This window comes from Rhinopithecus roxellana, chromosome 18 (genome assembly GCF_007565055.1).
Source record: "Rhinopithecus roxellana isolate Shanxi Qingling chromosome 18, ASM756505v1, whole genome shotgun sequence".
Taxonomy (NCBI): Eukaryota; Metazoa; Chordata; class Mammalia; order Primates; family Cercopithecidae; genus Rhinopithecus; species Rhinopithecus roxellana.
Genome location: NC_044566.1, coordinates 15,631,266 through 15,775,444, shown reverse-complemented (window position 1 = coordinate 15,775,444; position 144,179 = coordinate 15,631,266).

Sequence of the window (144,179 nt, the reverse complement as noted above, 5' to 3'; positions counted from 1 at the left end):
CTGAGATGGAAGAGTATGTTGAAACCTAATGCGAGGAGGCTAATCATAGTAAAACAACAAAAGAGCTGACAGACAAAATAGCCAGTATAGAAAAACAATGTAACCCATCTGATAGAGCTGAAAAGCCCACTACGAGAATTTTATAATGCCATCACAAGTATTCACAGCAGAATAAGCCAAGCTGAGGAAAGAATCTCAGAGCCAGAAGACTGGCTCACTGAAATAAGATAGGCAGACAAGAATAGAGATCAAAGAATGAAAAGGAATGAACAAACCCTCTGAGAAATACAGAATTATATTAAGAGAAGAAATTTAGACTCATTGGTGTCCCTGAAAAAGACAGGGAGAGTGCATGCAACTTGGAAAACATATTTCGGGATATCATTCATGAGAGCTTCCCCAATCTAACTAAAGAGGCCAACATTAAAATTCAGTAAATACCAAAAACCCCACAAAGATACTTCACAAGATGATAATTGCCAAGACACATCCTCATCAGATTCTCCAAGGTTGAAATGAAAGAAAAAAGGTGCTAAAAGCAGCTCAAGAAAAAAGTCAGGTCGCCTACAAAGAGAAGCCCATCAGACTAAGAGTGAACCTCTCAGCAAAAACTCTACAAGCCAACAGAAACTGGGGGCCTATATTTAGCATTCTTAAAGAAAAGAAACTCCAACCCAGAATTTTATAATCAGCAAACTACACTTCGTAAGCAAAGGAGAAATAAGATCCTTTCCAGAGAAGCAATAGCTAAGGGAATTCTTTACCACCAGACATGTCTTACAAGAGCTCCTGAAAGAAGCACTAAATATAGAAAGGAAAGACTTTTACCAGCCACACAAAAACTCACTTAAGTACACAGACCAGCGACACTATAAAACAACCACACAAACAAGTCTGCATAATAACCATCTAACATCATAACAAGATTAAATGCATGCATATCCATATGAACCTTTAATGTAAATGGCCTAAATGTCCCTGTTAAAAGACATAGAGTGGAAAACAGCATAAAGAACCAGGGACCATTCGTATGTTGTCTTCTAGAGACTCAGAGACTCATCTCTCATGAAATAACAACAATAGGCTCAAAATAAAAGAAGAAAAAAGTTACCAGGCAAATAGAAAACAGAAAAAAGGCAAGAGTTGCAATCCAAATTTTAGACAAAACAGACCTTAAACCAACAAAGATTTTTTAAAAAAGCAAAGAAGGACACCACATAATGATAAAGGATTCAATTCAAGAACAACATCAAAATATCCTAAATATATATCCACCCAACAAAGAAGCACCTACATTCATAAAGCAAGTTCTTACACACCTTTAAAGACACTCAGACTCCCACGGAACAATAGTGGGAGACTTCAAAACCCCATGGACAGTATTAAATCATCAAGGCAGAAAATGGACAAAGCATTCAGGAACTAAACTGACTATTGGACCAAATGGACCTGAAGTCCTGTCTTTGTTGGTTTGAAGTCTGTTTTTTTATTCTTTGTTGGTTTAAAGCCTATTTTGTCTAAAATTTGGATTGCAACCCTTCCTGTTTTCTGTTTTCTATGTTCTTGGTAGATTTGTCTTCATTCCTTTATTCTGAGTCTATAATTCTTATTGCATGTGAGATGAGTCTCTTAAAAAAAGTGTATTAGTCTGTTCTCTTGCTGCTAATACAGACCTGACTGAGACTGTGTAATTCATAAAGGAAAGAGGCTTAATTGACTCACAGTTCTGCAGGACTGGGGAGGCTTCAGGAAACTTACAATCATGGCAGAAGGGGAAGCAAACACATCCTTCTTAACATGAAGGCAGCAGAGAAAAGTGCAGAACAAACTGGGGAAAAGCCCATTATAAAACCATAAGATCTCATGAGACTCATTTACTATCATGAAAACAGGATGGGGGAAACTGTCCGCATGATTCAATTATCTCCACCTGGTTCCTCCCACAACACATGGGGATTATGGAAACTATGATTCAAGATGAAATTTGGGTGGGAACACAGCCAAACCCTATCAGACAACATGCCAATGAATTTGCTTGCCACTCTATGTCTTCTAATTGGGACATTTAGGGCATTGCTAAAGAACTCATCACCCAAAAATAACAGAATATTTTTCTTATTGCCAAATGGCACATACTCTAGAATTGATCACGTAATCAAACACAAAACACTCCTCAGAAAAGGCAAAATAACGAAAATAATAAGAACCACTCTCTTGGACCACGTTGCAATCAAATTAGAAATCAAGACTAAAAGTTCACTCAAAATTATACAATTACATGATGTCACTCTCTTCTAGTTCCTTTCTTACTTTTTTGGCTACTGTGGGGATAGTAAAAAACAAACTGTTCTTTTGCTATTTCCTGAAAAATCAGTGTTTACCATAAGTAGCCCTACTGTTGATCCCATATCCAAAATATCTCTCATATGTTTTTCTTTCCTTCAAATGAATTGTTTTCTACTACTATAAGACACATCCAATACTCATAACATCATGCATGATTATATTCATTTATTTTTCATATCCATTTCCCACAATAACATAAACATTGTTTTTTACAACAACTAAATTATATTGTATATTTATAGGTAAAACAATGACAGCTGTGCTCAAAAAAATATAACCTGGAATCGTTCTTTATTGTCTGGCTCTGAGAAATATTTTCTAGTACCATTTTCAGAAGTTTTTCCCTGGAAAATGTCGTTCCAGCTATGCAAAAATGGCTTGCAATTATGAAAATGTGATATGCTCTAGCACATGTGACTTGTAACATATGCTGTTCTTTTCCTGTACTGCCCTTCTTCTGCTCCACCAATCAGGTTAATTTCTATTCTTTCTTCAGTGGTCAGCTCAAAAATGACTTTTCCCAGTAAACCTAATTCTAAAATAGTGTTAAGTCCTTCTTCACAGTTCTATAGAGTTTGATATCTACTTGCATTATATCAATTAGTCATACCAAATTGTAGTTTTCTAGCAATTTTCACAATATTAATAAAAGCGATTATGTGAGTGCTTTCCATGCAAACATGTATTTTTCTTAGTAACCCTGTGAGATGGGATATGTTGACATTTTTGTATTATAAATGAGCAAACTGAGGCTCAAAAATGGTTAAGCAACTCGCACAAAGTTTCATGTCTACTGAGTGACAAAGGCAGGACATTGTATTATGAATTTTATTCCATTTTCATATTCCTCTGTAAAAACCTCAACCACCAACATATTGAATTACTTATAGCAGGGAGCTAATGTGTGTTTACCAAATGTTGAATGAGATAGGAGAAATATAGTAATAGACATGGGAACGTGCAAATAATCCAGTTAAGTACTTATTGGAGTTGCTGTATCATGTCTGCTTAATTACTGTTCACATGAGAGGCATCAACATTTAAAGGTTAACAGCTCATGTGCAAACTCACATATGGCAAATTCTCCATTCTTTTTTCTTTTTTCTCTCAGGTGGGAATGAATTTAGTTGACAGCCAGTTACTTAATTTACATGTGTAGCAGAAATGCTAAGGAAGAATTGAGCAGAAATGTAGAGAGGATCAATGAAATCATAAAATAACATTCCTTTCTTTCTATCCTGAAAGTCTCTAATGATTCCTCTGAACTCTCCAATGGCATTATTTTCTAATCCTGGAACCCTTTATCATTTTAATGCTTTGGGAAGACACATTAAGTACATAATTATAAATCACAGTGAGAAGGGTAGAGCAAGAACACTTTATAGGCTCACTGGTCCCAGTGTCATTTTTTAATGAGAAGATGCGTCTGTGTGTTTAAATAATAAGAGAAAGAAGATTCTGAAGGAAACATGAGCAACTTTCATTTCAGTTGTTATTTTACATCAAAAATTATATGCATTATCTAAAAATATTTAAATTGATAAATTTAAATTTTAAGAAATTAAAACTTTATATTAGCAGTTTATAATTCTTTTACATGCAAAGTTATTTTCCTTCAAAGTCCTCATCAAGCTTGTCTTACATATACTATGTTCATTGATGACTTTACTCATTTTCTCCATTTGCTGAAAATTTTATTTTCTTACCATATCATACCCTACTTTTCCAGCGTTTCATGAAATAATAGTCTTAACTGAGTTCATTTGAATTTTTCTAAGGATTACAAATCTTTTCTACATTATATAACACTTCATTCCTTATATTTACCTTGTTTTGTAAATTGTTTACTCAACAAGGGTAAACTATTTTACCCTTAATAGGCCTTCACTGTGCAACTATTACAAACCAAGCAGTATGTTGGCATCAAAATATAAGGTGGTGAAAAAGACAAAACTGGGTGGTGGAGCTAAGGAATGTGGGAAACAGTGAGCTGGAAAGCTGTTCAGAATCATAGACTGGGCTCTAATCAAGAAACTTTACCAAACACCCATGAATCATCCCTTTGCAATTTCTACCCAGTAGGATCAGGATACTAAGGAAGAGTAACTGCTATGTGCCTTTCTAAATGGGATAATTAAATGTGATTATATTATCCCCATTCTACTACTTTTATGCTAAATGTATGGATTCAGAAATCACAGAAGGAGGTGAGAAGTAGATAATTTGACAATGTCATATATAGATCTCTGAGTTTAATGGAATCCTATTGTGGTCTAATGTGGGGACCATAAAAAAAAATCCTCAACTTGGACCTGATGTCGTAAGTGAATGGGGCAATGCATTGTCTACCTAGAAAAATAATGAATATATTTTTTGTGCTTACGTTAAAAAAAAAAAAAAGAAATACTTTGAACATGAGGATGGATTCTGTCAGATTCTGTTGATATTGTCAAAAGATTTGCTTTTCCTCTGTACCAGATATATCCTTGTGGAAGAATTATAATTTCTGTTGGATTCGGATTGGTCATATGAATTTCTTTTTTGAATGAAAGGTGGGTTTGTAGTGCGTGTGTCACTTTTGAGCAAGAGCTGAAGAGTCTTCATGAGAGCCTGCTTTCTCTATTTTCCCATGTGTCATGAGTCTTGGTAATCAGAGACAAAGGCTGCTATTTAGCTGGTGTACTATAATAAAAAAGACTTGAAACAAAGCAAAAGTTGACAAGCAATAAACATTAAAATGTGTAAGAAATAAACCTTGGTTCTTGCAAGCTAATAATATTTTGCAGTTTTTTTCTGTAAGTTAACCTAGTCTAAGCTGATAATGAAATCAAAACAAAATGCACATTGTATATACCATCATGAAACTTTAAACGAGGAAAGATTTTTAAAAATATATTTTTAATTTTTGTGGGTATTCAGTAGTTGTATATATTTATAAGGTACATGAGATATTTTGATACAGTTATACCATACATAATAATCACATTAGATTATAATTATCAGAGCCACTAAAGAATCAGCTTGAAGAACTGATAGGTGAAAACATGGAAGTCTGAAGAGATAATCAAGAAAAAAGGAAACACATCCATCCTCCCAAGAAGAATCTTGGGAGCTATAGAGGGGTTAAATACATACAAGCCCCCTTAATCCTAGGGGCTTAATTCCTAATCCTGAGGGCTTCTCTGTATTTAACACCTTAAATTGCTTGGGGGCCAAGTGTTGTCATTTGGGATGCTTTACTACTAGGACTGATATTAGAGTTGGCAATGGTAGTGTGAATAATTAATTATGATGAGGTAGAAATTGTAATCAATTTTAAAAATATGGAAAATTGGGTAACATTTGAGGATGAGGAAGTGGGATTACTTGGTGAGGATTCTATAGGTGTGGCCACATAATATAGCTATGAGAGTTTGGTGGTGGTTGCTGATTAATCTTTTGTTAGTATTTTTATTGCAATAGAGATTACCCAGAGAAGTAGGGTTAAATGATTAAGAATAAGGTTAGGAGAGATGGAATAAGGAAAGAGAAAAAGTGGAGCACAATTAGACCTTTCTGGGCAGATACAGTGGTTGAGACTACGATCTGAAATTGGGCAGTGTTTTTGGTATTGTATTTTCTATTCAGATTAGATTTAGTGGAAGGGAGGCTATATTTTGGCTTGCAATGAAGTTTGAATATGGTGTTGCACGGTGCATTGTGGTTGAGTAAAATCCTAATAAGTTGGAAAATTTAAGTATTTGTGATGGGTATTAAAGTTTGAGGTTATTAGTGATAAGGTTGAGTTATAGTGCTAGTGAGAAGCCTAGAATAGTCATGCCCAGAACTGTGAACTTTGTATGGAGAGGCATAATTATTTAGGGAATTGATATTGGGGAGATACTGTTGGAGATTAAAATCTGGCAAAAATGCTACCAATTGTTCAATGTTTAATTGAATTAATTAGGAGGGGATTATTTTTGTTGATAACAACTAAAGTTGTGAAGCGAAGTTGTCCTAGCAGTGCGAAGAAGATAATTCGAGTACTGTAGACAGCTGTTAGGGAGATGGCAATGAGTGTGATTGAGGCGGGCGGATCACAAGATCAGGAGATCGAGACCATCCTGGCTAACACAGTGAAACCCCGTCACTACTAAAAAATACAAAAAACTAGCCGGGCGAGGTGGCGGGCGCCTGTAGTCCCAGCTACTCGGGAGGCTGAGGCAGGAGAATGGCGTGAACCCAGGAGGCGGAGCTTGCAGTGAGCTGAGATCTGGCCAGTGCACTCCAGCTTGGGTGACAGAGTGAGACTCCGTCTCAAAAAAAAAAAAAAAAAAAAAAAAAAAAAGAGGGCTCAGGCATTGGTATATGACGTATTTGTGGCTTCAATAATAAGGTCTTTGGAGTAGAAGCCTTTCAGGAAAGGTATACCCTTGAGTGAGAGGCTGCCAATAATATGTGAGGAAAAGGTAAAGGGCAGGGCATTAAATAGCCTACCTATGTTTTGAATATCTTGCTCATGGTTGAGGTCATGAATAATAGACCTGGAGCATATAAATAACATAGCTTTGAAAAAGGCATGTGTACAAATATGAAGAAATGCTAGGTAAGGTTGATTAATGCCAGTTGTAACTATTATGAGTCCTAGTTGACTCGAGGTGAAAAATGCCATTTTAAGTGCCATTTTGTGTTAGAGCACAGATTGCTGTAAATAGTGTAGTAATAGCTCCTAAGCATAACGTGAGCATTTGAATAGGTATGTTATTCTCTGTTAGCGAATAACATTGGATCCGTGGGAAAATGCCTGCTACAACTATTGTGCTAGAGTGGAGTAGGGCTGAGATGGGTTTTGGGCCTTCTATAGCTGACAGGAGTTGGGGTGGAGAGCAAATTGAGCTGATCTGCTAACTGCTGCTACTAGAAAACCAATTAGTGGGAGAGTACTGGGGCTAGGTTTGAGGGTAAATATTTGCTGAAATTATCATATATTGGACAAGAGAAATCGTGCTATTGCTAGGATAAAGCCGGTGTCTCTGATGCAATCATGTCAGAGTGCTTGAAGGGTTTCTGTGTTGGTGTCTGTCCTGCCATACCATCAGCCAATTAGCAGGAAGGATCTAATACCTGTTAGGTTTTGACAGGAAGGTAAAGGTTAAAGAAAGACAGAAAGAGAGTAGGCAGCTCTACAGCAACACAGGTTTATTGCCAGCACTACCTGCGGAGGTGGGGGACCAGCTTAATGCCAGAGCCCACTGCTGCTTACAGGCTGGGGCAATTTATAGGTGCAAGGTTGATGCTCTTTGCGGTATGTCTTGCTGTCTGGGAGGATGTTCATAAGGATGTTCCTTCAGTTGTACCTTTGTCTGGCAGGGTATGATAAGGATGTTCCTGTGCCTTGTGGTCAAGTGGTTAGGCAAGATGGTTCTCATGGCCCGAACCCCCATGGAATGTTTCACTCTGATCAGGGTCTGCAAAGTGGTGCTTACAAAATGGTGCAGTTTAACAATACCTACTAACAATACCTACCCCTTTCCATTTGATAAAGAGTTGGAATAGGTTGTTGGCAGTGACTAGAATTAGTATAGTAATGAGAAAAATGAATAGATACTGAAGAGTTGATTTATGTTGGGACTGAGTATATATATATATAATATTGAGAATGCTATAATATATCATGTGACAAATAGTGCTATTGGAATGAATATTGTAGAGAAGTAATCTAGTTTAAAGCTGAGTGAAAGCTTTAGGGTTTGGACCGTCATTCAATGTCATTTTGACACAATAGTTTCTTGGCCTGCATAGATAAATCTGGTGGTGAGGATGAGGCCTATAATAAAGGTACATGCAATGGATGATTTTACATCATTGGGGTACAAACTGTCTTTATAAATGCTAATTGAGGTAATAATAATTGGAAAAGTTAGTAGGACTAGTGAGTCAGCATAAAGAAAGAAAATGTGTTTATTACTTTTATTTGGAGTTGCACAAATGTTTTGGGTTCCTAAGACCAACAGCTAAGTCTTATCCTCTAAAAATTAAGAAAGTCTTATTGTTAAATACGGAGGCATGAATTAGCAATCCTTGCATACTTTATTGGTAGGTAAGAAGTTATAGACTTCTATTATTAGATCCATAATCGAATGTTTTAATTAAACTACAGTTACATTATGTAAACCCCAAAATTACCCCAACACTACAGCTACATTATATAAGCCCCAAAATTATAGCTTGGGGTTTAGTAATAACAGGAGAAGGGTTAGAAAATGTTTACATATTAGGGTATTTTCTCATGTGAAGGATGATTTAATATTATAAGTGTGATATGTGAATACTCTTCATTGTGTAATAATTAATATATACAGAGAATAAAGGGCTGTAATAGATTACATTCTACAAACATAATGGTAAGATTAGATCAAGAGAATGAGGCTATGGTTATGAAAATTTCTCCTACTAGATTAATGTTGGGGGTAGGGCAAAGTGAGTGAAGTTGGAAGTTGTTGAGGTTTGAGGTTGGGAGAGGTTGGGGTGTCATAATGTGGTTGTTATCATCATGTGACAGGAGAAGCATTTGAAGGCCCTGGGCTAGCAGTATGGTTTGGCTATGGACTCATTCATAGTTTGAGTTTGCAACGCTGAATAATATGGATGAGGTGAGTCAATGGCAGTTATTATGGTCATTACTCCTAGAAAACTTCAAGAGGTTTGGATGAGGATGGCTAAGATGACAAGTGCTACGAGGCTTTCAGAGGAGTAGGCAATGAGTGACTTTAGTTTGGTGCAGGCAGATGAAGCTTGTTATAATTATTTCTCATACAGATAGTATGAAGAAGGGGTATAATATAAATTCTATTAGGAGTTTAAGGATTTAGTTGACTTGCATTATTCAATAGCCACCTCATTTTAGGAGTACTGCTGGGAGGACTATTGACCCAGCAACGGGGGCCTGATCTTGGGCTTTTGGCAGGCACAGGTGGAGTCTACAGAAGGGGTATTTTTACTATAAATGCTGTGATGTATCATAGTCATAAAAGACTATTGGACTAGGAAGTTGTTATTTCTTGAGTACTATATGATGTAATTAGTATATTTAGGGAGTCTAGGGCATTTGGAGTATAAATGAGTATTATGAGTAAGGGTAGAGATCCAAACAGCACATAGCAAAAAAAGTATAGTCCTGTGTTAAGACATTTTTGTTTGATTGCCTCAGCAGGTAATGATAACTACGGTGGGGACTAGTGTGGCTTCAAAGAGGATATAACATAAGATAATTTTGTGGCAGTAAATGCTATAATTTAAAATATTTGTAGGGAAATTAGTATTGAGATGTAAAGTTTTTTTTTTTTTTTTTTTTTTTTTTTTTAATGGGAGTGACTCTTTGGAGAGGAATATTGGCTCACTATGATTATGAGAAGCAATAGTCAGGCTGTTAAGGTTAGAAGGGGTGGTGATAATGAGTTGAAAAATAGGTTAGTGAAAAGTTAGATGTATCATCATTAAATTGTTTAAAGAAGCTACCAAGCTATCTTAAGGGCATCTATGTATTTAACACCTGTGTAGCTTCTCAGCCAAGCACTTAAAGTCATTCAAGGCCATTGGTCAACAGGGCCAGCAGTTGGGAAGACAAATTGGATGCAAAAGAGATAGTAGCTGGGACTCTTGTCTATGTCTGCCACCATACGTGAACATTATGGCTTTTAGAGAATAATGGCTACAGCTTCACTTTTATCCTCCAAATCTCATACAAGATCCTTTTTAGAATATTTCTAATTTGGAATCCCAGAGGGATAGAGGGTCTGGGAAATCCAGTTTCCATCTTAACCAAGTAGATATTAACACAGTCCAAGAAACAGCATGCATTCAGCTTAAAAAAACAGTTTAGGCTGCCCTGAAAATCATTTTATAATACCACTTAAATATAAACACTTTCCAACTTACTCTTCCTTAACTTGCTGAGAAGAACAACGGCATAACACAATAATTATGCCAACAAGATTCTATTTCTCTCAAGGCTCTTCATCTAATAGAGTTATATTATATTACTATAGAGTAACTTGTATTTCCATAATTAAATCAAATAAGTTAATGTTTATAATTCAGGTTTCCAAAGCAGAAATGTAAATATAACACTCATGCTTAGTATCCTCGGAATATAACTTTTAACTATGAGGTTTTTTGTGACGATAAAATTAGCAAACATTGTTTGCCATCAGAAATTGTATTTTTTTCACTTAAGTATGAAATATTTAGTATGGAAATTTGCTCATTTAATCTGTATCTTAGCTCTTCATCCTAGTATAGGTTCTCATCAGGGGCTATTTTGCCTTACTCTTTCATATGGCTGCATTAAAAAATCATAATAAAATTGCCCCGGACAGAGCAGAATCAAACCCAAGGCAAAGTTTGATTTTGTTCCACAGTGGTTTCACTTAAAATTCATGACCACAGACTTCACAGAAACTTGATATTGCTTAGAAATCTAACATGTCCCCCCGTGTTATCGCTTTTCACTCTTGAGACTAATTTACACTTTTAACCTTTTTTCTTAATATTTAACTCCTGTACGTCTTCTTTTTCAGCCACGGGTCTCATGTCAAGATTGTTTGAGAGAATAAAAGTATTCAAGGAGGAACTCAAATTCTTAACCCCAAATCTCGAAGCCATCCTGTGCCTGAACTATGATCTGTCTTTTCTCCTGCTAAATGGAAGAATTATCCTGTTTCCCCTTGAAGTTCAAATATTACTTGCCCTCTAGACCCCAAAATTCTATTAACTGCCTGTTTTATATTTATTTATCTACTTCTTAAAATTTAACAAGAACTTAATGGAACAGATGACTCCTCTACCTCAGTTCATTATTCTGTCAATGCTCCTTGTTCTAAAATTAGCGCCACTCTCTTATCAGCCATTTGAGCCAAAAACTCAGTAGTCATGCTTAAATTCTCCCTGTGTTCATCCAGCCCACCAGCAAATTCCAGCTACAGCTCCAAAATACATCTCAAGTCCACTATTTTTTTCATGCCAATTGCTGTTACTCTAACCATGCCCCAATCATCTCTTACCTCAGATTTTGCAATAATCCATTTGCTTCATTTCACTTTGCGTGGCTCAAATCCTGCTAATTTGCTTGCTCAGTCACTAGAGCTATGGGAACATAAAGAGTTTTCAAAGATGCTCTCTTAAGAACCATGACTTGTGGTGTGGAATGATGTAACAGTGTTTTTAAGGTGCATCACCTCAGGGTCCCGTCAAACCCTTTTGGTAATAGTACCCCCAAAAACCTTCTTTTTGTTAGTCTATTTGTGTTACTACAAAGAAATACCTGAGACTGAGTAATTTATAAAGCAAAAAGAGGTTTAATTTGCTTATGATTTTGCAGGGTGTACAAGAAGCATGGTACTGGCATCTGCTTCTGGTGAAGCCTAAGGAAGCTTACGATCATGGCAGAAGGTGAAGGGGAGCAGGCACATCACCTGATCAGAGTGGGAGCAAGAGGACACAGGGGAGGTTTCACACACTTTTAAACAACCAGATCTCCAGAGAACTCACTCACTCCGGCGAGGACGGCACTAAGCCAATTGTGAGGGATCTGCCTTAAGACATAAACATCTCCCACTGGGCCCCACCTCCAACATGGGGGATTACATTTCATCATGAGATTTCAAGGGGACAAATATCCAAACTATATCACTCTTACTTTTTGATGTCTTCATAACCAGTGTTGCCTACAAAATCTGTGATAAAATGTAGCTGCAAACTTAATGGGACACATTCAAGCATCTACTCTTTTAAACAGTCATGTGGAAAAGGAAGTCATAAGCTTACTATGCCATCATCTTAGACTGAGAGAAAACTCACTCAAGAACACTCTCACCAAACTCTGTAGTGATTACAGCAGAAGAGTAGGTTTTGTACTTGAATAAATATACATCTAGTGAATGTTATATCACTCACATGTCTTATAAGCACTGCCCGTAAGTGTGAGTGTTTCCCTATGAGAATCTTCCATGTGATACAGTAGAAGAAATCATATTTATCTCCTTTCACTACTTCTCTTAGAATATTTAAGTATTTTGTTCTGGCATCATTCCATATGACTGCTGGTCATTAGCAGTTTTGTGAACTAAAATGTGTTGATTTGAAATTATAAATCCTATTTCTATGCATTAGTTTCAATATGGGAAGAACTGAAGTCCTTCTAAACATTCTGTTACATGTTCCACTTACCAATGTTCTGATTGTATGCTGCTGTTGTTAAACATTGAAAGTGCCATAAAAGGAGGAACTATACCTGTGGTGCTTAGTATTGTATCTGTCATTTATTAAATCAGCAGCAAATACATTTTCTAAATCGGTAATTGTTAAATGGATGAAAGAATAAATGGGTGATGAATGAATTACACAACATATTATACTAGTAAAATTTGAGTTAGTGAATGGCTGAACTCCTCCTGTCTATTGGATTGCCAATTCTTCCTTCTAGAAATGTAACTATTGTAACGTGGAGATACTGATGTCTGCACTACACATCTAGCAGGCAGTAAAAGGAAGGTATGGTTTGAATTACAGACTTGGAAATTATAAGCATATGAAATAAATTTGAACCTGTTACATATCCAGGGAGAGAATGGAAAATAATGACTTGCCTCAAATAGAAATCTGGGTATTATGCTGGCAGCAATTAATATTTATTGAGCAATTACCTTATGGCATGCATTGTGCCAACTGATTTTCATGAATGACCTAATTTATTCTCAGTTTTACAGGTGAAAAACTAAAGATTAAAGAGCTTAAATTTCACCTCCAAAGTGGTTATTTCTAACCGTAGAAGGCAAGATATAGAACACAGGGAGCTGCTATTTATAAGTACTCTACTGTCTTATTCAAAAAGAATTGCGCCATGAAGAATAAGAGTCCAAAAAATAGGAGAAAATTAGTATAATTTTGTATGTTATTTGCATTACGCCATTCTCGCATTGCTCTAAAGAAATACCTGAGACTGGGTACTTAAAGAAAAGAGGTTTAATTGGCTGACGATTCTGCAGACTTTACAGAAAGCAGTGTGCTGGCATCTGCTTGACTTCTAGGTAGGCCTCAGGAAGCTTACAATCATGGTGGATGAAGAAGGGGGAACAGGCCCATCACACGGCAAAAGGAAGAGCAAGTGAAAGAGTATGGGGAGTAGGAGATGCCACATACTTTTAAGTGACCAGATCTCACCAGAACTCACTATTACGAAGACAGTTACCAAGCCATGAGAGATCCACCCCTGTGATCAAAACACCTCCCACCAGGCCCCACCTCCAGCATTGGAAAGTACAATACAATATGAAATTGTATTGGAAAGCGACAAATATTCAAACTATATCTGTGTTCAAGGCGTTGTCTCTTTCCACATTTAGGAAATTATTTTCAATTACTTTGTCAGGTTTCTTTTTCCTCTTCAATTGAAAGGTGGCTTTGAAAATTATTCAGTGACTTTGGTCCTGTTGTGTTTATTTATTTTTGCCAGGTCTTATCACTTATCGGAGTTTAGGCTTAGCTCCATAACTTCGTGAGAGTTGTTAGCTATTTATATGCACAGATTTATGACTTCTGATTAATAACTGACTTCTAAGTAATCCCTCAAATAAAAACCTCAGAGCTAGCAATTTTGAAAATTATTAAGCAGACTTACTAATCTTCCAAAGTACAACTATAGGATCCCTCAAGAGGGCATTCTAGAAAATGCCCTCTTCATACCACGTACTTGACCACAGCTGTTTCTTATATTGCTAATGGAGCAAAATCTACACCCTCTTATCAGTTCACAGAATTGGGCAAGTTGTGCCAATCAGTCTTTCCCTAGAAATGTTAGAAAACAGAACTAGAGAATAAGACCTGTACTTCTAATGGTAGTTGAAATTCTAACATTTAAAAATAAGAGTCCATCAACATACAGGTCCAGCCAGGTGAAACACAAAGGAAAAGGCCAATTTTTGAAAAGATAATACACTTGATTAGCATTCTTACAAAGATAAACAGAGACCAGAGGGAGCAAGAGACCTGTTGACATAAGAATCCCTAATTCCAACTGGCTGTTGAGACCTAGTAGGATTTCTTTTTGTTGTTGTTGTTGTTGTTGTTGTTGTTGTTGTTGTTGTTGTTGAGACGGAGTCTCGCTCTGTTGCCCAGGCTGGAGTGCAGTGGCCGGATCTCAGCTCACTGCAAGCTCCGCCTCCCGGGTTTACGCCATTCTCCTGCCTCAGCCTCCCGAGTAGCTGGGACTACAGGCGCCCGCCACCTCGCCCGGCTAGTTTTTTTTTTGTTTTGTTTTTAGTAGAGACGGGGTTTCACCGTGTTAGCCGGGATGGTCTCGATCTCCTGACCTCGTGATCCACCCGTCTCGGCCTCCCAAAGTGCTGGGATTACAGGCTTGAGCCACCGCGCCCGGCCGAGACCTAGTAGGATTTCTATTGTTGAGTTCTGTGAGATGTTCCAGTACATTACAACAAATTCCTATTTAAACCTCGGCTAGCCCAGCTTACTTTCTGTTACTTATATTCAGAAGAGTGCTAACTATTACATGTTCCTTAGATAATCCCTGGGTTGCATTTCTAGAATCAGACTCTGCAGTTTGTTTGGTTACTGGACACAATTTCAACCTAATGACAGGATAAATATGTTTTCTTTCTTTGCTTGCTCTATGTTTTAGTCAAAAAATTATTTTTTTTATACTGGCATCTATTGCACTATCCATCACAGCCTGCTGTATTGTAGCCACTTATGCGTGTTTATCTCCTGCAACACTCTTTACCCCTTTCCTGGAGGTCAAGACAATATTTTATGCATCATTCTATCAGTGCTATTACCTAGAGTAGTTCTTGGCATACGGATGGGGCAAAATAAAATATATAGTAAATTATGTTGTATGATTTGGATATTTCACTTAAATTATAAATACATTAAAGGGTGAAAGTGTTGGTATTACTTCATTTAATCCAATAAAATGTGTAATGTGTTCAATGAACAGCATAATATTAGTTCCCAGAAAATGACCTAATTTATCCTGATCAGGTCATTACTAAATAGTTTAAGAAGCTGTGTATTAATGTAACTGCAATTTATGATTTTATAAATAAATTTGAGTGTGTCTTTAACTACAGGCTACATTCCAAGTATTATTGTAAGAAGTGATTCATGCATGTCGTGCTTTGCAGTAACTTTCTTCAATTATTAAATGACTTTGTTTTACAGTTTATCATGTGATCAGGCAGTTCATAAACTTCTCAGTAACAGGAAAATTACTATATATTAATTCAAAATATGTTTACAGTGTATGAATCATTAAAATGCATTTTAAACTATGTTTCACCAATTTGGAGCAGTAATTGAGTTGTATTCATCTGACAGAGTATTATGGGTTTTGTTTTGTTTTGTTTTTCTTCAGTTTGTCAGTCCTTGGATTATAAGTGTTAGCACAGTTTTGACAGCAAGATATTTCATCAGAATAAGGGAAATACTTGACAGAATCTAAGATACTTAATAATTTTAACCAAGGAAGAACTGAGGAGTCTGCATTAAGATGGACATGGATTTACCAAAAATCAGCAAAACAATTAAAAGAGAAAAAAGTCAAGTAAAAAGTAAAAAAGAATTACATTTGTGTTAAGGTCACCAAAAAGTAATTCTAATACTTCACCAACAAGTGAGTAAATAGTTTACAAATACAAGAAAAAAATAGAGAAAAAGACAAGACAGATGATCAAAACACAGGGAAATGATCAGATATCAGGTTTTTTCATTAACATAGTAGATAATTAATTTATTTTTTCTCATTTGCTCTCCAAATCTCACCTAAGAGAGAGCCAAAAGAGCAAACATAAATGAAATAATATAACACAAAACAAAAAATATGGAGTATATCCGTTATAAAAAGAAGAACATGAGAAAGGAGTAATAAACATATAGGATATTTTAGTACCTTATAAAGATGAAAACCTGTGGGTAACATATATTTGTCTGTTGTACCAATTACCTTGATGACCTTCCATAGTCTACTCTATTGACAGGAAAAAACCCACAAGAATAACACTATCATATCAAACTCAATTCAGTGGGACAAAAGGCTGATCTTTTTACTTTGTCAGTTAGCTATGCTGCTGAGCTGTCTCTTTGCTCCTGTCCCCTTTCCTTCCCTTTATAGCATTTCCACATCAACAAACTTAAGAAGGGGGACCAGACGATACTCCATTAAAAAAAATGTTTGTTCAAGAACACACTCTTAAATAAAGAGAAAATCACCAGTTCATACTTTTAAAATGAGAAATTGAATTATGATTATTTGTCTAAATTTTGGCCAGTCATCTTACTTTGTTCTCTAATAACTTGTTTAACAGGTTACTTTTTACTTGTATATTTTGATATTAATTGCTGAGCCATTGACATCTGTCTTTTTCCTTGTTTCTCAAACTGTTATTTGAAACTCTATATATCATCGCAAAATCCACTCTGTCATCAGCTTAATATTGCCCTCATGTAAAAGAGAGAGAGAGAGAAAACAGAAATATGTCTCTATTGTTTAAGTGTGGTGTCATTTGAAGGATTCTAGCACAATAGGTTAGAGCTGACATTGGATATGGCAATTCGAAATACTTAAGAATTGCACAATTGCAAAAATATGGAACCAGCCCAAATGCCCATCAATCAACGAGTGGATAAAGAAATTGTGGTAGATATATAAGATGGAATAGTACTCAGACATAAAAAGAAATTAATTAATGGCATCCACAGCAACCTGGATGGGATTGAAGACTATTATTCTAAGTGAAGTAACTCAGCAATGGAAAACCTAACATCCTATGTTCTCTTTAATACATGGGAGTTAAGCTATAGGGTGCAAAGTCATAAAAATGATACAATGGACTTTGGGGACTCTGAGAGAAAGGGTGGAAAGGGGTTGAGGAATAAAAGACTACAAAATAGATTCAGTGTATACTGCTCAGCTGATGGGTGCACCAAAATCTCACAAATCACCACTAAAGAATTTACTCGTATAGCCAAATACCACCTGTTCCCCAAAAACCTATGGAAACTAAAAAAAAATTAACCAAAATAGATAAGCATTGTCAGAATACTACTTCATGCAATTTATGGCTCTTTAATTGTTAACAGAGATAGATACTTTACCTAAGTCAGAAATTTTTCTCATTACTGTAAACAACAAGAATAGCAGTAATAATTTCTGGAAAGCAAAATGGGATGTGCTGAACAGTAAGATTTTACATTTCATATTATGTTCATCAGACCAATTTGATTTGTGTCATATGCATGTAGGACAGTCACACGTACTGAGATTCTTTTCTTTTCTTTTTTTTTTCTTCGAGATGGAGTTTCGCTCTTGTTCAGGCTGGAGTGCAGTGGTGTGATCTCGGCTCACTGCAACCTCCGCCTCCCAGGTTCAAGTGATTCTCCTGCCTCGGTCTCCCAAGTAGCTGGAAGTACAGGCACTCACCACCAAGCCCAGCTAATTTTTGTATTTTTAGTAGAGAAGGGGTTTCGCCATGTTGACCAGACTTGTCTCAAACTCCTGACCTCAGGTGATCCACCCATCTCGGCCTCCCAAAGTGCTGGGATTACAGGCATGAGCCACCATGCCTGGCCTCAGATTTTGTTTTTAAAGAAAGAATCATTAGCTAGACATTAATAGCATCAGCAGGCTGACAAGGCATATAACTGAGGCGAAAAAAGTCTGGAGAAAAGTAAAGACAAAATATCAGAACAAATGAAATTCTAGGACTCAGAAGGACAATACTAGTAGATACAATTTTCCTTTAGAAATTTCAGAGACTTTAACCTCATCGTTATTGAGATAGAAGCAGTACAAGAATGGGTGACTAAGTGTTCAGTGGAAGCAAAATCTGAAGGACTAGTTTTATGGGTCAAAAAGAAGTAAAAATTTCTGGCAGGTAGATATAACATTCACATTATATTTTATGCTTTTACAAAAACTGTAAGAATTTTTTTCAGTCTCATATGCTGTATATTTATATCTGAAATCAGAAAAAGATGTTGTTAAAATTGGGCCTCCACCGCTTATTGTCCGAGTGAAAGTTGAAATTGTTTTTGCTTAGTGTTAGTTTTAGCATTGGATAAATGAGAGTAAGGAGAGCATCTAGTTTACAGTAGGAAAATTAAATAATATGTTTTATGTTTATCACAAAGAGTCCAGAAAAAAACTTATTCTAAAGAGAGAAATAGAAATTAACTTTAATATCACCTTGATCAGAGATATTGCAGTGTAAAATACAGTATGTAGAAAAATATTAAACTCTTGGTAAAACATTTTATGATATAAATTCCAATACATCTTTACTATCCTCTATAATGTATTAATTTAGAAAAATGCCGGAGAAGCAGTGAACTAATGCATTCTTCATTAGGCAATTTCACATACACCAGCTGATTTGCAGCACACCAAAAATGTGCTATTTTTGTAATAAGGAAAATGAAATCAGAGCAGTATTATCCTACAGTTAATAATTACAGAGTCATGAACTGAAGCCAATTTTAGTTTTAATCCTAAACTCAAAATTCCATAATACCTGTTATAACAGCTGTAATACCATGCTGTCTGTCAACAGGGAATAGCAAATGGGAAAAGAAAAGTAACTTCCTTGATCCTCATGTTCATACTTAGCTATAAATCCACCTCTACATCAAGTTTCCTCAATTTTATAGGAAATGACCTCCACATTAACGGAACACATATTTTGATACCCTCTTTGAGGGTTCTTTGAGATTTGTTCTTTGAGATCTCAAAGCTGGTCTCTTTTGTGTGCCTTACTGATTATCAGTAACAGGGTAACCTATTCCCTCTGGTGCACATCAACAATGAATATAAACGTGATGATAATATTGCTACAAGTAGCGGCAAGAACACATTACACACCCGTCTCTGGTAATGCATATACACACATAGAGTTTCTCAGATGAATGTTTCTGTGATATATTTGGAAACACATTTAAATATATGAAAAAGCTATCCCAATGTGAAGTAAGAAGGAGTTAACCATGAAAGTATGAAGTTGTATGAATAGGAATTGTTTGAAAAGACAGATATCTGTTGTAGCGAAAAGATGCGGAGTTTCAATGCCACAGGAATTATTTTCTTTACATTAAAAAACAAGACATCATGTTTGATGGTAATTAAGACCAATTTAATAAAATAATAATAGCATTGCTTTATTTCAAGTATCTCACCAAATTATTTCATAAACTTTGCCCCCTCTTAGAATCTCATAGACATACAGTAACATTTCAAATTTTAAACTATACTTATTTATTCTTCAGTGATTGAATGATAGGTATTTTTGACAAACAAGAATGATTTCAGATCAAGTTTTGAACATTATTTATTTTTCATCATCTAAATACATGGGTATTTTATAGTTTTTAGTAAAATATAATAACTCTTTTAATTATGACTTTATTTCTGAAAAATATGTATTTAAAAACAATAACTATGATCTAAAACGATTTTGCTAGAATGCCACCAAAGGAATTTAGACAATATACAAGCATAATGCAATTTACAACATTTTAACATGATTTTACACTACGTAAATTTTTAGTGATGGGGCCAAAGTACTATGTGTAGCTGTGTTAAAAGCTACTTAGTTTTCAAAAACATTATAGGGCCAGTTTTCAAGGGGAATGCTGCCAGATCTTGCCAGTTCAGTATAGTGTTGGCTGCAGGTTTGTCATAGATGACTCTTATTATTTTGAGGTATATTCCTTCAATACCTAGTTTATTAAAAGTTTTTAACATGAACTGGTGTGGAATTTTATTGAAAGCCTTTTCTGCATCTGTCGAGATGATTATGTGGTTTTTGTTCTTAGTTTTGTTTATGTAATGAATCACATTTATTGATTTGCATATGTTGAACTAACCTTGCATCCTGAGAATAAACCCTGCTTGATCATTAGTGGATTCACTTTTTCATGATTTGCTAGATTCTCTTTGCAAGTATTAATATTCTGTTGAGAATTTTTACATCAATGTTCATCAAGAAGATTGGCTTGAAGTTTTCTTTTTTTAGTTGTGTCTCTGCCAGGTTTTGGTAACAGGATAAAGCTGGCCTCATAGAGTGAGCTGGGGAGGACTCCCTCCTTCTCAATGTTTTGGAATAGTTTCTGTTGGAATGGCACTAGCTCTTCTTATCCTGTGTTCCCCCCTGCCCCCCACCATTGGTAGGCTATTTATTACTGATTCAGTTTTGAAGCTCAGTATTTGTCTGTTCAGCGAATTAATTTCTTGGGAGGGTGTATGTCTCCAGAAATTTGTTGATCTTTTCTAGGTTTCTAGTTTGTGTTCATAGGAGTTTTTGATGGTTATTTTTATTTATTTGGGGCCAATAATAACATTCCCTTAATCATTTCTAATTACGTTGATAAGCTTCTTTAAAAGTGGCATAAGACAAGGATACCCTCTCTCATGACTCCTCCTATTAAACGTAGTATTGAAAATCCTAGCCAGAGCAATCAAACAAGATAGATAAATAAAGAGCATCACATAGGAAGAGAGGAAGTCACACTCTCTCTGTTTGCAGATGACATGATTCTATGTCTAGAAAACCCATGGTCCCATCCCAACAGCTCCTTAAGCTGATAAACAACTTCAGCAAAGTTTCAAGATACAAAATCGATGAAAAACAATTATGAGCATTTTTATACACCAACAGCAGCCAAGCCAGGATCCAAATTGGAAAGGCAATCCTAGTCACAATAGCCACAAAAAGGATGAAATACCTAGGAATATAGCTAACCAGGGAAGTGAAAGCTGTCTGCAAGGAAGACTACAAAACACTGATTATAAAAAAATCAGAAAAGACACAAACAAATGGAAAAACATCCCATGTTCATGAATAGTAAAGAAGAATCAATATTATTAAAACGGCCATGCTACCCAAAGCAATTTACAGATTTAATGCTATTCCTATCACACCACCAATGACATTCCTCATAGAACTAGAAAAAGCTGTCTTAAAATTCATATGAAATGAAAAAGTGCCCAAATAGCCAAAGCAATCCTAAGCAAAACAAACAAATCTGGAGGCATCACATAACATGACTTCAAACTATACTACAGATCTACAATAACCAAAACAACATGGTACTGGTAAAAACAGGCACATAGACCAACAGAACAGAATAAAGAACCCAGAAATAAGACCACACACTTATGATCATCTGAGCTTCAACAAAGCTAGAAAAACAAGCAATGAAGAAAGGACCCCTTATTCAGTGAATGGTGCTGGGACATCTGGCTACCCACATGCAGAAGACTGAAGCTGGAATTTTTCCTTAGACCATATACAAAAATAAACTCAAGATAGATAAAAACCTTAAACATAAAATCCAAAAGTATAAAATCCCTGGAAGACAACCTAAGCAATACCATTCTGGACATAGGAATGGGAGATTTCATAACAAATACACCAAAAGCAATTGGGACAAAAGCAAAAATGGACAATTTGGATCTAAGTAAACTTAAGTGATTTTGTACAGCAAAAGAAACTATCAACAGAATAAGCAGACAACCTACAGAATGGGAGAAAATTTTTGCAAACTATGCATCTGACAAAGGTCTAATATCCAGCATCTATTAAGAACTTAAAGAACTTTATAAGAAAAAAGCAACTGCATTAAAAAGTGGGCAAAGGATAAGAACACTTTCCAAAGGAAAACATACATGCAACCAACAAACATATTGAAAAAGCTCAATATTACTGATCCTCAGAGAAATGCAAATTGGCCGGGCATGGTGGCTCATGCCTATAATCCCAGCACTTTGGGAGGCCAAGGCAGGTGGATCATGAGGTCAGGAGTTCAAGATCAACCTGACCAACATGGTGAAACCCCATCTCTACTAAAAATACAAAAATGGGCAGGTAGTGGTGGTTTGCACCTGTAATCACAGAAGTTTTGGACCCTTGGCTAAAAGGATTATTTGTCATTCAGAAACACTTGGCAGCCAGGCACAATGGCTCATACATGTAATACCTGCAGTTTGGGAGGCCGAGGCGGGTGGATCACCTGAGGTCAGGAGCTTGAGACCAGCCTGGCCAACATGATGAAACCCCATCTCTACTAAAAATACAAAAAACAAACAAACAAACAAACAAAAAAGGCTGGGTGTGGGGGTGTGCGCCTGTAATCCCAGTTACTCAAGAGGCTGAGGAAGGAGAATCACTTGAATCCCGGAGCCAGAGGTTGCAGTGAGCCAAGATCATGCCACTGCACTCCAGCCTGGCTGATAGAGCGAACCCTGTCTCAACAAAAGAAATGCAAATCAAAACCACAAAGATATACATTTCATAGAGTCAGAATAGCTATTATTAAAAAGTGAAAAAGTAACAGATGATGGTGATGTTGCAGAGAAAAGGGAACAGTTACATGCTGTTGGTGAGAGTGTAAATTAGTTCAACCATTGTGAAAAGCAGTACAGTGATTCCTGAAAGAGCTGAGAGTGGAAATATCATTTGAACCAGCATTCCCATTACTAGTTATGTACCCAAATAAATATTTGTCCTGAATGTATGCATGCATATGTTCATTGCAGTACTATTCACAATAGCAAAGACATGGAATCAACCTAAATGCCCACTGATGACAGATTGGATAAAGAAAATGTGGTATATATACACCACGAAATACTATGCAGCCATAAAAACAAACAAGATCATGTCTTTTGTGAAAAAAAATGGATGAAGCTGGAGGCCATTTTTATTAGCAAACGAATGCAGGAAGAGAAAAGCAAATACTGCATATTCTCAGTTATAACTGGGAGCTAAATGATGAGAACTTACGAACACAAAGGAGAAAACAACAGACACTGGAGTCTACTTGAGGGTGGAAGGTGGGAGAAGGGAGAGGAGCAGAAAAGGTAACTACTGAGTTCTGGGCTTAACACCTGGGTGATGAGATCATCTGTAAAACAAACCCCCATGACACGAGTTAACCTACGTAACAAACATTTGCTTGTACCCCTGAACCTAAAATAAAAGTTAAAAAAAATTCTAAACAACACATCTGTGTATTTCATGAAAAAGCTACCTTTTGGTACCAATATAATATTAATTTAGAAAAACAGTATTACGTACATCTATGTTCTGCATAATCTAATTTCTTTTTTCCTGTCTAAATTGGATAATGTTTGTGCTTATCCCTTGATGTAAAGAATTAACAGTATTTTTTTTTAATTACCAAGAAAATATAGTCATGCTAAAAGAAAATACTAACCTAGATATTTCTTAGATCAATATATGGAAAATAGCAAAATATAAAGCAAAAAAGAATGTTCCAAAATACAACTACTCAAAACTGTATTTTCAGTAAATTAATTTTTGTAAGCTGCTAATGATTTTCTGATAATAATTAATTAATGTCTGACTTACACAAGTACTGTCAAACTATATTAAACTTTCTTGCTGATATCCACACACATAAAAAACTAAGTATTTGATTATGGTACAAAATATTTGGTGACAACGATTTTCAGCATGTTAAACAAAGATATTGATATAGATTTTTATTTTAGTAGAGGAGCAATCAAATTTGCATAATGGAGCTTAAGATGCCATATTCAATTGACTGATATTAAACAGCCATATCCAAGATTATGAAGAAATTTTAACAGTTATAGAGCACCTAAAGGGAGGGAAAAATATAGTAGTGTGATACGCCTGTGCTCACTTTTCATGTGTTTCTTTAAGTCCCTAAGAGTGAACACTATTACGGACTTCCATGGACATAAGAAAAATAAATTTTAAAAGCATAATTATTCTAGGCCTAAATAGATTCTATTATTGAGCAGACTTTACAACCTGTAGTACTTCATTGTGCATAGGTAAGATAAAATTGACAAGTTAGCAGATGGTAGCTTGATGAAGAATGCTTTTATTAATCTATAAAATATTCCAAAGAATGCCTGCTGGGTGCCATAATTTAAAAAGTAATATATTTAAATTCTATAAATTGTGGCATAAGTCCTAGAAGGCAGGGGATGTATGTTTGTATATAGAGTAGGCAGCAATATAAAATTACTATGAATAGGGTTACAGAGTGAAAGAAAAGAGAAATCAGAAGAAATGCAAAAATATGACTATGTTTATATATTATTCTGTAGGCAAACTACGGCAATTTAAATAGCCCACTAATAAAATGTTATTTGACAGCATAAATATCATATTTAAAAAATTTATTTACTTAACTTTATGTTAAAATATTAATTACATAACACCTAATCCCTATTGTTTTAAAACAAAGATTATATTTTTTCCTAAATATGTGTGATATTAGTGAACACTAAAGAAGGATTCAGCCTTTGTCAATTTTAAACTTATTCTGAAATTTCCACTTGAACTGTTCAGGCTCATGTTGTGTGTGTGTGTATATGTGTGTGTGTGTGTTGTGTGTGTATGTCTTTGTGTGTGTAGGAATTTATCATATCATAAGGATGAAATAAAAAACAATGAAAACAGTGTGATACCATTTTTTAATTTTTTTAAAGTACAAATCAGGCTACACATGCACATATGCAACTGCATAGACAAAAAAATGACAGAATATACAATAAATGGTAAGAGTCATTATAAGGTAGACCTTTAAGTATGATTTGAAACCTGAAACTTTGTTCTTTTGTAAATTATTTTTGCAAGATTAAAGTTATTTCTTGAAAGAAAAAATAGGTTTAAATAACTACATTCTGATTTCTCTTGCCACTAAACTATTCAGTAATATAGGTAGTTCCAATAATCCAGGGTTCCCTTAGATGTAATGAACTGAAATGATACCCATAATAATCAAGCCCTGCTCATAAGTTTCTTTGAATTTCTCATATTGCAAAGCTCCCTTTGAAGACTAGTATGAGATAAAATAGAACATGTTTCAATATGAGCATTTTGGCTGTAGGAAAGAAAAAAAATTTACATTTTGGTAAACTTTCCAAAGAGTATATCAATAAAAAAAGAACATTTAAAAAATGTACATTTTTACAGCCCAAGTTATCCTTTAATGTCCCTATTTTGCTAGACAAGTTTAAGTACATCTGAACATATTTTATATAATAAAAAATTAAAACGGCAGGTATAATTGTTTAGAAAACCACAAGAGTCAATTACATAAGAATATCAGAAGTTGTATAACATTTTATTAAAAGTATTTTAGTCATCATTATTTCCAAAACTATGAATTAGCCCAATTTCTTGGCTATTATTTTAATTTAGCCATTCTTCAATCACTTTAAAAAGATAGCTAGAGATCAAAGTGTAGATATGACATCCTGAAACCACTGCCATTCTAAATGAACAGTAATCAGAATTTATCTAGAGAGCTCTACTTAACCTCTGCTCACTACTCAGCTAAACAGTTCCAGTGGAAAGTAGGTCTGGAAGCAGAGCCAAGCAAATGAAGGTAAAAAAAAATTCTTTAGAATAATCTTTGTACTTGACCATCAAAATAAACTTTATGTGAACTATCACTTCAATTTGGGGCATAACATGAAGTTATGTTGTATGGTAGGTGCAGCTGGTAATATCTCTGTGATTTATTTCTAGATATACAGGTATATGACTAATTCTTGAACATTTCCCAGGTCTCCTTACTGATGTGTGATATTATCTTAAGAAATAATCATGTCTTCAAATAATAATCATAGTGATAAAGTGGGGAAAGTCATAACTTTACTTGTCCCAGCTGCTGATAGAAGATCTATCATTAGAAAAATCACACTTGGAAACTGTTTGGGATGTTTGGAACAAAAATTAGGATAGATAGGTGTATTAGCTAGCTGCTGATAAATACATACCCAAGATTGTCAATAAAAAGAGGTTTAATTTCTACCCAAGACTGGGAAGAAAAAGAGAGCTTACACTTCCACATGGCTAGGGAGGCCTCACAATGATGCAGAAGAAAAGGAGGAGCAAGTCATGTCTTTCACGGATGGCAGGAGGCAAACAGAGAGCTTACACAGGGAAACATTTTTTTTTTTTTTTTTTTTTTTTTTTTTTGAGACTGAGTCTCGCTCTCCCACCCAGGCTGGAATGCAGTGGCACAATCTTGGCTCACTGCAGCCTCTGTCTCCTGGGTTCAAGTCATTCTCCTGCCTCAGACTTCCTAGATGGGATTACAGGTGCACGACACCACGCCCAGCTAATTTTTGTATTTGTAGTAGAGACGAGGTTTCACCATGTTGGCCAGGTTGGCCTTGAACTCCTGACCTAGTGATCCGCCTGCCTCAGCCTCCCAAAGTGCTGGGATTACAGTCATGAGACACTATGCCTGGCTGGAAACTCCGATTTTTAAAACCATCATATCTCATGAGACTTATTCACTGTCACAAGAACAGCACAGAAAAGTTCCACCCCATAATTCAATCACCTCCCCCAGGTTCCTCGCACATGTGGGAATTGTGGGAGTTACAATTCAAGGGGAGATTTGGGTGGGGACACAGCCAAGCCCTATCAATGGGAAAGAAAGAAAGGTCACCAGAAGAATCTAAGAGGTTACTTGAACTGAGCAGTGTCATTGACTCAGGTTTCTCTTCCCTTCCACACTAAGGCTTTGACTAATTCAGAAGAATCTGCATTTAAGTAGAAATCAGAGGAACCAAGTTATCAAAGAATCTTCAGTTTCTTTTGAATTCATAATGTCAGATATTAAAGTAGTAGGCAATGCCACATCTTAAACATTCTCAGAGAAAGAGACTTTTAGATAAACACCTTCGTGATCAACAAAATGTTCTGCAGCCATGCTTCTCCCAGTTTAACAAGAATATGAACCACCTGGTGGATTTAATTTAAATATATTTTAACTGAAAAATCTGAAGAAATCATGCATTTCTAGCAAGATCCTGTGATGGCAGCTCTGTGTTTTGATCACACGTATCTTCAATGCTCTCCTGGGTTAGCTCTCTCCTAACATTATAAAAATAAATATTTTGGCCGGTTGCGGTGGCTCACGCCTATAATCCCAGCACTTTGGTAGGCCGAGGTGGGTGGATCACCTGAGATCGGGAGTTCGAGACCAGCCTGGCCAACATGGCGAAACTCCATCTCTACTAAAAATACAAAAATTTGCCAGATATGGTGGTGGGTGCTTATAATCACAGCTAGTAGGGAGGCTGAGGCAGGAGAATTGCTTGAACCCAGGAAGCAGAGGTTGCAGGGAGATGAGGTTTCACCATTGCACTCCAGCCTAGGCAACAACAGCAAGACTCCATCTCAAATAAATAAATAAATAAATAAACAAATAATAAAATAAATATTTTACTATGAATTATTAGACATAATTATTTATATTACTATAAATTAGTAGACATAATTACTATAAATTAGAAGACTGATGTACCAGAGATTTGTATTTAAGGGCTTTATTCACAATGATTTTCTCCTGTTTTTGATATGTAATGTGTTTAGTCATGCAATCACAGAGATGTGTCATCATTCCTGACTTCCAGAAAACCATCTCAAAAAAAAATCTTATATTGAAAAATTACGGGAGGAGAATTATTAGAAAGAATAATCCTGATAAGAAAAAAGAAAAGTAAGGGGAAAAAAAGAGAGTTAAAAAAGAGGAAGAAGCAGATTCTAAATCTTTTTACCTTAGTCACTTCAACACTGTTCTTTTAAAATATCGTGTTTCACCACCATCCATCCTGATGCTATTTGAGAATCAAGCTCTAACAACTTGGCATTTCACACACATAGTCTCATTTAATTTCACAATGACTCTGCCAGAGTTTTATAAAAGGCAAAAATATAGTTCAGAAAGGTTAAGTTACTTGAGAAACCTAAACATTGGCAGAGCTCTTATTTGAAGCCAAGTCTTTTGTCTTTAAAACCTAAGTACTGTGTTCATGACTCTATTCTGGGGGAAAAGGTGACCAATGTCTACCAAAAAAAAAAATCCTTTTCCTGTTTGACAGCCTTGACCAGGGCACTTCTCTTTGGAACTTCAAAGAAGATATTTTTTTTTGGCAGTCCTAGGCTTAATTCACCTGTTTCAGACACAAGGCACCATACAAATAAAGTGAGTAAAGTGCAATCTCAAGGGAAAATCTATCTGAGTACTCTGAAAGGGACGCTTCCTCTGGAAGTAACAGAAGCTTCAGGATGGGAACAGTAATGGGAGAAAGTAGCTACATTTTGATGGAAAGAAGATGAACAGATTTCCCTCTTTTGCTTAATTTTCCAATCACAAGAATGATATTATTTAAAGGACATATTACCCATTAATAAAGGAAAAAAATTGTGACAGAGTAAAATTACATTAATATCAATATGATGTATGGAATAGGCAGTAGTAAAGTAACGATACAGTGCTTAAGTCTGACTGTTAGCTGTTTTATTTGGACTTGTGATGAGCAATTTTATGTGGCCCTTTAGAAACGGCCACAAAATGCCCAGATATTTGGTTGAACATACTCTGGGTATGTCAGTTAAGGTGTTCTGGATGAGAGTAACATTTGTACCAGTGGACTGAGTAAAGCACACTGCCCTGCTTAAGTGGGTGGACCACATCCAATAAATTGTTAAGCTTGAATAGAGCAAAAAGACACTACGAGAGAATTTTGTTTCTACCTGACTGTCTTCAAGCTGAGATGTCTGTCTTCTTCTGCCTTTGGACTTGGTTTTGGACTGGAACTATACCATTGGCTTTCATGGGTCTCTGGCTTGCTACCTGCAGATTTTGGAACTTCTCAGCCTCTAAAACCACATAAGCCAATGTCTTATAACACATACATACATACTATTGGCTTGGTTTCTCTGAGTAACTCAGAATAACATAGCTTACTTCTGAATGTGGGATTTCAGTGCAATATTTCTGAAAAACTGCACACATGTAAATCTATGCTTATTTCATTCTACCTTTTCCAATTAGTAAATATTTCAAGTTCATGATGAAGTCACAATATTTTTGCAGGTCATAATAGCTTGCTTGAAACTAATAGATGAAAATATGACTTTAGAAATATAGAGCATTTATCTATACATTAGTGTGGAAAGTTTCCACTAACAGACACTTGGCCCACCTTTCTCTTTACTCTCATTTAGTAGTTTTTATGTCCTAATGAGACTCAAAGTAACCAAGCTTAGGGAACAGAATGTTTGACACATTCTTAGGAGGTGCGATGGATGTCACAAAGCCTGTAGGCATTTTGGAAATAGGCTGTAGTCTTACTGTACATGAGTTGTATGGACAAAATGTAATAAGGCAAAAACCTTTTCCCTAGTCCAATATTTCTAAAGCTGTCCCTAGCTTAAATATCCTTCCATCACCTAATTTACATTCATAAAATTTTAGGTGACATTATTAAGGGTCATGCAAAGGCCAGAGAAACCAATAATTGCTTTCACCATTATATTAAATTATTCTTAGAAAATTTTAAAATTCTAAGTCATGCAGTACCATCTCATGAGCACGACTGGTTGTCAAAATTATATTCAGGCCTTACTCTAATAAATTTTTCATATTCTCAAGAGAAAAAATGGCTAAGTATTTTAAAAATACATTGATATATAGACAAGGAAATGCATAATCAATTGTTGAAAAAAGGGTATATCCAAATTGGAGGAAATATTCTGAACTATTTGTTAAGTAGATGTAACCTGAAAAAAATGATATATTATAAAAAATTGTTGCTTCTTTTTGCTCTGAATTAGGTGTTAATGCTGGTAATACCCATTAACAAATGTCCAGTGTCCAGCTGGCTTCCTTAATTTTTTTTTAGATAGCTTTATTGATATATAAAAGTGCAGCTATTTAATGTATACAATTTGATGAGTTTGAGCATGTGCATATGCTGGTGAAACCATCATTATTTAGTTTTTTAAACTTGATGTCCTTCTCTAATACATTTGTGTGCTCTTAGGAGGGAATTCAGTCTCTGTAGGATGTTATCTCCGGAGAGTCAGGGAGAGATAAGGCAGTAGGCAAGTTCAATGGCAGAACTGTAAGTTGGCCAGGTCCCTGTTTACTATTTAGACAGTTGCATCTATTGAATCTAATTAAGAAAAGGGAACCAGTCTGGGAAAAAATAAAGGTGATAAACTTCCCTGAGAACCATTAAGTAACTTTAGACAACTAAAACTCTGTAGATTTCAGTCAAGTCGTTAAAGAAAGAATCGTGTACGGGTATAACGAATGCATAAGATGCAGGCAGTGAAAACATTCAATCTCAAAGATGCAGCCTTATAATTAACTACTGTCTTAGAGATGAAAATAAGGAAATAACGGGCCCAGTTCTACCACAGCGAGAATTTACTGTGCAGGTTATAGGCCTTGGCCTCTGCATCCTGCATCCTGTCTAAAATTGAAATTGCTGTCAATGAAACTCATAAGTTACAAACCAAGTAAACTTAAGTACCCAGAGGTAAGTCTGTTTCTTAGAAGCTGAGAGGTTTACAAAGCTGGGAAGACTTAGAATTAAATATAAGAGTGATTAAATTAATCCAGTTTATAGAATGGACATCTTTGTGTAACATTTAGAAACACTCTTTGTATGGTTGTTAGAGTGTTTAAAATATTTAACAGCATAGGAATGTTGGCAAATATTACCAATTTTCTTATCAATATATTCTCACTTATCACACTATTTCTAAGAGATTTTTAAGTATTTGGAGAATGTGCTTTTTCTGCTTGTTAACATCAAGTTCTTGAAGTCATGGAAAATAAAATTATAAGCATTAATATAAATGTAGTTAACTAACTGATTGTTTAAGGGTATTCTATTAAATTTGAGATAATCAGACAATAATTAAACTTTTTTCAAAACAAATGTTTTATTTTACATAAAATTTATGTATTTATAAATAGGTAAGCCATAATTAAAGAATACTAGCCCTTTTAAACTTGTCATTTCAATGAAGGAGTAAACTCCATGTAATTCTAAATAGTCTTTTATACATATAAGCTTCTCTCAGTCACAAAAAAATCTTACATTCTTAAAAATAGATTTTTATAGTTTGTTTAATAAGGGGTGTATGTGGATAATAAATATTACTATTCATATTTTAAGCCAAAATAACAATCATAATGATAGTAATACAAATTATGTATTTTAAAATTATGGAAGTGCTAAAGCACTGGAAATTAAGGGGCTATTTTAGGCTTTTTGCTTCTAGGTCACACCACTGCAGCTGAAATTGAGATTTAGGTAAATGTTTCTGCTTTGGTTAGCATCATTGCGGCAATCACACTGCACCACACCACAAAACTAGAGGCTAGGAAATCCAGCAACAGCTAACACTCTATTTTGCCAAAGTCTGCTATTTTATCCAAGATGAAGCTTTCTGAATCTGATGCAAGTGTCTGAAAGAGGAGATATGGTAATATAGAATTTAACCTTCCTCCTCCTTCAAGTAGAGGAAGGGTAGCATGAGGGTTGAGAGGGCTACACGATCATCATGCACGTGAATGATTAGAAAGTTTCCAAGTTTCCAACAAGTATGAGGGATAAAGATTTTTTTTTTTTTTAACTTTAATTTCTGGGACATGGGCAGAACGTGTGGGTTTGTTACGTATGTACACATGTGCCATAGTGGTTTGCTGCACCTCTCAACCCATCATCTAGGTTTTAAGCCCTGTATGCATTCGGTATTTGTCCTAATGCTCTCCCTCCCATCGGCCCCCACCCCCCGTCAGGCCCCTGTGTGTGATGTTCCCCTCCCTGTGTCCATGTGTTCACATTGTTCAACTCCCACTTATGAATGAGAACATGCAGTGTTTGGTTTTCTGTTCCTGTGTTATTTTCTGAGAATTATGGCTTCCAGCTTCATCCTGCAAAGGATATAAACTCATTCGTTTTTATGGCTGCATAGTATTCCATGGTGTATATGTGCCACATATTAGAAATAAAGATTTTTTTAAATACCTGAACGAAATGTGTTTTGACATTGAAACTTTTACAGATTAATTGAGAGGTGCTTATTTTGGAACAATTAATTTTAGAAGGGCTATCTGTAAGAAGACACTTTGTTTTAGCAGTTATACAAAGCAACATCATTAGGCAGCATAAAACACAATCGGTGCATCTTCAAGTAACATGAGAAACAGATTACACATCTCCTTATCCTAGTGCTAAGTCTGACGTCATACCTAAACCTCACACCACTTTAGTCTCAGAGCATAGAATTAATATGACTAAATTGAAAAAGACACTTTAATATGTCATCCTTAACAATATTGTTAAAAGACATTGTCAAAGTGTTATCTATAAATCCCCTGATTTGGTGTTGAAAAATATTGTGGTATAGGAATAAAGAAGAGTAGCAGGAAAGGAAACACAACTGAAAAATGTAAGTAAAAATAAAAATTGGCAATATATTTTGATCCTAAATTATAAAGTTTAAATATGCTCACACAAATTGTGAAGATAGGCTAACATCTGATAATTCTGCTTCTCTGTTATTGGGTTATTCCACATGCAAATGAAAAAAATCTCACAGGATGATGAATTCCACTTAGTTGAAAAATACAAGATCATTATAACAATAGAATAGATGTATATTGACAGTAAGTACACACAAAAGTTGTACCATTAATATTTGATTTATTTAGGCAGACAAATAGAAGATATAAAATAAAATTGAAATCCTATGAGTCAAGAGGTAAAAACTTAACTTTGGTTCAGAGAAGTGTTGCTTTGAAGTCCCGATTTTACTATCTATCTCTTAAAAATCCTAATGTACCTCTAAATGTATGCAGATAGTTTCATTTATAACATCATCAGATAAATCAAGGATATTCAATCATGATTGCCATAAATGTTTCAAGTATTTTTGCAGGTCTTTTAAAATTTATTATTTCAGTTAATATGGAAATGTTGTTATTTTTATTTATTTTAAAATATTAATCTTCCTCTTACAGCACAACACTTTGAAATGATTTTCTTATTCCAAATTTATTTTCAAGTAACCTACATTAAAATTTTGTTTTGATTTTTTTACATTTAAACTCTACTGCAGCCAAAATGTATCTGGACTTATGATATGACTTATTCGTCTCATTTGTGTGTGATTACCCAGCGTTTAACTATTGGTTTTGTGTCATCCATCCCATTTTTTTTCCTATATAGTCTCCTGCCATCATTGCATAGGGACCAATTATTTTTCCCTTGTAACATGGATGTGAAGCTAAAGTTAGCTGAACAGTTACCTGAATATTTTATCACTTTTCTTCAGAAAATTGACATGTATCTTATTTTTTTCTTTTAGGCTTCTGAATGCTATTTCTTTCTCTTTGTACTTCAGTATTTTTCTTAAAATTTGCAATAGTTTCCCCAATTTTCCTTGATATTTTATCTATTGTGATTCGGGTTTTTGTTCCGTCGTATATTTTTTCTGTTCAGAAATGGTGTGTGAGTTTACTTTGGTCTAAATCAGTCTCCATTTAGACTTTAGAACATGCTCTCCTGGCAGTAACAGGCATAACTCAGGCCCTGGTCTAATTGCTCCTGTGTAGCAGGCATCATATAATGCAGCTCTACCATACTAAGCTAACTTCTTTTTATTTAATCTTTTTTTAAATTTAAACTTTTAATTTGGTCTTTTTATTTTTATTTAATTTTTATATCGCTCCAAGTAGAAGCGATATAAGTTGCTTTAAAGAAGGTAAGGCAGTCTACATTTTTTTTTACCAGCCCAGAATACTCAGTCCCTAGTGTTTTCAATTATTTCTCTCCATGATAATTCTTTATGCAAGAGTAATAAACATTATACACATTACTGCTTCAATCATTCACCTCTATGCTCCACTTTCTTTCCACCTAAACCATAAGGAGTGGAAGAAGTGAGGTTGGCAACACCCTGTCTCACTTGGAATGATGTACTTAGACAGTTGGATAGTGAGTTAAACCATTTTCTGGTGGAAGAAAATATTGCATTTCTAAGTAAACTTAGTGAAGAAATGCCAAATCCATTCCCTACCTACTTGGTGAAAGTTGGTACCAATTTATTTCTAAGAACGAATTGTAATGTTATTATACATATATTTTAATTTTTTTCTTTCCTTTAGTAAATAAAATTTAACTGGAGTAATCCTCAAGTTGGACAGACACTTGTATTTTGCATAGTCTCCACATATATTTATGTGATAATGAGGAAAGATACATTAGTGGCTTTTAGCGTGATGTGATTTAAAAGCAAAAGTCCTATTTTTAAATATTGCCTTTTGAATGGAATACAATTCTTCAACAGTGACCAGACAATATAAAATATCACAGGGTTTATATTACCTTGTTCTGTACCATAAAAAAGTATAAAAGCCAGATGATGCTGCGCTAGGTAATTTTGACATCTACATTTTCAAGTTACTGCATATTACACTTAACTGCAGTCTATTTTCCGTAATATATTTTTCCCACTTGTTAGTGCTGATTGCTTATGTTTTCCTATATTTGGTCAGTTACATTTTTGAAACAATGTCCATCATCTAATATTTAGCTCTGAACATTCCAACTTTTAAAGCTTGCTACCAAACTATAGTATTTCAAATTCCTTCAGGATCCTACATTTTTGTTATCTTGAATACCTGTCACATATAGAAGATGCTTATTTTCTACAACTAAAAGGGTGATTGGTATATAAAAAAATGGATCACTACATCAAAACCAAGAAAATCCTTTGGAAGGTCATGTTATTTAGGCATCATTGTTCAATGAGTTACTTATTTAACAACATACACTAGTAAAATTTTCCTTATGAGTCTATATCTTGTTCACAAATGGAAAACAAAATATTTTATTATTTTGATATCGGCTCAAATCTTTTTTATTTAATTTTCAACTCTAATATTAAAATTTGTCCCTAAAATTTAAGTTTTATAGCCACATAATCACTTTCAAATAACTCTAAGCAACTTTCAAGTAGCACAATGCCTGGCACCTGGTAAGTTCTGTATTTCCATTGTTCTTTATGCTGACAATATTCTAAAGAATGTCATTTCCTTATTTGGAAGTGTCAATATTTTCTTAACGTATTCTTCTGAAGACATTATTTTTGAGCCTATAATTTCTCAATTGAATTTGAACATTTTTAACGATGTATTTCAGCAATTCCAGAGAAAAACATTTTAGAATTAAGTACTGGTTATTTTTAAGGATCTCTACAAATATTGGACATCAGGTACTTTTTACAAATTGTTGCTCTATTTCTTTACTTAAACACTCACTTTCTTCATCAGAGGAGCCAGAGACCAAGAAACAAACAGAAAATGAATATGGATATTTAGTTTATCCTTGTAAACTGACATTTAGTCTTTGTCTTAAAGTTACACATTTATTTAATTTTTTTTTTTTTTTTTTTTTTTTTTTTTTTTTTTTTTTGTGACAGGGTCTCACTCTGTTGCCCAGGCAGGAGTGCAGTGACACCATCTCACTTCATTGAAATCTCGACCTCCTGAGCTCAAGCAAACTTCCCACCTTAGCCTCTCTAGCAGTTGGGACCACAGGTGCACACACCATGCCCAGCTAATTTCTGTGTTTTTGCAGACAGGAGGTTTTGCCATGTTGCCCAGACTGATCTGAAAGTTCTGGACTCATGCCATCTGTCTGCCTCGACCTGTCAAAACGCTGGGATTATATATGTGAGCCACTGTACCCAGCCTATACACTTATTTTCTTCATCATTTTATTCTGTACATAATTGTAAAGATTATTTCATTGTCTTTTTTTTTTTTTTTTGATTGTATGGAATTTTGTTTGCAGAAGAAAGGAGTTAAACTGCTCTCCTGCAGTTCCTTTCACTCCCATTTCCATGAGGTCACTTTCATTGAGGCAGGAAATTTTCCCTGACCCCTTTGTGGGTGGGAACTAGAGAGCATGGGCACTAGGACTAGCCGGCCACTTCCATACCAGCAGGGGCAGACTCCACTCACTTAGTCCTGCTGAGTTCCACCCCTTGCAGGAGGGGGAGAACAGGTGAGCAGGTGCAGGAGCTAGGGCAAGTGCCTTTGGGCACTGGCAGGAGCGAAACTCTGTGAGGCCCTCTGGCAGCATCAAGGGGTTGCCAGTGACCCCTGAAACTCCAGAAAGAGAGTTACAGTCAGTTGTCTTTTAGCTTTGCCATCCATGGAAGGCTTATTTGTTAACAGGTCAGTGGAGGGTCAGCGTGACAGTTTTTTTGCACCGGCACCTGAGTTCTTGTCCAGCATCTGGGAGGAATAAGGTCCTATAAACAAACTGGAGATGGTAAATGTGGGTGGTTTTATTACCTATGAAAGTGGCTCTCAGTGGGAATGGGAGCTGGAAAGGAGATGGAAAAGGAAGATAATCTTCCGGAGTCCAACCATCCCTAGCTAGACTCCTCTCCAAAGCTACACCATCAAGCTGTCCCTTTGAAGTCAAGCTGTGCTTCTCTCCAAAGTCAAACCATAGTCTCCAATGTCCAGCTGCTTTTCCTCTTCTCCTCCTCTCCTCTGCTGGTGGAGCCTGGGGTTTGTATGGGCATAGGATGGATGGGGCAGAGTGGGCCATGGGTGGTTTTGGAAAAGGCAACAGTCGAGCAGGAAGACAGGAATGTATGTTCTCACTTTGGGTCATGGTTCCAGGCTTGAGGGTTAGGGCCCTCACCGGGGAGGCATATCTAACTGCCATTGCAATACGGATGATGACTGGTCTTAGCTACTTCCTGCTGACAGGGGTATTGTTTTGGGGAGAAAAGCAGTCAGAATTCTCCCAGAGGCCTATCTATGGGTCCCTGGTGAAAGGGAGTCATTGTCCAAGGGTCCAGTTGCCTGATTGTTTGGAATTTGATGGCCTCTGGGCTAGTAGAAACAATATTTACAAGGTTAAGTATGCATGGATCAAATATGTGTATTATACAAAGAGAGATAAAAGGAGAGAATCTAATGCCAAAGATTACAGAAATAGACGTGAAATATACTAATCATTCTGAAAACAACATTGTACCCCATTGTATAAAACACAACAAAGGTAAAGACAGCAAGCACAGGCAAGACTATAAAGAACATATTCATTAAAGGTTTATTATTAACACTTATCTTGTGTGACTTTTATCTTGAGGTCCCCGATCTCGTCACATTGGTACTTTGGGTGCTCTTCTGGGTTAACAGAGGTAACTCTGCCAGCTTTCCAGTTCTTTACTCAAGTATAATGAATCTAAGAATCTATTCCAGTGACCTATTTTAATAGACCGAAGTGGTCAGTTTCAGGAGATTCTCTAAAGTACTATCCGGTCCCAGGGCCTGTTTCTGCAGCATTCTCCTGATATCAGGGCCTGCCTGAGTAATACATTTATCCTTTAGGATTAGTTGTTGCTTGACTAAATCAGGAGATAGAGAGATGTGCTTTATCAAGGCCCCTCTTAGCCTTTCCAGGAAGTCAGTGGGATTCTCATCAGATCCCTGGTCTATCATGGATAGCTTGGTATAATTGAGAGGCTTAGATCTAGTGCTACATAAGCCCTCTGTTATGCACACCTGAAAGTGTCTCCTCTTCCAACTTCCAGGAAACAAAGAAGGCAGTTATTTTGTTTCATCTCCTTCCAGGCATTTCAGTCATTCACCTCATGGTAAATAAATAATGTTGTTTGCTAGGAGAAGACTCCTTATTTTTGAAATATTTTTAGAATTTTCCTGGTTTAGGAATGCTTAAGTTAAACAATCTTAGCCTCTATGGACTTACCGGACTCTAAAATACATCATTTATGCTGGAGTTTAAAGTGGAGATATTTTATAACCTATATGCTCCCTGCTGTGTGGGGTGCTCCAAGTTATCTAATTAGCAGCCTCATCTATGACTCTGTCCCCAGGAATAAATTCAGTAAGAGGAAAAATGACTTACAAAACCATGTTTGCTATCATAGACATCTTCTTGCTTTGCCTATTACTCTTCAGTGTTTATATCCTTGAAATTATCAGTAAAGCTTGACACTGGAAAAGAGCTCTGATTCATGAGTTTGGTTTGATAGTCTGATCTTTTGTTTTAGCTCAGTCTATTTATTTGTCTTTGCAGTACTCAATCATTCAGAGGACTAGCTTGCCAGTCTATTCTCCTTGAAAATTTGTCTATTTTTCCTTATTATTTTATCTTTTTATAAAAACAAATGATTTGTAAGCAACATTTTCTGAATGATTTATCTGTCTTCCTCCTCTTTTCTTTATCATTTATGCCAATAATTAGCTTCTGATACTTTTCCTCACCCTAATTTCTGTCCTCACTCTCAGAATTCATTTTTATATTATGTTAAAACTTATTAAAATAAACTTTTGGAATTGAAGGATCCCATAGTCCAAGAAATTCCAAAAGTTTAGAGATATCAACCCTGATATGAAATAAGAGGCCAAATATTTCAAAAGTGAACAAATACAAATAATAAAAAAAAAAGGTACTTTAAAATATGGTAGTTAAAAGTATGCATAACAGGCACAGTAAAAATATAGTGAGTTCTGGACTCAAGGCACTTACTGATTTAGAAAAATTGAGTAAGCAGATATAATCTTTTGAGTAGTCTAGTATTACACATCAGAGAACAGTTAGGAAGTCGTTCAGTGATGGAAATTCAGTTTGCTGCCTTTAGAAAGAACAATCTGAAATCCAACACCTGAGAAGCCATAGTATGAAACATGTGGTAAAGCTACAGGGGGAAAAAACAACAAATTTATAATTTGTAACTTTAAAAAGAACTATGTGGCCAGGTGCAGTGGCTAATGTCTGTAATCCCAGCACTTTGGGAGGCCAAGGCAGGCGGATTGCTTGAGCCCAGGGGTTTGAGACCAGCCTGGGCAACCTGGTGAAACTCCTTCTGTACCAAAAATACACACAAAAAAGTAGCCAAGCATGGTGCACGTGCCTGTAGTCCCAACTACTTGGGAGACTGAGGCTGGAAGATCATTTGAGCCTGGGAGTCAGAGGTTGCAGTAAGCTGAGATGGCTCCACCACACTGCAGCCTGGGTGGGAGAATGAGACACTGTCTCAAAACATACATACATACATATATACATAGAACATATGTTGTGTAGAAATATTAAATATTTTATCATAAATTTTATGTCTCAAGTATAGTTTCTAATAATAGTTTCTAAAGTCAATATATTATGTAAATAATGATGCAATACTGAAGCAAAATGAAAGTAACTGCATACTCAGAATTTGGTTAAATTGTTTACTTTCAAAATCTAAATGTCAGTGAATAGGTATTGTATTTCAAATCCAAATACCACACAAAACAGTAAGTATACTCATTATTTACTATTACTTTACCTATATATTTATTTGCTAATGTACTTAAATTAATAAAGTCCAATGTAACCTGCAACATTTATAAATTAATATTATGCTAAAATAAACAGAATTTTATCATCTTCCTCAAGGTATGATTGTAAAAATAAGAACATTAGGTTCATTATCAAGTGAGGAATAAATTTTTGGTGAAAAGTTGTCCAAAGGCCACACAAGTTTATTTTTCCTTTTTTTTAAATTAAAACTTTATTGCAAGGTAATATGAATTTAATAAAATTTTCTTATATTAGTGTACAATTCAGTGGTTTTAGAACTTTTATCATCCTTACAGGAAACTCTGAGCCCATCAATAGTTACTCCCTTTCCTCCTCTCCTGTCCATGACAACCATTAATCTTCTTTCTGTCTCTCCAGATTTGCCTACCATGGACATTTCATATAAATTTAATTATAAAATATGTATGTAACTCGCTGCTTACAGTTAGTATGACGATTTCAAGGTTTCTTCTTGTCATTACATGTATCAGTACTTTATTTGTGTTGTGAAATAATGTTCCATTGTATAGATACATTTTAACCTATTTATCAACTGATGGACATGTGGATTGCTTCCTCTTTGGGTTAATATAAATAATGCTGTTGTAAATTTTCATGTACAATTTCCAGCATGATCACACATTTTTAGTTCTCTTCACCCTTCCCTGGGAATAGAACTACTGTGTTATATGGTAACTCTATGATTAACAGTGCAAGTGTTTTCCAAAGTAACTGCAACATTTTATATTTCAGCAATGCATGAGGATTTCAATTTCTCCACTTGATGGACAACAGTTGCTATGGCCTGTCTTTTTTATTATAGCCATCTTAGTGGATGTAAAGTGGTATTTTATTGTGGCTTTAATCTGCAATTCCCTGATGACTAATTCTATTGGGCATCTTTTTGTGTACTTCTTTGTTTTAATATCTTCTTTGAAGAGGGAAGGCCCAGTCAAATCATTTGGTTATTTTTTAATTGGCGTATTTGTCTTGTTAATATTGAGTTATATTTTTTGACAGATTGTGAATAAAAGTTCCTTATAAGATACATGATTTGGAAATATTTTCTCCTCTGCTCTGTGTTGAAAGAGGTTTGTTGGTTTTAATATTATTCTGAAGACTTGTGAGGAGATCATTGCTAGCTAAACCAAATGTTTTTATCTGATTCTATCTTTCAATAATCTTTTCTCTCATTGATATTTTGATATTTTTGAAGAACTGCTTGTTTTATTTTTTAGTAACTGCAGTATTTTCGATAGTAAACTATAGCTTTTGTTTCAAATAAGGCATTTTCATGTATCTTTTTACATTCCATTATATAAAGTTTGTGATTACAGTGCAAAACGTTACCAGTATCAATTTTAATACTGCTATATTCATGTTCCACCTTCTCAGAAAGGCTTTGAACTAAATAAAAAATATTGAAGTAATATATTTGAATTGTTTAATGTTTTATTTCCCCTCTTGAGGATTATAAAAATATAGAAAAATTTATTAAACATATACATATTTCTTTAACACAAAAATTTGATATAGTATAAAGCTCTCTGAGTCTAGAGGAGTTTTGTTTGGTAAGCATTTTCAGTAAAAATGAAATAATTGAGTTGCTGGTCTTGGTGATAGAGTATAAATGATTTATTTGAGATCTTTGTAAAGTATGAAATAATCATGTAATACCCACTGATAGTGGTTCTTCCTGGGTTTTACTGTTTCCTTCAACTTTAGTCCTCTTCAACTAATTGGAGCCCTTTAAATTGGGAAATACAATAAATGCATTCAGACTGAGATGAATAGGGTTCAGTGGGAAAAATGGGAATGATGGAAAAGTCTTGGTAGGCTTAGTGGGAACTTCAGGGAGTAGGCTAGGAAGAGTGGAGTCAAGAAAAGAAAATTTGGGTGATTGGTAAATTAGCAAGAAGCATCATTCTCATGCTGCTGACATGAGGAGAAAATAATATTGCACTAAAAAACTTTACTTCAACATTAAAAAATAATAAATAAAAATAATAAAATAGCAAAAATGGTGTTAGAATTACTATACATAAAGTCATTTGTTATAATGGGGTAAGAATACAGTTCTTACAGCAATGTTGATATTAGTGTAATAAAAAAATTGTAAGTCCAAAATGATTGTCTAGGCAACGGATTTATTGATTTTATATCACTGTTGTTAAGAACCAGGTATTTTCTACCGTCTGCTTGAAGTTTCAGGAATTTTTCGTGTCCTCTGGCTTTGAAGATTAAATTGGAGATGACTAGGTATAGGACCAGGGTCAAGGAAATACACCGAGAATTTCATTTATGTTACCTAGTTTACCAGGAAAAATAAATACATTTGTATTTCTGGGTTATTCTGTTGCATCACAATTTAAAAATTTCTGTGTAAGACATTGGAGATATCCAAATCAAATTAGACACCACTATGATGAACCAAAGCTTTATATTCCCAGATTAGAAAACACTTTATAGTAAATTTTCAAAGAAAATGTCTGTAAAACTAGAGTAAAATGATGCATGAACATAGTGTTTCCACACATTTATGCCACTACACTCATACATGAAATGATGGTACAGAAAAGAACTTGTATTTTATGTAGGCCTCATTTAATAGGAAAATTCAAGAGCTACTTGTGATTATAAACTGGCTTTGCTCCAAAAGGGAAGATTAACTTCAACAACATAGGTAACTCTTCATTGATATTTTCAAGTGACCTAGGGTATGATCAACTCAGCAACGCTGATGCAAGTGTTATTAACAATTAGGAAAACAATGGTTCCAGCTTCTAGCATATAAAATATGTACACATGAATAAATTAATTTTATTCCTATGTATTACTGCTACTAGTAATGCATCTTAATGTTCTATTGTTGTTAGTTACAATATATTTTCATTCACCTTTTAGAAAGCCTAAAATACATTAATAAATGTCCCCTCATATCATCTGGAGCTTTTTTTACCAGTTGGAGAAAATAGGTATACAATTATGTTAAACAATTTGATATATATGGCTAAAAAGAGGATTTGATTGTTCTGGTTTGTATCAAATTGCTACAAAGTAAGTAAGTGTAATTTGGAGAAGTCAAATAATTTGTCAATACTTTATGAGGTATTAATCTCAGCCACTAATTACCATATGTATTAGCTTCCAACTTTATTAATAATCCCTCACATCTATACACATTTCAACTAAACAAAAACCGAATGATGGACAAATAATTCACCACTTACTCATTCTACTTGGTCCATTCTACGTTCCTTCTGTTCATGACTGGCACCGTCATTTATCCAATTCTCAGTCTGAAAATGGGGGGATCATTCCCGACTCTCCTTAGGTGTTTCATCCCTTATAAGATATGGCCCAGTTCTTACAAGTTCACTTTTTTGGTAATTCTAGAATCTTTCCGCTTATATCCTCCTCCACTAACATGATTTTAATCAGATTTATCCTCATCATTTTTTAGATTACTATTATCAATTAACAGACACACTGGTATCCATACTTCCTTGCTACAATTTCCAATGTGTAGCCTAAATTAATTTTCAAAATGTAAATCTGATATTGTCACCAATTCATTTTTATCAATGGTTTATGTTTTGTGTACATATACACACCTACATTTATATACACATATGTACATGTATATTTTGTCTGAATTTTTTAATCTGACTCTTAGTGCCCATTATACTCTTTCCTTTGTCTTTCTTGACACTTTCATTTATGTGTGCTTCTTTCAATTCCTGCAAAATGTCAGGATACCTCTGCCACTGCATATCATTGTGTTCATCTGCCTGGAACACGTTTCCTCTTCTGCATTTGTTTAAATCTCTCAACTTCAAACGTCACTTTTTCCAAAAAGGTTTTATCTGCACCCACTACTGAGACTAACACTATGTATATACCCAAATAGATCACTTATTAGAGCTATAGGTTTACATTGAACTGTGCAATTTTCTCTGCATTCTTTCCTAAAAAGAAAGCAGAGAACATGCCCATTTTGTTCACCATAACGATTAGCTCCTACTGCAAGAGTTGGCATGTGTTAAAGATTCAAATACTTTTTAAATGAATGTGTGCATTTGATCTTGAGTGACTAAATAATCTACTACTATTAATGTCTGTTTTTTAATGTGGTTTCTTATCACACAAACATTTAATAAATTTCCAATTTTGTGGACTTGTAATTTTCTTTTCCTTGCAATTTGAAATGACATACAATACACAATTTATCAGTTTCTTTTTACACACTATTTTTTGAATAAAATAAAAAAAATTCAATTTTTAGACTTAACCCTGAAATCATATGTAATAACTGGGATATTTGAATATTTTTTCATAACACATCAAGACTCTTAGTTGTAAACATGAATATTTAGCCTTTTTTTCCTTAGGATTAGTGCCATTGTAAAGAAGCTTCAGAACATTCCTAATTACTAATTTCCTCATTAAAAATCTATGTAGACAGAAAAATCATTGCAATGTGAGAGAACTAATAAGAATCTGTTTTAACCTTCCTTATCATGGGAACGAGATATCAAAAATGTAAATCACAGCCTAGTCTCTGACAGTAAGTACTAAATTGGAATATGTCAAATCCTTTGAAATATTTTTACTGCTTAGTTTCTCCTTCTGTTCCTCATTGGTACCAAATAAAGCACACAGAGGGAACACAATTGAGAAACCAATTGCCAGTGTTAGATAATTAGCTCCATTATTCCCAAATTTAAATATTAAATTTTAATATATCCATTACAAAATTGTAGAATTATAAGACTAACAAATTGATGCTCATATAGTGTCTAACTGATAGCTACAATTAAAATTTTCAGAAATAATCCAAGACCCTTGGAAAGATACTATGTGCTTTGATTTTGAAGATTTTGCTTATCACTAATATATTTTAGATAATTTAAGAGAAATTATCTATAATAAATTATTTTAAAAATTGTCTACATATAAACTCTTATTTCATGGAAAACTCTACTTAAATAATTTTACACTGAATTATTTAATCAAAGAATTAATCAGTTTGAAATAAAATACAGTACAAATAAAAAATAAACACTTTTACAAAAATATACCAAAAGTATTTCTTTAAAATCTAAATAAGAACATTGTATTCTGCTATTGGGTAATTTTGTTTCAAATAACATATTTGAAAATTACTTTTCAGTATATCATTGCTTTTTTAGTTCCTTGTCTTCTCTATGTATCTTGATCTTTCTTCCTGAACATTAAGGAGATGGACTTTGCTGCCTGTGTAGTAACTTCAGACCTTACCTCTTCCTTTTATTAGCTGAGTGACCCTAGGTAATTTGTTTAACCTCTCTGTTGTTGATTGGTATAATCAAGGGACAAATAGTAGTACCTATGAGTAGGCCATTAATAGGTTTAAATAAGTTAGCACCAGTAAGTTATTTCATTTTTGCTGAATAAAACAGAATATGTAATAAATAGATAGAAGATATATAATTATATATGATATAAAATGTATATCATATATAATATATACTACATATTATATACTACATATTATAGAACAGAAATTATATCAATATGTCACATATGTATGTATATATCATATATGATATATCATATCAAATATATCATATATGTCATATAGATATGTCATATATGATATATGATATAATTTATATTATATAATATGCAGTATAATAAATCATATATGATAATTTATGTTATATATAATATATGTAGTATATATTCTATAATATATAATTATATATTATTGTTTATTATTTTATATAACATATAATTACACAAAATAATATAATATATAATATATAACATATATATTCTATATAATTATATAACATATAATTATATAGATATATATTATATAATATATATGATGTAATAAATTATATATTATATGATTTAATATTATAATATATAATAGTTATATATAATATAATGTTACATATAACATTATATTATATATAAATACATATATCATATAATTAACATATACAAAAATTATGATAATATGTAAATATACTTTAAATTTATAATATATTTATAACATAAATATAGTTCTTATATATAATAAATATATAATATGTAATATTGCATATTGATAATATATAAAATTATATTATACAATTGTATATTATATATTATATGTATAATATATTTGTATAATTATATGGTTTTGATTTCTTAGTTGAAATGTCTTTTACATTCTAGAGATTATTATGTTTAAAGGTGAATAGCTAAAGCAAGTTAATAGATCAAATAGCTCAATTAAAATTATATACATAATTATATATAATTATATATAATTGGATAAGATATAAAAGGTATATCATTATATATATAATTTTATAGCTTCTATCTATTTATTATATAATAGTAACTTTGCAAAATCTTTTTAACCTAAGTTAAACTGTTGATCAGTGTTGGATGCTCATTCTTCATTAGGCATAAAATAATTCATAAATGACCAAATGGTATCATTAAAGTCTTATAAAATGTGAATCAACTATGGCTTTAATATAAAAATACATTGAACATTTAGTTCTAAATGCCAGTCTCATGAAAGCCAGTCATTCACTTTTGCAGTGAATATGACTAAGATATAGGATTTGGCAATAAGTAGGAAAGGCACAGTGAAGTGGTTCACAGTGCTATCTCTAGAGTTTTGTGGCTTTGGCTTAGGCTGAGCTATCCATTTCTGTTACTTACTGCTTGTATGCTCTTAGCTTTAGTTCTCTCAACTACGAACCTTGAACAGAGTTCACCCTAAGTCATTCATTGTTATTAAGAAAGTATGTTCTAATAATAAGCACAAACTAAAGGATCACTATTGCTCTATTAATGGTGAAAACCACAAGGAACCAAGCATCAGCAGATTAGACTACCAAAATATAATAGTTTTGATTTCTTAGTTGAAACATCTTTTAAGTTCTAGAGATTACTATGTTTAAAGATGAATAACTAAAGCAAGTTAATAGATCAAATAACTCAATTAAAAATTGATTTTTATAATATGTTTATTTTAATTAAGTAATTATAAAATTTCTACTTTGAGTACATATCTTTACATACAATAGATATGTGAAAAATAATTCTTTGTTAAGATACCTCATTTTCTAATTTGGTAGATTTATATAAGATAATTTAATATCTTTAGGATTTTGAAAGGAAGATATAAAGCAGGTCTATTAGTACTATGTTATTCATTCCATGAATTTGATCCATCTGTCATACATTTGATAATAAGTAAATTAGAGAAATTACATGCTGAATGACAATAAATTACTCAAAATGGCATCAATACATTGACTTCTAATTCTTCTAATTACAATACATTCTTCTAATATGGGCAAATAGTTGATTGGGTTTTGTGAATTTAGGAGTTATTTATATTAGCATTGCTGTCCCTTAGAATTTGTAGGAAATATTCTTTAGTTGTGAAGAAACACTGACATTAACTTTGTTAATCTAAAAATAATTTTATTATTATGAATAGTAAGATTAACATTGTGCTGGCCACTGCTTTAAGTCAAGTACCTACATCCTAGATATAGTAAGGCATTAGCACGAAGGAAACACGCATATACTGCCACTCATGAACTACTATGCATGCTGCTATAAATGTGATCATTTGGTCCTATTACTTAACAGAAAGATCTAGAGAATCACAACTTTGCAATAAACCTACACAACCTATTCCAATGCCATCTTGCTTCTGAGGTTTTCTACCTATTTTTATTTAAGGACATTTATCATCAGAATAATGAGAAATTACTACATCCAGACTTCATAGTAAGAAGTAATTTTCATAAAATGTGGCACTATTTGTCATAGCATTCCTCTGAAGTCAACATCATTACAAAGTAGATGGAAAAACTAAAGAGGTTAATTGTCTAATGACACATGCAGTCATTAGCTGACGAGGAAAGGACTGCGATCACCCAGCTTACTGGTTCCCGTGGCCAATAAAATAAGAAACGAGAAGCACTGAGTGCTTTCTCTTTTGACATATCGATTGCAAGTAATTAGAACTAATTAGCACTATTCTTCTACTTTCCAAGAACTTAAGACACTTTTGAAAGCCTTGTCATTTGGAATATTATTTAGTATTTGGTGCTATTTAAACCTTTCAGACACTGCAGGACAAAATTTTCGCTGCAAATTACTCTTTCTGTTCTTGCAGTTACCAATAAGCTAAAGATATGAGGGAAAATAATAGAATCAATTCAAAGTATCCCTTTCTAATATTTACCCAACGACCCTCTATCTTCCAGTGCACAGTTCTGATAAAGGACAGATTAGCATGCATGCTTTATGTCTCAAGCTTGTTGGAAGTTTTTTATTTACACACAAACCCAAAAGGTAGTGCCAAATGATAGATTTGTCAATGAAAGGACTTAGGGTGAAGAGCAGTGTACCAGTCAGTTCACCTACCCTGCTACACTGAAAATAAGAGAAAACTATTAAGCCAACTAGACTTACCTAGATTCACATACCACATGGTAGATTAAGAAAAGCAAAAAGTACAAGAAAGGAGAAAAATCAGGTGAGGATAAATTGCTCATTTAAAATGGAGTGGGGAGCCTAGGCTATTTTAATCGTGATGTGGAATACCAATAGGAATCTGTAAGACCACTAGGAATCTCTAAGACCACCCTTAGGCTCAATGAATTGTCTAAAAGCATAGAATTTTAAAAAGCTGTTGTCTTTATGGTTATAGTTTATCAAATTAAAAGAATACACATATTATTAATAAAGTGAGTGGTATATGGAGTAAAGTCCAGGAGAAACCAGGTGCAAGCTTCTGAGTGTCCTCCTCTAAGGGTATCACACAGAGAAGCCTCAATTTTCCCAGCGGCTATATGTGACACATTGTATGAAGGTGTGTCAACAAGGTAAGCATTTGTGACTTTCATTTGAGCCTTGGCGTCCAGGGTTGTGCGTTTTTCTTACATGTGTGAGGAAGGAGAGTTAGTCCTCTAGGCATGCAGCGCCTACGTGACTCAGAATCTAGCCAGAATCAGTTACCCAGAATCTAGCCACCCAGAAATAAAACAAGTATTTGTGGTAAAATACATTATTAGCATAATTGTTCTCATGAACCTGATACTCCATGGCCCAAGCCTCAGGCATACAAAAACACTCTACTCAGGCAGAAAAACCCAAGGGCTCACATCTAATCTTTCAGGAGATAGCCAAGGGCGAGGTCGGAAGAAAGATCTCACTTACAGAATGTGCAGGGTTTGAGCAACCCAAGCCTGCTAAGTTAACATTTTGTTGTACTGCTTCCCTAGAGAGAACTACACATACTTAAAAGACTAGGAACCTGTATTTATATCTGTTTTATTGCCTTTCATCTCAACGAAAATTTCTAATGAAACCAAAGTTGAAAGACGTTTTAGACTTAAAAGACTATAAATACATAATGTTGCTGTAAGAAGAGAGAGAGAGGGAGGGGGAGAGGGAGAGAGAGAGAGAGAGAGGGAGAGGGAGAGGGAGAGGGAGAGGGGGAGGGGGAGGGGGGGGAGGGGGAGGGGGAGAGGGAGAGGGAGAGGGAGAGGGAGAGGGAGAGGGAGAGGGAGAGGGAGAGAGAGATGTCTGGACACTAAGATAAACTCTATGGACACATACCAGCATAGCAGCATGTAGCAGTTCCCCACATGGAATGGCAAAAAGAAAAAAAAATACAAAACAAAACAAAAAAACCCTCTCTTAATGAACATGAACCTTCTTAGTTGTCCTTAGGTTATTGAAGAAGAAAACAGGCAACTCGAAGAAAGCTAGTTCTGAAATGTTATTTTTTATTATATCCAGACTTGACTAAATTTAAAAAAATGGTTTAATCAGTTTCTGACTCAAATACCAGCTCCCACACTCTGTGGCTGGGAAAGCAGGAAAAGATAGTTAGAAAAGACCTGATGTAGGTATCAAATTTTCTTTTAAAAAATTATAATCAGCTATTCTATTTTGTCAACTTTTAATTGTGATAAAATACATATGACATTAAATTTACCGTATTAACTATATTTAAGTGTACATTTCCTTAGTATCAGGTACAATTACACTGCTATGCAAACATTGCCACAGGTCATCGCTAGACTTTTCATGTTGCAGAGTGAAACTCTGTACTGGTTAAACAACTACCAATGCCCCCTTCATCCCAGCCCCTGGCAACCATTCTACTTTCTATCTCTGTAAGTTTTGACTTCTCTAAGTCCCTCAAATAAGTAGAATTACACAGTATCTCTTTTGTTGTGATTTATTTTATTTAGCATAATGTCCGTCAGAGTCAGCCACACTGCAGCGTACACCACAGTTTCTTTCCTTTTTAAGGTTCTATTGTATATCTATACCACATTTTGCTATTCATTCATTCATCAGTGAACACTTGGGTTGCTTCTACATTTTAGCTTTGTGAATGATGCTGCTTCTAACATGTATGTATAGATACCCACCTCTTCAAGACCTTGGTTTTAATTATTTGGGGTGTATACCCAGAATGAAATTGCTAGATCATAGGGCAATTCCATTTATAAATTGTTGAGGAACTGCCATACCGTTTTCCACAATAGCTATAATATTTTGCTTTACACTCACTGTGCACAAGGGTTCCAATTTCTCTGTATCATCATTGACACTTGTTATTTTATTTGCTTTGATAGTAGCCATCTTAATGAATGTGAGACTGATTCTCAGTGTGGTTTTTATTCGTATTTCCATAATGATTACTGATGATGAGTATTTTTTTTCATATACCCTTTGGCCTTTTGTATAGTCTTCTTTAGAGAAATACTTATATAGATTCTTTGCTCATTTGGGTTGTTTGGTTGGTTTGTTGTTGAGTTTTGAGTTTTAGGACTTCTCTGTATTTTTGGAAATCAATTCCTTATATTAATGTTTTGTAATATATGGTTTGCAAATATTTCTAATATTTTGAGGGATGCTTTTTTACTCAATTGATAGAATCTTTTTGCACAATTGTTTAATTTTCATGAATCCCGATTTATTTTTCCTACTGTTACCTGTGGTTTTAGTGTCAAATCCAAGAAATTTCCAAATTCAATGTTTTAAGGTATTTCCCTAATAATAGGTATTATAATAGTTCTTATAATTAGGTATTTGATTCATTTGAGCGAATTTTGTATATGATGTTTTGTAAAGGTTCGACTGCGTTATTTTGCCTATGGATATCCAGTTTTCCCAGTATCATCCGTTGAAGATTGTCCTTTCCCCATTGAATGGTCTTGGCACCCTTGTCAAAGATAATTTGTTCGTAAGTGTGAGAGTTTATTTCTGGGTTTTCTATTGTTCTATTTTATTCTGTTTTTCCATATGCCCATCTTTCTGACAGGACTACAGAGTTTTGATAACTATTGCTATGTAGTAAGTTTTGAAATCATGAAATGTTAATTCTCTAAATTTGTTCTTTTTTCAGGATTTTTTGTACTATGAGAGGCCTTTTGATATTTCATATGAACTGTAAAATAAATTTTTCTAATTATTTAAGAAAAGTCACTGGAATTTTCATGGTAATCGCATTGAATCCATATATAGCTTTGGGCAGTATAAACATCTTAATAGTAATAAGAGTTTCAATCCATAAACATGGGATAACTTTCCATTTATGTTTTACTTAATTTATTTTAGCCTCATTGTGTAATTTTCATTGCATAGAGCTTTCATATCCTGGTTTAATTTCTAAGTGTTTCACTCTTTCTGATGCTATTTTAAGTACGATTATTGTTTTCGTAATTTCCTTGTCAGAGTGTTTGTTGTTCGTGTACCCTGCTCTTGTGTATCCTGCTACTGTGTGCCCTGCTACTTTGCTGAATTGATTTATTAGGACTAGACTAAATTATTTGTGAAATCTTTAGTTTTCTATCGATATGGTCATATTATATGGTAACAGAGGTAATTTTGTGTCTTCCCTTATAATTTTGCATGCCTTTTATTTTATTTTATTTTTTCCTGCTTAATTGTCCTGGCTAGATTTTGCAGTGCTAGGTTAAGTAGAACTATTAAAAGCAGGTACCCTTCTTTGCATTGTTCCTGATTTAGATAAAAAGCTTTTTCTCTTACCATTGATTATAAGGTTTGCTGTGGAGTTTTAATAATTGCTTCTTATTATGTTGAACTAGTTTTTCTCCATTCCTAATTCATCGAGTTTTGTTTTGTTTTGTTTTGTTTTGTTTTGGTTTGTTTTGTTTTGGTTTTAACCATGAGAGGATGTTTAATCTTGTCAAATGACTTTTCTTCATCAATTGGGAGAATTATACAGTTTTTGTCCTTCATTCCTTTAACATAATGTATTACATCGGTCAATTTTCATGTTGAAACATTCTCCAATTTAAGAAATAAATCCCACTTTGTCATTTTTAGAATTATTTTAATATGCTGTTGAATTCAGTTAACTAGGATTTTGTTGATAATTTTTTCACCAATGTTTACAAGAAAATAGCTTACAACATACCATAACATATCAAAACTTATGAGTCACAAGAAAGTTAGTTTTATTTTTCTATAGTGTCTGTCTCTGGCTTTGGTATCAGGTAATGCTAGCCTTATAAAATTAGTGAGGGCCTCCTCTTGTTCAAGTTTTAAAAAAAGATTTGGAAAAAGGCTGGTGTTCGTTCTTTAAATTATTGGTAGAATTCAACATTGAAGTTATCATGTTCAGGGTTTATATTGGTAGAGATTTGACTACTAATTTAATCACCTTACTTGTTACAGGCCTATTTAGATTTTCCATTTTTTTGTGATTCAAGACTTGCAGGTTTTCTGTTTCTAATAATTTGTCTGTTTCATCTAAATTATACAATTTGTAGGTATACAAATTTGTAGGTGTTCACAGTACTCTCTTAAAATCATTTTTATTTCTTTAGAATTGATAATAATGTCATTGCATTTGTGATTTGGGTAATTTACATCTTTTCACTTTTTTATTAGTCTATTTAGTTAAAAGTTTATTGATTTTATCTTTTCAAAAATCTAACATGTAGTTTCATTGATTTTCTCTACTGCTTTTCTATTACCTATTTCATTTATTTATGCTCTAATGTTATCATTTCCTCCCTTATGCTACTTTTGAGTTTAGTTTGTTCTTCCTTTTCTTATTCCTTAAGTTTTAAAGTTAGGTTGTTAATTTGATATATTTATTGGTTTTTAGCATAAGCATTTATTGATCTGAACTTTCACCTACAAACTGCTTCCTGATAACTCTTAAATTTGTGTGTGTTATTTTCCTTTTCATTTGTCTCTAGTTAATTTTTAAAATTTCCTTTGTGACTTTTTCTAAGAGTGTATTGCTTAATTTCCACAAAGTTTTCCTTCTGTTACTGATTTTGAACTTCATCCTGGTGCTGAAACACTTTGTATAATATAAATCTTTTAAAACTTTTGTGAGTCTTAAATTGTGGTCTAGTATATTGGGTACACTGGAAAATGTTCTATGTATATTTGATAAATACAGTTTGTTTTATTTATGCATTATTTTCTTGACTTTTCCCAAGTCTATCTTTAGCTCTTTGAACACTTTAAAGACAGTTGTCTAACAGATCTTCCATCAGTTCTTTTCTTTTTTTTTTTTTTACTTTAAGTTCTAGGATACATGTGTAGAGTGTGCAGTTTTGTTACATAGGTATACATGTGCCATGGTGGTTGTCTGCAGCCATCAACCCGTCATCTACACTACATATTTCTCCTAATGCTATCCCTCCCCTAGCCCCCCACCCCCGACAGGCCCGGTGTGTGATGTTCCCCTCCTTGTGTCCATGTGTTCTCATTGTTCAAATCCCAGTTAGGAGTGAGAACAAGCAGCGTTTGATTTTCTGTTCTTGTCTTAGTTTGCTGAGAATGATGGTTTCCAGCTTCATTCATGTCCCTGCAATGGACATGAACTCATCCTTTTTTATGGCTGCATAGTGTTCCATGGTGTATATATGCCACATTTTCTTTGTCCAGTATATCACAGATGGGCATTTGGGTTGGTTCAAGTATTTGCTATTGTGAACAGTGCTGCAATAAACACGTGTACATGTGTCTTTATAGTAGAATGACTTATAATCCTTTGGGTATATACCCAGTAATGGGATTGCTAGGTCAAATTTCTGGTTCTAGATCCTTAAGGAATCACCACACTATCTTCCACCATGGTTGAACTAATTTACACTCCCACCAACAGTGTAAAAGTGTTCCTATTTCTCCACATTCTCTCCAGCAACTGTTTTTTCCTTACTTTTTAATGATTGCCATTCTAACTGGTGTGAGATGGTATCTCATTGTGGTTTTGATTTGCATTTCTCTAATGATCAGTGATGGTGAGCTTTTATTCGTATGTTTGTTGGCCACGTAGACAGATTCACAGCTGAATTCTACCAGAGATATAAAGACGAGTTAGTACCATTCCTTCTGAAATTATTCCAAACAATAGAAAAATAAAGATTCCTCTCTAACTCATTTTATGGTGCCAGCACCATCATGATACCAAAACTTGACAGAGACACAACAACAAACAAAGAAAATTTTGGGCCAATAATTCAATGAATATCGATGTAAAAATCCTCAACAAAATATTGGCAAGCTGAATTCAGCAGCACATCAAAAAGCTTATCCACCGTTCTCAAGTCAGCCTCATCCCTGGGATGCAAGGCTGATTCTACATACTCAAATCAATAAACATAATCCATCACATAAGCAGAACCAATGACAAAAAACACAAGATTATCTCAATAGATGCAGAAAAGATCTTTGATAAAATTCAACACTCCTTCATGCTAAAAACTCTCAATAAACTAGGTAACTGATGGAAGATATCTCAATATAATAAGAGTTATTTATCACAAACCCACAATCAGTATCACACTGAATGGGCTGCAGCTGGAAGCATTCCCTTTAAAACTAGCACAAGACAAAGATGACCTCTCTCACCACTCCTATTCAACGTAGTATTGGAAGTTCTGGCCAGGGCAATCAGGTAAGAGAAAGAAATAAAGGGTATTCAAATAGAAGAGAGAAAGTCAAATTGTCTCTGTTTGCAGATGACATGATTGCATATTTTAAAAACTCCATTGTCTCAGCCTGAAATATCCTTAAGCTGATAAGCAACTTCAGCAAAGTCTCAGTGTACAAAATCAATGTGCAAAAATCACAAGCATTCCTATACATCAATAATAGACAAACAGAGAGCCAAATCATGAGTGAACTCCCATTCACAATTGCTACAAAGCAAATAAAACACCTAGGAATACAACTTACAAGGGATGTGAAGGACCTCTTCAAGGAGAACCACAAACCACTGCTCAAGGAAATAAGAGAGGACACAAACAAATGGAAAAACATTCCATGCTCATGGATAGGAAGAATAAATATCATGAAAACAGCCATACTGCCCAAAGCAATTTATAGATTCAATGCTATCCCCATAAAGCTACCAATGACTTTCTTCTCAGAATTGGAAAAAACTACTTTAAATTTCATAAGAAACTAAAAAAGAGCCCATATAGCCAAGAGAATCCTAAGCAAAAACAAAACAAAAACAACAAAAGAAAAACAAACAAACAAAAAAAACAAAGTTGGAGGCATCATGCTTTCTGACTTCAAACTATACTATAAGGCTACAGTAATCAAAACAGCATGGTAGTTATACCAAAACAGATATATAGATCAATGGAACCGATCAGAGGGCTCAGAAATAATGCCACACATCTACAACCATCTGATCTTTGACAAAAACAAGCAAAGGGGAAAGGATTCCCTATTTAATAAATAGTGTTGGGAAAACTGTCTATCCATATGCAGAAAACTGAAACTGAATCCCTTCCTTACACCTTACACAAAAATTAACTCAAGATGGATTAAAGACTTAAACGTAAGACCTAAAACCATAAAAACCCTACAAGAAACCCTAGACAATACCATTTAGGACATAGGCATGGGCAAAGACTTCATGACTAAAACACCAAAAGCAATGGCAACAAAGGCCAAAATTGACAAATGGGATCTAATTAAATAAAGAGATTCTGCACAGCAAAAGAAAATATCATCAGAGTGAATAGGCAACCTACAGAATGGGAGAAAAATTTTGCAATCTATCCATCTGACAAGGGACTAATATCAAGAATCTACAAAGAACTTAAACAAATTTACAAGAAAGAAAACAACCCCATCAAAAAGCAGGCAAACAATATGAACAGACACTATCAGGTCTTTTTATGAAAAATTTCTGTTGGTTTATCGATTTCCTTTAAATGAGCGATATGTTCCTTTATTTGTATGCCTAATGCCTTGTTAAATTTTGGTTGAAAAATGGACGTTTGAATCCAGTAGTGTGGTAACTCTAGAATTCAGATCATTCCTTTTCCCAGATATTGCTAATTGCTAGTTTTATATGTGTGTATGTGTGTAAAAAACATACTTTATTATATATGTGTCATCTATTATGTATTTACTTTTATCATTACACCAGTATTATGTATTATTATTTATTTCTTTAAATATATAATTGTTGTAGGCTCTCTCTGTGTCCAAAATCATCCTGAGGTTCTGAGGTTTAAACTTCAGGTCTTCTTAGGTCTTTTATAAGCCTGTTCCTTTCTTGGGCATCTGTTGTGACTTTCTAATTTCCTTGATATATGTGAATGCTTTTGAATTTCATACTTGTAATGTCTGGCTCTGAGAAGGGAAAAACAACAACAACAAAATGCAGTAAGAAAAACAGTTACTGGTTCTTTAAATGCCCTAGAGTTGGCTTCAGATAGAGGAGTGAACTTACAATAGCAAGCTGCCTCTGTGTCTCCAGCTTAAAAGCAGCAATCTGCTGTGATCAGAACACAGAAAATTGCTGATATGTGGAGAACGGGGTCCTTATCCTCTTGGTTCCCCCAACCTTCTGCAAGGTCAAGGTCACCTGCCATGAGACTGAGGAGGGTGGGGGGCAGGAAATATCTATCTGCTGCCCAATTCAGAGCTAAATTAACCAAAAATTAATTGCAATTTATGTCCAAGCCTTCCTCCCGACGTTGCAAGTTTCCAATAGAGTCCAGAGGAGTTCCAAAATAGTTAAATCAAACAGATCTGATCTTTCCAGTGAGGTTGTCTAGGTGAAGAAAGTATTTCTGGTTCTTCCTACTCTGCAATGTTCCCAGTATCCTGTATCCAATTATTTTTTTGAGGCTTCTCACTTCTTACAGATTTGACTCTTCCTGTTACATGGTATTTGTTTCTTAGCATGGTAACACCTTTTAAAAAAGACAAATGTGTATGAAGAAGGTTCCATTTCACAGTTAATTTTTCTTTTTTATATTTATAACTATTTTTTAAAATATTCTCTTAAGACGGTAGAAAGACTGCTATGCCATTTGAAGTTATTGAAGATAAACATATTAGAGTGACAAACAGTGGCATACCACAGTGAAGTTGCCATACAGAAAGTCAAAAGTCAAAATTAATAGACATAGAGAAAGATAGTTATAACCAGCTTTAGATATATTGAAAAAAAGAAGAGACCAAAATCAAATAGCTGAGAACAGAGTTTTTGCTCTTGCTGTTGAAAATGCTATCATCTTCACACAAACATTCAATTAACAGCATGCTAACAGCAGTTGAGGGGTATCTAAGTCTGAAAATAGAAACTGGAATTGTACGTGTTCAGTTTAATCCTGCGGAGCTTAAAAATAATCAAAGATAATATAGTTAACAGGAAAATTAAAAATGCAAACAGGGTTCACTCTCTTACATTGAATTATTTTCAAGTAATTTTTCTCCTTGAGGATTTTTTAAAAATTAGACGTTATTTTTTACATCACCTTTAAGTTCAAAGCAAAACTGAGTGACAGGTACAGAGATATCCCATATACCCACTGCCTCCACACATATACAGCCTTACCCAATACAGACATCCCCCATAGAGGGGTACATTTGTTACAACTAATGAATGTACCTGGACACATCATCAACCAAAGTCCATAGTTTGCATTAGAGTTCAGTCTTGGTGTTGAACAGTCTGTGGGTTTGGATAAATATATAATAGCATGTTTTCACCCTTATAGTATCATACAGATCATTTTCATTGCCCTATAAATCCTCTGTGCTCTGCCTATTTATTCATCCTCTTCCAAAACTCTTTGTACCACCAATCTTTTCACAGTCTCCATAGTTTTGCCTTTGTTTGGAATGTCATGTAGGTGGAATCATACAGTATGTAACCTTTTCAGGTTGGCTTCTTTCACTTAGTAACATCTATTTAAGTTTTCTCTATTTCTTTTCATGGCTTCCTAGCTCATTTCTGCTGAAGGTCGAAAAATATTTCATTGTCTGGATGTACCACAGTTTATTTGTCTATTTACCTACTGAAGGACAACTTGGTTGCTTTCAAATTTGGGCAATTTTGAATAAAGTTGCTATAAACATCTGTGTGCAAATTTTCTTAAGGACACACGTTTTCAAGTCATTTGGGTAAAATACTAAGTATGATTGTGGATCATATGGTAGGAATTTGTTTAGTTTTGTAAGAAACTGCCAAACTGTCTTCCAAATGGCTATATCATTTTACATTTCCACCTGCAAAGAATGAGAGTTCCTGTTGCTCTGCATCTTCGCCAGCCTTTGGTGTTGTCAGTGTTCTCTATTTTGGCCATTGTAACAGGTGTGTGGTTGTATCTCATTGTTATTTTCTTTGGGACTTTTTAATAAACCTGAATAGTCGTTTTGACATATGAAAAAGAAAGAAATAATGTAAGAGAAAAGAAGATGTTAATTATTCCATGACAAATGGTAAACATAATTAACAGTTAGTTGTCTTCAAGCATGGAGACAATAGTCAACAGGTAAAATTATTATTATTGTTGTTGTTGTTGTTGTTGTTTATTGAGACGGAGTCTCGCTCTGTCGCCCAGACTGGAGTGCAGTGGCTGGATCTCAGCTCACTGCAAGCTCCGCCTCCCGGGTTTACACCATTCTCCTGCCTGAGCCTCCCGAGTAGCTGGGACTACAGGCACCCGCCACCTCGCCCGGCTAGTTTTTTGTAATTTTTTTTAGTAGAGACGGGGTTTCACCGTGTTAGCCAGGATGGTCTCGATCTCCTGATCTCGTGATTCGCCCGTCTTGGCCTCCCAAAGTGCTGGGATTACAGGCTTGAGCCACCGCACCCGGCCAACAGGTAAAATTATACATTTTATCTCAAAGTTGAATTATCCTTTTTAATGTACCTTAAAAGTCATTTTCACATATAAAGTAGAATTAGATAATTTAATTGAAAAGGCAAAACATGGAATTTTAAAGAAGAATCCTTCTAGTGTGTCACATATATGACATTACCTTTTAATTAAAATTTTATATACATTCTCGTATTGGATCATTTGAACTACAGGAAGTATAAATTTTAGAAACTGATAGAACTATGTTAAAGTCTTACTTCTATCACTTGTATGTGTAGCATTGGGCAGTTACTTAGGTTCTAAGCTTCTATCCTATTTCTGATAAACAGGATAAAATAATATTCAAGGTTGCTAAAAGGATGAGAAGAGATAATCTATAAAAAGTTTTTATTGAAGTATCAAACCTATTTAAGTTTTCTCTGTTTCTTTTCTTCAGAAATTTATTTTCTAAAAATAAATTTTACAAACTGATAGAACTATGTTAGTCTTATTTCTATCACTTATGTGTGTAGCATTGGGCAATGATTTAGGTTGTAAACTTCTATCCTATTTCTGATAAACGGGATAAAATAATATTCAAGGTTGATAAAAATATGGAAAGAGATAATCTATATAAAGTTTTTATTGATGTACCCAGCTTATAGGATGTCCTTAAAAATGGTAAATGAGATAGAACACATTTACTGAACACTTTCAACTAAGCCTTATTCTAAGTATCTTATAGAATTAACTAAATTATCATCATAATCTAGAGTTTCTGACACTTCACTTCTTCCTGAATGTACATTTAGTAAAAAAAAAACTCATCAACTCTTACATATACATGTGTTTCACATATGTCAGCCATATACTCAATCATTTAATTATAATTTAGCAAAGAGGTAGTCACAGGTTCTGGAGCTAGGTTGCCTCAGTTCATATTCCAGGAATGCTGCTTATTCAATGAAGAAGCTCAAGTAACTTACTTAACCTCTTCTGGTCTCACAAATTATATGTAATAGAGTTATGAGTTAATACAGTCACAGTTCCTGTGGCACTGTAGGTGCTCACTAAATGGCTTTGACTTATATAAGTATTATTCCCTATAGATACTGGGGCATGAGCCTCATGACATGATATGATAGCTAACTAACATAAGTCTGCCCAATATGGTAGGGCAAGATATATATATATATATGTATATATATATTGCCAATGATAGCATAGGTTGTTTTGAAAAATAATGTATGGGGTTTATGAGATATACAAGTAAGACAATGGGCCATTCCATTGAAGGGTCCTGGGTTTGGACTTAGAATATTAGAAACATTTACAGGGAAAGTGGCAAGAAATAATAAACCAGAAAAAAAAAAGGAAATAGGGTTAAAATATTAAAATTTGCAGTGCTTTACAGAATCTGAGTTACTGGAGAACTTCCGGTAGTTGAAAACAGCACAATGCAATGGATACTTGGCAAGAGTTTAATCTATGGACACAGGGAAGATCTAGGTAAGTTTATACAGATTATTAAAGTGTTTTTAAATAGGATAATTGTATAATCAATAATTATGTTTTCAAAAATTTCAATGTTTGGTGTAGAAGAGACATTTCTAGAGAGGTAAATAGAGGAAGATTAAGAATAGAGGCAGGAAAAAATCTGAGTAAGAATTAAATATGTTCCCAGTGAAAGTGCTAATAAAAGGAAAATAAAATGTTTAAAAATGTTGTGAAAGTAAAATCAAAAGTACTTTGTCAATAATTGATATTTATGTTTTACTGAAGAGAAGTTTTCTAACATGGAGGCAAAATTTCTTTTCTTTGTTTTTCTCATCTTTACTGAGATATGATTGACAAATAAAGGTTGTATATATTTAGACGGCACAACATGTTTTGATATACTAACAGACTGTGATATACTAACACTGTGAAATGATTATGTCAATCAAATTAATTAACATATATAGCACCTCACATAGTTATTATTCTGTGTATGTTGTGTGATGAAAACACTGCACACACTTAGCAAATTACAAGTATATAACACATTATTATTAACTTTAAACACAATGCTGCACATTAGATGTTCAGTACTCATCCATCTTATAACTAAATGTTTGTATCTTTTGACCAATATCTCTCCTTTTCTCCCAACCCTCCTATCCCTTGGTAACCATCATTCTACTATCTAACTTTGAGGGGTTTTGTTTCCTTTTTTTATTCTAAATATAAGTAAGATCATTCAGTATTTGCCTTTCTGTATCTGGTGTTTTTCAATTGGCATAATTGTCCTCCAGTTTCACCCATGTTGTTGCAAAAGCCAGCATTGTCTTCTTTCTTGTGGCTGTATAATATTTGAATATATATGTGACACATATGTAAATATAATGTACGGTTACATATATATGTGTGTGTGTGTATATATATATGTCACATTTTCTTCATTCATCCATTGGCACTTAGGTTGTTTTCATGTCTTGACTGTTATGAATAATGTCACAATAAACAAAGAGAACAAATATCTCTTTAAGATGGTGATTTTATTTCCTTTGCATATACACCAGAAGTGGGATTGCTGAATTTTATGTTAGTTCTCTTTTTCATTTTTGATACAATCTCTGTACAGTTTCTGTAATGGCTGTACAAATTTACATTCCCGTCAACAGTGTATACAATTTTCCTTTTCTCCATATTCTTTCTAACACTTGTTGTATTTTGACTTTTTGATAAAACTCATGCTAATAGGTATGTCATCTTATTGTGCCTTACATTTACATTTTCCTGATAATTAGTGATGTTGAGCCTATTTTCATGTACCTGTTAGCCATTTGTATGGCTTCTTTTTAGAAATGTCTATACAGGCCCTCAGACTGTTTTTTATTGTTATTTAATTTTGTTATCATTAATTTTTTGCTATTGTGCTCTTTGAATTTCTTAAATATTTTGATATTAAACTCATCAAATATATGGCTTGCATATAAACATATAGAAATATTTTCTCCCATTTTATAGGTTGTCTTTCATTTTGTTGATTATTTCTTTTGCTGTGCAGAAAGCTTTTAGTTTGATATAATTCCACTTGTTTCTTTACACTTGTCTGTCTATGCTTTTGATATCAAATTAAAAAAAAGTCATTACCAGAAACGAATGTCAATGATCTTTTCCTTTATGTTTTCTTCTTTGAGTTTTAGAATTTCAGATTCTATGTATTTAATCCATTTGGAATTGGTTTTAAATGATCTTGAGTTGATGTTTTATGTAGTGTAAGATAAAAATCCAATCTCTTCATTTTAATATGGATATTCAGTTTTTCCAACACCTTTTGTTGAAGAGACTTTCATTTTTCCAGTGCATCACCTTGGTACCTTTATTAAAAGTTAGTTTACCATATATGTGTAAATTAATTTCTGAGATTTCTATTTTGATCCATTGATCTGTTTGTTTTTAAGCCAGTAACATAGTGTTTTGATTACTGTAGGTTTGTAATATAATTTGAAATCAGGAAGCATGCTGCCTCCAGCTTTGTTTTTCTTTCTTAAAATTAATTTGGCTATTTGGGGCCTTTTGTGATTCCATAAAGTTTTAATTTTTATTACTATTGTTTTAATATTTATTTATTTATTTATATATTTATTTATTTGAGTCAGAGTCTCACTATATCTCTTAGGCTGTTACACAGTAGTGTGATCTTAGCTCATTGCCACCTCTGCCTCCAGGTTCAAGCAATTCTCCTGCCTCAGCCTCCTGAGTAGCTGAGATTACAGGCCTGCACCACCACATCCAGGTAATTTTTGTATTTTTAGTAGAGATGGGGTTTTGCCAGGTTGGCCAGGCTGGTCTTGAACTCCTGAGCTCAAGTGACCCACCCATCTTGGCCTCCCAAATGTTGGGATTACAGGCATGAGCTGCCATGCCCAGTCAATTCCATACAAATTTTTAAAGTTATTTTTCAACTTCTGTAAAAATATTATTGAGATTTTGATAAAGATTTCATTGCATCCTTAGATGTATGTGCAAACATTTTAACTATGTTAAATATTCCCAATCATTGTCTCAGGATATCTCTGGATTTGTATGCCTTCTTCAAATTCTTTTATAAATGTTTTATAGTTTTCAGTGTACAAATATTTTACCTCTTCTGTTAAATTTCTTCCTTAATCTTTTATTCTTTTTGATGCTATTGTAAATGGGTTTATTTTCTTAATTGTTTCTTCAGATAGTGTATTGTTGGTGTATGGAAACGTATCAGATTTGTGTTGTTAATTTTGTATTTTGCAACTTACTGAATTCATTTATTAAAGAGTTCCTTGTTGGTGATTTTAGGGTTTTCTTTATATAAGATTATGTCATGTACAAACAGAAAGACTTTTACATTTTTATTTACAATTTGGTTGCCTTTTGTCTCTTTTTCTTGCCTAATTACTCTGGCTGGGATTTCCAGTACTATGTTGACTAGAAATGGGGAGAGTGGGCACTATTTTCTTGCTCCTGATCTTAGAGAAAAAGCTTTTAACTTTTCACCATTGAGTGTGATATCAGCCATGGGCTTGTAATCTATGGGTTTTAATATGTTGAGTTACACTTCTGCTATACGTAATATACTGAGAGCTTTTTATCATGAAAGCAAGTTGAATTTTGTCAAATGTTTTTGCTGAATCCATGGAGATGATTTCTGTCATTTTCATCTTTCATCATGTTTATGTGGTGGATCACATCTATTGATTTGTGAATGTTGAACCATCATTGCATCTTACTGATAAGTTTCACTTGATCATTGTATATAATCCTTTAAATGTGTTGTTTAATTTGATTTTGTAGTATTTTGTTGAGGGCATTTGTTCCTATGTTGATTAGGGATAGTGAACTATTATTATCTTCTTTTCTTATATTGTCCTTGTCTGGATTTGTTTTCAGGGTGGTGCTGTCCCCTAAAATGAATTTGAAAATGTTCCTTCTTCAATTTTTTGAAATAGTTTGAGAAAAATTGGTATTAATTTATCTTTAAACATTTGGTAGAACTCATCAGTGAAGCTATCTGTTCTTGGATTTTTCTATGTTGAAGATATTTGGTTACTGATTCAATCCCTTTACTTTTTATAGGCCTGGTGTTGATTGGTGAAAGCAGGTTTAACACATACCATTTAAGTGATTTAGAGGAAGTGGGCTAGTGGTTAAAAATGTTTGTGCCCTGTACATACATGTGTGAAAGTAACTAGTTCCAATTTGCTATATGCCTATAGCTCAAGGGAGCAGCCTGGACTGGAAACACAGTTTTGTGTCTTCTGTAAATATAAAAGACATTAAAAATAATGCAATCTTCTTGGGGAAAGATGAGTAGAGAGGGAAGGTAATTTAAAGTAATTATGTGGTGTTGTGATACTGTTAAAATACTATTGAATGTTCATCAAACCTAAATGTTCTCATTGAAATATTACCTGTCTTGTATTTTTAGATTGTGCTTTTCTTAAATTTAGTGGATTATATTCATTTCTTTAGAAAAATAAATGTGATCCATTCTTTAAATAGGCAATGCCACTGATATCTAACAATTTTGTTTTAAAGATAAACTTTCACAGAAAGGGTTTCTACATTGTTTGTATAACATTACCTTGAAAACGGGATACATTTTCCCAATGTAATTTCCAAGTACATTTTTAAACACTTAGGTGTATCTGAAAAACAAGTTTGACACAACTGTCTCAATAACCTTGACTTGGACCTAAATAGAGAGTCAATTATTGGAATTTTAAAAATGCATTAAAATTTGGGGGACAGTTTAGATAGTCTAGAAATAAGATCAATAAAAAAGTCATGAATAGCAGTCTATTTTCTCTCCTTTTTAAATTTGGCATAAATAAAAGATGTTGAGGTTGGGTCCCTTTTCCCTATACAAAATAGTGAACTATTTCAAGAACATTTTCATAAATTAGTCATGTTTCTCTTGCTTTCATATTCACAATTGTTGGGACATTGATCATCTTTAGTTATATAGCAGTCGAGTTACAATTTCCGCATCCTGTAGGTATATCTGCTTTAAGCTAAAAATGCCACATGATACAGACATTATTTCTAAATCCAAACAAGCATTTTAAATTGTCATCAATACCCCATTAATGTAATGATGATAGTTTTCCTCATTACCTATCATTTGTGAAGTACCTACTGATTACCAAACACTGTACCATGTGTGTACAGTTCTTACAACAGTTTTATCAGATTTGTTTTCCACATACACCCTACACATACGAAGTATTAAGAAGTAAAACTAAGTTGCTTAGCATTTCCATTCAGTAAGAACCAGACCAAAATTTAAGGCTTTTTTCTAAGTCCAAACTATTCCCATTTTATTTTGTATATAAATCAAATGTAACCTTTCTGAAATAAACTTGATACCTCTCAGTGGTCTAAATAAAAGACACTACTACCCATCCCATTATTATCAATCAGAAATATGAGATACCTGACACCTGCTTTTTCTGTACTCTCAAATGCACTTTATGGACAACTCTTGATCTTTTACCTTCTTAACCACTCTAGAGTTTGTTCCTTCCTTTTCAAATTTAGTGTTTGGGGCTAGATCATGATCCATGTCTTGCTTAATATTTTATTATGACCCTCTCATTGCTTTCTTTCCTTCCATAGGACCCTGCTTTACTCCATCCTCCATGCTTACCTTAAGATAATGTTTATGAAAAACAAATACACTCTATATCTCAAAATCACATTAGTCCCTTGTTTTACAGAGCTTAAAGTCCAAGCACTTTAACATGGCATTCCAATGTGTCCATTTTTGGTACCTGTACATCACGCTAGCCCATGTCTTGACCCCTAAACCTACATGATACAGTTTCAGAGACAATGTGGCTCAAAATATAGTTTCATGATACCATATTGAATTATTTGTTCACGCTTCGTCATCCACCCAGAGTACTATTTCTCACCCTTCCTATTTGCACACATCTACTTAATTTCAGCATTCGGCTCAAATGTTCTATTTGCTATGAAAATTTTCTTGCCTCATCTTTGACTTCAAGAGAAAGTAGTCATTTACTTTTATTTGCCTTCTAAACTCTAACACTTTTATAGACTATTTAGGTACTACCTGTCCTGGCGAAATTAATTGCACATTTCTTGAAAAGATGATTCCTTTTCTCCTGACCATCCAGCATAAGATGTGGATATTGGTAGCCATCAATCAGATGTTCTTTAGTGAATGAATGAAGATGTCTTCATTTCTGGCCAAACTCCTTGTAGTTATTCTTGTTGTGGTATAATTTATTGGCTTTATCTCTATTTTTTAGGAAAGTTTACACCTAAAATCTTTATTGGAAAATTATTGTTAGGAGCTCAGAAGAAACATAAAGATGAATCCATCTACTATCCTTTCTTTAAGAATATTATAATAAAGTTAGGGTTCAGATATGCTCATAAAACCATAAACTGGCACATTAGATAAATATAATTATTATCATTAATAAAAATGATAAATGTAGATTGTGTGGTAGGAGACAGATGGAAGTTGTATTAGGCAGAGTTCTCTAGAGAAATGAAATTAGCAGGAGATATAAATAGGTAGGTAGATAGACAGATATACATATATAGATTAATTACGGGAATTAGCTCATATAATTACCGAGGCCAAAAATTCCATAATATTCCACCTGCATAATATGCTAGCTGGAGAACCAAGAAAGCCAGTGGTGTAGGTGTAATTCAACGACGTCTGAATTTCTGAAAATCAGGGGAGCTGATAGTGTTACTCTTTGTTCAAGGCCAAAGGTCCAAGAATTAAGAGGCTGCTGGAAGATGTACTGGAGTTAAAAGAAGAACCACAGTTCAGAGAACCAGGAGCTCTGATGTCCAGGAGTAGCAGAAGATGGATGTCCCAGCTCCGAAAGAGAGACATAAAGTTTGACTTTCCCTTTTCTTTTTGTTCTATTTGTATGAGCCCTCAATGGATTGAGGGATACTCACCCACATTGGCTTGAGTCGGTCGTCTTTACTTTATCTACTAAATAAAATGCTAATCTCTTCCATAAACACATTCACAGACACACCGAGAAGACTGCTTTACCAGCTGTCTCGGAATTCCTCAACTCCATCAAGTTGATACATAAGATTAATCATCACCGAAGTGAAGGTAGATTTGTTACTATACACATTGTGTTGAAAAACAAATAAGCTAGATGGAAATGTAAGAAGAATAATAGTGAGCCAGGCGTGGTGGCTCATACTTCTAATCCCACTTTGGGAGGCTGAGGTGGGTGGATCACTTGAGGTCAGGAGTTCAAGACCAGCCTGACCAATATGGTAAAACTGCATCTCTACTAAAAGTACAAAAAAAAAAAAAAAAAACAATTAGCCAGACATGGTGGTGCATGCCTGTAATTCCAGTTACCTGAGAGGGTGAGTAGGAGAATCGCTTGAACCCAAGAGGTGGAGGTTTCAGTGAGCCAAGATCAGGCCACTGCACTCTAGCCTGGAAGACAGAGCTAGACTCCATTAAAAAAAAGAAAAAAGAAAAAAAGAAAAAGAAGATTGATTGAGGGACACAGAAAAATAATCAGAATCTGGTAGCAAAAATAGATTTGGGAATGAGAACTGAATGGAGTTTAGTGCAGTGAAATGTGAGATAAGTTCAATCAGTTCTTAAGGTTAATTATTGGAAAACCTTGCATCATAGGCTTTGGAGCTTGGACTTAAGTTTGAACATGATATAAACAATCAATGTTATTGGAACAAAAATAATGAATATTGCTGCTTTGGAATTAAAAGATCTGATAGCAGTGAGTAAAGTAAAATGAAAAGAAAATAAGGAGGAAGTTTGAAAATCTGTTAGGAAATTATTATCATAGATGATTCGTGGATTACCAGGATTTAAGTGGAATGGCAGTGATAGAAATAAAATAAGTAGGACAATTGTAAAATTATTTGAATCAAATTGGTAAGTTTTGAATATACCTTGAATAAGAAAATGATTTTATGCTTACCCAATAATTAATTATTGATCACCAATATGACAGAATATTAGCTTATAGATAGATAGATACATGCGAAAGTATACTTATCCAAACAAAATATACAAGAAGAATAAAGATTGCAATGAAATAATATAGTGAGATTTTAATAGTTTGAATTGTAGTTGCAACAGAATGCTCACGTCAAATAGAAAAATAAAAAGTGAAGTAATTGACAATCAACTTAAAACAAGCACATTAAACAGAACAACTTGTAATAATAGGACTTTGATAAGAGGCACCATCTACCAATTTTCCTTAAACAGAGATTATAGAAGACATTGTTTTTGAAGCTCTACCAAAGAAAACAAGATTAGTGGCAGCTAAGTTTCATAACATATATAATATGGTTTGGCTGTGTCCCCACCCAAATCTCATCTTGAATTGTAGCTCCTGTAATCCCCATGTGTTATGGGAGGGACCCTGTGGGAGGTAATTGAATCATGGGGGCAGATTTTTCCCATGCTATTCTCATGATAGTGAATAAGTCTCACAGGATCTGATGGTTTTATAAAAGCAGTTCCCCTGCACACACTCTCTTGTCTGCCACCATGTAAGATATGCCTTTGCTCCTCTCTTGCTTTCCACCATGATTGTGAGGCCTCCCCAGCCATGTGGAACTGATGGTCCATTAAATGTCCTTTATAAATTACCCATGCTCTGGAATGTCTTCATACCAGTATGAAAATAGACTAATACAATACACTTCTCATAGTATTTACTGCTGATTTTAAAGGAATTTTTTTTTTTTGAGACGGAGTTTCGCTCTTGTTGCCCAGGCTGGAGTGCAATAGCACAATATTGGCTCACCACAACCTCCACCTCCCAGGTTCAAGTGATTCTCCTCCCTCAGCCTCCCAAGTAGCTGGAATTACAGGCATGCACCACACCATGCTCAGCTAATTTTTTGTATTTTTAGTAGGGACAGGGTTTCTTCATGTTGGTCAGTCTGGTCTCGATCTCCCGACCTTAGGTGATCCACCTGCCTCAGTCTCCCAAAGTGCTGGGATTACAGGCATGAGCCACCGTGCCCAGCCTAAAGCAAAATATTTTTTAAATGAATAAAAATGTTTATAAAAATCCTGAAACCTTTTGTCTAAGAATGCCATAATAACTAATTTAAGAACTAATATCTAAAAAGAGATTATGGCAAGCTGAAAGAAACCCTGTGGCAGAAAGAGGTCTTTCATGATCTTTCTTCCCGAAGTATTGCAGGTTTTGAGTATTGCAGGTTCTGCTCCCTCCCCCACCACAAACACCCACACCCACAGCTTATATTACTGCTTTGTTCCCTCTTTCACTTGTGAACAAAGTTCTGATAATATCTATTACCTCTGCTATGAACCAGACTGTCATACTGATTCTTTTGTTCACAGCAAATAAAATATTCTATGTGTTTGCCTATTTTCTGGTGATCTTACTCTATGGTCCTCTATAACAGAAAGTTGATACTGAAATGAAGGGCCGAAAGACATATTCATTTCTGGTCCACTTGAGCCTGTAGGTGAAATACCCCCCTATGAATTACATGTAGTAACTGAAATTCCACGTGGAATTCAATATTTTTGACACTTTAATTGATATGATTTTCTTATGGTTAATTCAGACAGGTAATACTACAGCTCTCTATCCAATGAACTCAAACATTATTTCAATGAGAAAGCAACAGAGACTGGAGCAAAAATACTACACTTCCATTTTTTAACTTAAAGCATAGGGCTTAAATCTATTACAGACAAACACCTAGAATTCAAAGCTTTTCTGATTTTCAAAGCTAAGCTTTAGGGATAGAAAAAAATATGCAGTTTTAAAAAGTTGATGCTGAATTATCAAGGGCAAGTAAATGCTGAATTAAGTGGACATTGTACTTACCGCCACACCGTGAGTAGAGAGATTTTGAATGGTGCACATAGTGACAATTTTAATGTGTTACAAGGAGGAGAAGGGTGGAGAAGAGCATTTCCTAGACTGAAGGAGAGAATTTTGGAAGGCAGAGCATAATACATTAAATGTTAGTTTGGAATCCACTCTCTATAGTCACTGGGTTTGAAGTGGGAAGAAGTAGAAAGCTATAAAAAAAAAAAAAAAAGAATAAAATTATGAGAGAAGACAGGAGATTTTTGCCACATATATTTTCTTCACTTTTCAGTGGAATTCTGGGAAGAGTGTGTGTGCACACGCGTGTGCATGCTGTGTGTGTGTTTGTGAATATAGAGCAACCATAGTGGAATAGGAATTGTAGTCGTATAGCAAATTTGTATTAAGACGTCTCAGAATTATACTTGATCTTTTCAACTCATTGAAGTCTGGGACAAGGGTGCTTCTACTCTCATTTCTATTATAAAACTTTAAAGCTAATTAACTTGAGTAAACATCAAGTAATACAACATAAACAAAAAATCTGAGAAACTTTGTTCTTTGAAAAATGTAAGTCCTTAAGATGTTTTACTTTTTAAGTCATATTATAAACTACAAGCCCAGAATAAAATGATTTTAAAAGTAGAAGTCTGAGAATACTGAAGCATCTCTCTGGTCTAAAAGTCAATCAGAGTGGTCTTTACTTCTGCTGGAGACAATCCAAATTCTCAGTTTCTATGCTCTGTAATATATTTAAGACCACTCTAGCACTGTGAGAGATTGCGTTTTCAAAGGCAGGTCTCCCTTGCCTCACAAATTTAATAAATTCTGTTTTGCTTTAATATGCCTTGCTATCTTGAGGTTTCTTTTATTAAAACCATCACCGACTCTCTCAGGCAAACTCAGTCACACATTTCTGCAGACTGGTTACAACTTTTAAATGCATGTGTTATAGTTACTGTAGAGTAACAAGCATATAATTGCTATATTATGACAGTAAATTACATTTTTGACATTTTATTTAATGTAAAATATAAGATTATTGTGTATATAGGTACGAGTATCTCACATATTGCTAAGCATATCTAAGAAATTAATATTTGCTGAAATAAGCATGTTCTTATAAGGAAACATTGAAAGAGAAGATAAAAACAGTAACAATGAGAAATGCCTCAATTTAGGGCAAAGATTATGAAAGCAAACTAAATGAAAAATTCAGTGGTATTTTTACATATGCAGAGGAATACAAAAAGAATTTAATGTCATGAAAGGCTAGGAGAGAAGCAGTAATAAGAAACATGTGGTCAACTATGCCAACATGTCTCCAGGGAAGTCAAATAGGATCAGGACCAAATGATTTGGAAAACAGTCTGTTGGTGGTAATGTTGAGGGATTATTTATTGCAGAGTTGTTTGAAAAGATAATAGGAACACAACTGAAAAAATGAATAGTGCTAGGCTGGGTGCGGTGGCTCACGCCTGTAATCCCAGCACTTTGGGAGGCCGAGGCAGGTGAATCACAAGGTCAAGAGATCGAGACCATCCTGGCTAACATGATGAAACCCTGTCTCTACCAAAAATACAAAAAGTTAGCTGGGCGTGGTGGTGGGTGCCTGTAGTCCCAGCTACTGGGGAGACTGAGGCAGGAGAATGGCATGAACCCGGGAGGTGGAGCTGGCAGTGAGCCGAGATCGCACCACTGCACTCTAACCTGGGCGACAGAGTGAGACTCAAAAAAAAAAAAAAAAAAAAAAAAAAAAAAAAAAAAAAAAAAGAATAGCGCTAGAAGAATACATTACATTAAGAATATACATTACTAGGAATGTGTTACAGAAGAAAAGAAGATTAATAAAAAAGCATGAGGAAATTTTTTCTAGTAAAAATATTAAGAAAATATTTTAATATAGAGGAACATCAGTATAGAAGCCATTAAAACTCAGTTTAATTCAGGTAAGCAATCTTCCAAGCAAAATGACTAAATTTCCCAGCCTTTATTATCATAGGTCTAAATTCTGGCCAATGTGGGAAAAGAGCAGAAGTAGTGCTTCCAGAATATCTTCTTGAAAGGCAGGGTCGTGCTCCTCTCCCACCTCCTTCCTGCTGATGAATGGAGGTTCTGTCACAAAGGAGAAAGACAAATATGATAATAGGTTAGACAACAAGCAGTCCCTGCAAAATCTACTCCTTTGTATTTACACATCCACATATTAATATAACCCTTTTCTGTTTAACATAATCCACTCATAAGTTGAACAAAGGTAATAATTTGCCCTACATTCCTTCAGATCAGATTCTGCCATGTAGTCATATAGTTCTCCCCATCAGAAATGGATGTGAGATCTGGTTTGATCAGAGAGCAGCAGGTAATAAACTAAAAAATAAATTATCTTTTATTATATAACCAACATGTATAATTAGAAGAGAAAAAGAATAATCATAATGAAAACTTTGTTTGAAAACAAATAACTGGAAAATCTCAACTGTTAGTGGATTAGCGATGGTAAGATTCTTCTGAGTAGGAGTATGGCAAGAGAGTACTTAGACTGCCTAGCAGTCACTGATTAAGATCTCTGAGAAGGGCTTCCTATTTTTTGTCCTTTTATATCTGAATTTGCCTTCCTGGACACTTTTTTTTTTTTTTTTTTTTTTTTTTTTACTAACACTATCTTCTGTGCTCACAAATGAGAAAGACTTTGGGAAGTATATAGTTCCTGAAGCTACAGCTGGGTGAAGACTAGAAATTTATTTGTGACTTGTCCAAACTCCATCTCAAGTTCCTCTGGCAATATAGTTACCTTGTTACCTCAAAAGCACAATTGAATTCTGGCTATTAGCTTCCAGTCAATTCTATGTGTAAATTACAACCAAAGACTTCAAGATTGAATTCTCTTGTCTTTTACATGCTGTCTCAGTGCCCTGCTCACCTCTTCCACCTTCAAATGACTGGTGGCTCTCGTAAGACCTAGGACTGAAGGCTACACATTTAATCTCATTTAGTCTGAGTGCTAGATCCCATTGACTTCCAGAAAACATTTAATAGAAAGCAAACAAAAAAAACAAAAGCAAAATAAAACCCTGTGATCACAGCCTTAACTTCTATTTAGGTATACTTCTGCCGCAACTGTTCATTACTGCTTCAGTAATTTGAAGTGTATCTGCAATTGGCTTTTAAGCCCTAGAATAATCCAAACCTTTTAACTTTTGGGTAATTTCAGTTGCAGGATTTAGGATTTCCTTTGCTGTGTACTTTTACATCTCTGCTTAAGAATGACTATCTTCTGGTCTATTTGAAATATCCCTTTCTTTGGGATATTTCTGAAAACCATGGGAAACAGCCTAAATATAGCAATATTATCATTTTTCCTTCAATTTCTCTAATAGTCTAAATATATAGTCTGTCTCTAACCTTACATCAAGAAACAATTTGAGCACCTATTTTGGCCACTGCATATCGTATATCAGTTATTATTTTAGTCGCTAATGTCTAATCCCTTACCACCCATCTCCTATTTACCTTTACCAAGCCAATGCATACTTAAAAAAAATCCTTTTTGTTATTTATTTATTTACTTATTTTTGGACTTCCATTTTAATGTGCATACAGATCATTTGGGGATTCTATTAAAACGCAAGTTCTGAACTGGAAGGTCTGGTATAAGTTCTGAGATTTAACATTTTTAATAAGCTCCCAGTCGATATCAGTACTACTAGTCGAGGACCATGCTTTAATTAGCAAGATTAGTGTGCTGCACTACTTCTATCTATTAATTACTATCTTTATCAGTATTCCCAATTAAAAACAGCCAAATTTACTCTGGCTAGTTTAAATAGAAAAGCATTCACAGCTGAATCTCACTCCTGGGATGATCTAGAGGGCTGAATCAATAGTGTGAGGCTCCAAAAACAAATCTCCAAAACACATATTGGCCTTGGTCATAGGAGGAGTTGCTCCTTTGCCAACATCAGACAGAATATGAAATTTGCCACCATAAACACTGCTTGCAAACCTTGAGCCTCTTCAAAAATCAAGAAGCTGCTAGTATAGCTCCTGGCTTCTAAACATTGCTTCTGCCATAATCCAGCAAAATGGATTTTCCACTCTTTGCACCTCTTAGTGCATCTGATAGGCAGAACCTAAATGGCTCATCCTTCTAAATAGTGACAATCCTGGTTGCAAAGAAAGTATAAAATAGAATTTATAGCTTTCTACTTTATTCACACTAGGATGTTGGCATGGGGGTGTGATAGATAATCTACAGTATCCATCTATCATAGTCAAGTTTTCCAAGAGATAGATAATTTTCTACAACTGCTTTAATGGCTGAGGTAAGAAAAAAAAGTGGGAAAATTTAAAGTAATTTGATATTTTGATATGAAATATATTAATATAAATTTAAAAATAATTTAAAAGTAAAATTGAAACATATTTGTGAAAAAATAAAAAAAAGGAAGATTGAAAAACAGAAAGCAAAATGAATTCTTTCAAAGACAGCATTTAAGCCCAAAGGAGTTAATAGATTTCTTATCTACAGATACAAGGTTGAGTTTGGTGATCATGGTGGATGGGAGGCAAGACTAGATTGCAGCTCCAGAAAGAGCAGCTTGCGGAGGCTCACATTGTGAATTTTAGGTCCAGATCCACTCCAGAGCAAACCAGCAATCCCAAGAGGACCCACAGACCATCTGAAAAAAGTAGATTGCTTCTACAGGACCTGGGAGGCACCCCAAATGCTGTGAGTACCCCAACCGCAGCAGCGGGAAAGGGAGACCCATCTCTCTGAACACACACCTCCACTGGAGAAGCTGAAGCAGAAGCTGAAGGTCTGTTTGCTGAAGAAGTTTCTGGCTTTACCTGGAGCTGAGTCAATCTAGAGAGCCCAGCAAAATACAGGGGTAGAGGTGGCAGTAGAAAGGCCACGGGAGCTCGCTTCATCCCCTGTCAGGCTATTACTGCCTGACACCACAGGGATCTGTTGGGAGGGTGACCAGAGGAGCAGGGGGTAAAACTCCACAGGGAGAAGGACATCTCTAGCTGGACTTTGTAACAATTTGAACGGGGCCAGAAGCCTCCTGGCCAGAACTCAGGGGAGGGTGCAAATCTGGTGTGCAGACTCTACAGGCAAGGGAAGTACCAAGCCCTTTACTTTCCCAGCTGGAAGGCAGGTAGCCCAGAGGAAGTTTTCAAATCTGTCACGTCCTCCACCTGGAAACAGACTCAGGGCTGTTGCAGAAGGCACAGTGGAAGTGGGACCAACCCTTCAGTTGGTGTGGAAGCTGGGTGAGGCCTGTGACTGCTGGCTTTGCCCCACTTCCCTGACAACCTGCGTGATTCAGAAGAGGCAGCCATAATCCTCCTAGGTACACAACTCCAGTGACCTGGGAATCTCACCCCCATCACCTACACCAGCCACAGCAAGACCAGCCCAAGGAGAATCTGAGCTCACACGTGCCTAGCCCTGCTGCCACCTGGTGGTCCTTCCCTATCCACCCTGGTGGTGGAAGACAAAGGGCATATAATTTGGGGAGTTCTAGGGTCCCACCCACTGCCGGTCCCTCTCTATATTACTACATCTGATGCTTTCTGGAAAGCACCACCTACTGGCAGGACTCCAGCCAGTACAAAAATAGAGCATTAAACAACCAAAGCTAAGAACCCTCACAGAGTCCATTGCAACCTCCCACCCCAACCTCCACCTGAACAGATGCAGGTATCTACGACTGAGAGACCCATAGATGGTTCACATCATAGGCCTCTGTGCGGACAACCCTCAGTACCAGTCCAGAGCCAGGTAGACTCTCTGGGTGGCTAGACCCAGAAGAGAGATAACAATCACTGCAGTTAAGCTCACAGGAAGTCACATCCATAGGAAAAGAGGGAGAGTGCTACAGCCAGGGAACACCCTGTGGGACAAAAGAATCTGAACAACAGCCTTCAGTGCTAGACCTTCCCTCTCACAGAGCCTACCCAAAGGAGAAGGAACCAGAAAACCAACCCTGATAATATGATAAAACAAGGTTCTTCAACACCCCCCAAAAATCACATTAGTTCACTAGCAATGGATCCAAACCAAGAAGAAATCCTTGATTTACCTTTAAAAAAAATTCAGGAGGATAGTTATTAAGCTAATCAGGGAGGGATCAGAGAAAGGTGAAGCCCAATGCCAGAAAATCCAAAAAATGATACAAGAAGTGAAGGGAGAAATATTCAAGGAAATAAATAGCTTAAATAAAAAATAATCAAAAACTCAGGAAACTTTGGACACACTTTTAGAAATGTGAAATGCTCTTGAAAATCTCAGCAACAGAATTGAACAAGTAAAATAAAGCAATTCAGAACTTGAAGACGAGGTCTTCCAATTAACCCAATCCAACAAAAACAAAGAAAAAAGAATAAGAAAATATGAACAAAGTCTCCAAGAAGTCTGGGATTATGTTAAATGACCAAACTTAAGAATAATCAGTGTTCCAGAGGAAGAAGAGAATTCTAAAAGCCTAGAAAACATATTTCAGGGAATAATCAAGGAAAACTTCCCTGGCTTTGCTAGAGACCTAGACATCCAAATACAAGAAGAACAAAGAACACCTTGAAAATTTATCGTAAAAGATCTTCACCTAAGCACATTGTCATCAGGTTATCCAAAGTTAAGATGAAGGAAGGAATCTTGAGAGCTGTGATACAGAAGCACCAGGTAACCTATAAAGGAAAACCTATCAGGCTAACAGCAGATTTCTCAGCAGAAACCCTCCAAGCTAGAAGAGATTGGGGGCCCTATCTTCAGCCTCTCAAACAAAACAATTATCAGCCAAGAATTTTGTATCTAGCGAAACTAACCATATATGAAGGAAAGATACAGTCGTTTACAGATAAACAAATGCTGAGAGAATTCACCATTACCAAGCCACCACTACAAGAACTGATAGAAGGAGTGCTAAATCTTAAAACAAATCCTGGACACACATCAAACTGGAACACCTTTAAAGCATAAATCACACAGGACCTATAAAACAAAAATACATGTTAAAAAGCAAAACCAATAAACAAAGTACACAGGCAACAAAAAGCACTATGAATGCAATGGTATCTCACATCTCAATACTAACACTGAATGTAAATGGCCTAAACGCTCCACCTAAAGGATACAGAACCACAGAATGGATACAAACTCACCAACCAACTGCCTTCAGGAGACTTCACCTAACACATAAGGACTCACATAAACTTAAAGGGGTAGAACAAGGCAAGTGGACTCCAAAAGTGAGTAAGGGTAGCTATTTTTATATCAGAGAAACACATTTGAAGGCAATAGCAGTTTAAAGAGACAAAGAGGGACATTAGATAATGGTAACAGAACTTGTCCAACAGGAAAATATCACAGTCCTAAACATACATGCACCTAACACTGGAGCTCCAAACATTATCAAAAAATTACTAATAGATCTGAGAAATAAGATAGACAGCAACACAGTATTAGTGGGGGACTTCAGGACTCCACTGACAGCACTAGACAGATGATCAAGACAGCAAGTCAAAAAGAAACAATGGATTTAAACTATACCCTAGAACAAATGGACAGATATATACAGAACATTTTATTCAAAAACTGCAGAATACACATTCTATTCAACAGTGCATGGAACTCTCTCCAAGACAGACCATATGATAGGCCCTAGAATAAGCCTCAATAAATTTAAGAAAATTGAAATTATATCAAGCAATTTCTCAGATCACAGTGGAATAAAACTTGAAATCAACTCTAAAAGGAAACTTCAGAACCATGCAAATACATGGAAATTAAATAACTTGCTCCCGAGTGAGCATTGACTCAAAATCAAAAACAAGATGGAAATTGAAAAATTCTTCAAACTGAATGACAATAATGGCACACCCTATCAAAACCTCTGGAAACGCAAACACAGTGTTAATAGGAAAGTTCATAACACTAAGTACCTACTTCAAAAAGGCTGAAAGAGCACAAACTGATATTGTAAGGTCATACCTCAAGGAACTAGAGAAACAAGAACAAACCGAACCCAAACCCAGTAGAAGAAAGGAGATAACCAAGATAAAAGCAGAACTAAATGAAATTGAAACAAAAAAGGATAGAAAAGATAAATGAAACAAAAACCTGGTTCTTTGAAAAGATACATAAAATTGATAGGCCATTAGCAAGATTAACCAAGAAAAGAAGAGAGAAAATCCAAATAACATCACCAAGAAATGAAACAGCAGATATTACAACTGACACCACTGAAATACAAAAGATCATTCAAGGCTACTATGAACACTTTTATGCACATAAACTAGAAAACCTAGAAGAGATGGATACATTTCTGGAAAAATACAACCCTCCTAGCTTAAATCAGGAAGAATTAGATACCCTGAACAGACCAATAGCAAGCAGTGAGATTGAAATCGTAATTAAAAAATTACCAACAAATAAAAGTCCAGGACCAGATGGATTCACAGCAGAATTCTACCAGACATTCAAAAAAGAATTGGTACCAATCCTTTTGACACTATTCCACAAGATACAGAAAGCAGGAACCCTCCCTAATTCATTTTATGAAGCCAGCATCACCCTAATACCAAAACCAGGAAAGGACATAACCAAAAAAGAAAACTACAGACTGATAACCTTCATGAACATAGATGCTGAAATCCTTAACAAAATACTAGCTAACTGAATCCAACAACACATCAAAAAGATCATCCACCATGATCAAGTGGGTTTCATACCAGGGATGCAGGGTTGGTTTAACATATGCAAATCAATAAATGTGATACACCACATAAACAGAATTAAAAACAAAAATTACATGATCGTCTCAATAGATGCAGAAAAAACATTCAACAAAATCCAGCATCCCTTTATGATTAAAACTCTCAGCAAAATTGACCTACAAGGGATGTACTTTTGCATAATAAAAGCCATCTATGACAAACCCACAGCCAACATAATACTGAATAAAGAAAAGTGGAAAGCATTCCCTCTGAGAACTGGAGCAAGACAAGGATGCCCACCCTCACCACTCCTCTTCAGCATAGTCCTGGGCGTCCTAGCAAGAGCAATCAAACAAGAGAAATAAATAAAGGGCATAAAAATTGGTGAAGAGGAATTCAAACAGCCACTGTTTGCTGATGATATGATCATTTACCTTGAAAACCCTAAGGACTCCTCCAGAATACTCCTAGAATTGATAAAACATTCAACAAAGATTCCAGATACAAGATTAACGTACATAAATAAGTAGCTCTTCTATGCACTAATGGGAACCAACCAGAGAATCAAATCAAGGACTTAACCCCTTTTACAATAACTGCAAAAAAACTAAATACTTAGGAATACACATAACCAACGATTAGAAAGATCTCTACAAGGAAAAGTACAAAACACTGCTGAAAGGAATCATAGATGACACAAACTAATGGAAACACATCCCCTGCTCATGGATGGGTAGAATCAATATTGTGAAAAAGACCAGACTGCCAAAAGCAATCTACAAACTTCATGCAATTTCCATGAAAATACCCACTCATTCTTCACAGAATTAGAAAAAAAAAACAATTTTAAAATTCATATGGAACCCAAAAAGAGCACATGTAGCCAAAGCAAGACTAAGCAAAAAGAGCAAATCTGGAGGCATCACACTACCTGATTTCACACTATACTATAGTGCCATAGTCACCAAAACAGCATGGTACCAGTATAAAAATAGGCACATAGACAATGGAACAGAATAGAGAACCCAGAAATAAACCCAAATACTTACAGCCAACTGATCTGCAACAAAGCAAACAAAAACATAAAGTGGGGAAAGGACACCCTTTCCAACAAATGATGCTGAGATAATTGGCCAGCCACATGTAGGAGAGTGAAACTGGATCCTCATCTCTCACCATATACAAAAATCAACTCAAGATGGATTAAGGACTTAAACCTAAGATGTGAAACTAAACAAATTCTAGAAGATAATATTGGAAAAACCCTTCTAGACATTGGCACAGGTAAGAATTTCATGACCACAAACCCAAAAGCAAATGCAATGGAAAGAAAGATAAATAGCTAGGACCTAATTAAACTAAAGAGCTTTTGCATGGCAAAAGTAACAGTCAGCAGAGTAAAGAGACAACCCACAAAGTGGGAGAAAATCTTCACAATCTAACAACTGACAAAGGACTAATATCCAGAATCTACAATGAACTCAAACCAGTAAGAAAAAAAATCAAACAACCCCATCAAAAAGTGGGCTAAGGACATGAATATACAATCCTCAAAAGAAGATCTACAAATGGACAACAAACACATGGAAAAAAAATGCTCAGCATCACTAGTGATCAGGGAAATGCAAATCAAAACCACAATGTGATACCACCTTACTCCTGCAAGAATGGCCATAATCAAAAACACAAAGAACAGTAGATGTTGGCATGGATGCAATGAACAGGGAACACTTCTACACTGCCGGTGAGAATGTAAACTAGAAAAGCCACTATGGAAAACAGTGTAGAGATTTCTTAAAGAACTAAAAGTAGAATTAGCGTTTGTTCCAGCAGTCTCACTACCGGGTATCTACCCAAAGGAAAAGAGGTCATTATTCAAAAAAGATACTTGCACACACATATTTACAGCAGGACGATCCACAATAGCAATATTATGGAACAAACCCAAATGCCCGTCAATCAATTCGTGGATAAAGAAACTGTGAGAGAGAGAGATATATATATATATGAGATGGACTAGATATATAATATATATGATGGAATAGATATATATTATATATGATGGAATAGATTGTATATAATATATAGGATGGAATATATATAGAATATATATAGGATGGAATATATGATGGAATATATATAGGATGGAATATATATATAGGATGGAATATATATATTTATGATGGACTATATATATGATGGAATAGATATATATATGATGGAATAGATATATATGATGGAATATATATGTGTATGATGGAATATATATAGGATGGAATATATATTTATGATGGACTATATATATACATATATATATACATCATGATATATATACATCATGTATATATATCTTCATATATATGTATATATATATATGATGGACCATATATATATGATGTATATATATATAGTGTGTATATATATATATGATGGACTATAGATATATTAGATGGAATACTATATATGATGGACTATATATATATTAGATGGAATACTTTGCAGCTATAAACAGGAATAAATTAACAGAATTTTCAGTGACCTCGATGAAATTGGAGACTATTATTCTAAGTGAAGTAACTGAGGAATGGAAAACCAAACATCATTATGTTCTCACAGATATGAGGGAACTAAGCCATGAGGACGCAAAGGCATAAGAATGATATAATGGACAATGGATTTGGGGGACTTGGGGGGAAGAATGGGAGGGGGGACAAGGGATAAGATTACAAATATGGTGCAGTGTATACTGCTCCAGTGAAGTGTGCACCAAAATCCTAAAGGACTTACTTATGTAACCAAATACCACCTGTACCCCAATAACTTACAGAAAAATAAAAAATAAAAAAAATAAATAAATAATAATAAATATATAAACAATGTTAAAGGATTTTCCCCCATGACAGCATAGTTAGTTAAGTTTGTATAGCTATATATAACATTCAATTTCTAGGTTAATAATTTTTATAAGCTTGGTTTAAATAAATGATCTAGTTTCCAATCTTGTGAACTCTAAAAATATTAAGCTGTTTTATTTTATAAACCAGATATTAACAACCTAAATTTGCATTGCCTTACTCAGGGAAGGGGAGATATAAATAGTTGTTTTATTAGAGTTATTCTAGAGCATATGCCATTAGGATTTGGTGCCCAAAAAGATTATACACGTAGAGCAGAAATATTCATAATTTTAGAGAGCTTTATTTTCATTTTTATTTTACCTTTTTCTTTTTGCCTTTTATTTTACAAATACATATTATTTCATTTGATACAAGAGATATTGTTTCATTTGATGTAAGAGATGTCACTGAAATCAGAAGCAGTAAAATCCAACAAACTGTTAATTGCACTGATTTGCTATAGATTAACATATTTATCAAATAATATTGTTGATGAAAATTTGGACAGCAGTCTTGAGATTTAAACATTTTATAAATTTTCTTTATGTCGTAGTCATATTTTATTTTTATAGAGCCAGCTGCATACTGTTTACTACCTAAGCTGAATACTTCAACTATTAAGTTTCTGCATACTTTACTGATTGAAGTGAATATATTAGTGTTAAATTTGCGTATACACTGATTGCCCTGAATATTGTGCAAGTGTGTTGTTAACTACAAAAAAGATTTGTCTAAGTAGTTACTTCTATTAAGGAGATTTAAAACAAAATTAACCTAGTTGTGAAGATCTGGTGAGATTCCTTGTTGCCATTCTCTTAATCTGCTACTAATATGAAAGATTGTTTTATTCAATCCTGGAGAGACATTATCAGTCAATTTAAAGATAAAACTGTTTTTTCCCCCCAGCAAGATGGTAGATTAGAGGCAATGTTTCCCTGCCTCTCCCACTTGGAAAGGCAAAATAGTGTGTTAAGATTTATTCTGTGAACTTGGTTTTCCATGAAGCAACACAGGAACTAAACAGAAAAAGTCAAAGAAACCACAGGCCTTTTGAAAGAAGCAATGGGCTGTAGCCTACACCCGTGGGCCACACAGAAAAGTATGAGTCTCCAGGTCATGAGGGGAAGAGAGATGATGCTGTGACACGCACTCCCACAGGGAGCCGGGCAATCTAGGCCACAGGTGAAGGTGTTAGCCCTTCCAGGCTCTGGAGCTGATTTAGTGAGTGGTGGGAATATAGGAGAAGAAGTGGCATCAGGATGTGCTTTGCATGTACTCCCAGACCCCAGTGGGTACAGAGCCATTCCTACTCTCACCTCACAGGGGACATCATGGAAATTGGCCAGCTAACTCAGGCGGTGGTCACAGGTTGAGAGAATCTCCCAGCTGAGATTTTCAATATGATCTTGAGTGGGGATGAACCCCATCAGCCAGAATGGAGTGGCAAGAGGAAAGTGTGCTATAGCCACCTGCTTCATAGGTTGGCTGGGCGGGGTATGGCCTGAAAGCTGTATTCTCCACCAGTTTCGAGTTCTGGGTAGAGGCTGCCTGGAATTCAGCTAGCTGTTGCTAATAGAACAGCTAGTAGCTGTTGCCTTGCCAGGTGCGTGGGACCTGAGTGGGACTTACTGCTGCCGGCTACCCATCACTCCCTGTGCAGATTATTTTATGCAGCACAAGAAGCTGCACTCCTCCCTAGAACATTACCCCAGTGGCAAGGCAACTGCCCTCTGATCCTCATTGGAGCCACTGCTTGACCTTGCACATGGGGAGCCAGAGCACGAATTTGCCTGACCCAAACTCCACCTGCTCTGACTTTACCCCTCCATCTGCTCTGGTTGTGCAACACAATAGACAGGGATGTTTTAGAGCTCCATGGTCCCGCACCTTGCCTGAGACACCAGAGTACTTTCTCTGGGAAACGTAAGGCAAGCACAAACCCCACTGCTACCCCTGCAGTTGGTACTATTTTGCAAGCACCACCTCCTGGCTGGAGGCCAACCATTACAGCATCTGCAGACAGAATAACATAGCACTCAGGAAAGAGAAAACTTTTGCATGACCTCGGTTACCACCATTTCTTGCATCACCCTGGCTGACCAGGAGGACTTGAGTCTGTTCACATGCCCAGTACAATAATACTAAATTTGGCCTTTGAGAAAGCCAACACAATAAGGCTACATATACTAACGGAATCTCAGAGTCTATGTAAGCCCCCTCCCACCCACTTAGAGCTGGTGCTGTTACCCACTGCAGGGAGACTAGAGAACAGCTCACATCACTGGATACTTAGCAGACATTCCCCAGCAACAGCCTGGAGTGTGGTCAACCCACCGGGCAGCTAGACATAGAGGAGCATCAGGATCCACAGTAGTCTGACCCTCAGGAATGGCTACTTCTAGGGCATATGGGAGGGCACCATGTAACCTCCCAATGGGTTCACCTTCCCCACTGCCTAGACACAGCCGATTTATCAAGACAGGGGGATTGCAATGGAGAAAGAGTAATTCACTGCACAGCCAGCTGTGTGGGAGACCGGAGTTTTATTATTACTCAAATCAGTCTCCCTGAGCATTCCAGGATAGGGAGTTTTTAAAGACAATTTGGTGGGTAGGAGCTGGGGAAGTGGGGAGTGCTGATTGGTCAGGTTGGAAATGAAATCACAGGGGATCAAGATGAGGTTTTCTTGCTATCTTCTGTTCCTGAGTAGGATCACAGAACTGGTTGGGCCAGATTACAGGTCTGGGTGGTGTCAGTTGATCCACCCAGTGCAGGGTCTGCAAAATATCCCAAGCACTGATCTTAGGTTTTATACTACTGGCGTTATTTCTAGGAGCAATTTGGGGAGGTTCAGACTCTTGGAGTCAGAGGCTGCATGACCCTTAAACAGTAATTTCTAACCTTGTAGCTAATTTGTTAGTCCTACAAAGACAGACTAGTTCCCATGTGAGAAGGAGGCCTTTTTGAGAAAGGGCTATTAGCAGTTTTGTTTCAGAGTCAAACCATAAACTGAATTCCTTCACTAGGTTAGCTTGACCAATGCTCAGGAATGAATAAGGACACTGGTAAAGATTAGAAGCAAGATGGTGTCAGCTAGGTCTGATGTTTTTCACTGTCACAATTTCCTCGGTTGTAATTTTTGCAAAGGCAGCTTCAATCACATTAAGGGAGTACCTTGTGGAACAAAATAAATCAGATTGCAGGCCTTCAGTCTCTCAACTTTCCACTTGTGGGAAGTTTCTTTCAGCAGAGGCACAGGTAAAGTGTTTGGCTCAGTGGGGAAAGTCTGCAAGTGTACCTCAACAGTCAGGGCTCCCTGGTGCTTTTAAAGGATTTTGCCGAAGAGTACTTCTCCCCAGACCCACCACTGAAGACATAGCTGACACTTCTTCTACAGGAGTTTTTGACAGGAGGGCGTCTGTACACAGCTTTTCTGGATCACTTTGGGGCGACTGCATACCCACAGGAGGAGTGTCCTCTAGGCTCAGACTTGCACAAGAGGTATAGTCATAATTTCTCTCTACATGGAACATCAGCATTCCTGCAGATGAAAAGAGGTGGCTGTCCTATCTGAATAGCTGAAATACCAGGTCAGGAGTGTGAATAAGAGGTGGATAATTTTCATGCTGGCCTGAAATTAGAGCTGTGTTGGTTACCTCCCTTCCCTGCTAAAAAATCAGTAGTTTCAACTGATTTTTACTGGTAGGCACCTCCTATATACCTGAGCCCTGAATGTTCATCCCAGTGAATAAAATACTAGGGAAGAACGTTTTTAAAAGTGCACACCACTGAGAAGTAAGATAAGATTCATGAGACTGTTATCATTTCAGCCCCACAGAAGATAGTGAACCTGCCGATACACCCAGCACATCACTACTACAACCGGCATTTGAGAAAGCCGTCATAAGAACTCTCTGTAACCGTGGAACTCATTCTGACTCTTCACCACTGAAAGCACCCAGAGCTGAAACTAGATGAAAATAAACTATAAGCATTAAAGTCACATCCGTAGGGAGGCTAAATATATTTTTTTTCTAAAAACTCAGTTGAATCAAAAATAAACTTAAAAATAATAGAAAAATCAGCCTACCCAAATGAGAAGGAGCCAGAAAAATAATTCTGGCAATGTGAAGAAAAAGAGTTCTATAACACCTCCTAAATATCACAATAACTCTCTAGCGGTGGATGCAAACTGAGATGAAATCCTTGAAATAACAGAAAAGGAATTTAAAAAGTTGATTATTAAGTTTCTCAAGGAGATACAGGAGAATAGTGAAGATCAACATAAAGAAATTCACACAAAAGCAATTCAGGATATAAATGCAAAATTTTCTAAAGAGACAGATATTTTAAAGAAAAACCAATCAGAATGTCTGGAAATAAAAGAGACATTTATGAAATTGCAAAATGCAATGGAAAGTTTTAACAATAGATTAGAGGAGTCTTTAGTGTTTTCTAGGTGTAAGATCACATCATAAAAACAGATATAGTTTAACTTCCTCTTTTCCAAGAGGAAGTCCATTCTTTTGGATGTGCTTTATTTCTTTATCTTGCCTGCTTGCTCTGGCTAAGATTTGACCATGCTGAAACAAATCATAGCTCATAGATAAGACTTTCAAATTTAAACCAATCAATCAAACAAACAAAAAAGAATCAAAAGAAATAGTCTTCAGTAAATATGGAATTATATCAAATGGACAAAGTTAATAATTATAGATGTTCCTGAGGGAAAAGAATAAGGAAAACCTGTGGAAAACCTACTTAAGAAAATAATTGAGGAAAACTTCCCTGGACTTGCCAGAGATTTAGACATTCAAATACAGGAAGCTCAATGGAGATACAAGAACTCCTGGGAGACTCATTGTAAAAAGGACATCACTAAGGAGTGTGGTCATTAGGCTATCTAAAGTCAATGTGAAGGAAAGAATTCTAGGATCAGTGAGATAAAAAAATCAGGTAAACTTACAAAGGAAAATCTATCAGACTAACTGCAGTCTTCTCAGCAGAAACCTTTCAAGCCAGAAGGAATTGGGGTTCTATTTTCAGTCTCCTCAAATAGAATAACTGACAGCCAAGGATTTTTATATTCAACAAAAATAAGTTTCAGAAATGAAGAAATAAATTATTTCTCAGACAAGCAAATTCTGAGGAAATTTGTCAATACTAGGTCAGCCCTACAACAAATGCTAAGAGACTTTATAAATCTTGAAACAGAAGGTCAATACTGACCAGAATAGAAACTACTGAAAGCAGAAAATTCAAATTCAAAAGGTTATAAAGTAATAACGTAGTGAAGAAAACAAAGTCACTAGGTAACAATCAACATGATAACTGTACAGTGCCTCAACACCCAATATTAACATTGAATTTAAATGATCTAAATGCTCCACTTAAAAGATAGAGGATTGGCAGGATGGATAAAAAATCAAAAAGCTCTGCATTCAGGAGACATGTGTAACACACTAGGAATTTTATAGACTCAAGGTAAAGGAGTGGAAAAAATATTTCACAAAAATGGAAGCCAAAACCCAGGAGGAGTAGCTATTCTTATCTCAGATAAAATAAAATAGGCTTTAATGCAAGTACACAGATGTTGGGATGGTTCAATATATTCAAATTAATAAATATGATTTATTGCATAAACAGAATTAAAGAGAAAAACTATATGATCATCTCAATCGATGCATAAAAAACATTTAATAAAATCTAGCATCTCTTTATAATAAAAATCCTCAAGAAACTAAGCATATAGGAAACACACCTCAAAGGAAGAAAAGTCATACATGACAAATCCACAGACAACATCATACCAAACAGAGAAAAATTGAAAGCATTCCCCCTAACTACTGGAACAAGATAAGGATGCCCATTTTTACCACTTTCCTTCAACATAGTACTGGAAATCTTAGCCAGAGCAAGCAGGCAAGATAAAGAAATAAAGCACATCCAAAAGAATGGACTTCCTCTTGGAAAACAGGAAGTCAAACTATCTCTGTTTGCATGATGTGATCTTATACCTAGAAAACACTAAAGACTCCTCTAAAAGACTCCTAGTTCTGATACATGAATTCAGTAAGATCTCAGTTTATAAAATCCATGTAAACAAATCAGTAGCACTTTATACACCAACAATGACTAAGCTAAGGATCACATCAAAAACTCAATCCATTTTATGACAGCTGAAAAAAAACTAAAATACCTAGAAATATACTTATCTAAGGATGGAAAAATCTCTACAAAAGAACTAAAAAACACTGCTAAAGGAAATCACAGACACAAACAAATGGAAATACATTTCATGTTCATGGACTGGAAGAATCAATATGAAAATGACTATACTGCTAAAAGCAATCTACAGATTCCATGAAATTCCTATCAAAATATCAACATTTTTTCACAGAATTAGAAAAAAAACCACTAAAATTCATATGCTACCAAAAAGAACCTGAGTAGCCAAAACAATCTTAATCAAAAATAACACATCTTGGGTCATAATATTACCCAACTTCAAACTACACTACAATGATATAGAAACCAAAGCAGCATGGTACTGGTATAAAAGTATATACATAAACCAAATGAACAGAATAGAGAACCCATAAGTAAAGACAAATCCTTACAAACAACTGTTCTTCAATAAAGCATGCAAAAATGTTAATTGGGAAAACAGTACTCAATTCAGTGAGTGGCGCTGGGAAAATTGGATAGCCACATATAAAATAATGAAATGGGATTACTGACTCTCATCATGTACAAAAATTAACTCAAGGTGGATTAAACACTTAAATATAAAACTTAAAATCATAAAAATTCTGGAAGAAAATCTAGGAAAATCCCTTTTGGACACTGGCCTAAGCAAATAATTCATGAATAAGATCCCAAAAGAAAATGCATCAAAAATAAAAATAAATAAATGGGACATAATTAAACTAAAAAGCTCCTGCACAACACAAGAAATTATCATTAGAGTAAACACACAGTCTACAAAATGGGAGAAAATATTAATATTTTTAAATTATACATCCAAAAAAGGACTAATACCCAGAATCTACAAGGAGCCTAAACAAATCAGCAGGAAAAATACAAATAATTTCATTAAAAAGTGGGAAAAAGCCATAAATAGGCACTCCTCAAAAGAAGATGCACAAATGGCTGATAAACATATGAAAAAATGCTCAACATCATTAATTATCAGAGAAATGCAAATTAAAACCAAAATGAGATACCATTTACCCCAGGCAGAATGACCATTATGAAAATGTCTAAAGACAATAGATGTTGACATGGATGTGGTGAAAAAGGAATGCTTATAGATTACTGATGTGTATATAAATTAGTACAACCCCTATTGAAAATAGGATGGAGATTTCTCAAAGAACTAATAGTAAATCTACCATTTGATCCAGCAATCTCTACTGGGTATCTACCCAAAGCAAAAGAAGTCACTATATCAAAAAGACACCTGCATGCATACGTTCATTGCAGCACAATTCACAATGGCAAAGATATGGAATCAACCTAAGTGCTCATCAACTGATGAGTGGATAATAAAATGTGGTACATATACCATGGGATACTACCAGGCCACAAAAATAAATAAATAATGTATTTTGCAGCAACTAGGATGAAACTGGAGGACATTTTTCTAAGTAAAGTAACTCAGGAATCAAAAATCAAATACTGCAAATTCTCACTTAAAGTGGATGCTAAACTCTGGGTACCCAAAGGCATACAGAGTGATATAATGGACATTGGAAGCTCAGAAGCAGGGAAGTCAAAGGGGGTTAAACAGGAAACACTACCTATTGGATAATCACTTGTACCCCTAAAGCTATTGAAATAAAAATAAAATATTTTATACGGCAAGAAAACAAGAAAAAAGAAATATAATGCCATACACTAGTAAAAATACAATTCTATTAATTAGCTTTTGTAAGGTATGCTGTGTAACAAATAATCCCAAAATCTCCATGGATAGCAACAATAAAGCTTTATTTCTCTTTTGCCTTATTGAATAAATAAACACAATAAAACTTTATTTTGGTAATCTAGTGTATTGATTTTGTGACTGGGTGCCTCATTGCTTTAAGATAAAAAGAAAAACATAAAAAACCCTCATTTGCAATACACCTTCTGTTACTGTGGTAATGGAAACATTGGTACATTAATGTATATTTTTTGTATGCTGTAATTTAATTGATGGTTCTGTTTACATAATTTCTATAAACATGTGACTTAGAATGATAGAAATATTAATATTATTGATTATCTAATATATGCCAAGTGACTAAAAATATGTTTTTCTTTTAAATTCTCTCAGCAGCTAATATCATTTCACAGATTAGGAGACAAAATTCAGAGATGTTTAAATAAACTCCCAAAACATCACCCACCACCGAATTGGTAGAGTTTGGACTCTACTATGGAAGCATCCTAATTCAAATCCTCTACAGTTTATACTATATCATTTCCTAGACTAAAATAATCTTATTTAAGAGTTCATCCTTATCACTTACTAGGTTTGTGTTGCTGAACAAGTCACTATGTCAGCGTCCATTTTTGAACTTAGGATAATACTTACTCTTCATCTTCACTTAATTTATGTAAGGGTGAAAAAATAGAAGAAACAGGCTCTTAAAAAATAATAAAGCACACCACTATTTAAAGATATCTTAAACTTTTACTAGTCAATTGAGTTATGTCATAATATAAAGAGCTGGTTTTTGATATGGAGTATTAATTAATGATGAGGACTAGAACTTACCATGCTCTCTAAAAGTCAATATGTAATCTAAGAATATGGAAACAACCATTTGTCTGCAGCAGTGATGTTCCCGGATTTCCATGAACCTTGGTATCATTGCCTTTTCACATGTTGTTTCCTTTATGTGGAGCCTCCTTTTCCCCTTATGTCTTGTAAATGCCAATCATTCTTTCTCTTTATGTCTCCTCACTCTGAAAAATCTTCCCTGATCAATTTCCAACATACTTTACATCTCTGTTCCTGAAGCACTGTGTGCATAACCTCAGCATAGGATTTATACAGCTTTCACTTGACTGTTTTTGTTTTTGTTGTTGTTGTCGTTGTTTTGTCTATATCCCTTGCTGGTCTGAGCATCTTCATTATATAGTAAATGCCCAAAATTACTACTTCAGCGAGTGAGAATGTTATTATTTCCACTGTAATATAACTATAATTAGGTGATATTTATTATTTAAAATATAGCAGTTTAGCTTTTATAGTGAAGCTTATGATACACACAGCAAAGTACACAAAACATGAATGAAGTGCGATGAATTTTTTTTAAAAGCCGTCAACTACTGAGGTCAACAAATCTGTCATTTTTAGAACCCCAGATGTTCCCTTGTGCCTTTCCCAATCACTACCCTCTTCCTGCTTTCAAAAGTAACAAGTATCCTGACTTCTTAACTATACTGAAACTTCCTAACTGTGCTGATTATTCCATCTATAGTTGAGTTATACCTATTTGTTTAATTTTATACAAATATATGTTTACCATTATCACCATTTTTATTGTAGTAAAAAACATATCACATGAGATTTATCCCTTTAATAAACTTTTACGTTTTTAGGATAGTATTGTTAACTGTAAGCACAATGTTATACAGCAGACATCTTGACTTTCTCAGCTTGCAAAACCGAAACTTTTTAACCCCAGCTACTGTAAGAAAAATATTTTATGAATAATAAACAGAGTATAATATTGAATTTATCAGATGTATTTTACTTTCTAAGAAATCTTTTGCTATAAATTAGCCCCATATCATAAATAAGGGTATATTTCCAAATATATTCTCATACATATACGCATTGATATGAATATAAATTTTATATTATATTTACATAGCTACATTAGATGATATATTGAAAATATAGAAATGTACTTTGAGGGTAAGAAAATAAGAGATTGTAAAATACTACAAAGAAATATTTAACTAAATTTCTGTTGATTATTTTATAATAATGAATGCATTTTATAAAGTACTTAATATAAGGCATGTCATGATTTTGGCACTAAATCTTTCTGAAAATTTTATATTAATTAAACTTAAAAGGTGAAGAATAAAATGAGGAAACAAGAAAACTCCAGAGTTAAAAAATTCAATTTTTGCCAATAATGACTAGGACCTGATTAATAAATTGTGCTACATTTAGTACTCAATTATTAAACCTGGCAACCTAATCAGAAAATCAAGCTTCACAACCTGTAGCGTAGTTTAAAACTCAGCAAGTGTAACATCAAAGTGTGCAGCTGTATCAGTGGAATTGGTGGTTGAATCATCAAATGTGCAGTGCAATTAGTTGAGTATGAAAATCCCCCAGTGTTATAATATGGAGATGAATCAGCAAAGCTTCCTGGTGATTGCTCAATACCTGACTACTTCCTCAGTAACTATAGTTCTTGAATAATTTCCTAAATAAATATGGAAATGAAGTTTGATGAAATGAAACAGTAAATATGAAATAGTATTTGATAAATTTGAAAAATTGGTATACCTTGAAAGAAACTGGACAATATTTTTTACATACGCCCACTTATATACAGGGCCAACTAGAATTTACTACATGTTATTTTTGTTCTCTTAATGTTGTGGGGGTCATTTAAACATATCCCACTAGAGTTTACTCAATAGGTGAAATTACTTCATCCAGAAGAAATAAGTCATAGGAATACAGTATTTGCATACCTTATCTCAATAGAGTCATCTAGGCAGGTGAATCACCTGAGGTCAGGAGTTCGAGACTAGCCTGACCAATATGGAGAAACTCCGTCTCTACTAAAAATACAAAAAAATTAGCCAGGGTTGGTGGTGCATGCCTGTAATCCCAGGAGGCTGAGGCAGGAGAATCGCTTGAATCCAGGAGGCAGAGGTTGTGGTGAGCCAAGATCACACCATTGCACTCCAGCTTGGGCAAGAAGGGTGAAACTCCGTCTCAAACTCACCTTTTCCATGGTGAAGAACTAACCATTTACATGTTAATGAGATTCAAAACAAAATTTCTGGAAATTGAAATTCCTGTATATAGAAAGTTTCGTAAGTGTGGAAGAATGGAAGAATACAGTACTATTTCTAAAATTTCAGACAGGAAATGTAGAGGAGCTACATTTGCGGATATGTGGAAATTTGAAAGCTCTATGTTATGTACAGTGTTTTCTTTCACTTCAAAAATGTATGATTGAACATTCAAGTTCAGTGTTTTAAAAAACATTTCCCAACATATTTAAACTTCGGTGAGATTGTTTAGCTATCAGATGTCAGCATTCTATCAGCTGGCGTTCCAGGTCCTGCGTAAAATTCGTGAAAATATTTTAATATGACTATATTACAGATAACACAATTTTCATTGTTCTTTCTTTCTTTGGAAAAACAATTACTTTTTGAAATAATTAGGCCTTCGATTTTTTTTTTCAACAAACTGTATTTTATTTTATTTATTTTTATTTGTATTTTTTGAGACAGAGTCTCGCCCTATTGCCCAAAGGTGCTATCTAGGCTCATTGCAACCTCTACCTCCCAGGTTCAAGTTATTCTCCTGCCTCAGCACCTTCAACAAACTGTATTTAAAAAATACATATAAAGAGTGAAAATGTGATGTCAAAACATTTTCAGTTCTTCTCTCCAAACCTCTAGACTGAGGGCAAGTGACTATGAAGTTCGGGGAGGTCACTGAGGTGTGAGATTGGAAGACAAAAAAGGAACTAAGAGGTCTCTGAAAAAGGGTAATACATTTTCCAAAGAGGCAAACGACTCCTACTCCAGCTAAATGCTGCCATTCAACTTGATAGAATGTGCAGCATTTTGAGGAGATATCAGATTTTTTTAACTTTAAAATCCTTAATTTTAAAGAAGTTGGCTACTTTTTAAAAAGAAATAACTGTACCTTTCAAATACAATACATCTGCTTTCTGTCAGCTTGGAAGCTTTTATGTAAATGGAACTGTATTACAGAGGTCATATTCTATTGACACAGTTAAAGGAAAGGAGTGTTGACTATTTTGTAAAGCAGTTCCCCTAATTAGAAGTCAATTCTGTTAGAAGCTATATGTATATATGTATTTAAATCAAAGACAAGCAATTATAAGGCAGAAAGGACAAAAGATCATTCAATTCATCGTTTTATTTTAAATGGGAAAACAGAGACTCAGAAAAGTTCAAATCATTCACACAAAGTCATGCAATTTTTTTTAAAAGACCCAGAAAAAAAGATAACTGAAATAAATGAACCAAACACCTGCCTCTAGAGAAGTCCCATGGTTTGTGATGTCATATATGATATAGTACATAATCTTCAAAAAAGTACTGTGATGAAGATAATGTTAGCCGCATTCAAATGAATAAACAGCTTCAGGTCAATTACACACTATTTTCTATTCCCTACTTATATTGATTACTATTTATTAATAGGCACAACCGATTTGATGTAAATTGTGGAGAGATTTTGTGTATTTCAATCATTAGCTGACAGAGGGCTGCAGTACCCATCTTTGGTTAAATCTGAAGACATGCTACTGCTATTTCCTACTAGGCAGAAGAAATCAAATAGCCCTGTAAGCTTTATTATCTCCAAAACAAGCCTTAGAATGCATTGCTGCCAAATATCATTTTAGTCAGTTCAGCACATCTTAGCTGGGACACACACCAAGGAACCTGGACTGACAGCAAACATCCAGTGGAATGATGTGCAGAGCCAGCCATCTTTCCTGTATTCAGGAATTTCTCATTGATAATAGAGGAAGTGCTGAAGTAAGCTCTCCTTTAGCAGAAAACTTGGGATCGAAATCTCTCAGACTAAATGCAGTTAAGACTATCAAGGGTGTTAACATTTATTTTAGTACTTATGCCTATTGTTCAAGTTATGTAGATACCAGGTGGAACTAAATTAAATGTAATAAAAGTAGCAATAAATTGTATTTATCAAACACAGATTTATGACATACTTAGAACAAAGAGTTAGTAATAGAATATGCTAGCAGTATCCAATATGCTAAAAATTAATTTCAACACATTTTAATAAATAAATTTAAGAAAAAATTATCTAAATTTGGCCATCCTGTTTACTTTATCATTTTCCATTATTTATTCCTTTCCTTAGATATAATTATTTAATGTTTTATTTATTTGAATACAAGTAAATAGCTTCCCTTTTCATACTAGAATCTAAGTGAAATGAAGGTGAAGGTCTTGTCTTATTTGTTGATTGTAAAGTTTGGCAACGAGTTTAAAAACAAATAATCAATTAATTAATTGGTGTAAAATATTAATTACAGAGGAGAAAAAAGAATGTTAAGCACTCTTAATGAGAAAAGGTTTAGATAGTGAGGAATATAGCAAAATTTATAGGAATTAAATTTAGCCAGAGAGAGAAAATAATATTTAGAATTTTCAATGAATTCAAAAAATTTAAAATATAACACACATGAACAATACAGGAAGCTAAAAGTAAAGGAAAAATAAGCTAACTTGCTATGAAATTAATTTAATTAAACCTTAAGTGGCTAGGAACGATGAGATAGAAGAGAGGGGAAATACTATCTTTAGGCATTATTGGTTATCTTAGTTTGATAGTCTAAGTGAGAGAAAATCCTAATGTTTCTCTTTAAGACCAGTAAATATATGTATGTACATCCTGGACTTTAATCTCTCTTTTTTCAATTCTTGAAAGGTATATATGTGTTGCCAATTATTTTATTTTAACACCTACTTCGTGAAAATCTTAGCGTGGATTATAATTAGATGATGGTTCCTGTTCAAGATCTATATACTTCACTTCCAAAACTCTTTACCAAGTGAAATGTACAATTTATCTATTTCTTCTTCAATGTCCTCTAGTGTAGTTTTGCTCACATTCTTTGTTACTAGAAGTTTGTACACTTTTACCAATATCTCCCCATTTCCCTTACTGCACCCTGACACCTTCAGCTCCTGGCAACTATTCTACTCTTTGCTTCTAAGACTTTGGTATTTTTTAGATTTCATTTATAAGTGAGACCATACAATATGTGTTCTTCTGTTAACTGACTTATTTTACTCAGTGCAAAGTCCTCCAGGTTGATTAATGTCACAAATGGCAGAATTTCCCTATTTTTTATGACAGAAAGTATTTCATTTTCTTTATCCATTCATCTAGATGTACACTTATGTTGTTTTCATATATTGACATTTGTGAATAATGCCACAATAAACATGGGAATGCAAATTTTTTTTCAAAATAGTGATCTTATTTCCTCTGTATATATAGCCAGTAGTTGGACTACTGGATCATTTGGTAGTTCTATATTTAATTTTTTTGAAGAACCTCCATAGTGCTTTTCCATAATGGCTGTGTTCTCACCAACAGTTTCAGAGCTCCCTTTTTTTGTGCATTATTTCCAACACTTCTTTTTTCTTTTTGATAATAGTCAAAGAGAGATGAGGTGATATCTCATTGTAGTTTTTATTTGCTTTTCCCTGGTGATTAGTGATGCTGAGCACCTTATATTCCTGTTGGCCATTTGCATTTCCTTTTTGGAAAAAATGTCTATATTTTCTCTAAGAATTGGAATAAGAAAAGACTTGTACTCTCATCACTTCTATTTAACAAGGTAGTGGAAATTCTAGCCAGAGCAATTAGGCAAGAAAAAGTAGTAAAGACATCCGAATCAGAGAGAGAAGAAGTTACACTGTTTTTGTCTGCAGATAACACAGTCTTATATAAAGAAACCCTAACCACTCAACCAAGAAAAAATATTAAAACCAATACATGATTCAGTAAAGTTGCCAAAGATAAAATCAACATACAAAATCAGTTGCATTTCCATACACTAACAACAAACAATCTGAACAGAAATTAAAAATTTCATTTACAATAGGATTAAAAAATACTTAGGAATAAATTCAGTGAAGGTTGTGAAAAATCTGTACAGTAAAAACTACAAGATATTGATAAAAGAAATTGAAGATGGCACAAGTACATAAAAAGATACTTTAAAAAATTATCGATTGGGAGTATTAATATTGTTTAAATGTTCATACTACACAAATTTAACTACAGGTTCAATGCAGACCCAATAAAAAATCCAATGGCATATTTTACACAAGTAGAAAAAAATCATAAAATTCACTTAGAAACAGAAAACTGGCATAACCAAAAAAAAAAAAAAAAAAAATTTGAGCCTGAAGAACAATGGTGAAGATATTATACTCCCTTATATCAAATCACATAACAGCACAACAGTAATCAAAACAGTATGTTCCTGGCATAAAAATAGACATGCAGAACAATATAACCTAATAGTGAGTTCAGAAATAAACCCAGGTATATACAGTCAACTGATCTTTGACAAGGGCACCAATACACAATGTGGCAAGAATAGTCTCTTGAATAAAAGGTGATGGGAAAGCTAGATAATCACATGCAAAAGGATGAAATTGGACACTTGTCTTATACTATACATAAAAACTAGCTGGAAATGGATTAAAGACTTAAATGTAAGACCTGAACCTAGAGAAAACAGAAAAAAATCTTTGGTATTAGTTTTCAGTATAATATGATATTTTCAGTATAATATCAAAAATACAGGAGACAAAAGTGAAAACAAATGACTAGTACTGCATCAAACTAAAAAGTTTCTGTTAACAAAGAAAACCATCAACAAAATGAAAAGGCAATCTACAGAATGGTAGAAAATATTTGCAAATCATATATCTGATACAGGGTTAATTTCCAAAATATATAAGGAATTCACATTATTCAATAGCAAAAATAAATACATAAATATGTTAAGTGAAAAATAGGCAAAAATCTGAATAAGTATTGTTTTTAGATCCAATTCCTCTATCTAGCAATCTAGTAATGATTTGGTGTCTGAACATATTTGTCTTCATCATCTCTCCCTCAAGTCTTCTCCATTTAATCAATATTTCTTCATCCTTTTGTAGAGTAAAATCTTTTTAATCAAAAAGTCATTTGGCTTAAGGCAGGAGACCAGGTAGAGGCAGAACTCTTGTGACCTCTGTTTCTTAGAGAACCTGATACAAAATCATTTAAACCAATTCAGATTCACTGTCTCCTTTGTATAGACATGCCTATAAGGAAAGGTAAAAGCAATATTCTATCTGGCAGCTTTTTATTGATTCAGGAGTTATACAAGTGATACATATATAGAGAAAACTGGTATTTATTTAATATAGGTTGTTGATCATTGTTAGCTTTGGTGGCCATGAAAGTCTACCCTTAGACTTCTAGCTTCAGAGATTGTGATGCTGCTATTGCCCTCTGAATTCCATCTCTATGTTTCACCAGTAAAATGCTTCTCATGGGCTGCTTCTAGCCAATGCTTCAATATAGCAGTGATAGTAAATCTGGCCCATTCCTAGGTGATGAGTAATCAGTCCCTCTGATGGGCAAGTGTGGCTCAAGGAATCCACATGAACCTTGGCAAACTGTTAGAATCGCACTGCAGTCTAAGAGTCTCCTACTTCATCTTCTTTCCCTTCCTCCCTTAGAAAGGTTAGGCCTGTGCAGTGGTCTTGACATATCTCCCAGCTGTCCTGGCATCATGCACTTCACGTCACAAGCTTTTCTTTGTGTGTGTGTGTGTGTGTGTGTGTGTGTGTGTGTATATAAATATGGAGTTTCACTGTGTTGCCAGTGGTGCCAATGCAACTTCTGCCTCCTGGATTCAAGCGATTCTCTTGCCTCAGTCTCCTGAGTAGCTGAGATTACAGGCATGTGCCACCACCCCCAATTAATTTTTCTTTTTCTTTTTTTTCTTTTTTTTTTAAGTAGAGATGGGATATCAGCATGTTGGTCAGGATGGTCTCGATCTCCTGACCTCGTGATCCACCCACCTCGGCCTCCCAGAGTGCTGGGATTACAAGCATGAGCCACCAGTGCCCAGACAGCATTTCTCCTAATATTTTTAATATCTAATCCCAACTTGACATCTGCTTTTTAGGAGACCTGGATTACCCCATTGGGCTTAGCCTCTCCTTGTTGTCAACATCAACAATAACTTAGATAGCAAGCCAATAAAAAAAAATCATAGAATTTTTCGTATATGAAAAGTGCTTTGCAGATACCTGGTTAAACACCATGGATACAAGGATTTACTTTTGCTCTCTACTGGAATTCAATGATAGTGGTAGTTGAATTAAAGACATAAATAATCATGTAAAACTACAGAGTAAGTGATAAGGTAACAGCAGATCAGAGATGTCAACAAACATTTTGAAATTATATAGAGGTAGGGAGTAGTAAATTAATTAACAGAGTAAGGAAATCACAGCGAAATGAAACTTCAGAAGAGATGCCAATGAAAAGCAGCCTCTGTCCTTCAAGTGTCCATCTATATAGGGAGTTAATAATGGTACCTATTTTTAGTGTTAATTTGAGAAGAAAGTGAGCTAATATGTATCAATCAATCACTTAGAACTTAGAATGTCTAGCTCATTCTATAGTCAATAAATATTAAGTAAATAGTCAATAAATATTAAGTGTTATTAAATTATTATGTGAACTATTATCACTCTATCCAATTAAAAATATTCTAATTTATCTGCCAGAATAACTGGCACTTTGGTAAAATACATAAAGTCTCAAAAATGATGAGAACACTGGTATGTCTCCACATAATCTGTCGGACCTGCTATAAGTACAGAATCTTTGGTTTTAACCAGACCTGCTAAATCAGAGTCTCTGGGGTTTGAGTTTTAGAATTTGCATTTTAACAAACTCCCTGAGGTTATCTTTGCATTTTGAATTATAAGAACTACTTCATCACGGAAACATTTTAAGCTGGTTAACATGTAACGTGAGTCATGTCATTATTTGCCCACATTGCCGACCTGTCTTACTGATTTTATACCAATAGCACTCTACAACCTTTGTATTCTCCAAGCAAATGTCAGTTTCTTCCTGTTGTTGAACATATTTTTTGTTATTGTTTTTGTGGTTTGTTATTGTTGTTGTTGTTATTCTTCTGCTCAGGCTGCTTTACCCTCTAATACTCTTAAAAATTTAACTTTTATATTTCACAATCTGCTTCAGGTATTATTCCTTTGAGAAAGCTAGTCCAGTATTTGATAAACCCTGATAGAATTGATCATTCATGGTCCTCTCACATGCTAGGTATGACAGCTGCCTGGTGCTCTCACAGTGCATTATAATTTGTTTCTATCTCCCCTCCTGGACTTTGCATGCCTTAAGTTCAGGGTCCTATATGATATCTTTCTCTTTAATACAAATCCCTAACAGGCCTGAGACTTTAGTACAGTTGTTATAGAAATTTGATGAATGATTTCCTATAAATGGAATGTACTTGTATATTCACACAATATTTTTCTTTTCTTTCTTTTTTTTTGCAATTATCTCTGAAACACAATTTTGTTCATGGAGTACTCTTCATGACATACTCCCAATAGATAGAAGGAACCCATGTTGAAGAAGATACTGAGTTTTACTCATTGATTCACTGGTGTTAACAAGTACTGAGTTCAAATTAGAGATAAAATATTAATATGGAGAAGCAAATCAAACTATGGTGTTTATGTTTTCTCTTTAAGAGTAAAGTTGCTTAAGATAGTTCTAAACTAAGCTTTAATTTTAAATACGTTTCTTACTTTTTAAAAAATTAAATTTAAAAGGGAAAGTAAAGTGTTCCTTTATTAATCTATCCTCTTAAACTCTTATACAAAGTACTTCCAAGTTCTCTTTACAGAGAAAATATGCCAATGTCTCAGTTTAAGGACCAGATTAGCACCTGCTTTAAGAATTTGGGAGGCACTAATTGACCTGAAAACAGCCCAACATGAGCAGCAGGCATGGTGTTATGTTTGCTTCAAAATCTAAGTCTCATTGTCAACACTTACCTAATGTAAATATAAGAAGAAACAAATTGAACAGTACTGTTGATTGCGTGTGATAAAGCCATATCTCATTGAGCCAAATTCTCCCTGGGGTATGTCATTCCTTGGAACTCAGATAAGCATCCAGTGAGATGAATTAACACTATGAAGTCACTAGGGTATCATCAAGACTTTTCTGTTGATGATACTATGTCGTTGGTGCTGGGGAAAATCTGGCTAATCTTGTTAGTAGCAGAAATAATGTAATTTAAGTGAACTGCCAGGAAAATTAGAGCAGGTGAACAGTAGACAGAAATAATGCCCTAAAGAGACAAAAGAAAATGCTTAGACTCTTTTTCACTTTATTTCAGTGCTACTAAACGCTATTGGTATCTGTTTGCTTCTGTGTCTCTGTCAATGCTGAGTAGCAAATTAGGCATTTGGGGAGACATTAACTCTTCCAAGCCACTTGGAGACTATTTAGTGCATTTCTGAGCAGTGCTAATTGACAGAATTGTAAATGAAAACATAAGAAAAATGTGATATTTATCTTTACTGAATTAAGAATTTTAGAAAACCACAGGAGAATGACTCATTGACATCCCTTTTAAGAAAGAAATACAATTCCAGATTCCTGCCATATTTAATTATGTGATAACCACGAGGCAGTGGCTTCTTACACGGGTATTCAGACTAGGTATGTGCTAAAGTTTTTGTAGACTAGAGAGTTAACTTTCCCAAACCTTAATAGCTCAAATCCATAAGAATAAAATGTTAAAAGTATGTGGTTGGTTTTCTAAGGGCATTAGCTGCAACCTATTTGATTAATGTAATTTTCAATAATTCTTCTGTATAAAATCAACCAAGTGCTTCACAAAGTCTAGCCTATTAGTTTCTTCCTGCATATATTTTATGTATTGTGTTCTCGTATATTTTTGCTTATGTCATTGCTCTTAATTGAAGTGATCAGTCTTGAGTTTTAAAAAACTCAAGCTGGAGTAGTCTGTGGAATGTGGCAAAATAATCTATCTTTATTATAATTATATTAAAATCTTCACTGAAGAAGTGAAGGTAAGATATTGATCTAAGTAACCTTGGAAATGAGTGGAGTTTATGAAATTAAAGTCCTGTAGAATTTTATATAAGTACTGTACTATATATATATAGTTGATAAAGTTGTTTTCATTGAGGGTATGGTTCAACAATTCTGGTATCACTGACACTGGACATCTTTACTAGAAATGAACCATTAAATAAATGGTTTGAAGATGGTGAGAATAATTATTCTTATTGATAGAGTGGGAGATTTCATGGAATCCAAGAGGAAAGGCAAGATACATTGGTTGGAGAACATATTTAGGTCAGCATACAGAAGGTTAAATATAGAAATATTTATAAATATGGATATACTTATATATACACAGACTAGTATGTACAAACACATTCCCTTGCTCTATCTACTGAAAGGGCATAGAAATAGTAGCAGTAGCATCTTCAGACCTCACTTCTAATTCTAGTTCTTTTGCTATTTCTACCACATCTGTAGTTAAATCCGCCAGCTGAAATCTCGAGCCCCTCAAAGTCATCAATGAAGTTAAAATCCACTTCATCCAAACTCTTATTTGGATTGATTTTTTGACTTCCTCCTGTATGTCAAGAATTTTCTCAATGGCATCTATAATGGTAAATCTTTTCTAGGAAACCTTCAGTTTACTTTGACCAAATCTATCAGAGGAATCACTACCTATGCTAGCTAAAGCCTTAAAAAAAAAAAAAAGTATTTTCTAAGTAATAATACTAGAAAGTTGAAATGACTCCTTGACCATGGGCTGAAGAATGGATGCTGTTTTAGCAGGCATGGAACAACATAAATCTCCTTGTACATCTTGTACATCTGTATCAGAGTTCTTGGGGGACCAGGTGCATTGTCAATGAGCAGTAATATTTTGAAATGAATCATTTTTTCTGAGCCGTAGGTCTCCACAATGAGCTTAAAATGTTTAGTAAACCACATTGTAGAAAGATGTGTTGTCTTGCAGCCTTTTTTGTTTCATTTATAGGGCGTAGACAGCTTTAACTCTTAAGGGCCATAGTGTTTTCAAGGAAATGAGCATTGACTACAAGTTAAAGTCAGCAACTACATTTCTCCAAACAAGAGTGTCAGCCTGTCCTTTGATGCTCTGAAGACATGCTTTGACTTATCTCTAGCTATACAATAGCATAGTTTCCAAATAAGGCTGCTTTGTTCACATTAAAAATCTATCGTTGAGTGTACCCACCTAATCAATGATAAAGTTAGATCTTCTAGATAAAGAACTATGACTTCTACATCAGCACTTGCTGCTTGACCTTGCACTTTTATGTTATGGAGATGGCTTCTTTCCTTAAACCTCGTGAACTAACTTATGTTGGCTTAAAAAATTATTATTATTAAGATTATTATTTTTTGAGATGGAGTGTCACTCAAAAAGAGTTTCACTCTTGTTACCCAGACTGGAGTGCAATGGTGCAATCTCGGCTCACTGCAACCTCTGCCTCCCAAGTTCAAGCGGTTCTCCTGCCTCAGGCCCCCGAGTAGCTGGGATTACAGGCACCCACCACCATGCTCAGTTAATTTTTTGTATTTTTAGTAGAGGTGGGGTTTCACTATGTTGGCCAGGTTGGTCTTGAACTCCTGACCTCAGGTGATCCGCCCACCTTGGCCTCCTAGAATGCTGGGATTACAGGCATGAGCCACCGTACCTGGCCCAGCTTCAAAATTTTATTTTGCAGCTTCCTCACCTCTCTCAGTCTTCATAGAATTGAAGAGTTAAAAGCTCGTTCTCTTTTAAGGTTTTGCTTAAGGGAATGTTGTGGCTGGTTTGATCTTCCATCTAGACCACTAAAATATTCTTCATATTATCATTAAGGTTGTTTCACTTGTTATCATCTTGTGTTCAATGGAGTAGCACTTTTAGTTTCCTTTAATAACTTTGTTTTTTGCATTTATAACTTGGCTAACTGGGCAAGTAGCATAGTTTTTAGCCTATCTCAGCTTTCACCATGCCTTTCTCTAATCTTAATCATTTCTAGTTATTGTTTTAAAGATGTGTGTGACTTTTCATTTGAACACTTAAAATCCATTATAAGGTCACTAATTGGGCTAATTTCTATATAGCTGTGTCTTAGAGAATAGGGTAGCCCAAGGCAAGAAAAAGAAATGGGGAAATGGCTAGTCACTGGAGCAGTAAGAACACACACAGCATTTATTGATTATGTTTGCCATCTTATGTAAGCATGGTTCCCGGTGCCACAAAACAATTACAATAGTAATATCAAGGATCATTGATCACAGATCTCCATAACAGATATAATGATAATAAATTTTTTTCTGAAATAGTTATTAAGTCAATGTATGTATTATTAATTGTGACAATTTATAAGTTTGATTTCTGATAATTAAATCCTCTTGTTTGCCTCAAACCTACAATTTGCAAAAAAAACATAGTATTCATGAAGTGCAATGAAGTGAAGCCGAATAAAACAAGATATGTCTTGTTCACTTGGGAGAACAGATTACTGATGACTACTTTCATCATAATTGTTTTTTCCTTCAGGAAAAATCAAATGGATTTCAAAATTTCTTTTATTAAAAGGAAACATGAAATAGAAAAATTAAAAGTTTTAATCTCCATTAAAATATTTAAAGTGTAATACTCTATGAATTTGCTGGACTGCCATATCAGAATACTACAAATTGGGTGACTTAAACCACAGAATATTTTTTCTTGCAGTTCTGGAAGCTAGAAGTCTACAATCAAAATGGCAACAGGGTGAGTTTCTGCTGAGGCCTCCCTTTGGCTTGAAGATGGCTGCCTTCTCCCTACGTCCTCACATGATCTTTCCTCTGTGCCCACACATCCATGGTGTCTCTTCCTCCTATTAGAACAGTCATTCTAATTAAGGCCCATCCCAACAGCTTTGTTTTAGGTTAATGATCTCTTTAAAGGCCAAATCAGTCAAATTATAAGGTACTATAGGTCAGGGCTTCAACATAGGAGCTTTGAGGGATATAATTCTGTCCATAACCCTTACATTTTAAGCAAACATTTCAAAGTTAAATAAGAATGATTATCAGAAATCAAACATAAATGTTTGCAATAAGCAAATATGTACATTGACTCAATAATTGTTTCAGAATCTATTTCTATTGAGTTTGATAATAATCTTGGAGAAAAAAATGAAACAAATAAGGTATTAATTTCACCTTCAGTGTGCTTTCTGAATTGGGGAAGAAATGGACATAAAGACCAGTATAATGGTAGGATGTAGTTTGTTTTTGAAAATGACTATGCAAACTCAAATAAAGATTCCAGCTCACAGTATCAGAAGTAATTTGGGAGAAGTAAGAATGTTACAGTTGATTTTTAAATATGATTAAGACACAAAAACTGCATTAAATTTTGTAACCTATTTGTATAACTTATCTTAATTTGTACTGCTTGACATTGTGCAAATAAATGAAATTAATCTGCAACATTTGAACTTAACTGGGCTGTGTTAAATAATGTACCAGACCAAGAAAGTTAAGTGATTTCTTCATTGGTTCCAGTTAGGCTATTAACTGCTATGTAACCTTAAGATAGTCACTTAACTTCTCTGGGCCTTGCTTTCCTCATCTGTAAAATATGGGCATTAAATTAGATGAACTATGGGATTCTGATTACTTCCTTACTGGATGATCACTGTTTATCACCTTTGAGAAGTCTGAATAGTCGCAGAAATTTTTATTAACTTTTCCCAAATTCTCCTAAGAATAAAGTTTATATAGAAAAATTAATCCCAGAGTCTATTCAATTCCTGATTAATGCAATTTTGTTTTAAAAAAGTCATGAAATGAGAAAACAATATTCAAAAATTTAATAAATATTTTAGAGGTAATAGAATGTATGGCAATATAGACAAAAGGAATCTTAGAGATCAACTATTTTATTTTTTAAGTCAGTACCCCAAATTCCATAAACTGAAAAAGGCAAGACATATACTAAAATGTGAAATTTTGAAATCCTTGCATTTTGTAAACTCCCTAACTTGTGACTTAGTTTTACTTTCCATGATAACAATTTGTTTTGCTATAACCAATTCCTGAAATCTAGTTGAAGAATAGGTAACACATGGCTAGTTTTAGAAACTGAGACCCTCAGCATTGCATTACACTTATACAAAACTATAGGAATATCCTTGGTTCTTAGGATCCTGGAATAAAAGAATAAAAATCAGAAATATCATTTCATATAGGGGTCAGATAATACAACAGATATGGCTGAAATAATAAATTTTAGTGAGTTGGACTATAAGGTGAAGATAGCACCAGCAAGGAATAAATAAATGGCAAAATATATGTGTCTGCATGTGGGTATGTGTGGAATGCATCTGCTTGGGAAACACAGAGATAGAGACCTATATTTTAGTTCTTGACATTACGGCAAGTTAACAAGTGTTACTATCTCCATTCTCTGTACCTAATACCATAATTCCGATGCCATAGAAAATGATAATTGAGAGAAAAAAGAGAGAATGACTTCGATACATTGCAGGGAAAGAGAGTGTTGAGTAACCACAAAACAGAGTGGAAGCCTGAGTAGCATCACATCAGTGTACAGTTCAGGTGTACCTTGCCTGGAATGGTCATTGTCTTGCCTTTTTATCAAGTTGGAAAATGTATATCTTCAGATTACAAATGTAAGAAAAGTAGTTTCTAAGAGCATAAACACGAAGTTCTTCTCCATCTCCTCCTGCATTTTTTGTTGCCTAAGGGATTACAGCTGATGGAGAAAGTTCTTAGAAATATCAGCACTCAAAATGTACAGCCATAGAGGTTTTCTAAGAGCCTACTTGTTTCTGCCATAAGACCAATCCTTACACAACACTTGAGAAACAGAAGCTGTTGCTCAGTCTTTGAGTTCCTCACCCTGAGTAGACAGAAACAACAAAGGTATGTAATACACCTATGAGAATATCTGAGAACAATTTCTTTAAGAATTTAGAAAAGAAACCTAATACTGCATTCTAGGCAAGATAGATAGACCTATCTCTTTCTTTATCATCTCTATATATCTCTAACTCCCTCTATGTTAATTCAGAGAGTCTGAGAATTTAAAATAATTATGGTAAACACTAACTAGATAAATGAAAATATATTAGTAAAAAAAAACAAGCAATTTTCAGAAAGAATAAACTGGAAATGCTGAGTATACAAATATTAAACATGAAATAAAGCTTCCAAGAGCTGTAATATAGAGCAGAATGAATATAGTAATGAAAAATAAATGAATGAGTAGGTTGTAAGAAGTTGAGCAATACATCAAGTAAGAAGAAAAATACGATATTTTATAGTAGAATTTGTAAGGAAAGAACTAAAAAACAGGATTTAATTTCAATTTCAGGAAAAAATCAACATGAAATGAAAAATATGAAAAAATATCTAAAAATCTTCTAAAATTAAAGAAAGATAATACTTTTCAGATTGAAGAATACTAGACAGGACAAATAAGGAATAAGCCCACAACTGAGCACATTTTATTAACACTTTATGATGTAAAAATCACATCTAAAATATTTTTGAAAAAAACAAGAACCCATCACTTACAGTAGAACTGAGTTTAGATTAACAAATGATTTCAATGTTACCAATGACAAGTGGGGAAACACTGAAGTGAAATCTTCAAACTGCCAATGAACTAAATCTCAACCCTACATTTTATACTCAGTAAAAGTCTTTTAACTGAAAAAGGAAATTATTCTGAGAAAGCCAAGGTCTAACAATGTTTAATTTATCATCTGCTTTGAAAAATTCTTATATAGAGTAATTGTATAATTTATAGTCTAAACTATGACACTTTTTAGCATGGCTAAATGCTGAATAATGATCAACTAAATAATATCTATAATTGTGCTTATCAATCTAAGTAAACGAGGTCTTCCCTATGCAAACTCAGACAAATGAACATACTACTCTTGAAAAAGATACACTTTCAAAAAGAAAAAAAAATCAGGTGAAGCTCTATATAAGGAAAAATAATATGTGGTAGCTCAGTAAAATATTGCTTTTACAAACTTTAACATATCATATTCAAAATTTCAGACTTGAAATTCTACATAATAGCAATGCAACAGTAATGATGGTAGATAGAAGAGGCAAGGGAAGCTGAAGAGTAGTGAGAGTACTTTTGAGGATAGTGTTTAGGATGTCTACATCCAATTTAATAAATTTAACTAATTAACAAAGAAATATAAACATAAGACTGAGTTTCATTGAGCTAGGGGAAGTATAACAACAATTAGAACAGAATTCATGATTTTCCAATCAACGGAATAGTAAACCCTTTCAATAAAAGCCAGGAAGCAAAACAAAAACAAGATAGTGTACATAGAAAACATAAATAAAAGGGAAAATATGTTATATCACATTTATCACAATAAATATGAGATATATCATCAAATCAAGAATGTCATCTATCAACAACTTGTCCACAAGGAACATAATAAAGCAAATCAGGAAAACTAAGCTTATTCAGAGAAGCATAAACAAAAAAAAGGGTTATCTATTTTAAAATTAAACAATATCAAATGAGGCATTGACATAAAGATAAATAAAAATTTTTACTATATATATAAAAAGTTTAACTACCATGAATATACACATTTAATACACACACACACACACACACACACACACACACACTCTTTTACCTCAGAATATATAATGCAACAGCTGAATAAAATAAAAGGAGAAACAGATAAACAGTAGTTGAAAATTTAACAAATCTTCATAAATTAGTATCAGGCAAAAATATTGAAGATTTTATTAGTTGAATTAAATTAAGTCAACTAGAAGTTTACAACTGAAAGAAAAAAAAATTTTTCAAAGGCGTATGGAGCATCATATTAAGCTCGAAAGAAAGTTTTAATACATTTCAAATAAATTCAATTCATGCATTTTAAGTTTATTTTATTGTATTGTAGCTTGTTGACACAAGACCTTTGTATCAGTTCATTGCCACACTGCTATAAAGACACACCCAAGACTGGGTAATTTATAAAGGAATAAAGGAAAGAGGTCTAATTGACTCACAGTTCTGCATATCTGAGAAAGCCTCAGGAAACTTACAGTTATGGCGGAAGGCAAGAGAGAAAGCCATGTCTTATGTGGTAGCAGGCGAGAGAGAGAGTGAATGAGCGAAGGGGGAAGAGCCCCTTATAAAACCATAGATCTTGGGGGAACTCAGTCACTACGATGAGAACAGCATGGTGGAAATCGCCCCCATGACCAATCACCTACCACTAGGTCCCGCTCATGACATGTGGGGATCATAGGGATTAAAATTCGAGATGAGTTTTGGGGGTGGGGCACAGAGCCAAACCATATATTATTCTGCCCTGGCCCCTCCCACATCTCATGTGTTTTCACATTTCAAAACCAATAATGCCTTCCCAATAGTCCCCTAAAGTCTTAAGTCATTCTGCCTTTAACTAAAACGTCCACAGTCCAAAGTCTCATCTGAGCAAAGGCAAGTCCCTTCAGCCTATGAGCCTGTAAAATCAAAAACAACTTAGTTACTTCAGGCATCTGGTACATTCAATCAAATGGGAGACATTGGCCAAAACAAAAAGGCTAAGACCCCATGCATGTCTGAAACCAGGCAGGTCAGTCATTAAGTCTTAAAGGTCCAAAATGATCTCCTTTGACTCCATGTCCCACATCCATGTCACACTGATGCAATAGGTGGGCTCCCACAGTCTTGAGTAGCTCTGCCTCTATGGCTTTTCCAGGCACATGGTGCAAACTGTCAGTGAATCTACCATTCTGGGGTCTGGAGGACAGTGGTGTTCTTCTCAAAGCTTCACTAGGCAGTACCCCAATGGGGACTCTGTGTAGGGGCTCCAATCCAAAATTTCCCTTTGTCACTTGCCTAGAATAGGTTCTCCATGAGGGCTCTACTCCTGCAGCAAACTTCTGCCTGGATATTCAGGTCTTTCTGTGCATCCTTTGAAATCTAGGCAGGGGTTCCCAAACCTCAATTCTTCACTTCTGTGTACCTACAGGCCTAACACCACATGGAAACCACCAAGGCATGGGGCTTGCACCCTCTGAAGCAACAGCCTGAGCTGTAAGTTACCCCATATTAGCCACAGCTGGAGCTCGAGTGGCAGCAGCTGGGACACAAGGTGCCAAGTCCCAAGGTTTCACAGAGCAGCAGTGGGCTGGGTAGGTGGGGTCCTGAGTCCAGCTCATGGGACCATTTTTTCCTCATAGGTCTCTGGGCCTGTGATGGGAAGGTTGCTGTGAAGGTCTGTGACATACCCTGAAGACACTGTCCGCATTATGTTGGTGACAAACATTTGGCTCCTTGTTATTTATGCAAATTTCTGTAGCCAGCTTGAATTTCTCCCCAGAAAAGAGGTTTTTCTTTTTTACTACATGGCCAGGCTGCAAATTTTCTAACCTTTTACTCTCTGCTTGCCCTTTAAATGTAAGTTCCAATTTCAGATAATCTCTTTCAAGTTCCAAGTTCCACAGATCTTTAGGTCAGGGGAAACATGCCACCAATCTCTTTGCTAAAACATAGCAAGAGTGACCTTTATTCTAGTTCTTCATTTCTGTCTGAGACCACTCATCCTGGACTTGTTGTCCATATCACTATCAGCATTTTGGTCAAAACCAGTAAATAAGTCTCAGGAAGTTCCAAACATTCCCGCATCCTTCTGTCTTCTTCTTAGCCTTCCAAACTCTTCCAATGTTTGCCTGTACAGAGTTCCAAAATCATTTCCACATTTTCTGGTATCTTTATTGCACAGCCTCGCTCCCAGTACCAATTTACAGTATTAGTTCATTCTCATGCTGCTGTAAAGACATATCCAAGACTGGCTAATTTATAAAGGAAAGAGGTTTAATTGATTACCAGGTTCCACATGGCTGGAGAGTCCTCAGGAAATAAAATAATGACAGAGGGTGAGAGAGAAGTAACAGAACATCTTACATGGTGGCAGGCAAGACAGAGCAATGAGTCAAGGAGGAAGAGTCCCTTATAAAATCATAAGCTCTTGCAAAAACTCTCACTATCATTAGAACAATGTGGGGGAAACTGCCCCCATGATTCAATCACCTTTCACCAGGTCTCAACCTTGACACCTGGTGATTATGGGGATTATAATTTGAGATGAGATTTGGGTGGGGACAGGGAGCCAAACCATATCAGCCTTGCTTTGCCACCTAGAATACAATGCAGTGGTGTGATCACAGCTCACTGAAGCCTCAACGGCCTCAAACTCCTGTGCTCACATGATCCTCCTGTCCCACCTTCCTGACTAGTTGGGGCCAAAGGCGCATGCTATTTTTTTTTTTTTTTTCTTTTGATGGAAACAGAGTCTAGCTATGTTGCTCTGGCTGATCTCGAACTCCTGTGCTCAGGCAATCTTCCCACCTCAGCCTCCAAAAGTGATTGGGATTACAGAAGTGAGCCATCACCCTTGGCCTAGTTTAGGCTCAGAATATAAAGCAATAAAATGCAATCAATAAGGAAAGGATGATGAGTTGGATAGATGGGTAGAGATATATATTTATATAAACCTGTAGTTCAAATATAATTTTGTTACATTTAATTTTAGAAAACTATATATATAAAATATATATATATCCATCACCACCCCATACATATATATACATAAAAATCCCCCAAAATTATTAATTATTGTTCTAATGCATGATTTTATTAACTTTATATAGCATTTTATTTTATAAATGTCAATTTTAAATCTAATGCCTTCTTATTAGATATTAAGCAATTTGCCATTTTTGTGTATGATAATTACTAAAAAATATGCTTATATATAAAGCTCTCTAAATATTTCTAATTTTTTATTGATGATAACATTCTTGAAGAAATTATTCCTGAATTTTACATGAACTGTTGCTTTTATATTCATAAGACTTTCACAACAAAAATCATTTATACAAATTTAGAAATCTTTCATCATTGTTTGTTTGTTTATTTATTGAGACAGAGTTTCACTCTTATGGCCCAGGCTGTAGTACAATGCTGCGACCTTGGCTCACTGCAACCTCCACTTCCCGCGTTCAAGCAATTCTCCTGCCTCAGCCTCCTGAGTTGCTGGAATCACAGGAGTGCACCATCACACCCAGCAAATTTTGTATTTTTAGTAGAAATGGGGTTTCATCATGTTGGCCTGGCTTGTCTTGAACTCCTGACCTCAGGTGATCTGCCTGCCTTTAACTCCCATAGTGCTGGGATTACAGGCGTAAGCCACCATGCCCAGCCATCATTGTTTCTTAAGGTCTGAAATGACCTTTTTTTTGCCTAATACAACAGACATTTTCCCCTCTTATCTAAATTTGAATTCTTAGAGCATTGTAAGCAATTAACTGTTGAAACACGATCTTCCAGTTTTAATGATATTTTGAGTGTACTTTTCTCAAATAAAGGTGGCTATTTTTTCATCTATTTTCTTACTCCTCTCCACTCTACTTGATGTCTAATTATCAAAATGCCTCAGGGCTCTCACTATACCTCTTCTCATCTCCATGTATATGGTATAGATATATGCTTATGATTGCTAAAAGCACTTCCCAGCCAGAGTCATCCTGTTAATTCCCAATTCATCTATAAGCTTTGCTTGATTCAACTACTTGGGTGTCTTTGAGTTATTTCAAATTTAATATGTCTGTTATGGACTGAATGTTTGTTTACTCTCTAAAATTCAGATGTTGAAGCCCTACCTCCCAGTATAACAGCATTTGGATGTGGGGCTTTGGGGAGGTAATTAGAATTATACGAGGACATGAGGCTGGTGCTTTCATAATGAGATTAGTGCTCTTACTAGAAGAGACCAGAGACTGTCTGCTCTCTCTCTCTCTCTCACTCATACTATATATGTGAAGAAGAGTACGTGTGTGCTCACAGAGAGATGGTAGTCACATATGAGCTGTGAAGCTGGTTTACTGTGCAGTGATCGCCAACATTTTTCAGTCCAGTGGGACAAAAGCATCATGCACAAAACATGTTACATGAAGCGGTTTATTATTTACAGATAGGCAGCAAAGGAAAACGAGAATTCCTTTTGAGCTAGTTCCTCAAGACTCAGCAAGATTCCTGGGGTAGATAAAGTCTTACCTGCACATGTTCTACCTGTACCATAGCTGAGGGACTCCAGGAAGTAACATGTCCTGGGTTTTATACATCAGGTGTCACAGATAATGCTGGGTGAATGTGCTGTTCTGGCCAGTCTCTTTCCTATATCAGGAAATTAAGTTCTAAGCATATTCTATAGTTATTCTTTAGAACAAAAAATTAGAAAGTGGGGGAGAACCGGGTTGGTTCAGTGCCACCCAGAGGATTGTCCTGAAAAAGCCAAAAGAAGGGGCCTGATGATAAAAGCTACATTGTGGCATCTTGATCTTAGACATCTCAGTCTCCAGAATGGTTAGAAATAATTTTCTGAGGTTTAAGTCACCCAGTCTATGATATTTTGTGTTATGGTTGTCTAAGCTAGCTAAAACAATCTCTAAAATAATGTTCTTGATTTTTACTTCAGAGTGATTCACCAGCATTTTCTTAGTAAAGAGTAATAAAATCTACCCAGATACCAAAGTCAAGAATAACAGTCATGGTTTACTCCACCCTCTGGCCACTCACAACCAATTCAGCAGAAAACTTTGTCCTTTCTGACTCTGCAATATACTGATTCATTCTCCTTCTCTCCATCTCTGCTGATACCACTCTTGTCCAAGTCACAATTAATTCTTGGACTGCTGCCATGGACTTTTAACTGCTTTCTCCAGTAACTTTCTAATACTTTCTTTGCTGTGGGGTGATTTTTAAAAATGTGATTTATGTCGTGTTGGTCACACACGTTAAATCTTGCAATAGCTTTCCATTAGATTTTGAATACAATCTAAACTCCTTAACACGGCCTGGTGACTCAGGTCCTGCTTCTCTCTCCAACTTCATCCCTGAATACTTGCCCTTCCTCACTCAACTCCAGTTACAACATTCTTTATACGTTTCTAGAACACGCTAGTCCATATTATAAAGCACCAATGTCTTGCCCAGCCTATTCTCTTCCTTTACCGGGAGTAGTCTTCTAGACTTTTGCCTATTCCTTTCTTTACTTTTGGAGATATAAACCTAAGTAATCCTATGATGTCAAATATTTTCTGTGACCCCTGGTGGAACCTTGCTTCCTTGTCAATACAATTGGCCATTGCTTCATCTAGTTTTTTATTTCTTTTGAATAGTTTTCTCTTCTAATTTATACAACTTTTTGTTTCTCTAATTAGAACATAAGGATATGAGAGTAGAGCTTGTGTTTACCTTGCTCTTCTCTGTGAATGAGAATTTACTATTTATTACGGTATCTGGCCAAGAGCGTTGGCTTAAATTATTACGTACAATAATTACACGAGGGAATTTTTGTAACAACAAAAATTAACCAACAGTGAGTATTTACAAAAGACTTCTATTATAAAATCCATATATACAGAAATTTTTTAAAATCTCTAGACAAATGAAAATTAAAACAAAGCTTACCAGAATATGAGGCACAGCAAAAGTGATCCTAGGAAGGAAGTTTATAGCAATAACCACCTACATTAAAAAGAATAAATGTATCAAATAAATAACCGAACTCTATACATCAAGGAACTACAAAAAGAAGAAACTAGGACCAAAGTCAGCAGAAGAGAAATACTAAAGATTATAGCAGAAATAAATAGAAAGACAACAGAAAAATCAAGAAAATTAAGAACTGTTTTTGTAAAAAAAAAAAAAAATTGGCAAATTCTTAGGCTAATAATCAAAGAAAGAAGACAAAGGGCATAAAAACAGAAATGAAAGACAATACATTACAACAGATGCCTCAGATATAACAAGGATCAGAAGGAGCTATTAGAACAATTATATCTCAAAAAATTAGAGAGAATGAATGAATAAACTTCTAGAAACATACAATATACTAAAACTGAATCAAGAATAAATTGATAGCCTGAACAAAGGAAATATGAAGATGAAATCACTAACCAAAAATCTCCAAATAAAGAAAACTCCAACACTCGACGGCTACAGGGGTAAATTTCATTTAACATTCAAAGAATAATTAATACTAATTCTTCTTAAATACTCCCGAAAATATCAGAGGGAACACATTCAAACTCATTTTAGGAGGTCAGTAGTACGCATCCCAAAGCTAGAGAAAGACTGCACAAAAAAGGAAAGCACACCGCCATGCGTAGTGAACGTTCATACAAATATCCACAACATAATGTGAGTAAACCAAATGCAACAGCACATTAAAGGGATTATACATCATGACCAAGTGGGATTTATTTCTAGGATGCAGAAAAGTTCTACATGCACAAATCAGTCAATCTAATGGGCCACATTAACATAATGAAACACAAAAGTGACGTTATTATCTTAGTAGATTTATAAAAGGCATTTGACAAAATTCTACGTATATTCACCATACAAACTCTCAGCAAAATAGGTATAGAAGGAACTTATTTCAATGCAATAAAGATCATATATGAAAAGCCCAGTGCTAACATCATAATCACCTGGGAAAAATTGAGAGCTTTTCTTCTGACATCTTGTACAAGGCAAGAATACCCATTCTCACCATTTCTATTACAGATAGTACTGGAAGTCTTAGCTAGAGAAAGACAGAAAAAAATAAATAAAAGGCACCCAAATTGGAAAGGAAGAAGTAAAATTATCTCTCACAGATGACATGAGCATATATGTAGGAAAACCCTAAATAGTCAACAACAATTAATATTAGAACTAATAAACAAATCCAGTTAAGTTGCAGCATACAAATTAAACATACAAAAATTAGCTATGTTTCTATCCACAAACAATGAGCTATCAAAATTTTCCACTGACAATAGTAACAAAAGAACAAAATACTTAGGAATCAACTTAACCAAAGGGTGAAATATTTATACACTGAAAATTATAATACATTGTTGAAGGAAACTAAAGAAGACACACATAAATGGAAAGACATCCTCTGTAAATGGTTTGGAAGAGAATTAATATTTTAAAAATGTCTTTAGTATCCATATTGATCTACAGATTCAATGCAATCCCTATCAAAATTCCAACAGCATTATTTACAGAAATAGAAAAAAAAATCTAAAAAACAAGACCCCAAATACCCAAAGTAATCTTGAACAAAATAAAGCTGGAGGCATCACACATCCTTATTTCAAAATACAATACAAAATCGCAAAAATCAAAACAGTAATATACTGGCCAAAAAATGGACATATAGGTCAATGGAACATAATAGAATCCAGAAATAAATCCATATATTCATAGTCAACTATTTCTTGAAAAGGGTGCTAAACACACAAAGGAAAAAGGATAGTCTCTTAAATAAAAGTTCCTGGGAAAACTGGATATTCACATGCAAAATTATGAAACTGGACACTTATTTCACACCATATAAAAAAATCAATTGAAGGTGAATTAAAGACTTAAGTGTAAGACCTCAATACATAAAACTGCTAAAAGAGGACTGGGTATGGTGGCTTGCACCTCTAATCCCAGCACTTTAGGAGGGGAAGGCTGATGGATCACTTGAGCCCAGGAAATTGAGACCAGCCTGGGAAACATGGTGAAACCCCGTCTCTACCAAAATTACAAAAAATTAACCAGGCATGGTGGTGCACACCTGTAGTCCTAATTAGGAGGCTGAGGCAGGAGGATCATTTGAACCAGTAAGGTCAAGGCTGCAATAAGCCAAAGTCTCCCCCACTGTCCTCTAGCCTGGGAAACACAGTGTGACTCTGTCTTAGAAAAAACAAAAGAAAGAAAACATAGGAAAATGCATCTTGACATTAGTCTCAGTATTTATTTTGAATATGAGGCCAAAAGTACAGGCGACAAAAGCAAAAATAGACAAGGGGGATTGATTCAAATAAAAAACTTTTACAAAGCAAATAAAACAATCAACAGAGTAAAAAGGCAACTGATGGAATGGGAGAAAATGTTTGTAAACTATATATCTGATAGTGGTTAATATCCCAAATATATAAGTAACACAAATAATTCAATAGCAAATAAAGCAATAACCTGATCAAAAATTGATCTAAGGATCTGGATAGATACTTCTTAAAAGAAGACATACAAATCGTCAACAGGTTTTTGAAGAGGTACTCAACATCACTAATCATTAGGGAAATGTAAATCTAAACTACAATAAGATATTGCCTCACACCTTTTAAAATGGCTATTACTAAAAAGTCCAAGTAAGTGTTGGTGGATGAGAATGGGGAGAAGAGGGAACCCTTTCACACTCGTGGTAGGAAAGAAAATCGACACAGCCATTATGAAAAATAATACGAAGTTTCCTAAAAAAATTTAAAATATAACTACCATATGTTCCAGCAACCACACTTCTGGATGAATATACAAAATAAAATAATTCAGCATCTCTGAGATATTTGTGCACCCCCATGTTTAATACAGCATTAGCCTACATATGTAAGATTTGGAAACAAGGTAAATGTCCATTAATGGATGAGTAGACAAATAAAATGTGGTCTAAATGCATATTCAATGGAATGTTAATCAGCCTTTAATAAAAGAAAATCCTGCCATTTGTGACTGAATAGATGAAACTGGAGGACATTATTCAAAACCAAATAATTCAGACACAGAAAAGCAAATACTGCATGACTGCAATTATGCGTGGAATCTAAAATAGTTGAACTCATAAAAGCACAGAATAGAATGGTGATTGCCAGCAGATAATGATTGGGGGAACTGGGGACATGTTAGTCAAAGGTGCAAATTTCCGTTATTCAAGATGAATAAATTCTGGAGATCTAATGTACAGGATGATGACTACAGCTGATAATATTGTATCGTATATTGGAATTTTGATAAGTGAGTAGATCTTAACTGTTCTCATCACACACCAAAAACAATGGTAACTTTGTGAGGTGATGAATATATTAACCAGCTTAATTGTGGAGATCACTTCACAATGCATACATATATCTAACATAAAGTTGTACAACTTAAATACAATTTTTTATTTGTCAATACCCCAAAAAAGTTGAAGAAAATAATATTTGTTAATGACAATCCCTATAATTTGGATGAGAAAAATAAAAAGTGTTTTTATTTTTATTTTTATTCCAATTGTACTTAAATGTTTTATTTACAAATTCACCATTGAGATCTCTCAGTTGCTCAAAGGTCTATATATTTTTTAAGCCTCTGTTAGTTATTTTTATTTTTATGTGGATAGGAAGTCTCATGATATTAATCTCATAATATAATAGTGTGCATATAATGAGCATTATGCTGAAATTTTCCATGTATAGTTTACTATTCCCTCAAAACAAGTCACTAAATTTGATATTACGATTTTCCTCATTTTGTGGATGAGTAAACTGGAAACTGAGACAGGTTAAACCCCATGCCCAAGATTACATAGCTCATTTATAGACATACTTTACACTTAGATAGCTGCCTCTCGGAAAAGTTTACTAAACTCACTGCCTGTAAAATGTATCAACACAATCTAAGTATTATGTGCTAGAAACCACTAGTGCTGGTGTTATAAATATGCAAGCTCTCCTGTTCCTGCAAAAGCTACTATAGGTAATTTCCACCTCTCTTGAAGCTATTTGGAACCATGAAACTGGTTTCCAAATATGAATTGTGACAGAAAGCAATGTCAATTAATTTTAAGAGGTTCTTAAGAAAATGTTCTACCCAATTGTTGTCTATACCTGTAGGCTAAAAACTGAGGCAAAAGAAGGCTTATGAAACCACAAGGTTGACGGATAATGGGTTCATGAATATTTGCATTCAATGGAAACACCCGCACACACCTACTTTGAGCAGACACCACCCACACACCTACTTTGAGCCGAGAATGGAATACATTTGGTACTAAGCCACAATGTTTCTGTGATTGTTTATTTTAGAAGCTAAACCACCTAATTAAAAGTTGACATGTTTTATTTTCTCCTCTGTTTTCAGGACACACTTGCATTTTGTTCAACGGGTGTTTGAAGAATAAAAATGATTCTTGTCTATGTGAAAAAAATTGTTCCATTATCATTTCCTCTGTTTTATGCTTTGAAATAAAAATTATTCCCAATGGCAGTCATTTTCCTCATCTTTCTCAAGATATAACTTTTACTTTTATATCTTTAAATAATTCAATGTTAAGGTACGAATTAGATTAAGATAAATCAACTTTTAAAAGAAAATTCAACCATGTTTTTCTTTAGACCATTTATCGAATCTTTATTTCAATAACCTTTGATTTGAATGTCACTTTTATGAAAACAAAATTATTGAAAACTTTAGCCTTGTCTTTGTATTCTAGTCTATTGAGTTGTCTATAAATTCTCGAATCTATGTTGTGCTATTTTATTTAACATATTTCTATTATACATTTTATTATATACTTTTTAAATGCTGACAGTCTCATTCACTTATTTTTCTATGCAAAGCTTAAATCTGCTTCTAAATATTTACAAAAACTCTCAGTTTAGAAATTTTAATTAAATTCTCAATTAATTTAGAAAGCAGAACAACTACAACAAAAAAACTCTGTATTGCAGATGTGATATAAGTCACATCTTTTTTCATTTGTTCAAATGTCTTGTTATTATAAATATTTTATATTTACTTATTATTAATATTGCTTTTGTGTCTCCAAATTCTCTATTTATTTTCTTGGATTTTGCCAGTAAAGAAATATGACAATTCTAAGTACAATGTCTCCTTTTCTAGAGGTAGTTCATCTTCTAATACTTATATTTATGTTATATGTATGGTAATAATTCTTGCTGTGTCTCATAAATAAGTGCTTCAGTATGGAAATAGCAGCTTATAATAATTTTCTCTCCAAGCTTCATAGGTGATGCTCCATTTCTTCTTTACTTAATTTTTTTCTTTTTTTTTGAGATGGAGCTTCTCTCTTGTTGCCCAGGCTGGAGTGCAGTGGTGCAACCTCAGCTCACTACAACCTTCGCCTTCTGGTCTGAAGCGATGCTCCTGCCTCAGCCTCCTGAGTAGCTGGGATTACAGGCGCCTGTCACCACGCCTGGCTAATTTTTGTATTTTTAGTAGAGACAATGTTTCACCATGTTGGCCAGGCTGGTCGCGAACTCCTGACCTCGTGACCAACCCGCCTCGGCCTCCCAAAGTGCTGGGATTACGGGCATGAGCCACCGTGCCTGGCCTACTTACATTTTTAAAGCTGATTTTGCAGGGCAATATATTTTCAGTGTATATAGGTATTTTCTTCCTACCTGGCACAACAGAACTTTTCCCTCGTCTTTAAAATTCAAAATTTGTGACAAAATATGTTGAGACATGTTGCTATTTTTTTCTGCAGTACTTAGTAAGCTTTTACAATTGTGCCAACACAAAACTCTTGAGCTCAAGAACGCTAGACCTTTTTTTCATTGTATCTTGGATCATCGTTTATTTTCTTTTCTTCTGCTTTCTAATTTTGATTGTTTTTCAAAAGAATCCTGATCTCATGCATATACATATTTTTTTCAGAATTTAAATTTAATTTTTTAAATTTTAAAATTTTTTAATTTCATAGGTTTTTGGGGAACAGGGGTATTTGCTTACATGAGTAAGTTCTTTAGTGGTGATTTGTGAAATTTTGGTGCACCCATCTCTTGAGCAGTAAACACTGAGCCCAATCTGGAGTCTTTTATCCCTCATTCCCTTCCTACCCTTTCCTTCTGAGTCCCCAAAGTCCATTGTGTCATTCTTATATCTCTTCATCCTCATAGCTTAGCTCCCACTTAAGAGTGAGAACATGTGATGCTTGATTTTCCATTCTTGAGTTACTTCACTTAGAATAATAGTCTCCAATCACATCCAGGTTGCTGTGAATGCCATTAATTCATTCATTTTTATGGCTGAGTAGTATTTCATTGTGTATACACATAGTATATTGTGTGTGTGTGTATATATATATATATATATATATATATTCCATTGTGTGTGTGTATACACACACACGCAATAGTATATAGTATTCCATTGTGTGTGTATCTATCTATCTATCTACTTATCTACCTATTTATCTATCTATCTATTTATCTCTCACAGTTTCTTTATCCATTCACTGATTGATGGGAATTTGGGTTGGTTTCACGTTTTTGCAAATGTGAATTGTGCTGCTATGAACATCTTGTGAGAAAGTATCTTTTTCGTATAATGACTTCTTTTCCTCTGGGTAGATATTCGGTAGTGGAATTACTGGATCAAATGGTAGTTCTACTTTTAGTTATTTAAGGAATCTCCACACTGTTTTCCATAGTGGTTGTACTAGTTTACATTCCCATCAGCAGTGTGATCTCTTATATATTTTTTGTCTTCTTTCTTTGTGCATATCTTTAAGTTTCATGGACTGTTTTTATTTTCCCTTTTTTGGTTTTGATTTTGAAACATCTAAATTAATAACTCAATTCCGTTATCTTAGTATTGATATTTTTCATTTTATGTACTCTATCCTGCATTCATATACTATATGGTTTATGATTGCCTAATTTTATATGAAATCTTTGAATATTAAATATTAATGTAAGCATATTGTTTGTTGGTGCAACTGTTTAGGATTTAAAAAGTCTGATTTTTGAGAATCTCATTTTAAAAAATTGGTAGTATTGCTGCACATCTGTTGCCTTTACTGTATTTTCACAAAAGGAAGTTTAATTTTCCTTTGCAACAATATTTAATTAGATTTAAATCATTCATGTGGGTTTTTCATTCAAAATCTCTACATCAGATAGATGCTATTAAATTTGGCTTGTAACATAGATTTTTTCTATTTAAAAATTTCATAACTTTTGGGAAACCAGTAAAATACAGAGATATAAGTAGTGACATTATTAAATCAGTCTTGTATTTCAGAGTTTAAGTCCCATTTATATGTTTACAACAGATTGTGTTTAGATTTCTGCTCCCCCATCTCATTTAGTTTCATGATGTGAAGCTGCCCCGAGAGCCGGTTTTCAGGGGCCAAATAAATAGACAATGAATTCTGGTCCTTTAAAATTCAAAAACAAATTCCAGATAAAAGTATAATTTTGAAAGGGTAATTGTTAGAAATTTTATCCTCCTACCACCCATATCCTGTCATTGACAGACTAAATAATGTCAGAGGTATAAAATATATATTAGAAAATAAAGAAAGATTTAGAAGGACTTTTGCCAAGTATCTCTTCTCCTCGCTCACCAATTTAATGACAGGTTTACTTCTTAAGCAGTGTGATAGTTTCCAATAATCATTTGAGAACCCCAAAATACATTAGGCAATTCCTCCTCTTCTCTCAGAAAAGCTCAGAAGGAATTTACCCAGCATCACTGTGGCTTCGTCAAGTAAGTAAATTTCCTGGAGATACTTAAGAGGACACAGAATTGCACTGAGGAAAGAAACAATTATTCTATAGCAATTACTAATTTGTGATGAGGGGACTCTGTAGCATAAAAAAGGCCTAGATCTAAGATAGCAATATGATATACCAGCCCAACTCAGGTGCTTTCAAGTATAATGAGGGCACTATTAGTAATTAAGCTGGCTCAATTGGCATATACTCTTCTAATAAAACCAAGACATATGTTTACCATATCGAGACTCCCTAGAAATAAGGACCTAGAAGGAAAACAGAGAATATTTTTATTTTCAGTGAGGCAGACTGCCGTATCTGTAAGTAAAATGCAGTATTTAATAGAACAACTCCTGGTGTCATAGTTGGATATATGATAGAGACTTGAGTCTTTTGCTACTCAAAGTAAGGTCTTGCACACCTGCATCCGTGGCTTCTTCACATCTATGAAATGTGAACTCTCAAGTTCCATTGCAATCCATTTCATCAGGATTTGCTCTGTAATAATCTGGGTGATTTAAATACACTCTATTGTTTCAGAGGCACTGGTCAAGACACTATCTCCTTTCTCAATGCCTCAACGTAAACCCTTGCGTTTTATCTTTAACCAGAGGAAGGTAACAGAAAGAACACAAGTCTCACTCCAAACTAATTGAGTTTACTCAAAAAGGAGAAATTAATCCAGCCTAAATAAAGTCTTAAAATAGTAATTAGGTTAATGCGAAGAAAAATAAATTGGTTTAATTATCTCAGAAAGTTTTATACTAGATTCATAATTTTTGTTATGAGAGCTGACAATCAACCAAGACAATATTCCTACTTTTATATGATATAATTCATTATCTTGGTTTCTAGCTCTTTGTCTTGCATGTATAGTTGGATCAAATTTAGGCTAGGTGGAAGTGCTACCAGGAATCCTTACATAGATCACGATAAATTCTATATACTTGCTGTTGATCCTTGTCCCTTAGAGTTAGAACTGGACAAGTGAGGATACTTTGGAATGGGTATATCCTATCAGACAAGCTATTTTTAATTATGGGGAATTATTGGTTCATTAGCTTTTTTCTTAACCCAGTAGTAGCTACACAATATCTAGAACAAAGTTTTCAAAAGTTCTCCTGCATGGATTTCTCTGTTTTCCTCTGCTTCTCTTTTCCTCTGCTTCAGTTCTTCTTTTTTTCTTTTTTTCTTTTTTTTTTTTTTTTAATTATACTTTAAGTTCTAGGGTACATGTGCACAACATGCAGGTTTGTTACATATGCATATATGTGCCATGTTGGTGTGCTGCACCCATTAACTTGTCATTTACATTAGGTATATCTCCTAACGCTATCCCTCCCCTCACCCCCTCCCCACAATAGGACCTGGTGTGTGATGTTCCCCTTCCTGTGTCCAAGTGATCTCACTGTTCAATTCCCACCTATGAGTGAGAACATGCGGTATTTGTTTTTCTGTTCTTGCGATAGTTTGCTGCGAATGATGGTTTCCAACTGCATCCATATCCCTACAAAGGACACGAACTCATCCTTTTTTATGGCTGCATAGTATTCCATGGTGTATATGTGCCACATTTTCCTAATCCAGTCTGTCACTGATGCACATTTGGGTTGATTCCAAGTCTTTGCTATTGTGAATAGTGCCACAATAAACATACGTGTGCGTGTGTCTTTATAGCAGCATGACTTATAATCCTTAGGGTATATCCCCAGTAATGGGATGGCTGGGTCAAATGGTATTTCTAGTTCTAGGTCCTTGAGGAATCGCCACGCTGTTTTCCACAATGGTTGAACTAGTTTACAGTCCCATCAACAGTGTAAAAATGTTCCTATATCTCCACATCCTCTCCAGCACCTGTTGTTTCCTGACTTGTTAATGATCGCCATTCTAACTGGTGTGAGATGTATCTCACTGTGGTTTTGATTTGCATTTCTCTGATGGCGAGTGATGATGAGCATTTTTTCATGTGTCTGTTGGCTGCATAAATGTCTTCTTTTGAGAAGTGTCTGTTCATATCCTTTGCCCACTTTTTGATGGGGTTGTTTGTTTTTTTCTTATAAATTTGATTGAGTTCTTTGTAGGTTCTGGATATTAGCCCTTTGTCAGATGAGTAGATTGCAAAAATTTTCTCCCATTCTGTAGGTTGCCTGTTCACTCTGATGGTAGTTTCTTTTGCTTTGCAGAAGCTCTTTAGTTTAATTAGATCCCATTTGTCAATTTTGGCTTTTGTTGTCATTGCTTTTGGTGTTTTAGACATTTTTCCCCCCTCTGCTTCTTTTGACAATGCCAGGCCTTTTCCCCCTCCAGTTTTATTTGCATTTTTATATTCAGGTCAGACTTGAAAAGAAGGATAGTTAAATGGACCAATAATTCATCCTTATTAGCCAGAAGTTCCCTTCAAATTTTCTTAGGAAGATATTCCAAATCAAACAGAAATACTAGTGACTTTTCATGTCTACTTCTTCCATACAAAGAACATGAGGAAGACAGGAGTTCATAGAGGATAGATGCAGATTCTGTAAGGCGAAAGTGTACAGAGATATAATGAATATGCTAAACACACTTTGTCTAAATCATACTTGCGTTGAGTTATCTCTTTTCTGGCCAACTTAGACTCTAGGAAAGTTTTGTGGTGATTTTTCCTCTGCATTTATTCATAGAGGCCTTGGTGAACTGCCATAGTGAATCTTAGTGAAACTGTACTTGGATACAACTGACCACATAAACACAGTTTTAGGAAATGTGTCACAGGTTTTTTCTAAGAGTTAAGAAATGTCTTTTCTATTAGAGATATTTTATAGTAATGTTAGGATATGTTTTGTTTCATCAGGGTACAAGGTGTCATTCAAATACAAAAGGCTGACTTAAAATGAGCCCCATGCTATGTAATGTATAATGTATTTTGATGCTACATTAGAAAGGCCTGTCCGATAGTGTCGAGAAATCTAATATGACTGAAACAGCAGTTTGGATATTAAGTGCTAAGAACAATTCAGTTTAATGAGTAAAGAAATTGTCTTGTCACTAAGAGGATAAATTTAAGCCAATAAATACCGAACAATATAGTTTTGAGTGAAAATGATTATTTCCCTTGAGGAAGATAAAAATAGAACATTTAAGAATGTAACTCACATTCGCCGGGCATGGTGGCTCACGCCTGTAATCCTAGCACTTTGGGAGGCCGAGACAGGCAGATCACAAGGTCAGGAGTTCGAGACCAGCCTGACCAACACGGTGAAACCCTGTCTCTACTAAAAATACAAAAATTAGCCGGGCGAGGTGGCATGCGACTCCCAGCTACTCAGGAGGCTGAGGCAGGAGAATCGCTTGAACCCAGGAGGCGGAGGTTGCAGTAAGCAGAGATTGTGCCACTGCACTCTAGTCTAGGCAACAGAATGAGACTCCATCTAAAAAAAAAAAAAGATCTTTTTTCAAATCATGAATGGGTTTTTAAATATTTCTCAAACGTAGTCTACAATTTACTTTATATGAAGTTATAACACAGGTCATTAGATTAACCATCATTTCTGCCAACATGTTCATTCAACAAACAGGATCTAACTTTTTCCTGTCTAACCTAGAGAAATTGTGTGCTCTTTTGGTACTTTTTAAAATGAAAAATTAGTTAGGGGTTGCCTGAGGTTTAATTCCTTTGGAGATAACAATTCATAGGGATGGAAACTGTACCTATGACTCACAAGTGTCTATGTTACTAAGATTATAACTATTTCCTGTCATGTGCCATCTTGTGGGATGTAATATCAACAAAAGATATAAAAATCTGGGTATAAATGTAACTGCTAAAGGAGTGGGGGTGGTTACAAATTGGTTGTACTTTAGCAACTTGATGCTCAGCTTCAGCAAGGGCTACCTTTACAAGCCAATTCTCACAGCTGTGCACCAAAGAGCAAGGAGCTGTATCTGGGGACAGCTGAAAAAATTTGCCAATGCGAATATAAGTTCCTTTGCTTATATTATTAGGTAATACAAAATATCTACTTTTGTTATAACAGGGGGTGCTATTATCAGCATGCGACTTATTCACTTTTGAAATCTCAAAAGGCAGCAGGGATTTCAGAAGAGGTGTGGACCCACATGTAGAATGTTGTCTAAATATAGGTTCCTGGGTTTCTGGCTACCCAAGATACAACAATTTAATTCAACAGTGTTTTGTAGTCTGCTCAGACCGCCATAACAAAATAACAGACTGGATGACTTAAACAAGAAAAAATTCATTTTCTCACTGTTCTGGAAGCTAGAAGTTCAAAATTAAGGAGGTATTTGATTTGGTTTTGGTGAGGCTTCTCTTCATGCTGTGGAGATGGCTGCCTTCTCACTGTACCTTTATGTGACCTGTTTTGCGTGCATTCACATAGAAATCTCTCAGTATCTTCTTATTCATATATAGACACCAGTTTTATAAATTTAGGGCCCCAAAATTATGGCCTCATTTAAACTTAAATGTCTCTTTATAAGCCCCATCTCTATACATTAACTTTGGGAGTTAGGACTTCAACATAAGAAGCTTCGTGGGACACAATTTAGTCTATAACAGACACATATAGAATATTCCTTTCAGGTGGTGAGAATGTAATTAATGGAGATAAGAAGACATAAAAATAAAGTAGTGTACATTGTTTATGCAAGTTGTAAGCTTCAGAGAAAGACAAAAGCCATGGAACACAAATTACCTGTATTGGACATAAAAATTAGACAAAGAATTACACACAAGGGATTTTCAGACAGACTGCATGTACATTAATTGAGAGTACAAATAAAAGAGCCGGAATTGGGTTGGGTAAAAGTAATCGCATGAAGCAGAGGTTTCAGATGTTGAAAGAAATGAAGGTAGAGCTTAGAAGTGTCCTAAGTTTCACTCACCCAAATATCCCTGTAGAAATGGCTATAGAGATAATTTATTTTAAATATATTTTTGAAAGAGTTGTTAAAATTGTTTTTTAAAAATGCCTATATCAGAGACTACATAAGACAAGGGTGAGCATTATGTAATCCAGAAGCATCCCAGTAAGGCTGGATGGCATTTCCATTAAATGGCTAGCCTCAGGAAAAAAAAAAATCTATATTTTTGAGCCTCAGTTTACTCATCTGTAGAATGAAGATAAAAATGATGTCTAGCTTAGAGAATTTCTGGAAACAAATCATTCAATACATCTAAAATGCTTAGAAAAATTTTTGACATCTAGAAACCTTCAAATGATTGAAAATATTAACTATTATATTGATTGAACGTAATTAGCTTTAACTGTAACTAATATTTAAAGCAAATATTCAAACAGCACTACATGATATTTTACTAAAGGGAAGAGGAAAGAAAACACTGGTATTTTTTGTAGGGCTTTTAATTTTAGATCTATTTTTTTTCACAATCTTATAAAAAGGTGACTTTGGAACAGAAAGTGTAAGGAGTAAGGAGCAAGCCTATACATACCTAGAGGAAGAATATTCCAAGCAGAAGAAATAGCAGGTAGAAAAACTTGAGGGCAGCATGCTTTTGGTGGACTTGAGGAACAGAATAAACCAGGCAGATGGTGGTGAAAGATAAGGTCTAGAAGGTGAACAAGATCGTGTTCAGTCTTTCAGTTCAGGACAGAAAGGCACAATTTTATTCTTACTGTGAATGGAAGCCATTGGAAGATTGGGGAAAGAACACAATACATTAAAAAAGATACTTTGAGCCATTGTTTGGAAGACATAGTGTGATGGGAAATCATTTTAGTAGGAAGATTTGTTAGGCAGCTATTGAGTAAGCCAGAGAAAAATGATGAATTCAAGTGGAACAATAAAAGTAGTGATGAGTGCTTCCTATAGGTTAAAAATAATGAACACTGTAAAGAAAAGAAAGTCCCAAATTAACTCATCATGCAGAATTACTAGGTTTTAAAATAAGAGAGTTTTGATTATCTTTATATTGCATGTTCTCCTAGGACATCACAGCTCTCAGAGTGATTGGGATATTTCATGTGGGGAGGATTCATAGAAGATGAGAATTGTGAATAGCCATCCTAAAATTTGAAATTCATTTTACAAAAAATATGGTAGCCAAACATGTTTTGGCAGGGTACCAATGAGGCTTCACCTGCTGTACATAAAATAGTGCTGAAAAGCCATAATAGAAAAATTGTTGAAATGTAAAAAATTCCTTTTGACCAAAGTACCATGGTAGGCTGAATAATTACCCTCCAAAGATATCTCTGTCTTAATCCCTGGAACCTTGTGTAAATATATGAAGTTACATGACAAAGGGAATTAAGGTAGCGAACAGAATTCAGATTCGCTAATACATTGGCATTAAATTGGTAGATGATTTTGGTTTACCCAGTTGGACCCAATGTAATCCCGTGTTCCTCAAATGTGGCAAAAGAAGTAAAATACACTATATCAGATTAATGTGGTATGAGAAACTGTTGATGAGAGTAATGCAACTGGCCCTTGCTCTCTTTGAAGATGAAAGGGGACCACAAGCCAAGAATGGCAGGTGGTTGTCTACAAGCTGGCAAAACAAGAATTTGGATTATCCCCTAGAGACTCCAGAAAGGTTAGTAACTCTGGTAATAATGTGATGTTGGCCTAGTGAGATCCATTTTGGACATGTGAACTATAAGTTAATAAATTTGTGTTGGCATAAGCCATTAAATTTGTGGCACTTTGCTTTCCAAGTAATAGAAAATGAATACAATTAGTAAAATATGTTTACATTAGGGGAAGCTGAGTGAAAGGTATATGAAAATTTTGTAATATCCTGTGACTTTTCTGTAAACCTAACATTATTACAACAGAAAAGATTTGAAAAAAAAAAAAAGTTCTCTAAACATTTCAAGCTGCATCTTTCTAAAATTGACCATATAATCAGTTCCCTAACCTCGACTTTCTACATTAACTCTCAATTAGTTTTACTGTCATGCATTCAATTAAAACAAATCTGGAACCTGAATATCACCCTGGATGTATTCAATATCTCCTAAAGAACACATCCTAACAATATTCCACAAAGTAATGTATCAATTATTTTCCCCATTCTTACTCAACTTTGTGACTATTACTAGAGACCCCAAACCATTTACTTGCTTTTAATATCTCTGCACATCTCTCTGAGTTCTCTTAATTAGTGACAGTGTTATCCCTTTAATACAAACAACTATTCATGATATTCCATAACAATCTATAATGATATTCTACTACCCGCAGCAATATACCCTTTCAGGAGCTCATACTTGCTCTCCATTTCTTTTCCCCTTTCTCTTTTCTATCCATAAGGCTCCAGGCACAGGGAACTTCTCTATTGTCTTTGAACATGCTATACTATCGATACATAAATTTTAGCGTGTATTTTTTACATCTTTCTAACATATTTCACCACCTTTTCATTGTTTCACAAGTCATAATGGTTATAATAATTACAATGAAAAATTGACCTCTCTGTGATCTTTTATGGGTTCCTTTTATGTGACCTTACACAATAAGATCAATTGAGTTACTCACAGGTAAGTAAATTGGTTCATAATTTTATTGCTGCACATGTCACATTGCATTTTGATTGTTGGAAGTGTATAGTCTCCATCCATCTCTATATTCTTCAAAGCAGAGACCATGTCTTACTTGTCATTCTGTGTCCAGTAGCTACAAATAGACTCCATTATCAGCTGTGTGTAGGATTAGAAATTGCCCAGTAGGAGACAAATTAAAAGCTTGTTACAAATGGAGTCTGTTTGTTGTTCTACACATATTACAGTTTCATCATTTACACAAACTACTCTTTAGAATATGACTGCATGATTCCACAGTTTACTAATCTTAGGACACAGCACTTGAAACTTAGAATAAACGCGTCTTTGTTATATTAATTCCTAATATCCCCCAAGTCTCAGAGATCTTTGAACTAAGGGCAAGAGTTCCAATGATGTGCCAAGCAACTTTCCCCTAGCTGATATTCAAGGCTAAAGTGGTATTTATCATCCTATCAGGACACATCAGAACACATTGAAGCTAATGGGAGGCTCATTCAACTTAACAGGATACATGTTTACTTAACAGAAGGCACATCAACTTAACACAATACATCTGTAACAGATTTGACTTCCGTACACCTTTTGATGCCTTCCCTTTGTTAATTCCGACTTCAGAGGCTAATGCTCTTGTAGTGGTGTAGAACAGTAATGAGCCAAGTGAAAGCAATTGGAATTGAAAGGCAGGAACTGATTAAGTTGATGTTGGTGGTAAAATTGAGGAGAAAACTGAATGTGAATAATGTGAGTAATGAAATTATTTGAGACGCCCAACTTGAATGGATGAGAGGATATTACCATCATTGCCAAAGAATATTAGTCATCGTGTATCCAAATGTTATTTGGCTCTGTCTTTTGTTGTACTCAAACTCTACTTTGTGCTAATGTACTTTTTAAAACCCTATGAGATACTAAAAACTAAATAAATACTATAAGATTTCTAATTTTCTTGTGAATTAGATGAGGTGTAATGAGGCAACAAATATGCTGAAAACAACAATGCATGCAAGGAGAAAAAAGTTGGATTTAACTTTGTCTTTCAATTACCATCTGCATAATTTGGGGAAAGTACCTTTGCTGAGACTAATTTTTTTAGGTATATCACTAAATACAACAAATGTATTGTTTTATGTAAGGACTAACGTGGTTATAAATATCAAAATTATGAATTTATATATGCAATGTATATAGCAGATAGCCGAGATAAATGTGGACACTGTGAGAGAGCTGCTGAGAGAGCTACTGAATAAAGCCATATTTTTCATATTAAAATAAAGTCTAAATTCCATAGTTTATATATTAAATATTCTGTATATATTATATATTGTATATTCCATACTTTATATATTAAAATAAACTCTAAATTCCAACAATCTCTACAATATTTGGAATTACTATTATTGAAAACGCTTAAAAACTATTGTATATCTTCCTTTGTTCTTATACTCAGAAGACTCTTAAAAATTGTTTACATAATGGTTTTCTTTGCCTTTTGACTCAATCAATTAAGAATTTTAATACAAAAATATAAAATAGAAACTTTATTCACTGTTAGGCTCACAACAATGCCAAATGTCAGGTTCAGGGTCAGGTTGTAGCCCCAGCTGAGGTCTGAGAGGAGTGAGTGAATGGGCAGATAGCTGAAAGAACACTTGGGGGGCCATAGGCTGGTGAAATACGGCTTTATTCAGCAGCTCCCTCATTAGCAGCTCTCTCACACTGTCTGCATTTACCTCCGCTAACTGCTCTGGATCTGTGGCTCCTCTCAGCAGCCAGTTCTGTGGCTCCTGCTGCCCCCAAACTTGCAGCCGCACTCCCTGACCTGCAAGGCCAACTACAGGGTCAGCAGCTTAATTCTTTCCCTCTGTGCACAAGTCAGTTCGTGGCTCCCCTCCGCCTACCTTCAAGGCGGCCAGCTCTACAGGGGTAAGCAGTGTTACTCTCTCTCTGGGCACCAGTGAGAACTGAGCCTATACAGTGTCGGGGAAGTTATACCTTTTCAAACAATAGTGGCTCAGAGCCAAGTATAAGTTTACACAAACAGATTATGTAACAAGTGGAGTATGCACCTGCACCCTAAACTCGCTGAGTCATCCTGGCCCGCATGCTTACCTCGGCCTATTCCTTGACCAAAGCACAACCATGTACCTTACATTCCAGCCATAGGTTTTGGGCACACAGGCCCAATACACAAGTTTGGCATATAGGCTCTGGACACACACATCCAACACATAAGCTTTGGGCACACAGGCTCAATACATACACATAGGCTTTACACATAAGCCTAACATACAGCCTTTGGGTGCATAGGTCCGATACATACACATAGGCTTAACACATAAGTCTGGCCTGATACATACACATAAGCCTGGCCCGATATGTATACACACACAGGCCAGATACGTACATATAGGCTTGACACAGGCCTTATACATAGGCTCTGTGCACACAGGCCTGTGACATACATTAGCTTTGATAAAGTGCCCAGCAGTCAGTGCAGATTACCATATTGGCACAGATTATGTCTTTAGTGATTACCATTTACACTGCCCTGAGTTCAGCTTATTAGCTCCTCTGTCTACACTTGGTTTCAAACCATACGGTGTCAGTATTAAGTTGAACTGCAACAGCAGTCGAGGCACCAGTAGCACCCTGGCTAGACCCATTTGTGTTCCATGCCCCATTAGGAAAGTAGGGATGCTCATCTTTAAATGCTGATGACTCAGGCTCTAGGGGTGTCTCAGGCCTCATGGCCTTATCTTGCGTTAGGACTACAGGTCCCAAACCCTCTTATAACTCTGCTGCTAAGAGACTTGTACTCAGCGTACTCCACTGTTCTAAGTAGCCACCCCACTTTGCAAGGTGGATGTCTGTGCCTTTCCATTCCAGGGGGTCATTACTCATGAATGTACCCACCCCACTATTGGGCAAGTCAGCTGCAAGATGACTGTAACTTGCCCTGCTACGTTCTTGTGAGGCTGAAGGGCAGCAGATGCAGTTACTAACTGCTTCTTTATTAATAAACATAGGAGCTCAGCTCCCTTTCACAGTTGGGACTAAAAGGCCATTCAGCAGGCACAAGCTCAGGGGTGCCCATTTAAACTAGATGTGCATGTGACCACAGATAGTTTTGGTTAGGGCCTATAGTGGTACCTGGAGCACTTGGAAGTTCCAGTAGGCTTTTAGTCTCACAAGAGCATGGCAGGACGAGTTACAGTCATTCCCACTCCCAATCTCCACCCGCTGATAGGCTCCAATATCTGTGGTTCCTCTCTATGTGTCCATGCATTCCATCATTTAGCTCCCACTTATAAGTAAGAACATGTGGTATTTTGTTTTCTGTTTCTGTGTTAATTTGCTAAAGAAGATAGCCTCCAGCTCCATTCATGTTTCTGCAAAGGACATGATCTTGTTCTTTTTTATGGCTACATAGTATTCCATGGTGTATATATACCACATTTTCTTTATCCAGTCTATAACTGATGCACATTTAGATTGATTCCATGTCTTTGCTTTTGTGAATAGTGTTTCAATGAACATACATGTGCATGTGTCTTTATAATAGAATAGTTCATATTCCTTTCCATATATGTGAGATAATGAGATTGCTGGGTCAAATGGTAGTTCTGTCTTTAGATCTTTGAGGAATTGCCCTACTCTCTTCCACAATGTCTAAACTCATTTACAATCCCACCAGTGTATAAGTGTTCCTTTTTCTGCTGTCTCTACTAACCCCATCTCTGCTAAAAATACAAAAATTAGCCAGGCATGGTGGCAGGTTCCTGTAATCGCAGCTACTCAGGAGGCTGAGGAAGGAGAATTTCTCAAACCCGGAAGGTGGAGGTTGCAGTGAGCTGAGGTCACACCACTGCACTCCAGCCTGGATGACAGAGCAAGACTCTGTCTTAAAAAAAAATTAAAAAACAAAAAATAGTGTTCCCTTTTCTCCACAACATGGCCAGCATCTGTTATTTTTTGACTTTTTAATAATAGCCAATCTGACCTTTCTAATATCCAGCATCTTTAAGGAACTTACACAAATTTACAAGAAAAATAACAAACAACCCAATAAAAACGTGAGCAAAGGACATGAACACTTTTCAAAAGAAGGCATACATATGGCCAACAATCACAAGAAAGAAAGCTCAACATCACTGATTATTAGAGAAATGCAAATCAAAACCACAATGAGATACCATCTCACAATAGTTAGTGTGCTCTTACCTTGTTTTTCCTAAAAAATATGATTTCTTATGCCTAGTTTACCTTCTTTAATGGTAGATATGTGAATATGTGGGGAAAGGATAGATATTACAATTACAGATATTACAATTTCCAGAAAAAAATTACACTCATCAACTGGCTATCTATTCTGTTCAGACTTTTATGCAATGAAAACGGTGGTCATTGCTGATATTAAGAATTCCATCCTCTGTCTTACAAGTCTGTCTTTAGATTTAACTCTTTAATATAAAACTGCAACTGGCTCTTGACTTTTTTATTTCTATTCTTATCTTCCCTCTACTTCTCATATAACTGAAAGTAGTGCGTGGCAGCCCATGTCTAGAAATAAACGATGTTCATAATGATAAAAAATAACAACATCACTCTTCAAGCCAATTGTATTAAAGATTATCCATTTGGAAGTGTCCTTTTAAAGGTTTAGATCACTTCTCCAGATGTTTTGAGGCAGATTTCATAAATTTCCTTAAGATAAAATGGCTAAAATTATTTCATTTTAAATTAAATAAGTTTAAATTATTTCAAAATGAAGCAGAGAATTTCAAATCTGAACAATAGCCAATTATAAATTAATAGAAAATTCACTCACTTTTTGCATTCATATTTGTTTTATTAATTACTATATAAATAATATATATATATACATGGAAGGGGAGAACAAATAAATGACTTTGTTTCACAGTTTGACCATTAAGATGCTTAATGACCATATTCTAATAGGACTACAGTAACCTTAATGCCCACATTTAATTTAATATCACATAAAGTTAGTGAATGATATATAACATGATTTATTTTGATTGCGAGGAAGTCAACTTGTAGTATGTGAGCCTTAAATTTTTTGCTGTTTTCTTCTTTGCTAAAATTATGTTATTGATAGATGATTATAGATTTGATATTTTGATACATGCATACAATGTATAATTATCAAGTCATGGTATGTAGGATATCCATCTCTTCTAACATTGAACATTTTCTGTGTTGGGAACATTTCAAATTTTTTCTTCTATTTTGAAATATACAATCAATTTTTGTAGCTATAGTCACTCTAATGTGATATCAAACTCTAGAACTTACTCTTTCTACTTAACTATCTGTTTTTAATCAACCTCTTTTCATTCCCTACCTCCTTTTTCAGACTCTGATAATTATCTTTCTTCTCCATGAGATCAATTATTTTAGCTTCTGCATATGAGTGAGACATTGCAGCATTTATTTTTCTGTGTCTGACTTATTTCACTTAATGACTTCCAGTTCCATCCATGTTGCTGCAAACGACAGAATCGTTGTGTTTCATTGTGTAGATATGCCATCTTTCTAATTAATTCATTCATTGATAAACATTTAGATTGAATCTATATTTTGGCTATTGTGAATAGTGCTGCAATAAACATAATGGTATGGGTATCCCTTTGATATACTGAATCCTTTTTTTCAGATAAGTACTTTGTAGTGACATTGCTGGATTGTGTGGTAGTTTTATTTATTTGTGTCCTTTGGGAAAAAGCCATTTTAGTTGCGGTGAGATGGTATCTCATTTTGGTTTTGATTTGCATTTACCTGATTAGTTATATTGATCATTTTTAAATATACTTCTTGTTAATTTGTATGTCATCTTTTGAGATACCTCTATTCAGATCATTTGCCCACTTTTTAATAAAATCATTTGGATTTTTGTTGTTGCTGAGTTGTTTGAGTTCTTTGTATATTCTGGATATTAGTCTCTTGTCAAATGAGTAGTTTGCAAATATTTTTTTCACATTTAACAAGTTGTCTCTTCATTTTGTTGATTGTTTTCTATGCTGTGCAGAAACGTTTTAGTTTACTATTGTCTCATTTGTATATGCCTATTTTTGTTGCCTGTGCTTTTGAAGATTTAGCCATAAAATATGTATCTAGTCCTGAAGTGTTTTCATTATGTTTTCTTCTAGCAGAAGGTCTAGGTCTCATGTTTAAATGTTTTATCGATTTTGAGCTGATTTTTTTATATTATGAGAGATAGGGGTCTAGTTTCCTTCTTCTGCATATGTATATCTAATTTTCCTTTCAGTATTTTTGAAGAGGAAATCCTTTGCCCAGTGTGTGTTCTTGGCACATTTGTTGAAAATTTGTTGTCTATAAATACATAGATTTAGGAACTGAGGGGAAAAATGGCAGATAAAGAGCAGAACTAACTTGCAGCTCCCACTTGGACAGAGAAAATGCCATGTAGAGACACACATTGTGAACTTTTGCTCCAAGAACTACCACAGGAACATACCAAGAAAAACGAAAGAATTCACAGACCCTTTGAAAGAACTGGCTTGCCACTGCAAACTCAGTGACACAGCCAATAATCTGTGAGTGCCCAAAGTGTGAGAGGGGGCAAGTCCTCCTCTGAACACACATCCTCACTGAGGAACCTGAAAATCCATATCACAGAAAAGGATTTAACCTTACTTAGAGCTGAAATGAATTTAGAGAGATGAGCAAAATATAAAAGTGAAAGCAGTAGCAAGAAGAGCCCTATAGGCACTCCCAGTCCCCAGGGAAACTATTTATGACTATATCTCACAGCAGTCCTTGGGGACGGCTGCCATCGGAATTGGGAAAAGACCACAGGGAGAAGGAAACTTTCAGCTGAGATTTGCAATAATTTTGATCAAGCACAAATTTTCCTGGGCAGAATCTGATTGTAAGGGGAGGCAAATGGGAGATGCTGATATGATCACAGAAGCTGAGGCAGGTGGAGAGGGGTAAGGCTTGAAAGCCTTGCTTACTTTCTCATCAGGGAAGCTTATAGCCTGAGGCAAGATCTCAGCCCAGCTCACAGTCTACCTAAATACAAACTTGGTGCTGTTGGTGGGGTGTGGTGGGAGTGAGACTGGTCTTGCTGGCTGTATGGAAGTTGGGTGAGGCTTGTCACTGCCAGCTTCTCCTCACTTCCCTGAAATCCTGTATGACACAGAAGAAGCAGCCATAACCCCCTTGGGAACATAACTCCATTGGCCTGAGAACCTCACCTTGATCCTGCACAACAACCACAACAAGCCTTGCCCAAGGAGAGTATGAGCTCAGACACACATAATCGTATCCCTGCCTGCTAGTCTTTCTTTACCCATGTTGCTAGTCAAAGAAAAAAGACTTAATCTCTTGGGAGCTCTGTGGCCCCACCCATCACCCGAGAAACCCGAATACTTATCCAGGTGACCGTAGGGCAAGCTTATATCATCCTTATACTAGATGCTCTTTTTAAAGCACCAACTCCTGGCTGGAGGCCAACCAACTTAAGCCATTACAGCAACTCATAAAAGAACAATCCTGCTTCAAGAAAGGAGTTAAAAAAAAAAAACAGCTAATTCCACCACCTGTTACTTCCTGGCTAACCAGAGGTTCTGAGTCTGTTCCCATGACAACTTTACTGCTAGCACAGCTAGCATTCGAGAAAACCAGTGCACTAAACAAAACTACAATCAAGGATCCCCACAGAGTCCACTTCAATCCCCTGCCACTTTCACTGGAGTAGGTGCTGGTATCCCTGGCTGAGAGACCTGAAGACAGATTCATAACGTAGGACTCTTTGCAGACACTCCCCAGTACTAGCCCAGAGCCTGCTAGCTCTGCTGGGTGGCTAGACTGGAAGAGCAATAAGAATCACTGCAGTCTAGCTCTCAGAAAGTCCCCATCCCTAGGGGTAGGGAGGGAGCACCACATTAAGGGAGTACCCCATGAGACAAAGAATCTGAACAGCAGCCATTGAACCCCAGATCTTCCCTCTGACATGGTCTATCCAATTGAGAAGAAACTAGAAAAACAATTCCGGTGACATGAGAAAACAAGATTCTTTAACACCCCAAGATCACACTAGTTCACCACCAATCAATCCAAACCAAGAGGAAATATCTGAATTGCCAGAGAAAGAAAACAGAAGGTCAATTATTAAGCTACTCAAAGAGGCACCAGAGAAAGGTGAAAAACAACTTAAATAAATTAAAAAAAAAAAAAAAAAAAACAGGATATGGACAAAAAAAATCCAGAAATAGATTGCATAAATGAAAACAATCACAACTTCTGGAAATGAAAGACACACTTAGAGAAATGCAAAAATACACTGGAAAGTTTCAACAATACAATCAGACAAGTAGAAGAAAGAACTTCAGAGCTCAAAGACACGGCTTTCAAATTAACCCAATCCAACAAAGTCAAAGGAAAAAGAATTTAAAAAATGAACAAAGCCTCCAAGTTTGGAATTATGTAAAATGACCAAACCCCAAAATAATTGGTGTTCTCAGGGTAGAAGATAAATCTAAAAGTTTGGAAAACTTATTTGATTAAATAATCAAGGAACACTTCCATGCCTTGCTAGAGAGCTAGACATTCAAACATAAGAAACTCAAAGAATGCCCAGGGAATTCCACCACAAAAGGATCATCATCTAGGCAGGTAGCCATTATGTTATCTAAAGGCAAGATGAAGGAAAGAATCTTAAGAACTGTAAGGCAAAAGCATCAGGTCACCTATAAAGGAAAACCTATCAGATTAACAACAGATTTATCTAACCCTACAAGCTAGAAGGGATTGGGGTCCTATCTTTAGCTTCCTTAAACAGAACAATAATTAGCCAAGAATTTTGTATCCAGCAAAACTAAGTTTCATAAACAAAGGAAAGGTACAATCTTTTTCAGACAAATTAATGCTGAGAGAATTTACCACTACCAAGACAGCACTATAAGAACTGCTAAAAAGAGTGTCACATGTTAAAATAAAACCTCAAAGTACACCAAAGTAGAACCCCCTTAAAGCATAAATCTCATAGGGCCTATAAAGCAATAACACAACACATAAAACAAAAACACATACCTGGTATTCAGGCAACAACTAAAATGATGAATAGAATAGTAGCTCACATCTCAATACTAATGTTGAATGTAAATGGTCTAAATACTACACTTTAAAGATACAGAATGACAGAAAGGATAAGAATCCACCAACCCTGTATCTGGTGTCTTCAAGTGACTCATCTAACACATAAAAACTCACATTAACTTAAGGTAAAGGGGTGAAAAAGGTATTCCATGCAAATGCACACCAAAAGCCAGCAGGATTATCTATTCAGATATAAGACAAAATAGACTTTTAAGCAAAAACAGTTAAAAAGACAAAGAAGGACATTATATAATGATAAGAGGACTAGACAAACAAGAAAATATCAAAACTCTAAATATATATGCACCTACTGGAGCTCCCAAATTTATAAAGCAAATGCTACTAGACCTAAGAAATGAGACAGACAGCAACACAATAATATCACAAATGTTATGGTCCTTGTTTGTGGAGAAGGCAAGTGCCAGGCACCTCCAGTCAGTCATCTTGAAGTCTCCCTGTACTTGAGACCTGAATGTCATCATTTTCTTTATAGACACTAACATAGTGAGCCAAAGCAAGTTAAACAACTTCTAAAATTGTTTTCTATTGGTTTAAATGATTAGCCAAAACAAAACTAGTTCACATGGACTTGTAATGGACCACATACATCTTTTAGGTCTTGCTCTTAATGCTGTATTAAGACTTCTAAGTAGAAAAATAAAAGAAGGATCTTCCTTTGGATTAGCACTATGAAAACTGAGCAAAGTGAATGAGATACAAAAATCTATGAGGAAAGATATTTTTACTTGATTGCCATTTAAAAATTGCAATGTATTTTAATCTGCATAAAATAAATGGTGCCTATTATAAAAATATCATTTGCTATAATGCATAAAGTATATCCCTTCAGAGGTTTGCTTTATGGCAAAGAAAATGGGTTAAAAGTATGAGCCATAATTTTATAGTTGAGCCCAAGGATGCAAATAAAACAGGAGAAATAAAAATACAAAAAATAGAACATCCAGTTCAAGCTCAAAAAAGGACATTGAAATATTATCTTAATTGCAAATATGCTAAAATGTCTTATTTCATGTTAAAGTAATTATATCAAAATAAATACTTAAAAGTACTTTATGATTTTTTGTTATCATAGTTTGGCTTTTTAACTACGATATATGCCTCCCCCTCATAATCTCTCATGTTCTCCTGCCATACCCTCTTCTGCTTGTGGAGATCCTTAAATATGATGATGTCTCTAATGGACTTCTCTTTACCCAAGACAATCCCTAAATAGCGGACAAGTCTCATTTAAAACATCCTCCTACAAACATTCCTGAATGGCCCTGTACTAGGGCAAGTGCTAAACTAGGAATACCACGTATCCCTAATCATTCTGAACATCTCCTATGGTACCACTTAGAGAACTTTATTTTTAAAAGTTCATGACTAATAGTCTTTTTTCCCCAGCAAGATGGTGCTTTCTTAAGCTTACTATTGCTCATGAGGAGAGTCAAGAAGTCACTCAGACACTTGAGACATCTGTACAGAGGCCTTGCAGAAAACTCAGGACTGGAAGAATCTACTGAAGAGGAGAAGCGAAACAGATTTTTGTCTACTAGTTCCTCCGATTTCCCATATGCCATTGATTCAAGTATGCTCAAAGGGAGTTAACTCTCTGTGATCTGGGTTGCATGACCCCGCCCTTTCAGCAGCTTTATATGAATTGTGGAGTAGTGGCAGGAGACAGGAGCAGTTTGCAGGGCTCTTTGGTAAGGGTTTGAGAGACAGGTATGGCCAACACATCTGAGGGAAACATGCAATGGGAAAGGTACAGAAAAGGGACTAAAGAACTAGCACCCTTTTCTAATCTGCACTTCTACATCACACAGACACCCTCAAAAATGTTTAATATATTGAACATTATTCCCATTTCTTATGTGTTAACAAGCACATAGCGATTAAATTTCTTACACAACTTCATTAAAGCATTAATAAACATGGTGCTAGAACTCAGTGTTCCTTATACCACACCAATCTCATTTTTTTTTTTTTCCTAGTCTAAATATGGTGATGGTATAAGTTTTGGACAATTCATATTGAAACAAGAAGTGTCTGAAAATTTGATTTTGACCATCCCTATTAATTGATGGTTTATGTAATTTCTTTTATTAGTAAGAAAAGAAGCATTCAATTTTGAGAAACTGTCAAAATAGATGTTTCTTCCTTGCAAAGCATACTTTTTGTTTAAAGACAATTATCTAGTTTGGTGTTAAAAAAAAAAAAACACAAAATCTTTCAAGCTACTGTGGCTTCCATAGTTATGAACATATAATGTTTCTGGGACAACCTTAGAATAACTCTTGGACACATGGGAAAGCTATTAAAAAATAAAATGCTCTTTAAGTTCTTCTGACTAAATGCTTATGAATCATTAAAACAGTTTTTTCCCCCCGCAGAATGTAAAGGTGCCAGTTTTCCAATAAGGCACTAAAACCCCAGGATATTGGAGAAGACAAAAAACAGATTATTCAGTTACATAGGCAAAATTACTTTGATTTCAGATTACACAATACTGGATGAAGTACTAACGTGCCATAATAAAGCACACATAAAAAGCAAACATGTCACACAAGCAAAATTCCATCCCAGTTCGAGTGAAATATAATACTACCATATTATCATAATATAATTACACATAGTCAAAATGAACTTCTTAGAGTGCATAGAAACACAGACGACTAATTCAGAATTTGTTCAAAAAGAGAGTAGAGGAGTTTGCATTCTTCAAATATTTTATTTAAGAAGCAGCCTGGGCATGTGGGCCATGGGGAGGCTGAGGCAGGAGGATTGCTTGAGGCAAGGAGTTGGAGACCAACCTGAGCAACATAGTGAGACTCCATCTCTCAAAAAAATAAAATAAAATAAAAGAGAAAAGACTAGGCTTCAGATTCTATGAGTTCACAACAGATAAACGTGTCTTATTATTGCACTGCAAGCATCTGTTTTCTGAAAGAAGTTGAAGGAAGTTAGGATTACCAGAGGGTTTTCTGCCCTGATGTTAAAGCTATTGGAATGAAGATATAGAAGGAATTGGCCAGCTGGGTTGCAAAGACGACCTAAAACCTTCTCATTAAAATGATCACTTCTGCTGATATGGAATATGTCTGTAGAGATAAATGGTAGGAGAATTTATTATTGTAGTGTGGCTACATCTCTTCACAGCGTTAGTGACCCCAGGGTCTTCCTTGCCTATCCACCCCAAATAATGCTGGTTTTGTTTATATTTCAGAAACTGTATAAAGATCCATGATAATCCCGTAAAAGAACGAGAAGAGTTAATCTCATATCCAACACCCTGCTCTCTTTGGTATCAAGATATTTTCTAATGAGAAGGGTACATTATTTACCATGTACGCATGTAAGAAATGAAATATCTATTTTACTTCAAGATTTTTATGTGTATCATTTTGTGGATATTTTATAAGATTTGATCTCTTGTATGTAAGTAGAAAGCATTTTTTTATCTTCTTTGTTAATATGTACCAATTATAAGGTTTCTATTAAAGTAGAAAAAAATTAGATTCAGGTAGAAAATTATACTTATTATTCCCAGGATATTTAACACTTTTTAATAAATCATAAATTCTATATAGATAGAAGAATGATTCTAGTATTTAATATTAACTGTAATATGCAATTCTTTGTCTTGTCCTTTTTTGTCATATTATATCACGTTGTGGGAGGAGGCAAATAAAAAAAGTAAATAGTTACCTTAATTTCTTCTGAGAAGTCAGTACTGGCAGCAATCTTTTATCAATCAGTGCAAAGGGAATATTCTTTATTCACAAGCTTTATTAGAAATAGAGTCTCTCTATTAGAGCCAAAGACATTCAATCCTTAGTGTTCATTTGCAATGAAAGTCTTGTTTAGGTTTCAGAATATGTGTAAAGGCATTAAAAACTCATATATATGTGTATTTTTAAAAATGTAAATGTAATAAAACAGCAGACTTGATTGCACTGGGATAATTTTTAGCTGCTTTTTGTTGTGGTCAAATATGCATAAAATAAAATTTGTCCTACTATGTGTGGCTTATTTTACATAAGATGTCTTCAAGGTTGATCTATATTATAGCATGTATCAGAATTTCATTCCTTTTTAAGGCTGAATAATATTTCATTGTATACTCACACTAACAAAATACAGTTAAGTTGAACATTTAACTTTCTCACACTTTTTGGCTATTGTGAATAATATTGCTATAAAAATAGGTACATAATATCTGAGTTCCTGCTTTCAATTATTTCAAGTAAAATTGGTGGATTATATAATAATACTATTTTTTAGGGACTGCATAACTGATTAAAAATTACCTGATTTTACAATATTGGGTGATTTTATTATCAGTTACTATTCCTAAATTTTTTACTATATGGTAGCATACTTAAAATCGAATCATGTATTTCTTTGTTAAAAGAAAAGTGAAATTTTCATTGCTAATATGTATGAATACATGACCAAATTGGGCAAACTATTACCTGTATCTGCTAACTTCATAATTATATAATGAAAATGATTAATAATTAGTTCTTGAAATGTGGATATTGGTAGATATTTGTGGTAATCCAGTAGGGGCGTAAATCAACTCTTCGCCTAAATCTAGTGTGGATGTGGAGACTGATGTAAATGTGCATTGAAGTTTATTATTCAAGAAAAGAGACTTTCTGGGGCATGCAAGACTGGTGCAGAAGCCAGTCTGGAATGACTCGAGCAAGTGGGTGAGGGCTGGCTTGGAGTTCTTTTTCTTAGTAGGGGGTAGATTTGTGAACATGTTGCAGCTTTTGGGTTATGGATTATGTGTATTTCCACTGCTGCCAAGAGACCTGTGGTCGTTTTTACCAACTTGCCCTGGTAAGTGCTAGAGGGAAAGAGATGGAAATGGGGCCAAATAGCTTCCAGCACTCAAACATCAAACATGGAGTCAGACTCTTTATTGCTGTAGAAAGTGTGACTAGAATTTAAAGCACTTAATTTTACTAGTCCTAAAATTCACTGGCTATGTGATGTTAAAATAGCCAATTAACCTACCTAATTGCTCGAATACCTGAGAGGGTTTTAAGAAGATGTTTTGAATTACAGATATTAAAATCTTTTGAAGTACTACAACAGTTGATTCTAAGTAGTCTGTGCCCTAGAATTCCCATGCTTAAGCATTAGAGATGCAGTCTCATGCTATTGTCACGTTTAGACTTGTGAGACTGCCTAAATTCAGCACACACTTTGTACTTGACTCTGTAATCTTGACCACCATATATAGCTTCTTTGTTTCCCAATTCCATATGTATAAAATCAGAGTATTAAGACCATATTTCACAATTCCTTATTGTGAGGATTAAATCAATCCATGTATTTAAAACATTTTTTAAAAGTATCTAGCATATACATATACTAAACAACTTAAGTGTTAGATAGTTATTTTTAGAGAAATGAATGAGTAAAAACAAAACAAAGTTGCTATGGTTCACATATGTGACGCCTCCAAAAGGTCAAATTAGATTCCCAGTTTTGGAGGTGGGGCCTAGTGGCAGGTGTTCGGGTCAAAGAGGCAGATCCCTCACGAATGGCGTGGTGTTTTCCTCAGGGTCATTAGTGGACTTTTACTCTGTTCATTTCCCCATAGTTTTGGTTGTTTTTATTTAAAAGAGTCTGGTATCTCTTTCCCATCTCTCTTCCTTTTGCTCTCTCACCTTGTGATCACTGGACATCCCAGCTCTGCTTCACGTTCTGCCATGAGCAAAAGGATCCTGCAGCCCTCACCAGAAGCAGATGCTGGAGCCATGCTTCTTGTACAGCCTGAAGAATTGTGAGTCATATAAAATTCTTTTCTTTGTAAATCACCCAGCCTCGGGTATTCTTTTATAGCAACACAAGTAGACCGAGCAGAAAATGTCCAAATTTATGAAGATATCTTTTGGGGAAAAAAAGTAAATATTTGCATTTATATTTGTAGTTTCTCAGAGGAGCATTTTCTTTAGTCCAATTTCTTATTAGTATCTTCTCAAAA